Consider the following 133,303-nt stretch of genomic DNA (forward strand, 5'->3'; position numbering starts at 1 on the left):
AAATCTGTCCATTTCTGACTGCCCAAGTCACTTGATTTCAATCCTCATATCCTTCCACGGAATGACATTTTAGTGATACAAAAGAAAGATACTTTTACTTCTTTGTAAACAAAAAAAGGGTACATGGTTGTCCTCCTGGTCATTATTAAAGTGGCACAATGGAATTAACACCAATGCTTTGTTTTTGGCTATTAAATTAAAAAAAATATTGCGTAGTTGGGGGGGGGGGGGGAGAGACAAATTAATTTAAGATAATCTCATTCTGTTGGATTCTGGATGACAATCAGGAAGTAGTCTTTATCTGCAAGGGAAAAAAAGGAAGTTATTCCTCCATTGTTAATACTCAGATTAAGAAAAGTATTTTCCCTGTGTTTCTCGTATTTTACCCTTGCATGTTTATCATACCTTGATTAATGACAGTAAATGTCAGCTACTTAAATGTTCATCATCTCCCCTCTACTTTAAAGTAGTATGAGAAAATGAAAATACTTGACAGCAAGTGTTCATTAGTCAGTGAGGTGGTTTTGACAGGTATTTCCCATGGCCAAATCTGGTCATTCTCTCTAATCTTACTGTGGAGGAGTAGTTCCAGCCTCTCTAGAGAAAGGGATACTCCCAGCTAATGTAATTTAACTCACATTCCTATACTCTGGAACAACACTCACTATCCCTTTGCATCTTCCACGTGGCGATTCCACACCATTAGATCCACACAAGCATAAATCTCTCAGCCACTCCCCCAATGCAGCCACCACCAGCCCCTGTGTATAACAATCTATTTATGCTGGCACAGAGGACCCCCTGCCCTGTGCAGTCACTCAACCTAAACAATCCCCTACTCATCACAGCTTCACTACAGGTCTTAAGTGATGAGGAGGGACATATGAGCCTCCACACATGGGTGAACTGCACCCATATTGCATTAGTTTTCTCTGTGACACTATGGTGCTTTAATTAAACATTCTGGCCTTCTCTCCATGAGGCATTTTCTCTTGACATGTCCCACCAATCACTGCAAGTTCCAGTGTTTATAGGCTACCAGTTGCTGCTGGTGTTTTAACCACCACTTCATCTAGACATGATCTGAGCAGTGGCAGGAAATCAAGAGTCTAGTGTAGACACAGCCTCAAATTGAGAGACTAGAACCAGCAAGTACTGAAATGATATGCATGCTCCTCCAATTCTGAGAATCAGGCAGCCTCCCACTCGGGCTCGTTTTAGCAGTTATTTTAGCAGCACTAGTCTGAAGTGGCTAACAAAATGTATTCTGCTGATTTCAGACTCTCCTGGTCTTATCTTGAAAAACAAGAAAGAACCTTTTTTCAAATTTACAGTTTGACAGGAAGTGAGATGGGAAAACTGATTCCTTCCCACACCTAAAAATGAAAAGGCAGACTCAATTTAGTAGTAACTGGACCCAGCTCTGAACCAAGTATACCACCAGAAATTCTTGGGATACAGCTACAGCATACGCTAAATTAGAAAGTAGCTGGAAGGATTTCAGGCTACGAAGATTTTGTGCCATGGAAGGCTTGACAGGGACAGCTAACACATGCTGTGGGAAAGGAATCCCAACAGGAGGCTTTGAAGCTTGAAGCTGAGGGGCTTTTACCTGGAGCAACCATGATTTCATTTTTCTTGGAGCGGATCCGCAGGAACGTCAGGTCATTCTGGGGATCAATGTCTCGGACAGTGCTCCTCGCCTTCATAATGAAGCTGTGCATTAGGCCTGCGTATTGCACTGTTGTGGAGTTGTCCACCGTGCTTTTGATAGGAATACCTGGGAGAGACATGGTAAGTGGGGTGAGATAGTTAATAATGGTAACCGCTGGGACTAACTTAATTCTTGGCTACCTTATAGACACATCTGTACAGTCCCTTTAAGCAAAAAATCCCCTTAGGTTTAACAATTAGGATTTTTCTTAAAAAAAACTTATTGAAACGAAGTGTGACTAGAAATGCTTCTGAGAGTTGTGCAAAACTGGGGGCCAGGGCTAGGATGTAGACACTGCCCTGCAGCGCAGGAAACCCAAACAGCACTACAGTCATGCAACAATTCCCATACTGTGGCACATGGAGGACTGCCAATGACATGGTGCTGATTCCCCCTCCTTTTCAGCTGCTTCTGCAGCCCTCCAGTCTTCCTTCCAAAGAGCAGCTGGAAACAAGGAGAAACTTCCACTAGAAGCCACTAATATATCTTCTCTTTTTCGGCTGTAAGAAAAGCACTCCAGGAGCATAGATGGTAGCAGAGCTGAGCTGCTCGCCACCACTGGGACCAGAACCCTCCACAGGTTTGTGTAACATTGAGAGTTTTTAAATTTTTTTTCTTTCTGGAGGCAGGTGTGCTTTATAAGCTGCTTCACTGAATCAGTGCATTGCCCTGGCCAGGACCTATACTTAGGGATGGTGAGGTAGCAGTTGCTCTCCTCCCACACAACCTCCTCCTGAGGGGGCTTTCCAGCACCAGCACCCTGGCAGAAGCCAAAGAGTCACGTTTATTGTAAGCTATAGTATGATACTGATGCAGCAGCAAATTGCGAACATTTGGTCTGTTCTTCTAGTACGCCAAAGAGATATATCCCACAAGCACAGCCTAAACATTTACCTTCTTCCTCTCAGAGTTCAGACACCAGCACAACTAAGGAAGAACTGTGAGTAGGAAGACCAAGCTAAGAGCTGATCTGTAAATGAGGTCACTAATGATCAGATCTTCCTCATATTCATGTGCAGCCTTCCTGCATTTACCAAATGTCTTTTTTCTAAGAAACCTACTAGTTAAATTAAAACGAAGCATTAAAAGATTTAATGTACACTGCATATCATTACAAAAACCTTATCGTATTGGCAAAATGAGCTTGCCTTGTCTACATTCTATACACTTTGATATTCTTCTTCTTGGTCACAAAATTATTCTTAAAATGCATGGGAGCAAACTCTGCTCTCAGATACATCTGTCCAATGCTACTGACTTCAACAGGCTTGCAGAGAGGCTGCTTGACAGAACCTGCGTCTCTGAAGAAGGAAAACATATCTGAAGAGACATTTAATCTCTTTGTAAATAGCAACTTAATTGATCTTTAAAGTGCTTATTCTAAAAAAGTAACATCCTTAGGAAACATAGCCAGAGTGAGACAATACCTTCTGAATTAACAACAATGATTCCTTGGACTCCCTTTTGGCTCTGAATTCGCTTCAGTGTTTCTTCCACCTCAGCCTGCAAAAAGCAAAAAACCATGATGTCTTGAAGGTGCAATTTGTCTTGGTTCTCAAGCCCATTGTTTTCTCAGTCATTTGTCATCATAACCTTTTGGAAAGCTGAAACCTGTTCCCTAATATGTCCCTCATCCTTCGTCCGCACCCCTCATGGCAACCCCACAAATTAGTTTCTCATTAGAGGTTTGGTCATGGATACAAGGCCACACATACACTGGTTTGTTATTGTAGGATTGCTTATTAGGACTGCTTGCAATTTTACAGTTATACAAACGATAATACAGAAGCACTTGTTTTGAAAAAATCCATGGAATTTACCAACAAGAAAGAAAAAATATCAGATGTTGAGTTTAAGACTCTCCCCCCTCCAATTTATCAAAAATAAAGCACATGAGGGGAAAAATCTGGTCTACTTAGCCTACAACAACCATTTACAGTGGAAGGGCAATTAGTATCTAACTATTGCCAACAGTTTACTCTACTATTTTAAAAAGTCAACATACAAAGAAATATTTGAAGGTATTATTATCATCTGTTTGTCATCTCGGTAAAATTAGTGTCAACTGAAATCTGGAAGATTTTGAAATTTTCTTAGGAATGCTCAATCTTATGTCAATCACAACTCACTTGGGATCTAACTAATGGAGCCTTATGATCTGAGTCACCTAGTCACGATTCTGCATGGTGCTTAGTGCTCCTTGAAAGTGCTGGGCACTCTGAACTCCCATTAAAAAGAATGGGGGCACTGAGTACCTTGAATAATTGGGCTTCATAATGCAACATCAAGTAAAAGAGACTTCTACAAGCAAAGAAACATGCTTGTATTCAGGGGAACAAAGAAACCATTGCACAGGAGAACGTCTAAAACAATACTAACTGTTGGCAACTATGGGAACCACGCAACATTGGATTTGTTTTGTGTCTGCAAACTACAGTTTGTCATTTTATCCAGCATGGAAAAACAGGAACTATTTTAAAATGATCATCAGGCATGGAAAATCATAGCCCAATTTCAAAATGAAAGAAAGGAGATTGTAACTAAAAGCAGATTGTAACAAATAAATTGTATGTTGGGAAACTGGAAAAATAAACAGCTGGTGACTGCTATTAAACCTGAAATAATTTTTATAAGTGCTATTATTTCTGTTTAAATCCCAACCCTGCAACTGTTCCACCCATCAAGGCCCCTGAGGCCATCTGAAGCCCCACTGACTTCAAAAGGGCCTGAGTATAAGGATCCATTGATGTAGAACATCATCTAATTTTGCATTTCTTCTAACATACCTAGCAAGAGAGACTAGTCAGTTTCTGTTTTGAGCTCACATCCAGATTGGGATTTTCATAGGGACTAAAGGGAGTGTGGTGCTCAAACACCAATTCAACAGGAGTTGGGTGCCTAAATCCCTTGGGCTCAACTGAAAATCCCAGCTGTAGACTATTTAATTTTCAGGTTCTCATCATCTGATTTCTTTGGTTCTTTCGACAGTCAAGTTTAGTGGACAGTTAAGTTTCCCCACAGCATAAATAAAGGGCTACAGCTGCCATATTTTGGGAAGGTGCCAGAAAGTCTGGATATGGGTGGTTGGAATCGGGCCCGCATAGTGCAGTGTAAACACTGGAGCCCCAGGTTGGGACCCAGGGTTCAACAGTTCCTAACCTGGGGTTTACAAATAAATGCAAATGGTTAAGTCCTAGGTTAGCAGACCAAGGGTCTGGTAACTTAAGTTCTACTAACCCTGGGCCTACACTGCAGCGTAGACTCATCCTAACGTACCCTGCTGAGAGCTTGTATACCTGGGGGCATCAGGAAAACTAGTCCGAATTCACTAAAGATGTGAATTTGAAGTGGATTAGCTAAACCACATTAAACCCAGTGTCTGGCTGCTGCTATTCAGAATTAAAGCAGCCTAATTCAGTATATTTTAATTCACTTGGGAAGTGAATTAAACTAGCCCAAATTAAGACCACTTTTGTTGTGAACAAAGGTGTTTAATGCGGTTTAACTAACCCACATAAGTAGGGGTGTGGATGCCGTCAATCCGGACTGCTCTGAGATGACCACCCCATTGACAAAGCCGCAGAGGAGCCCCTACTTCCTCCCCACCATCAGTCCCAGTCATCAAGCCCACTAGGGCGGGTCCAAGTCCCCTTCCCTCCATTACCCTCGGAGCCTAGGCTGCCACGGGCTCTCGAACCAACGCCCACGGTTGCAACTCAACTCGACTCGACTCGGCCCTCCCCGCCGCACGTAAGAGTAAGGGTAAGGCCAAAGCCGCTGGCCCCGGCCCCTCACTCACCATGTCCGGGATCTTCTCCTGCAGCAGCTGCCAGCCGGTCGCCGGAGCCGGACCCGACCTGAGCGATGCAGCCTTGTCACGGCGACGGGCCCGGCGCTAGAAGCAGCACGCATGCGCGGGGCCGATTGGCCTGCTCCGCCAGTCTAGCAACCAGGCCGCTAAGGGGGCGGGGTTTAGGACAAGGGGCGGCTGTCATCATTTCCGCTGCTGCCGGAGTGCCGGTTGGTTGCCCCGGAAGCGTTCGAGGCGCGTTTCCACGGCGCAGGGTAACCCTGAGCGCCGCGAGCCTGCATCTCTAGGGCGGGGCGGTGACACCTATGGCTGCCGGGTTCTTTCTTCTTGGTGACCGAAGCTATATGGTCTGGGGGCTATAGGCCCAGGGACTATAGGGACCTGGGGCGCTAGCTGAAGGGCTATAGAGACCTGCGGGTATAGGGCATTGGGGGGCTGTTCCCTAGGGTGCTCCTCACCCTGCCCTTGCAGACACTCCTGAGCCAAAGTAACCCTTGGGATCATCTAGCTTGAGCTCCTGCGTCATGCAGACGGGAGCGCCCACCTAGGACCCTAGGTGAGGCTGGAGCCGCTTGGCTAGGAAAACATTAAGGCATCATGGGCCTGAGGAGACATTCCAGTGGCTGATTGTTCACTCATGCCTCTTGATAGTCAGACACATGATCCCCCAACACCGAGCCTAGCGCTGACCTAGGCCAGGGCTATGCTAAGAACTTTTGCCAGCTACATCAGTTAGGGGGTGACTTTTTTATGACATAACTATGCCAGCAAACCCCTAGTGTAGATGCAGTTATACTGACACAAAAGGGCTTTTGCCTATGTAGATTTTCACTCGCTGAACCATCATAAACTAAACCAGCAAAGCACTTTCTTCCTCAGTGTAAACCGTGCCTTTGCTGATATAACTACGCTGGAACAGTTATACCTGCAAACCTTTTCTAGTGTAGACTAGACCTTATTTCCAAAGCTATTGCTCCAATTGAATGCTGCTTCTTGCCCCATTTTGTCGCTGCTCTAATGCAGTGTATAGTCCTTCCAGTGACTGACTGCACAGTACAGGCCAGGACTTGGGGAGCAAAGGTGAGCACATTACTGTCTTTTCCAGCACATCAGGCAAGGCATTTTTCACAATAACTCATGTTTGCATACAGGATTTCAACTTGCCTACACACTCAGGCTAAAAAAGAGGACCTGACCCAGTGGCTTACTAAAATAGTGAGACCGCTATTGTATACCATCATTATAAAAAACATGCCAAAAAAGTTTTATTCGATTTCAGATTGTTGCATGTTGTGCATTTTCATACTTGTGATTTACACACGCCCTTCTGTTAGGAAGACCCTTTATGGTAACGTGGGCTATCTTTAATCAGCTCTGCAGTGCAAGTCCACTGACTAGGGAAATTCCTACTTTGCCATGGCTGAATGTAGTTTGGGAAGTTCTGTTTTATTTCATGTACTAACCACTTTCCACTGCTGCCATTGATTGGATCAGTTCATTATTTCTGGTAAATAAGTGTTTTATTCAGCAAGGTGTTCACAGAATCCTGAATACTGGTGTAAATCACTAAGAGGGAGAACTACCGTACCAGAAGGGAGGCCTGATACCATTTTGAAAAGCTCCATATATTATCTATAATACTATGAACATAGTATAGAACATTTGTAAGTTTCATAGATCATTTGAAACAGAAGAGGGCACACCTGTTTCAAAAGCTGTTGTCACTTTGACATGGCATTGTTTGTATTCTCTGGAAGATCTATCACACTGCTTGAACATCAGACAGAGCTGAGCAACATTACTTGAAAATTTGAGAGTTCAATGAAAAATTACAATTTTTTTGCAAACTTTGTCACCCTTTTTGACGAGCTCTAATAACAAAGAGTGAATGCTCATTGCAATTAATTAGCAAACAAATTAGAGACTGAAATGGAATTACTATTCACCATACAAATAAAAACCACAACGGGGTGGCACGTAATTAATGAACAATAAAAATCCAATAAATTGATAGGAGAAATTATTTTTAATGAGTAATTCATCCAGTTTTCCCAGTCAGCAGACACGTGATCAGCTCAGCCATTATTTATGCAACACAGAGAGAGAGAAAGCAAACGGGCCATGCTTAGTTCCAGGCATCTTAGTCATCAGGATTTTCACTGCTCCCATGACACATTCCAGTCAAATCCCCCACCATCTGGGATGAGCAGGGAGATACTGATGTTATATCCAGGGATGGGGAGATTTCCTATCAGGGTTGGCCTTAGGGAAAATGGCACCCTGGGCAAACTTGCGTTTTGGCACCCCTGGCCTCAGCTGCCTCCCACCCCATTGCCCTGTGTTCCCTTCCATGGCCTCTCATCCCAGGCCTGGCCTGCTTCTAGGCTCTTTATCACAGTGCCGCAGTGTTAGTTTGTGAAGCCCTGGCACTGCTGTGCTCCTGGCCAGCAGCCACTGCTCTCCGAACACCCAGCTTTGAAAGCAGTGCTGCCGCCAGTGGCAGCGTAGAAGTAAGAGTGGCAATACCATACCGTGCCACCCTTATTTCTGCACTGCTGCTGGTGGTCATAGGATCTAATAATTAGCCATATGACCTAACCACTAGATCATAAGTAACATATACAACAGATCATAGTTGAAGGTGACTAATTGCATAAAATTGTTCATTTGGCAGAAATTCCCTCAAATGGATAGGTTATGTCAACATAAGTCCAGGGTTAGTAGAACTCCAGTTAGCAGATCCTGGGTTTATTAACCTGTGGTTTGAGCATCTACGTTCATTTGTAACCCCAGGTTTAGGAATTGTTGAACCCTGGGTCCCAACCTGGGGCTCCAGAATCTAGGTTGCATTATGCAGGCCCAAGTCCAACCCCCATATCCCAGACTTCATACAATTTGTATGTAGATGGAAGGGGGGTTGGGCTTGAGCCTGAGTTACTAGAAACAAAATGGTTACCAATAAAAATAAAAGTGTAACACGCTTTAAAGAGAACATGACCTTAGCAGTTCCAAGCTTTATCTAAAGCAATAGTCTCTTCTACAAGTACTGCTTACTGTCACCAACCCGCAGGGATTGGGATCCACCATTCATAGATGCAAAGAGTCCTGACCTCTTGGTTCCCTCAGTGATGGATAATCGGATCTCCTTCTGCTTCTTTTTATATTCCCCAAGTTTATTGTCTTTGTCCCAAGAGTCATCCTGACTCCATGTCCTCCAATGTGCTGATGCCATGCTGCTTCCTTAGCCTCCTGATGACAGCAGTTTACCATAGATGCAAATGAACTGCCCATGGAGTCTGGCAATGACCTGCTCAGTTTACATCAGAGACGCAGGCAAACAGACAAAGCAACATTCCTTTGTCTAGGACAAACTTGCTTATCCAGTCTGCCGCCAGCAGAAACATTTCCAGCACACATGCATAACTCCTTACACGCTTAATAACTCCTCCATCCCCCGGGGTCATTAACAATCTGTGTGTCACCAGCTTTCATCTGACACTTCACATGATACCTGCGGTATGGGAGGTGTAGTGAGTGTGTCAGGCCTGATGGGATCTATGGGCCCTCCGCCAATTGACACTGATGGTATCTTAGGGTCAAACTGGCTATGGCCAGGATTTAGCCCTTATGCTTTAGGGAGAAGCAATGCTAATACTGGCACTTAAATTCCCTGAAGGATGAGAGGACAGGGTCCCACTGGCCCTTCTGCACTCAACAGGCACTTACCCTGATGCCTGACTAGCCACTAAGCCCTGGTGCACTGGCTCCAAGACATTGTGCATCCAAAGCAAGGGGCTGAGGAACGTAAGTGGGTAATGAGCAGCCGGTGCTGGTAGCCAGGCCCTGGTAAATCAAGTTCACTGTGCCCCCATTTCTTTATTTTTCCAGACCTTCCCCCTGCCCGAGCTCAGGGCCATGGTACCTTTGTCCCCTCTTCCATCTCCCTCTTCAGCCCTGCTGGCAGCTGCCTGAAGATCCCATTTCTCACTGTAGCACCCATCTCCCTCATGCCTAGTGGTGCCTCGGACAGCAGCAGGAAGACATTTTATAGCCTGTGACCCAGCTTAGAGGAGCCCTCAGTCCCTATGCCGAGATGTAAGGGAAGGACAGTGACAGATAGTGGGGGTAGGGGGAACAGGATGAGAGCAGGCGGTTAGTGACGCAGAGCTGGAGACACATGGGGGCGGTTTGTCTGGAAGATGAGAAATGCGTAGGGTGGCAGGGAGGGACTACAGCCACAAGGGGATGCCTGGAAGGAGGATCAGAGTGGGAGGAGAAGATGGGGTGGCCAGCGGCCTGGTGCAGCCCGAGCAATGGAAAATGCAGATTCTCAGGCTCAACCATTTGTGCCCCTCACACATTCAACACTTAGAAAAGTAGCTGAATAGGATCAAAGCTCAATGCTGCTCCCTAGTGATCCATCCACAGAGGAACTGTCAGAGGCATTAACTATTAATATTCTTCTTTATATAAGGCCTTATATGCTGACAAATCCCAAATTTCCAAACACAAACATCCTTTCCCCTAGTGTGAAGTGCAGCAGGCTCCAGGGGACAACATACAGCCTACAGAAAAGCTACATAGCAGGTTAGGACAGGCAGTGAAGAATACAGTATCTAGAAGGTGAAACTACAGGGGCAATTTTAGGCAGGAAGAATGTATTTACTCAAGATGCTGAGGGGGAGCATTTCTGCATCTGCAAAATCCATCATGTGTTTTTTGAGGACGCCAGATTTTTAGGGTCTCAGATTTCAAACCCATCTGCAAGACAGCACAGCACCCCTCACATCATGCTGTATCCGTCTTAGAGGGAAGAGTGGCACCTTCTGCATCAGCAGCGCCACTTCCTGCAGCACCTGCTTTCTCAAAGCAAGTCTTTCGTCTAAGTGTTCACAAGGCCTGGACCTGCTTAGCTTCTGGGATCAAAGATCTAGGGGATCTGGCTTTATTACTTCCTGTTTACCTATTTAAACTGCTCACAGCATCCCAGTCAGTCACCGTCCCAGCTAGTGGTGTGTGCTGTCATATTCAGAGCCTATAACTTGTTCAGTGCACTGTAGTGAGCCTGAATGCCTTATGCCATCATCTGCTTTGTGGGTGAAGGATGCAATGCTGCCTGTAAGGGCCCTGCACAATAGCCCTTTCAGTTCTTTATGCATTATTCAATGCTCCATTCATCTCCTTCGCCCACTTCTGCCTCTGTGCCATTTTCCACCTCCCTCCCAGCCCTTGTGCACGGAACACGCTCCCTGTCCCAGTACACTATGTCACCACGCTTTATATCTGAACCTTTAGACCAAATGGCGCTGCAGGTGAGGAATGTCTTTGCCCCCTCCCCCCATTTGTTAAACTTTCAAGTACCTTATTTTTAGTGCATCTGTAGTTGATTCATTTTTCACTAACCTCCTAGAATGTTCTGGACTTTTGTAGAATCTCATGGAACCTTCCAGACTTTCTGAGGACTATTTTCCTCCACCCTCCTAGAACGTTGTCAGCTTTGCCCCTGCAGGTATATCCAGGGCGTTGCCAGTCAGTCAGTGAGGTATGTCCTTTCTTAGTCGCTACTTACACTCTTCGTCTTAAAACACAAGCACACTTTCATCATTACACAATAAACCAAGGTTCACAATATCACAGCAGGACTCTCACTTCAGTTCCTTCTTATACCTCACTGACTGACTGGTGATGCTCCGTCCCAAAATAGGGGGCCTGAGGTGAGTAAGGAAGCTTGAGTATGACTGTGCTAACATACCATCTGAGAAGTGGTCCTTGAATACAGACTGATATGCCCAGCTGTGCTGCAAGACTCTTCGGTTTATGGCTTGGAGCAGCATTTCCCAGCCTGGGGCACAGATCCGGACTGGCATCCCTGAATTAGTTCATTGGAAGAACAAGGCAGTGGAATTATGAATGTGGCAAAAGCCACATGACCGTGGATCTACCCCATGTGCACTTCCCAAGAGAAGTGAGGGGATACATCTATCAATCTATTATGGGGTAACCACTGACCTAGTAAGAACACATTGGGGTGCTTAAGTAAAACAAACCCATTTGCTATTATTTGAATGATCTTTGCTCTGGTCTCTTTTTAGATCATCCTTTGGCAAGGAATCTGCTGTACTCTGCTAACATGCAAGAATACACCAGACTGATTGCTTTTGGATTTCTCCCACTGAATTTTTGCAATACATCCACAGCTTTCAGATGCTGTTCACTGCATTCCTCCATCAGCCAGTATTCTAGTTTCTTCCTCTCTCGCAGCAGCAGTAACAGAAGCATGGGAAGGATGTTTATTCTCAATTGTGTGATGACAGCTATGCTTTGGGATGGGTGGGGAGTCAAGAGAACTGGTATACCATTCAGAACTTGGGTGCAACTTGGCCTCCATTACGCCCTACAAGACAGATCAGGCATTAGCCTGCACTGCTGAGAAGATGGTGGCCTTCGCCAGGCATTCCAAAATCCCACTGATACTTATTGCAATCGTATTTGTTTTATGAAGTTGATGGTATTTTGTAACACAGCTGAAATGTCCGAATCAGAGTTTCAAAACCTCAGTTGACTTCTTACAATGGATGCCTAAGACACAGACTAAGTAATGCCTTTTCCATATTGGCCCGAGTAGATTTTTTACACTGGTTCTTGACACTCTTCATACCACTATGTTCTGTAACTGGCCTGGTTCAGATGAGCAGGTTTTTGCTTACATCCAGGTCTTCTCTGACTCTTTAAATCTTACTTTCCCTGCATTCAACACACTCTACATCAGTGTTTCTCAACCTTTTTGATACCAAGGATTGACTTGCAGCCCTCTTAAATTGTGTCAGGGAGATTTCAGGGACTGGCACCGGCCCATGGACCAGTTGTTGAGAAATCTTGCTCTACGTTACCCATATAGGCCAAATATAAATTTCTTGCATTTAGTGAACAGCTCACTATTTTACTACTGTTGCCCTTCTCAAGAAACTTGAAGACAGTGAAAAGTTGCTTTACCTCTTCAATTGCTTGGTTTTCCCCCCATGAGGAAAAAAGCAGTGGCAAATGGAGAAATAGACTAGAAATCAGAAGAACCAGTGGGAAAGGGGGGCGGCGTTGGAAGCCCCGCTGTGAAATGGCTAGCACATTCTTAGCAGACTTGTTGGCCAGGAAGCTGCAGCTCTGTTAGCAGGAATGTAGCAGGAAGGAACTAAGTCATGCTCTCTTGGAGTCAGGTGAAGAAATGGACCTGCAGAAAAGATGTAGAGAGCTGGCCAAGGAACCCAGACTTATCTAAAGGTCCCAATATGCTGGGACCAACACTTTAGTTCCTGGGCAAAGCTGTAAGTCAATTTAAAGAACCATTTGTACCAATGGTTGTCTGCCATAGAGCTCTCTAACTAGAATCTCATTATCTGATCAGCCCAGAAGTGCAGTGCTAATCATAGCAAAGAATCTAATTACATAGCTAATTGAAATTAGACTACTTACATTTAACTAATTAGATGGAATCTAATGAATTAGTTGCCATCTCTAGTGCAGGCTAATGCACCTCAATCCTGGACTACAGCACCCTTCTCCTATTGCTGTCTTGGGTGCCTTCATCTTCACTCCCTACCCCAGCCATACCAATGTGCTTGGTTTACAACAAAGACCACCGCGGGAGAAGACGGGACTGGCTCGCCAACCGACCGTGAGAGACACCGGACTACCGAGAGACATTTCACCCCGTACGGACCTATGTATTCTCTTTACCGAACCATACCCTCAATGTCCCCACTGTACACTGAAATGCTCCCTCATGCCCATATCTCTCTCTCTGTAAACCTTAAACCCAACACCACCACGCCCCATCCGGGACACTGCAGCCCATCCCACCCCATCATCATTGCCGCCCTCAAGCTCCCATTCCCATCCCCTCGCATGGACTCACTCACCGCAGAAGAAGACGGGGCTGACCTGCCAACTGACCATAAGGAACACTAGACTAATGAGAATCATTTCACCCCGTATGGACTTTGGTACTCTTTCCTACTGGATCATGCCCCCAATGACTTTACTATGCATTGAAATGTGCCCTCATGCCCATATATGTATCTCCTATTGTCCTCCCCTGACCTCCATTCTCACCCCCATACAGGGACTCACTTGCCTTCCCTGGCAAATGCCTCCCAGGGGCTCTCCCCCCTCAATCTCCCAGGGATCTCCTCCACCTTAGATAGCGTCCCCCCCTCCCCACATATCCCCCCACACGCCACTGTACTCCCCAGATCTCCACCCCCACACATGGACTCACTTGCCTTCCCTGGCAAATGCCTCCCAGGGACCCCCCCTCCACGCTGGATAGCGTGTCCCCCCCCCCCCCCCCCGCATACCCCCCTGCAACCCTCAAACCCCATCCCCCCCCAGCCCCTCCCACAGGGTCACAGCTCATCCTCACCCCCCATTCCCCCCCACTGCATATCAACCCCGGATGCTGTATTACTGTACTTTTTGAACCTTGACTATCGCTTTATTATTTTGTGCTTAAACATTTCCTCTAATAAAACGTTTTATTCCAGTCTTGGGTCTCCCCTGAGGAGACTCTATTGTGTCAATTTGTACCAAATCATGTAGTGATGTGCAAGAAAAACAAACCAAAAAACCCCCAGCAACTAGGATGAATCCCACTAACACAACATTTTTCCCCTTAATTTTTAAAAATAAAGAAAGAACTAGGAAATAGAGGCTTTGTCACAGGAACATTCAGCAAAACCTCACGTGTCACAGGAAATGTTGATGATGAGGGCTGTATCCAAGGCCCTGTCCACATCACAAAAGTTACCATGTTTAAGTACAGATTAGTATAATAAACTCTAGTTGTGGTCCCACTGGGAGGCTGTGATTTAATCTTGGGGAGATTCTTATACTGAAGCTTTGTTTCTTAATAGATATTTTTTCTTCCTGTCCACACAGGCAAGAAGAAATTGTAAACAGCTGGGTCACAATCATATTTCATCTTGGTTATTTCTGTAGTGTAAAGCCAAAATGTACAACAGCTCATTTAATTCTATCTTCCCCCACATGGCATTTCCTTTCCCTCCAACTTAAGCAGCCCAGTGACCTACACCTTGCTTCTTCAGCCCACCATTTTCACTATACACCAGGCATGAGATCCGGGTGTAGCACTAAACTTTTGACTAAAATAATTCCTAAAGGTCAGGACACTGGTTTCCATCAGGCATATGTCCTGCTGTAAACCTGCAATAATGTGATCACACTGATGATCTCTGAAATTAACGACAGAGCCATTCCTAGAAGTGAACTGCCAAACAAACTTGCTAGTTCCCATTACTAAAGGAAATATTTAATACAAATGGAAGTTTCATACCATGAAACGAAATGATGACAGGAAGACCAGCTCTTTAAGTACTTTTATAAAAGTATTTGACTTTCTGAGATACTTTTACAGTTACCTGAGTGTTTGAAATTACAGTTCAAGGAAAATTCAACAATGGAATTTCAGTACAGTATTTTACAATCCAGTGCTGCTGATCCCAGTTCATAATATACTAGTTCACTAGAGCACATATTCACAACTATGATTCTGAAAGAAAATGAAAAGCCGCCACACACACAGTCACACACACACACACACACACACACACACACACACACACACACACAAAACAGGGAGGGGGGCTGGAGATACCAATAGAGTGGAAAATGTTTAGATTACCAATCCAGGGCAGAGTCAAGGAAACGTGAACCAAATAAACAGTGAGGTACACCATAGTTTACTTTTTTTACCATATAATTAAAACTGCAATAAATTTGGTCACAATTTTTTTTTTACACAAGCAAATGGATGAATTAAAAATATATATAAAATTTCACATTGAAGCCAGTTTTAAGTCATGACCCTTTTATTGCACATTTCATTAACATTTTCTGAGCTACCCAGAAATATCAGACTATGTTAGACATAACATCAGTGGGTCAAAATTCTGTTATGAGAAAATTAACATCTTCATAAGGCAAAAATCTCAAATAGAGTTAGTGTAAGTGTTGTGTAACTGGAATCATTGACATTCTCACATGCATACAGTAGAGATAAAGTGTCAGTTTACTGCACTTTACAGGCCGCTAAATCAACTTAAGAAAGGCAGATACATGTTCATTAATCTCTACCGAAGATCTCACTTGGAGTCCAATTCACTCTACCTATCACGTGGCACACCAAATTGTGTGCTTTGCACATTGTTTTCCCCAGGTCTCCATAAAGAGCAGAAGAGTGCATCAATTGCTCATATTAATTCCTTTTTATTTCAACATAACATGCTGTAAAAAATTAACAGATTTGTTAGCATTTACAATGCTTACAAAGCAAAATGTATTTTAAAAGCAGTTTTTAGTTCTGTTTTCAGAGATATTGCTAATTTAACACTTACTATAAACTATTTTTAAATGTTAACATTTTGGCCAAAATTCAATATTTAATTTTACAAATTTATTTTTCAGTGATGTATTTCCTATTTGCAATATTTTAACATGACTTCTGGTGCTTGGGATATCCAGCCCCCTTTCCCACTCTCTAATACAGCAGTAAAGACATATAAACATGCCATTTAAGTTAAAGGAAGAAATGGAATAAGTGAGACCCCAGACTGCAAAAATATATACAAGCATTTACCTTTTTCCTGAACTAAACATTTCAACCATAAAAATATTAAACAGCCGCACCCTATAGAACTAGGGCTATAGCTATTTCAATTATAACTATTCTTTATTTTAAAAATATAGGGCAGAAAGCCTTTTGGGTGATATTTATACAATAATAATATTTCTAGGTCCCTACATGAATCATGATGCAGAACACAAACTATTTTCCATAGCTTAATCTTGCATTATCTCACTTAATGTCATCTCTCTCTTGTAAATATGTTAGATAACTAGGCTTCATTATAAGAATTAACGTCAACAGAAAATATTTATAAGGCTTTAGTTCCATGAGCTATATGTTGTAAAATATCCATCAGATGTTTTGGGAGTTGGCAGACATTCCTTCAGGTAAGACGAAGTCAGCTCAGTTCTCATCCACCAGAAAAGATAAATGTGGGTCAATTTCTCTAAAATCAGCAACATGTTCACACGCATGTCTTGGAATATGCATGGCAAAGGAAGTAAAACACTACAATGGTCTAACTGTTCCTCCTTCTTACAAACACACTGAGGGACTATTGATTCCTTTGCATGGTCTGATAAAGAAAAGCCCGCATAATAAATGTTAAGAAACATTTTCTTCCAAGATGGAAGTTCAATTTGACAGTTCCCCATCTTTCCTCTTCCAGCTCTAACATTAGAAGCCTTCCAAAGGGCTTCTGCCTCCAGAGTGTCACAGTGCAGGTATGCATTAACATGCAGTACTGCCATTTCAAGTGTCATCTCTCTTCCCATAGCTAGAAACTCCTCTCATGGAAGTTTAACCACCCCAAGGGAGGAAGGCCGTTAGAGAGCTGACCAGGTACGGAAAGTGCATTAATTCCAAAAGAGGACATATAATGTAAAATACTATTGTATACTGCTAGAGAATTATAATACTAATAGATTATAAGAGGAAGTGAAAGGTGTTATCGGTCCAAATCAGAAAGAAAACACACTACAGAAGTTACTGCTTAGAAGAAACTCAAGGATGCTTTAGCCTGAACATATTAGTTCTAATCTCTACAAAGTATTTAATTTACTGATAAAGCAACATTAGGAAGTCAGCAATCCTTGACTAAATTTTCCAGTACTGACAATCTTTTGCCAATTATAGCAGATCAGTTTTCCACCAAAATTATAAGCGATATAATTTCGAGGCTGCTTTATAGCTATACTTTAGAATCCAGTTACATTGCTAAACCTCTTCCTGACAACTGGATATAAAATCTTAGAAGCAAACTATTTGATTGGACACTTAACAGTAACATCAAGTCTACTTTCCATTAACTCATTGGACAAGAAACATCAATCTGCAAATGTATTCAGTGCATTTACTTGCAATCCCAGGTGGTCTCATCTCTTACAAAATGAATGTTGAAGTACCACAGTGTTAATATTGTATCCAAAGTTAAGTGTGTGTATTACATGGAAATGGGTCAAAATTCTTCTGAGATAGGAGAGGGCACTCAAACATAGTCACAGCCTCAGACAGGTGTTTGGCATGCCAGAGTTAACAGGATTTAAAAAAAAACCCCAAAGCTACACCCTGGATGTGTGCAATAGTTCTACATCCTCTTAGCAATGGTCTGAATCAAGAAGACATGAGAACAAGCTCCAGAAGGCTAAAAATAGTCAGGCCACACTTGAGTGAGAAACAACAGCACAAGCAATAGATCTGCTCATAGTACCCAGAAGCTGGTTACAAGCTGGCTCTAATAACACTGTTGTAAAGAGGCTTATGAGGATGCTGCAGCATTGCAGCTACCAATGGACTTCCCAGTGCATCAGTAGCAAAGAAATGCTACTAAAAAGGAAAGACAGACTAGTTTTAAAAAACTGTCATTAAGAAGGACACATTCTAATTAATGAATAATGAAACAAAAGCAGAACCCAGAGCTGTATTAAATCTCTAGTTAGATCAGATTTCATTTGTAAGCTGTGCAATTTGCTGATTTGATTTCTGGAAGGGCTCTGTAGAAATCCAGAGTTAGTGGGGATAAAATTTCAGGATTTTACTTGCACACTAGTAATTGTTTAAATAAATCCTAGTCAAGTCTACTTTACAAAGAGATGTGCAACAAGCAGAGGAAGTGAAGAACGTACATCACACAAGTTCACGTTCTTCAGGGTGCAAATCCACACATGTGATTACTCTTGCCCAAATCCTTCTGTTTCTTCAATTGCAAATAATAATTTTTCCTTCAACTGCTCATAACTCTTGTAGGGTGGCAGGTCCAAGCGGTTGAAACTGAAAATAAAAATTAAACAATGGCTAAAAAAGAATTTTAAAAAAATCAAACCACAACAAAAACAATCATTCACTAACAGATGTGCCAAGAACATAAATTCAGGATACCCTTAATTCATCACTATCCAAAGTGGAAGTCACGCTTATTACACAACTATTTATTTTATAGCTAGACAGAGAATGAAAAAAAATCCACTGATAGCCTGGAGCTACATTTTCAAAAAGTGACCAGTGATTTCAGCTGCCTCTATTTTTGGGTGCAAAATTTGACACACTTGAAAGACTAGATTTCCAGAAGTGTGGAGCACTCATCCACTGAAAATCAGATCCCTAAAGTGTTTTAAGTTGGGCAACCAAAATCATTGGTCACTTTTAAAAGTGTATGCCCTGGAAATATTACTCAAAATTATTTATTTTTTCCCCTGAGAAAAATGAAAATGGCTGAAGGAACAAGTCTATTAAAGACAGAGTAAGTTACATCTTTTCTGCTTCTATTTTTTAAATCAAAAGGAGGATGTTTCTAATATAAAATGTATTGTGGTTGATGGAAGGAGACCAGATTAATGCTGACTTTTTTTGGAAATAAGTTTACGATACAATTTAAAAATTAAGTTAGAGACAGAGCCCTGTGTATTCCAGTTGTACAGCTGTCAAATTTACAGTGGCATTTACCCCTTGCCACAGAATATTTGTCTCAATTTTCATTTAAATAAATTGTTGTTAAAATAACCTTGAAAATGTGAATCACGTGTAAAAGAGAAGCAGTATTCTCTTCCTCGATTTGCAGACAGCAGTTTTGCGAGGTTTCAATTGCCCTTTCTCTCAATTATATATTGATTCTAAACTTGGCATTTTTAGGTTTTAATGTTCACACTCAACTGTTTTCACTGCTAATCATTTTAGCAGGAATATAAAGCTGAAGTGCATATCCAGTCCCAAACTGCCTCCCGCCATCCCTTCGCAGGTGGAGAAATTAATCACGTAACAGACAGTACTCATGATTTATTCACAATATTTTTAAAAAATTAAATGAAGTTGCCATATAATTTCCAGTCTACTGTACCAAAATGCCACAAAATATGGGGACCTTGCTGCATAATTTTACAGTTGCATCCTCCAGGCCTTGATTATACATTAAAGGCAGGTTCTGGCTATTGAAAGGCTGAAGTTATTTCAGAGTGAATAAAGGGGAGGATCCTTACAACATATAATAATCAACTTAACTTTAAAGTCATGAGAAATTTGAGCTTCTTGTGATGCAGAAAAGAACAAATTTAGTGGTTTAAAAAAGCAACAGTCAGACATTATATTGAATGGCATTCACTCATCTTTGCATCAGATTAGGAAACTCAGGTCTCACAGAGACATAACTTTCAAAACTGGCAAGTAATTGTGTCATTCCTTTGGCTAGATGTTTATGTGACCAACACAAACAACATGGCTTTGTCTCTTTACAGTGACTGCACCCCATACAGAGGGTAATGGGCCCACAATTGCCTTGTGCTAACAGATTTTATCTTTTAGCTCAAGCAGAAGCTCATGCTTTTCGATCTGGAATTTCCAGGTTCAATGACTGCAGTGATCTGCCCAAGGATATTCTTACAAAAGACAGCTGGTGTGAGCCAAGATTAAGGTTTTATAGGAAGTGCAGTGACAAGAGAAGAAATTGCTGTATAAAAAACTTGAAGTCAGAGTTACAGCTATTCATAATTTCTGAATATCCTGGCTCTATTTTTTTGTGTTCCATACTTGATATTTTACTGGAACATCTGTCTCAACTATACAGCACTAGTTCCATGAATCCCCTTCCCACACTCCAAAAAGCAGTCTCACTGTTTGTCATTTGTGCCTTCCCTGCCATACTCCAGAGCATTAATGAATGACATGCAATATAAATTGTTGGCCTAATATATCCATTAAAATATGCCAAGCACCGAATTATCAACTGGGGCACAATCAGTGCCAGAAGAAAAAATGGTTACTCACCTTGTAACAGTTGTTCTTTCAGATGTGTTGCTCATGTCAATTCCATTGTAGGTGCATGCACGCTTCCATGCACGGTTATCGGAATTTTTTTTCCCCTTAGCAATTCCCATAGGGCCGGCTTCGGCACCCCCTGGAGTCCCATGCACATGGCATGGTATATTAAGCACTGCTGGCCATATGCCCCCTCAGTTCCTTCTTGACATCAACTCCAACAGTGGGGACGGGGAATGAATCATGGAATGGATATGAGCAACACATTTTGAAGAACAACAGTTACAAGGTGAGTAACTGTCTTTTCTTCTTTGAGTGCTTGCTCGTGTCCATTCCACTGTAGGTGATTCGCAAGCAGTACCTGGGAGGTGGGTTCAGATTTTATAAGTTAGTTGATCCAGTATCTCCCTGCCAAAGCTGGCATCATCCCTTGCCTGCTGAACGATGGTGTAGTGGGAGGTAAAAGTGTGCATTGATGACCATGTAGCAGCTTTGCATATGTCCGGAATAGACACTTGCACCAAGAACGTCACAGAGGAAGCCTGCGTGCTAGTTGAGTGAGCTGTGATGTTGCCCAGGAGGGAAACCTTTGCCTGTTCATAGCAGAAGCGTATGCAGGAGGTTATCCAGGAAGAGATCCGCTGTGACGAGACAGGTAAACCCTTCATCCTGTCTGCTACTGCGATGAACAGCTTCGTGGATTTACAAAACGGTTTTGTCCTTTCTATGTAGAAGGCCGGGGCTCTGCGTACATCCAGTGTGTGCCACCTCCGTTCATCTTCTGAAGTATGCAGCTTCCGGAAGAATACCGGCAGGAAGATGTCCTGGCTGGTATGGAATTGCGACACCACCGTGGGCAGGAAGGCCGGGTGGGGCCTCAGCTGGACCTTGTACTTATAAAAGATCATATAAGGTGACTCCGAGCTAAGTGCCCTGATCTCAGACACCCTCCTAGCTGAGGTGATGGCCACTAAGAAGGACACTTTCCACGATAATAGCAGAAGGGGGCAGGTAGCCAAAGGCTCCAACGGTGCCTCCATGAGCCTAGAGAGGACTAAATTTAGGTCCCAGGGGGGTAACGGATCTCTGACCTGGGGGCAGAGTCTTTCTATACCCTTCAGGAACCTAGCCACTATGGCGTGAGAGAAAACTGACTCCCGTGAATTGGAGGGTGGAAGGCTTAAATGGTGGCCAGACGCATCTTCAATGACGCAGTAGCTAGGCCTAGAAGCTTAAGGTGCAGCAGGTAATCCAGGCGCCTGGTGGGGTGTGATCACCTGTGCTGCGGCCCAGCAAGTGAATCTCTTCCACTTGGCTACATACGATGACCTTGTGGAAGGTTTCCTGCTACCCATTAGTATGGCCTGCACCTGTGACGAGCAAGCTCATTCCTCCAAGCTCAGGTTGGCAGTGGAATACATTTTTCTCCCAAATGAGTCCAGCTTTTTGTTATTTTTATTTTTGGGAGTCGAGCCGGGCTGCCCCTGCCTATCCCGCTCGTTGGCAGCTGCCACTACCAGGGAGCGGGGTGGCATGAATAAGTATTTGAACCTCTTTGTGGGGATGTAATACTTTTTTTCCGCTCTTTTTGAGGTTGGAGGCAGAGAGGATGGTGTTTGCCACAGACCCTTAACCAACTTAAGGACCTCATCATGCACTGGCAGGGCGACCCAGGCCGGCGCTACCGCTGCTATGACGTTGAAGTGGTTATCAGACTGCTCCTGCAGCTCCTCCGCTTCCAACCCCAGATTCGAGGCCACCCTCTTAAGAAGTTCCTGGTGTGCTCGGAAATCATCCAAGGGGGGTCGATGGTCCAGCAACAGCTCTCCTTGTCCGGGTAGGAGGAGAATGACTGCCATGGGGTTGGAGGAGGTGGCACTTCCCCTGGGCGTGGGGGGGGGGGGGGGGAAATCCAGTGGATCGGATTCCACCTCTGAAGCAGAGCTGTGGGCCTCTGCAAGGGGAGCTGGGACTGCAGATTGTTTCCCCGAGGATATGCAGGAATAGGGACCTGTGGTCACAGGGAACCCCCAGGGGTTCCAGCAGGGCCAATGGGTTGGCCACTGGCCATGAGGCCAAGCTGGTGCAGCTTGACAGGGATCTTGCTCCTGCCCCCAGGTCAATGGGTCTGCGCAGGGTGGGCTGCTGGGGCTCTGTCCTCGCCCGAGTCACCGGAGTTGCTCCCTGGTGACCAGCGACGACTTGTGCTTAGCCCCCTTCTCGCCGGGCGGTGCTGTGGAGAACGGGAGCAATATCTGGTCTCCCTGTCCCTTTGATGCGCCTGTGACCGCTGCCTTCAAGACGGTGAGTGTGAGTCTGGTGACCGGCAGTACCGCTGTCTGGACTGTTGCCCCTCTGAAGGAGACATTTGGTGGGAGGAAGAGCGGGAACAGAGCCAAGCCACTGGGGAATATCTCAGTGCTGAGGACTGATGATAACGCTGCTCCTCCCTGGGTGAGTGTTCCGATGCTAGCGACCAGGTTCTGCGCCATGCACACACAGGCAAACTCCTCAGTGCTGGAGACCGAGATTGGTGCCTAGCCTCCGATGGTGAGTGTCTGCTTGATCTAGAGTGGGACCAGTGCCGTCCTGCTGGGACCGCTGCCTTTGGTGCCGGGGACCAAGAGCAGTGACGTGTCGACACCACTGGACTCCTCGGTACTGGGGTTCTGCCTCCAGCGACCATCTCGATGACAGGGAGCGTGCCCATGGGGATCGATGTCTCAAGGATGGTGATCGTCTCTGTGGTGACCTGGCCCATGGAGAAGCATGTTGGGGCTCCAGCAAACGGTGCAGCCAGTGGGGGGGGTCCCATTGGGGGCTTTCCCTTCAACGCCTGTTGCCCTCCCTTTTGCCTGCTCCATCCGAGGCACTGGCGTTGGAGTAGGCAGGGCCATCAGTTCGCTTGCCATTTGAAACGCTTCCAGCGTTGACGGCAGCATGAGCTGCAGAGGCCCTCTTCCGCTCCCCACAGTCGGAGGGTGCTCTCTGGCAGGGCCCTAGGTGAGGCCTGTTCTTGTAGGGACTGCTTGGCCCACTGGGTCTGTGTCGCTCCGGCGCTCAACCCCGCGTCCTTGGCCTTCCTTTGCGCGGGGGATTCTCCGACTGCTGTTTCTTTTGCTGCTTCTTCGACGGCAAAGAAGCTTGGTGCCACTGTGGTTCCGGTACTGGAGATGCGCTCTGCCCAGACATGGTGCTCAGTACCGAGAGAGAGCGGGACGTCTCCAAAACCGGTCTGAGAGCCGTCTCCATCAACAAGCATTCAGACAGATTTCCCGCTCCTTTTGAGTTCACAGTCTGGATGCCTTACAGATCCGACACTTGTCCTTCCTGTGCGACTCCCCGAGGCACTTTAGACAACTGTTGTGGGGGTCGCTAAGCAGGAAGGCTTTTCTGCAGGACTTGCAAGGCTTAAAGCCCGGAGATTGGGGCATGCCATGCTGCCGTATGGAGGTCCCTAAGGGGACTACCTTACCTACGAAACTATTTAGACTAACTACAATGCTCACTATTTAACAACTACTTAAGGAAACACTTAACACTAAATCGCTAAGAGACACTTGCAGAAGCAGCAAACAAAGCACAGTTCCCGTAACCATCAGTGGCGGAAAGAAGGAACTGAGGGGGTGTAGGGCTGGCAGTGCCTAATATACCATGCCATATGTGCGGGTCTCCAGAGGGCACTGAAGCCAGCCCTATGAGAACTGCTAAGGGGGAAAAAGATTCCGGTAACCGTGCATGGAGATGCACATGCACCTACAATGGAATCAACATGAGCAAGCACTCGAAGAAGAAATGCTCTATGTCTGGATCTAGCTGCAGAAGGAAAATATCTAGGATTGTGTAATGCTCGTCAGTTTCCTTTTACAGGCAGTTCCACTGTAAAAGTGTAAAACACTTTTGCAGAGGGTATTGTTGCTACAGCAGGCCAGAAAAACAAGTGGAAGGCAATAAAAAAGTAAACCAAGTAAGAAAAACAATGTTGATTATCCACTGGAAACAATTATGTGGATCACTAAGGTTTAAAGAAAGAACTATAAAAGATTTTTGGTACTACACTAAACTAGGATTCAGTTCAAATGGATTATCCCTACTTATTTAGGGCCTGACTGCAAAAAGTCCTGGGCATTCTCCACTTTAGCTAAAGCTAATGTAGGATTTGCAGAATATAGGGTGATTATGGCTGTAAAGCAGATTCCAGGACAGAGCTAATTTGTGTTTTTTAATCTCTGGACCCCTTGATATTTCTGATCATCACTTTTAGAGTCCCAAACAAAACGTTGCTGTATTATACTACTTTAACATTTTAGCAAGTGTTATCAGTAACAAAGGACGATTAGAAAGACAATAATATTCTAACCTAATGTGTACTCACCAAGTGTGACTTCTAGGTAGCCAGTTTTCTTTTCCAACTTTTTCAATACAAAACTTCTGGGGTCCATTGCTCCCTGCAATAAAATCCAGTATTTGAAAGTGATGCCCATATTTGCAGCTGAGAAAGTGTGGGATATAGCTAACTTTCCTTAACACAGGAGACAAGATACTACACATCAAATCTAAAGCACTTCAGAAAGACAAGACTATCTTTACTGGACATATAAGAATAAAGAAGTCTGTCTTCAATCACTCATCTCCACCCAGATCAAACCATTTACATGGTGAAATACACAGACTTAAAGAAATGGGTTTGAAGGAAGCCTGGGAGCATTTGAAATCAGTGTATGTTTTTCTCCAACCTGTCATGGTTCAAATATAATGGGGATTTATGAGAATAGCTAGTGAAATGTATTTGGTCTGATTCATTAAAAATAGAAGTTGTTCATAAACAATCACACAATACAGTTCTGTCCTTTTCAAAAATGAGCTAATACATTAGAAGGATTATTCTGCATACCCATGAGGTCAGCAAATCCTCCAACTGGTAATCTGCATGTTCCTGTAACAAACTGCAATAGTCGCATTCTCTTCTCATTGTCTATTTCTTTCACAAACTGAAAGGGAAAGTATATAAAACAGATATGTAGGTGCACCTTTCACAAAGAACATTAGTAACCATAAATTAACCAGTCAGTGCTGTGAAAAGTCTCTGCAGCAGTAATAATAGTTTTCATTAATAAAGTCTCTCTCAGCACTTTACAAAGTTAGGGAAGAATTATGATCCCCATTTCACAGATAAGGCACTGAGGTAGAGAATTACTTAAATTCAATTATTTGCCCAAAGGAACATGAAAAGCTACTTTATCTTAATTTTACATGTTATATGTTACATTTAAGTTATTTGGTTTCTTTATTCAGAATTAAGTACATGCATAAGTAACTATCAAGAAAAGTTTCTTTGGAGTGCATCAAGACAGCTCCTAACTATTTGTATTTTAGGAAAGAGAAAATATGTTCCTGAAAAATATTCTTTTTCAAATACTAACTGTTCAAGAGGTGATCTATCATTTAATACTGCATAGCTCTAGTCTCCATTTTGAACATCAGACACTGGGTATCCAACATTTGACACGATAACGTCTGGACAGAAGGTTGGGTGTCTATTGGCATAACAGGGAACATATCCTTCCTGGGAATATATTCCCATTTTGGTGGCAGTATTAATATTGGGAGAGAAGGTAAGAGAACCTATTGCCAACAGCCAAACATCTAGTTCTTGAAGGGTCATGGCAGTCAAAAGTGAATTAATGTCTCCAGTGTCTGCAGAGAATATGTATTTTCCAGCTTGCTGTATTACAGGGACTGACAGTAGCATCATTAATGCTCTGTCTCCAGATTCACAATTTGCAATAAAGCCCTAGGGATACAGAGGGGCAGCTGGGCAGGATCCTGGAGTACCTTTAATGCTTCGGGGTTCAGAATAGTCAAGAGTGCCAGTCACTAGCTTCCCCTACAAGGAAGGTTTTAACAGGTTTCCTCAATTTAGAAGGAAACAAGCTTCTCTGAGCTTAGGTCCATCCCAGCAGAAGTCATGGAATACTTTCTCATAAAGCTGAACAGTAGCAGCATTGCTCAGGCAACTACATTCCTTCACACCATATGGCCATTTCCTTCTTTTAGCAGGTAGCATGTTTTCCTGATCTATGTAGGGCTTTATTAATACGATGCATGACAGAAGGCTGGGCTTTGCTGCAAAGTTCTTAGAGAGAAAGAATGATTATTTACTTTCTCATAACTGTTCTTCTGAGTTGTGTTGCATATGTCCACTACACTGTAGGTATGTGCACACCTCGTGTATTGGTGCTAGCAAATTTTCCCTAACAGAGCCTATAGCGGCAGCCCTGCGCACTGCTGAGTTCCTCCGAGGGTATAAAGGGCGGAGAAGCCCCACTCCTCCTCCAGTTCCTTTGCACCAGAGCTTGATGGTAGACTCTGATGCACTGGGGAAGGAGGTGGGTCGTGTAAGAGACATGCAACACTTCACAAAAAACAACAGTTATGAGAGAAGGTCAGTGATCATTTTTTTCTTCTGAGTGCCTACATATGTCCATTACACTGTAGGTCAGTGGTTCCCAACCTTTTCTCTGCCACGGCACACCTCAAACTCCAGGGTGCTCTTCTCCCCACCCCCAGATGCAGGAGGGGAGCAGAGGAGCCAACCCATTATTCACACAGGAGGGGAGGAAGATTGAACTCTGATTGGTTGCTTCACCCCTGGATGAGGTGGGGCTGTGATGCAGATGGCCAATCGGAAGGTGGCTCCCCCCCTTGTTCTCATATGTACTTTTTCAAAAAATTCCATGGCATACCTGTTTGGGCTTCATGGCACACCGGTTGGGGGAAACTGCTGTAGGTGACTCCCAAGCGGTTACCCAAGGAGGTGGGGCTGAGTCTCATTGGAAGAGGGACTGTAGGATTGTTTTGCTGACATTTGCATCTTCCCTTGAAGCAACAGACAGTATGGAATGTTTGGTGAAGGTAAGGGTCAAGGATCATGTTGCTGCTCTACAAACGTCGACAATTGTAACATATGCCAGTAACGCAGCCAAGGTTGACTGTGCTTGAATCGAGTGCGCCATGTGCCTAACAGGAGGCGTTAATCCCTTAGTAGTACAAGCCATTACAATGCAACTGGTGAGCCATTTGAAGTGTCTCTGAACTGTTATTGGACAACTTCTCATATGCTCTGCTTATGACACAAAGTGCTGGGAAGAGGCCCTTTTGGCCCTTGTCCTCTTTAGGTAAAGAGGTAGACTGGTTCATGGGGAAGTCAGAACCCATCTTAGAGACAAACTTAGGGAGCAGTCTAAGATGGACATTGTCTTTGTAGAAAAATGTGTAAGGTGGATTTATGACCAACCCATTAAGTTCACCTACCCTCCTGGCAGAGGTAATGAGCACTAAAAAATACTACCTATGCTGAAAGTTGCAGAAAAGAGCATGATGCCAACAGCTCAAAAGGAGGCTCCATATGCAGAGACAACAAATTGAAGTCCTAGGAAGGTTTCAGTTCACTGACTGGCAGAAATAATCTATTGAGTTCTTTCAAGAATCTGGTTGTGATGGGGTGAATAAAAACAGTCTTCTATTTGAGAATGAAAAGTTGAAATGGCCACTAGATGCACCCTAACTAAGCCGAGTGCTAAAAGATGGTCCAGGATTGACTGAATGCTAGCTTGAGTTGTAGACACATTATGGGAAGCTGCCAGATGGAGAAATGCTTCCACTAATTAGGGTAAGTAGCTCTTGTAGACAGTTTTCTACTATTAAGAAGAATGTTCAGGATAGCTGCTGAGCAATGTACTTCCTACATACTCAACCACTGATGAACCATGCTGTGAAGTCCAATAGCTGAGGATTTAGGTGCCGCACTCATTCATGGTTCTGCATCAGGAGGTCTTTGGTCACTGACAACGGTAAGGATTCCTGAGAAGACAGACTGTAAAGGTCTTAATACAGCCGTCTCCGCCAGGCTGGAGCTATAAGGATCATTCTGCCATGATCTTGCTCAAGTATGATAATAACTCTGGAAGTCAGGGGCACTGGAGAGAATTCATAGATGAAGTCCCTGTCCCACAAAAATAGGAAAGCATTGGATATTGACCCTGGAGCAGAAACGGAGACATTCCTGTACTGCCAGATTGCAAAGAGATCCATGGACAGAAAATCCCCTATATAAAAGGCCTAAGTCAGAATATTTGTTTTGAAAGACCATTCATGGCCTAAATTGAAGGCTCTACTCAGATGATCTGCTGAACCATTTTGGGGTCCTGATAAGTGGGACGCTTTTAGAGTGACCAAGCTCTGAATACACAAGATCTATAATTTGACTGCCTGCTGGAAAAGGCTGTGGGACCTTGTACCATCTTGCTTGTTCACATAAAACAATGCATAAAACAATGAGCTGTTGGTGAGAAGCTGGACCAATTTGTCTTCGATATGAGACTGGAACCGCTGGGTATGTACACGTCGCTCTCAACTCCAAAATGTTTGTGGATTGAATTCTAATCCTGTCTTCCAAAGTGCTTGCAACCTCTCCCAGCTCAATATCGTCCACAAACTTTATAAGTGCACTCTACATGCCATTGTCTAAATCATTTATGAAGATAGATAAAACTAGACCTAGGACAGATCCCTGTGGGACCCAGTCGTAACTGAATACAGTTTTCCAACCAGTTGTGTACCTACCATATAGTAGGTTCATATAAGCAAATTTCCCTAGTTTGATTATGAAAAGGTCATGTGAGATAGTAGCAAAAGCCTTATTAATGTCAAGATACATCACATCTATTGCTGCCCCCCATCCACAAGGCTTGTTACTTTGTCAAAGAAAGATATTAGGTTGCTTTGACATGATTTGTTCTTGACAAATCCACGTTGACTGTTACTTATCACTTTATCTTCTAGGTGCTTACAGACTGATTTTTTTTTTTTTTGGATAATCTTTCCAGGTACTGAAGTTAAGCTGATTGGTTTATAATTCCTTGGGTTGTCCTTATTTCCCTTTTTATAGATAGGTACTATATTTGCCTTTTTCCAGTCCTCTGGGATCTCTCTAGTCCTTCATGAGTTCTCAACAATAATCACTAATGGCTCAGAGATCTCTTCAGTCAGTTTCTTAAGTATTCTAGGATGTATTTGGTAAGGCACTGCTGACTTGAAGATATAGAACTTGTCTAAGTAATTCTTAACTTGTTCTTCCCCTATTTTAGTCCCAGATCCTATCCCATTTACACTGATGTTAGTCGTCTAATCACTGCTAACCTTTTTGATGAAAACTGACACAAAAAAAGGCATTTAACACTTCAGCCATTGCTGTGTTCTCTAGTTCTATTGAATCCTTAATGTGTGCAAAGCCTCATCTGCTTTGGAAAACAACAAGGCACACCATTCAAATGGGAGGCCCCTCAATCATTTGTTGCACCTCCATTGGAATTCCCAAGAATTGCAAAGAAGGGAACAGTGCATCATTACAGCTGTTGCCATAGACTGGCTGCAGAGTCTGCTACCTATTAATTTCATTGGGTGAACCCTGATTCTTGTGTTATGTGAAGGGATAAACAAAACTTCCTTATTCACTTTCTCCACAGCATTCATGATTTTATAGACCTCTATCATATTCCCCCCTTAGGCCTCTCTTTTCTAAACTGAACAGCCCCCGTCTTTTTAATTTCTCCTCATATGGAAGATGTTCCATCCCCCTAATCAAATTTGTTGCCCTTCTTTATACCTTTTCCAATTCTAATCTATCTTAATTTTAGATGGGGCGACCAGAACTGCATGCAGTATTCAAGATGTGGGCATACCAGCGATTTATATGGTGGCATTATGATATTTACTGTCTTCTTTTCCAATAGTTTCTTTGACTACCGCTGCACATTGAGCAGATGTTTTCAGAGAGCTATCCACAATGACTCCAAGATCTCTTTCTTGAGTGGTAACAGCTCATTTAGACCCGTTCATTTTGTATGCATAGGGAATTATGGGATTATGTTTTCCAATGTGCATTACTTGGCACAAATAAGGTGGGTGGCACTGGACCTACTATGGTAGCATAGATTTGTTTTGTGATTTTCGTTTTTGCTCATCAAGCTGTAGCACACAGTCCCACCCCTTGTGTAATTCTTACTTTTCAAAATAAAGCAAAAGCCAACTACAAACCTGCCAAAACCACACAATCTGTTTGCTCGTTCTGGTGTAATGCCGATAGATGGTGTGTCTCTGCCAGTCAATCAGGTCAATCTCTTGCATTCCACATAAAAGTACCTTTTGGGGGGAAAATATAGAGGTATAAGCTAATATTTTGTTTCTATGGCTCCTATATGGTGGCAGCAAAGGACACCTGGGCTTGCACTTGGAAACACCTACTATGATTGTATATTCACTTTTAATTTTATTTTAAAGTAGCGGCTTGCTGCTCACCAATCAATAAGCAGTAATGCTGGTGACGTCACTGACATAAAGCTTTATTCAGATTCAGGGTAAATCACTGATTATGAAGAAACCAGATAGAGTGGGACAAGCTTCCCTAATGGAGACATGAATAATTCTTGGTTTTGGACTTCAAATCTAGAGCTCAGCTAAAAATAACTATTAGATACGCCTACCCAGTGTGAACCATAATACTGCTCTCTTCTGTGTATACACACTATTCCATATTTTTCTTTTTAAATAAAAAATGCTTTCAATAGCAGTTCTATATGATGCCCTGTTCTCAGACCAGAACAATGCGTGTTAGTCTCTGGCCTCTTCTACACTTGGTCTTCAGCTGTGTTAGCTAAACTATTTCATATATTTGTTTTCACACAGTTAAAGCTGTTTGGGTTGAAGCATGATGTGCACCATCTGCATTGTCTGGCTACCGCTTCCTTAAACAAAGCTAGCATGAATCGTTTGAGAATTTTAAAGTAACTCGGCTAATACAGTAAGGATCTAGTATAGACAGGGCCTTGAGAGCATGCCAGTGATCTGCAAGGTGGAAAAGCAGAGGGAAATACGTTAACCAAAGAAACTGTTTAGGAAAATGTCTCACCACTAAAAGTTTTTTCAACAATCATACAGTTCAGTTCTGCAAATGGATGGCTGGACTCAATGTCTTGTTAACTTTAACTTCAACTGTACCTAGCGATACCCAAATAAGTCCCTCACCTCTAGTTCCTTGGCATCGAAGTACTGCAAGTACTGTTGTGGAAGAATTTCATTGAAGCCTTCAAAGAAAGCTTGTGTCTGTTCTTCAACACCTCGGGAGAGTCTCCAGTCTGCTACCAGCCTGGAAAAGGAAAAAGATAAGGTAATCTGTCATTTAAACTGTCCCATGCTGCCCAGATCCATGCTTCTTTTGTTAGCCTATTTTGTGATGAACTGTAAGCTATGTTAAAGAATATTATGGAAAGTTCTGGGGACAAAACACCACATAATTTGTAACCATATCTCAATATGCACAAACCAGCATTAAAGTGAAAGTTAAAGCCCTCCATTTATGACCATTTCGCTAAGAAAAAGCTTACACGATCAAAGAGGAGGCGGTATCTGTCCAACGATTATACTAATGAGCGCATAGCAGTCCCTATGTATTTGAGAAAAAAGAAAAAAAAACAGCTGTATTTTTGTTCAATATTCTCCCCAGAAATCTCAGCCATTAACCATGAAAAGGTAAAAACTAGGTCAAGTTGTACTGGTGAAGATAAGTAGGACTGCTAGCTTACCAAGAAACGACTATGTCCATTTGGAAAGTTCCATATATGTGTCTGTTAATCATGAAACTTTGCTCTGTGGCAGAAATTCCACTCTCCATAAATAAAAGGGTGAAAAGCAGGCAGGAGACCCGAAGAACCTGAACCCAGGGAGAAGCAGATATTATGCTGAATTCAAGCCTAATCTGTCAGGAGAATTGGAGTCTAAAGGAGAGAAGGCTAATTTCTGATATCAAACCTAGAAACTCAGGAGATTTAAAGCAAGATGCAAAGCAAGAGACAGAAAAGTGGGAGTGCAATGGAAATTGGAAATTTACCTGGGCTGCTGGAAGCTAGAAGAGAAGGGTTTTTGCAGATTCCATTCAGGGGGTTTTCTATTATTAGTATCTTCCAAAATATAGAAGTTTCTCTATCCAATTTGTTACCCTTTGTGTGACTTAGTAGTATTTATTTAGAAATGTTCAATACACTGACACTTTACACAGTTCATTCATGTAATTATACCAATATCTGCCCATCAATAGTAATTGTAATAAAATAAATCACTTAGAGATAAAAAAATGACACCATGTATCTAAAAAGATTCAGTTTATTCTGTGCCTCCAATACACACCATCACTGTGAGGTATTATTTTAGAAAGTCCACATCCAAACATTCCTGCATTCCCTTTGCTTGTATTCAAGAGAAAAATTTACCAAAAAAAAAAACAAAAAAACCCTCCTACCCAATACAGCTCCAGAATGATCCTGTAGTAAAGTGAATCCCATATTTATGACATCACAGTGTTTTCCAGGTTTATGACTGTGACATCACAAAATAAGCATTTTGATTTCACTGCAGGTGCAACTAACAGACAACTGGCTGAGAACTGAACCTTTAAAGATATTTTTGATAAACAGACAATAAGAAGGAAACACTAAAAACATGTGAGATGTAAACTAATATTTTAAACCTGACAATGTAAAAAAGTGGTAGGCTACTGTCTTAGTAGACTTTGAAACAGTTTATAATCTGACATTCAGATTTCTGCCTAACAGAGCATACTGGACATTAAGCTTGAACATCTTCAGTACAAAAGTAGGTCTTCAGCTTCTTTCAAAAGTCAGTCTTCAGAAATGACATTCAAAACAGTCATTTACTGCTAATCATAGGTCATTCATAGAAAGTATTTCTATGGTGCTTTAAATTATGTGGCTAGACAAATTCAACCCCTGCTTTAACTAGAGAAAGAAATAGATGGCAGTAAAGGCATAGTTTAAAAAAAATCCTCATTTGCTCTTACCTAATATATTCATCTTTATTTTCTTCTGTGACCAGAATGTTGCTACCATTGGGTTTCAAATCATGGCTCTTTATTTCACCTAGAATTTCTTTATCAACTGAGAAATACATTTCCAAGCCACATTCTTCAATATTGTTTTCTCTGCAAGAAACAAGCACAATGTATTGTAAATAACTGCAGAAAGGTCTTGTGCCAACTAGATGAGATTTTTATCAAGAGTCTTATTAAGCAAACTTGTTTGGAGTTCATGACTCAAGTTAAAAATCACTTTTGACTACAGGCTTTCTAAAGAAAGCCAAGTGTTTGATGTTACATGTAAACCTCTATTTGCACAATGTGTGCAGGCTGCACTATAATTTAGTGGGATCAGCAACATGTGCCCTCTTATGACAACAAGAATTGTTTTATTATAATTCCATCTTGTAGGTCTTTCAGCAGGTCTTTTCTTCCATTTTTGACTTGTGCAGAATGTAGTACCATTTTTGCTTGCTTGCTGTATGGAGTGTAGGCTAAAAGTTTTAAAAGTTGTATGGTTTGGGTTAGTTACTTTGCATTTTAAGCTCAGGGTAGACATCTCAGGATGCCAAGAGCTTTGTTCTGCCTAGTAACAGCTAGAAAGGTGGGAAAATCCCTGTAATCAGATTGGTTGGATCTAACTGGGAAGAGTGTATATAAGGACAGCAATCCCAATGGCTGTTGCTGTCCATCTGAGTGGCAGTCGTGTGCGCGCGTGTACCATCTATTGTTCCGGAGACAACGAGGGACTTAACAAGAGGAAAGGCTGTCCTGTCCAGTGTTCTTGAGAGGCCGAGACCATCAACCCTGTGGAGGACAACGTGTGCCCTCATCCCTGACGGGGTATCAACATCCTGGAGGATGAAGATAAACCGTAACGTGTTTAGTTAATCCAGGTTTATTTCCCCTTGGGAATCCTGTTGCACATTTATTTTTTTGTTTACCCATAGAATAAAACTTTGTTAAGTCATCCGGGATCAGTCCTTTTTCATTCCACCCTGGTGATAGATACGGGCAGGGTCCCAAACTCACAACACCAGAGAAGGGGTTTTCAGAGCCTAAGTAAGATATCTCCCTTCTTGGTCTAACAGGAGCTAATGTGATCATAGTATATCAAAAAATGCATCCCTGCATTTTTTGATAAAAACTTTAGCTGACTATGATATAGCAAGCTGATTTTACAATGGAACTTTTGATTTGAAAGCCCATAAACATGTAAGCAAACTCTGATTATACTAGAGAGCTCTTTCTAAGCCTCAGTTTCATAGATATTTTTGTTCAAACCCCAGTCAGTAGCTAAGGTTCCCGTCACTCAGTCTTAAGTTGCTAGGCCACTGGGCCTTTTTGTGGTGAGTCTGCAGGGTCTGTGGGACTTGCTTCTTTTTGAAATCTACCTCAATCAATTTCCCACCAGTTTTAAATATATCTCAATGTCTTTTTATTACAAAATAGTATTCCAAAAAAAATTTTTTTTTAAAGTTTGACCGTTACTGGACTTCTAATTATTGTCTCTTACTCTCAGTTTCCATTTCCTTCTTTTTAAAGGGACTCCTCCCTGTTTTTATTTGTTAATTTTTCAGATGTTTTAAAACTACTGTATGTTCTTAAAATTCCTTTATTATGAAGTAAAGCATCTTGAGTGCTCCAGCAATGAGGGTGCTCTATAAGTCATAATTACAATACTATATAATTTTTGCTACTGATCACATCCACAGGGCTCATTTTTCTCTTGTCTGTGTATTATTATGGAGCAGCTCCTTGTTAATCATCAGGGTTGAATCTAGCTTTCCATTTTAAGCATTATTTTCAATCTTCCCTCCCATTTTTCCATAAAGCAATTAATTGTACTGAAATTTTAAATCTTGTGCCTCAATTAAGGGTAGAGTTTTTCTGGAAGTTTGCTTAAGAAAATCTTAAAGTTATGATGTTTTCAAACTTGTTTTTACTCAACTTTCCAAAATGACTTAGACCTATAAACTCCAAATTTGTTTTGTCTCCCTTGCAGAGGGAGGGTCTTTCAAGGTGGGGGGAAGCTATGAGGTAAGGCTGCATAGAGCATGGACAGGATATTCAGAGGTCATAGATGGGAGAGAATAGAGGTGAAAGGTCTTGGGATCAAGGGAGGGGTGCAGGGAAACAGAGGAGTCAGGGAAAGGCAGAGATTTTTAACAAATTAACTTTTAAGTACGTTAATGCTTTAGAAATACTTTTAAAAAAAACTATGGAGTGTATTTTTGCAAATTTTAGGAGATAAATTGAGTTTGGCTGGGGTCACTGATAAAGGATTAAGATAGAAGTGAAGCACAGGTGAGATCCATTAACTGTTCATTTCAGACATCCTAATACTTGGTCTATTTTTGGTTTTGTTTTTTCATAAAAGATGAATTTTTTAAAATAAATTCATATTGGGTTTGTGTATTAGCTGACTCCACTGAAACACCTTTTACATTAACTTCCACTGAAGACGTTTTTTTATATTGAATCTATCATGAGGGAAACAATATTTGGTTATCTATTCAGACAGTTCTATTTCCAACAATGTGTAAGACTGCTTAAATTAATCTCACTGAATATAAAGTGAAAACAAACAGAAATAGATCACAAGCTTGTGTAATATTCAGTGGACTATGGAGGACAATTAACCTTAGCAATACCAAACTACTGAAGGTGTATGTTGGAACTATAGTAAAATGCAAGAAGTTCAATACCGGTCTGCAATGTATACAGTTCTGTTATTCAGTATTTATCTGCAAAACATTTCAAGTTTACACCTAAATTACAGAAATAAATGAAACATCAAAAACAACTGGATTTTTATTTAAAAAATGAATAAAAAAGTTAGAAACTCACTTTACCCAGATGAGAGAGTTGTAAAACTCTGGATCAACAGATTCTAAATCCTTGAGTCCTGTTGGCTTGTTTAGGATACGCTTATAGAATGGCAGAGAGAAACCTGTGTCTATGAATCTGACATGGAACAAAGCCTGAAAAACATGAAAACAGACAAAGATGCTTGGTTACCTAATATTCCAATATAGTGCATCAAATAAACCCTGGAGTCCAAAGGTATCATGAAATGGTCTGTAATATCATCATTATTATTGGCATGCCTCAAAATGTGATCTGAATGTATTAGCTCTTATAGCCAAACCATCTGGCAACAAAACACTAAACAGTTCATCTCTCTTCATCTGAAACAAGGGCTGTGTTTTAAACTAGCCATTTAAAAATAAACACACTATGGTGGATATGCACTGATCTATTATCTGAACTTACCATGGCAATGAATCTGCCAATAAAACGGAAGTATTTCAGGTGGTCTGGATTAATGTAAGAAGCTGGGTTTATCTGTAAGCAGTAGTTATCCTTCCCTGCATATTCAAACAGGCAATACATTGGGTTCAATACTTCATGTGACAACAGAAAGAACCATTCCCTGAAAGCACACAAAAAACAAAAAAATCGTGAACACTTCAAAAGAAAATGGGATGACATTAGAAAGAATCCTTGCTATTACATATGCTAAAGACTATTTTAGGGACTGGCTGGTGCTCAATTGTTAAAACTGGCCTATCTGGAAATATTAAGCTACCTATTGCTAGCACACAGTAGGTGTTAGCATGCTACATGGTTAGCTGATGCAGTTCAAAAAAGGAGAATTTCTAAATTACAGAGTTGATTAGTTCTTGAAGGAGGTTATCACTGACTTAAGCTTCAGATGTATTTTATTGTATCTATTAACATATGCCTGGGTGTTCAAGTTTCAGCAAGGATTTCTGGTTTAGAAAGTTAATTTCTTTTCTCTGTGGTAGATATGTACGAGAGCTGCTTTTCTAAGAAAAGTATGAAATCTGGTAGAAATCACTTCTGACAGGTTCATATTTTTAAAAAGATACCACCACCACCACACTTTATGGAAGAGGTATCCATATCATACTATAACTTGGTCCCAATTCTTTGCTGGAAGCGTAGGTTCAAGAATTCACTTTTTAACCTTACGATTAAATACAAATTAGAATTTTCTGGTGGCAAGCATGTGCGTTTAATATTTATTTGCAAATTAAAATTCAAGTATAATCCCAACGTGAAAAAGTGAACTGCACGTAATATACTACTGACTTCCTCACAATATTGTCATCTTGTGTTTTACATCTAATTGATAATACTAAATAAGGTTAATTTGCAATACTGTATATGAAAATAAAGGTAAGTACAGCAAAAATAGATCTGCAGGTAGGGTGTATATATTCATTTTAAGTACTATAAAAAAAGACTTGCACATGGAACAAAATTTGAGGATACTTATTAAATGTTTTCTTATTCATTATTTCAATAAGTCTCTAATTTGCTGTTCATGGTTTTATCTGATGAATTATTGTGCAGAGTTGCATAAATGTTGCACCTCTTGCTCTAAACTTTTTTGAGGCACCTGTTAAACTTAATATGCATTCACACAGGAAGATACTTCCTCCTACAATAGTTTTGACAATTGACTTTAGGACACTTAGGTGATAGGAGTGAGAATGGAAAACTCTCATTGGCATTTTAAAAAGACAGCAAACAAAATATCCCTTTGTGATAATCTTTCACACCAAATATTTGTAGAAAATGAGGTATTCATATTGATTTGTTATGTGAAACACACATTTCTTTAGTTTACCTTGCAACACCTCCATAATCTAAACCTTCTTCTCCAGGGAAAATAACCCACAAGCGTCTTCGCAGATCCTGAGGGCTGAAGCTCATTATCTTAGTGAAAGAAAAACATGGTTATAAAGAATAAAAACAGTCAAGAGAAAATAAAACAGTGCCTAGAGCAGGAGATATTGCAGTGGTTCTGTCTCACTGCTACAGGCAGAAAGAAGGAACAGAGATGGTTGGGCCTCTCCGCCCTTTATGCCCTCAGGTGGGGGGAAAATGGGGTGTCTAAGGTGCAAGTATGGCCCCAACAGACACTGCTGGCCAAAAGAATCTGCATGTACTCTAGAAATGGAATCTATGTGGATTATCATTTGAAGGAGGATTTATTTTTCTTAAAAGCCTTTTAAAAATTCTGGAAAAGGATTTGTTTCCAAAACTGTGTGGTTTTCTGCATAACAAACCTGAATAATTAAAACACCAATTACAGATCTATGTGTTCTCGTGAGAGTAGCAGAAGAGAGGCAAACCAATTATGATGTAATCTTTTTGGCGCACACAAGCACCAAACAGAGACATCGGCAGTATGCTAAGTTTTAGCACTGCCTTGTGTATCCAATTATGAATCTGCTCCAGGCATAGCATGAGTGTGGTTTTTTTTCCTGTCACTTTAACCATTATTAATGGGATATCAAAAGATTAAGGTTGATGTTCTCTTTCAGCTACAAAGTTCAAAAGATCTGCCTGTACAACTTTGTACACACAGTAAGAAAGCATGTGTTAACAATACAATACCTGCTGAAATGAGTCCTCAAACAATGTCTTTCTGGTCACTGTAATCTTTATGTGTTGTGGCATAGCCAGTTGCTGGAATGCAAAATGTTTAAAAAATGAAATATATACAGCTTTTAAATAAGTGTCTTGAATAAACATTCAAACAAAATTAACAGAAATTGTAAAAAAGACTGATGAATCTCTCTGGCCTGTCTGATACAGAAAAACAAAATTAACTTTTTGAGTTTTAATTTATTCCCAAGAACAGGGACTGTCCCTTTTTGTTCACTGTATAACACCCTAGCACAATAGGATCCAAGGCATTATGGTAATATAAATAATAATTTGCTTTTGATATCAGTATGACATATATGATCCCATGATATAATTTTAAACAGGTTCTAATATAATAACCTAAGAGAATGTGATAATTTGCATAGATCTATAATCCCTTCTCAAAAAGAGAAATTCTCCACCCAAATTTTATTGAAAGCTGTTCCGCATTTTAAACTGATTGATATTTACACTTATTTTCCTCACAAAAAATAAAAACTGCAAAATTATTGGTGCCAGTGTCTCTGATAATTTTCAAAGCCAATTCTGAGTGACGTAGGTGCCTAAAGGCTTGTCTTCACATACAGTGCTACAGTGGTGCAGCTGCGCCGCTGTTGCCCTTTAGTGAAGACGCTACTATGCTGACAGGAAACCTTCTCTTGTCGGTACAGTTAATCCACCTCCCCAAGAGGCGATAGGTATGTTAATGGGAGCCGCTCTCCCATCGACAAAGCGCAGTCTACACCAAGGATTAGGTTGGTATAACTATGTTGCTCAAGGTGTGGATTTTTCACACCCCTGAGTGATGTAGTTATACTGATATAGTTCTGTAGTGTAGACCTAGCCTAAATTATGAAACTGAATGAGACTGAGGGCCATTAAATAGGTCTTTATGTAAACTTCTCTACATGAAGAGCAGAAATATGTTGCTCTCAAGCCTTTTAGAAATATTACTTTTCACAAAAATCATTGATGAAGACAAAACTGAACCCCTTCTTTGTTTTAAAGAGTTTTAGAACAATGTTGAAGTCTTGTAGTTACTAAGTTTAAAAAAAAAACCAAAAAAAAAACTTATGCTAGTCCATGCTGGTCAACTGTATTAGTCTAAATTGCTTCAAATTATGTTTAAAATGGTTCCAACTGAAGCTATTTGGATGCAGCTTTGGAAGATGAATTTCAACAAGCCATTTCCAAGATTAAATTTTTTTTTTTTACCTGACACCAGAACCGGAAATACTGGACTTTTGCCTTGAAGTCACGCACATAGGCTATCTGGGGTCCATTGTCTCTGGAAACAAGAAGAAAAAATTAGCTGTTGAAACATTGCTGAAATTCAGCATAACAGCTGCAAAATACTACAGTTATGAAGCTTATGGGATTTACCTAGCTGCTTAAACAAGCCAGTTTTCTAATTGGGAATGTGCTTCAGAAAGGCCATCATTCAGAAAAGGTTTTTATCTAAAAAAATCTTTATGAGTAATTTACTTTAAATTTATTTTTAATTTGCAAAATGCACCTATTAGAAAGATTCTGCGTTCATATGCAATTTTAAAAAATGATGTTTTGACCACCAAAGTTAACAAAGATTCTTACAATAAATTAACTAAATGCCAACCCCAATTTCCAATCTACTTCCACTCAACCTGACTTAAGTTAGCATGTCAATTCTGTATACATTCAAATCCTGGTTTTCAGGATGCTAGAATACATTAAAGGATTGCATTTGCATCTACCTACACACTGAAATACACAGAAGGAAAAGTGAGGATACAGTGTTAAGCACAATAGCTTTTATTGACTGAGAGGCATAGTTGGAAACCAAAGAATCTGATCTAGTATTTGGCTGGAAGGATAACAGCCATCAGAGGAGCCGAGCCTCAATAATTAAGAATTGTAAAGTGTTCAAAATATAGCATATGTAGGGAGAAAGAGAACAGTCAGGAATGCTGAAGATCCTCAGTGGAGGAAATAATGGGAAATTAAAAGCTCTACTGGTATGCCAAAAAACCTTCTGCAAAAAACATACTTGGCAATACCTGTTAACAAAGCATATGCAAAAAAGCTTAGTGTAATATAGTTTGTCTTCTTGAATAAAAGGCTTACAGAGCAGATTTTCCAGTGCGGGGATCTATATACGTTGTAGTTCTTCTATTGTGATCCACAAAATAGGGAATGCCATCCACAGTAAATCTCATTTCCCAGCCCTCTGGCAAGGGTTTCTCATTTAATTGACTATGGGACACAAGAAAATACAAGATAATTGATGAAGTTAATACAAGACGTCAACTGAACATGGACAGGGATAACAGAAATTAGCAGAAACTATGGAAAGTTGTGGTGATTTCTCTGAGGAATTTTCTGTTTGATTTGTTTCTACTTGGCTGTATTCTTAAATTTCAATGCCAGATACCACAATAAGACCAGAATAATCAATATCAGCTTAGTAAATTGAACTACAGAGAAGGAAAAACCAATAGTTAAGAGAAATCTGAAGAAATCTGGTAAAGTTTATGTATGTTTTCTCTCCCCAAAGTGCAGAATTTTATTTGACAGTGTAACTAGGTTTAAAAAAAAAAAAAAAAAAAAAAAAAAAAAATCTCAGGAACTGTATTAAACATTTGCTATAAAAGAGGAAAGATGTAGCAGATCAAAGATTGCCAATACCCCCATTAATATCTGCACAGATGTTTGGGGAAAAAAAAAAAGCCATGAAATTATGAGACCATTTCAAAGTAAAAGCATATAACACTATTCCTGATATGGGGCAGCATTATCCTTTAGGATGGCTTCAAACATTGTGTGTTAAATTTAACAATAAAAAATATCTTATTTCACACTTTGCTGGAAGTCTCTGGGATGATATTTGGAAGACCTGAATAGTAACATTCCTGCAATAACTCTTGCTCTCAGAGTGCATTGTTTCCACACAGCCACTCTATAGATACTGCATGCCTCATCAGAAGGCCAAGAGCTTTTTGAACAGTAGTTTTAAGTTAGGAAATAATACAAATAAATAACAGGAGGCTTAAACATTTTCCTTAAGTTCTACATTTCATAAACTAAAGCTATGTATAGAAATACTCCACCTTCTTTAAGGAAACTTCAGTTCCACTCTACTTTCATCTTAATAATCTAAGACTGAGGTTTGTTTGTTTTTGTTTTTAACAAATTAACATTAATTATTTATGCTGTCTCTCTACTTTATGCAGCTCTTTCAGCTTGGACCATCAAAAAAGAAAAGTAAATTTAACTTTTGGGTCCTCATGCTCTAGTGCTGTAAAGTATGAATTACAAACACTAAGGGAAGGTTTGCTTAAAAGGCTATTTCCATTTAATTTTCCTCCATTAATGGAAACATTTCCTGTTGATCTTTGATTTTGTAAAAGAATAAGATTTTTGTTTTTGTGGAGAGGTGTTGCTGTTAACTGGGATTTTCCTGACTGGTTTCCTGTTATGCAAGCAATGTTCCTTTTAATAATTTTTGCTTTAGGTCTGTATCACTTTCTACACTAAGTGAGTCTCATCTGAAAAGCCTGTAGAGGGGCAGCAAGGTATAATCCAAGCAATCAGAAATGCAGAAAAAACCACTCCCCAGAGTGACGTAAGTTTTGCTGGTATAAGCGCTTGTGTAGACGGTGCTATGTCGGCAGGAGATGCTCTCCTGCCAACATAGCTACCGCCGCTCGTTTAGGTGGTTTTATTGTGTGCGTGAGAGAGCTCTCTCTTGTCAACATAATGTGGCTACACAAGCGCTCTTACAGCGGCACAGCTGAACCGATACAGCTGTGCCGCTCTAAGTTTTAAGCGCAGACTAGCCTTTAGTTCTCAATCTCACTAAAATAGTAACCATAACACTTATATTCAAAATCCATTTGAAATTATGTAACTGATGGCTTAAAATACTTACCCCTGATTTCTGGGATCTTCCCATTGTGTGATACGTGTGTTGTGATTGACAAAATACACTCTGCCATTGCTGTCAGTTCTCTTTTCTGAGGAGAAACAACAAAAAAGAAATTTCAGTCTCCGCATAATTTACTTCTCACACCATGCTTAAAATAACCAAATAGTTGGCACATCTTGTGGCAGTATTTGTTTTCTTTATATTCTCTCAGCAACTCACCTCAAACTTAACATATTTGATTCATTATTCCCTCTCCAAATCCATCATTTCTTACCAGTTTCTCAGCAACAGAAATCTATTTTAATGCAAATGCTAGTGGAATGTTTGGAAATGTCTCGTAACCTACCCTCATCGAAAAACAACATTCAGGGTGTACATCTGATATTCTTTAGATCATAAAGGCAGGGACCATCTATTTTGTGTGTCCGTATAGCACCCAACACAGTGGGATCCCTATCCCAACTGGGGCTTTTGGGCTGCAGCATAATATATTTACTGTGAATAATAATAATAAATAATAATAATAATAGAAGAAAGTTTTTTTCCCTCCCATTTTTATAAAAACAGGTTTCTTCAGCAGATGCCAAAAAGAAGAAAACTCACCATGGAAGAATCCAAATTTGCACTTGTCCATTTTACTTTAATTAAAATTTTTCTTACTTTTGCTGGCTGTTCTGGAATGCTCATGCAGATATTTTTCCATTTTTAAAAATTAAAATACCAATATTATTTTTATTTTAAAATCAATCTGAGCCTTCCATCTTTAACAAAAACTGTACTTAAAACATCTATACATGTACAGTTATTTATTTTCCCAATCAGAGAGAAAAAAACCTATTTTTAGTTGGAGAATGAAAAAAATGGAAGTGATTTTCTCCACAGGAAAACCGCATTCCTTCATGAGCCATTATAAATCCCAACTGCCTGGATCATTGCCCTGGGCCTTCAAATATAGTGTAACTTGTTAGTGGAAGAATTGAGAAACGTGCATGGGTACACCAGACATGTATATAAGTACTAAGGAAGTATGGCAGCACATGAACTGTAGAATGGCTTTCACGTTCAAGTATGAGCCAAAACTGCGGCAAAAGAAAAATGTTTATACTCCAAATAAACAAATATAGATGTTTATTATCTCACACAATTAAAATATGTTCAGGCAAACATATGCGCACACTTATACACACGTGTTGTTGAAAATCTATTTCTCCTTCACTTAACCATCAAGATTCAGTCTTCTGCAATTTGACCTTAGAGAACCACAGCATATGCAGCTTCTCACTATGTTTAGATGTTGCAGGAGAAACACAAAGCCCTGAAATCAAGCCTTGGCAGGTAACAAGCATTCTGTTCAGTTTTAAAGGAAAAGCCTACATGCAGAGGCATGTCTGCAAGGAGGTTATACAAGTAGCTGGATTTCTACCGTACATGGAGGTTTGATTCTTTGGGTGGAGGGTAGGGTGGGCAAACAAACTAATGATCAGTGTTTTTTGAAATACCACACGGGTAGAATAAGGCACCAGTGCGGGTCTGACAGTTTACTGTATTGATATCTGACATATATCCAAGACTAGAAGTCCAAACAATAATGTAAGAAACTTTTCAAAAGTTTGATTTGCAATTTTTTAATGTTATTAAAAAAAATCCATGTCTAGCTCTGCCAACTAAAGATATTCAACTTAAAATTATATCACTCTGATTGCCATCTAGTTTTCTCTGCCCTACCATCTCAGTACTAAGGCTTAGTCTACACTACAAAGTTTTGCCAGCACAGGTATATCATTTATGAGTGTGGAGGGAAAAAAATAAATAAATCACACCCCCACCAACAAAGCCATGCCAGCAAAACCCCTGGCACAGACACAACTATGCCGACAGAAGAGTGCTTTTGCCAACATAGCTAGCATCGTTTGGGGAGGTTGTTTAGCTATGCTGGCAGAACAACTCTGTCAGTCATCTTATCCACATCTCCATTTGGGGGCTCTGCTAGTATAGCTATTCCAGTGTAGGTGTGACAACAAAGCATTTGTCGTGTGGACGAGTCCTGACAATTTTTATATTATCTTTCAAACAAAATAATGCAATAATATTGACTGCTAAAATTATGCTGGAAATATTTTTCACAAAGTTGCTTAGCTGGCAGACCTGTACAAATGCTTTCAAGACCAACAAAAACACTGTCTCTCCACCAGAAGCAATATAAAACAATCTGCGTCACTAAAATGGTGAAGATAGTAACAGCAGCAGGAAAAAGTCCATACTGTATGATAAGGACACTAAAAAAAAGTCAGTTGCAACTTAGAAGTGAAGCAAAATGATACAGTGTACTTTTTAATACCTTTTCGGTATTGTACATACACCATGTCAGCACTTGGTTCTTAAACCATACTTTTGATTAGATTTAATAAAAAGGGATTTTAAATCCACATTTAATTAAAGAAAAAAAGAAAGTATATAAAAAACATTTGGTTAAATAATTTGGCAGAAGTATGCTTAATGTTTAGGTAGGTTATAAAACACCAACTGAAAAGGACTTACCCCATCCATTAGGCAGGGGGCCAAGAGGATCAAACTCAGTGTTCTGTGTGGAAGTAACATCTTGGTTCTGCATATCACACACACAAAACGGTGCATTAATAATGACCACCCACCACCAATTTGCTTTCCAGACTTCTAGTTTAGCCATAGATCACTACAGCAAATGCATTCTTTCTAGTGCTACACCGTCCAAAGGATTTTTTCCATTGAAGAGATCTAGATTCATTACAAACTGATGATTCATTTGGGCTCTTCAATTCTCTTTAACCACATGAAACTAGGGGTTCAGAATCGTGCTGTTAACATATTTTGCAGCAATTAGCATTGTTAAGTGTAACTTCAATGCCAAGGGATTAAATATCAGGTTTAAGCTTTGTTCTTTGGAAAGTGCCCCAGCCTACACAGAAATGAAACAAGTCTCAGAATCAAATACATTCAAGCCTAACACAATCAGGAAACGCTGCTCTGTTCTTGTAGCTTAGCATGGTTCCCCACCATTTATGAGGTAAACTTTTTCTTTGTAAGTAGCCATTAACAACCTACATCACCTGTCCTAAGTACCTTCAGATGCCCAGTTGAAGTCTACCATTCATGAATATTTGGTGGATTTTGGATTGCTTTAACTCCCCTTGTTTTCTTAACATTGACATGCTATAATTGCATTTTACCTTCATAAAATGCCTCAACTGCTTCCTTGGGTGAACTTCCCATTCTAATCTTTGGCCAACCAATAGAAGACACTACATAGTGAAGTGACTGAGATTTAGAATTCATGAAGACTGAACAAAAAGAGTTAACCTGAACAAATCTCCAAACACTACCAGCATAAACAGACACTACATTTGCTAGCTGGCCACAACATCTAAACCACAGCTGGTTTTGAACCATTTTCTCACCCCTTTGACCTTTCTCGGTACATCATACATGCACTTTGCTACATGAGGAATATTTCACAAGCTATATGCAATATAACAAACACTACTGTTTGTCAGTTATGGTTGTGCCATACATAAAAACGAAAGCAAGGAAATAAATTAAGGCTATCAATTGTACATACCTTCTACTCCCACATCCAGAGACACACACCTCATTGCTAACACACAGCCACCATACCTCAAAGAATGCACAACTTTAATTCTGGCATCCTTACAGGGGACAGTCTTCTGGCAGCCCCTTGCCAAGCCCAAGGCTATGTCTATACTACAGCACTAATTCGAATTAGCTTAATTCGAATTACAGAAAGCGATTTATAGAAAGCGCTGCAGACTGTCCACACCACAGTGTTTGTGCTGGTTTCTTGTGTCCACATTGGCCAGCCTTAATTCGAATTAGAAAGCAGTGCAATGTGGGAAGCTATCCCACAGTGCAACTAACCATTGAGGCTGTTGTGACGAGTGTCATCATCCCAGGATGCAGCGCTGCTTCCCCCACCCCCAAACAAACAGGAAAAGGATTTTCATGCTGTTTTTCTACTCCCCCGATCGCCATTGCTGCAGGCACATGGAGCCAGCTGAACTATGCTCTCATTTTGACCATGACAAATACATTGCAGTTTATCCTGGATTACTTTAGAACTGTACGCTGTTTGCTTTTTATGCTCCCCCTACCACCTCCTGTATATTGCTTGCCTTTGATTTTGATTCTACAGGTGTCTAGAATGTAAGATAAATAACAAGGGAGTCAGTTAGTATATTAATACAGTGATACAAATGTTTCCATTTCACTGATGGAAAGCATGATATAATGTATCCACATGTAGCACTGTGAACAAACTCTTAAGAAAGTATCAATTTCCATGATTGGCCACTGAAACAATGTCGCAAAGCATTTCCTCTCACTACTGGCATTTAAAAGGCATTCACCATGCGGGGAGAGGGGGCGGGGGGTGAAATCTTTCAAAGGGACAAACTTTAAAGGGATAAACTTTCAAAGGGACAAATCTTAAAGGGACAAACTGCAAAGGGCTTGCTGGGCAGTTAAAACGTATTCACCACGCGGGGAGGGGGGTGGTGAAATCTTTCAAACCCTTAAAGAGACAAACTGCCAAGGGCTTGTTGTGTGTGTGTGGGAGTGATCATAGCTTGGATTTTAAACCCATTCACCACAGGAAATGAAGATTTAAATCTTCCCCGGGCTGCTTTGGGGGAGGGTACTGAAATGGGCCATCATGGGATAAAGTCTGGAGGCTAATTAATTCGAATGAAGTCCCATTGCGTCCACACTCACACTAATGCGAATTAACTGATGTGCTTCAGGTGCTAATCCACTTGCAGAGGTGGTTTTATTAATTCGATTTTAAAGACTCCTTAATTCGAATTAACAATGAACAAGTGTAGACGTGGGAGTAATTAATTCAAATTAAGGGACTTTAATTCGAATTAAGCCACCAGTGTAGACCAGGCCCAAGTGTGTGCAGAAGGGATGAAGGAGAAGGGGAAGGAAGTTTGATCTGTTTGAGGGGGAGGTGGATGGGTGAAATTTGGAAATGGGGATGCTCCTCCATAATACATCATATCAGATAGATTTCTCACCCCATATATGAACCTCTGATTAAACTGTTGCATAGCTCCTTGAAGCTGACTGCGCTGAAGTTGCCATTGCTCATAATTCCGGACAGATTCCAATGTCGGTCGCTGCCATGTTGTCGTTCTAGTGAAGTGGTCGACATAATAAATTCTCCCCATGTTGTCAACTCGTCGTTCCCAGCTAAACAATGCAAATAAGGCATCTCAACAGCATGCAGTGACCTCAAAGGCTTAGAACCATTTTAGAGTCAGAAAAGCGGGAAGGCAAGCAGGAGATAAATTTGGAATTGGACGTGGAGCATAGCTAAATGAAAAGTTCAATGTGGTCAGCACATATCTCCCTATTACAGCTCCTGCTGAAACAATGTAAAGAGTTAGAGAAAATTGCTCTCTAAAATGAGAGAATTATTCTCACTTTGTTCCACAATACCACAATCTAGTCAGAGTCACCCCACTTGTAGTGCTTTCAGTGCTTTTAATTGGTGCTCAAGAGCTGCTTTACACATCTGGCTGGTTCTGGATAAGTCATTACTGTTATTACCTATTAGTTATATCTGAGGGGTGGGATGGATGCATGAAGTAATTGCAGTCTACTGCCTCTTAAAAAAAATTAAAGTAACATTGTCAGCTCTGGCTGCAAAACGTGAGATACCCTCATGCTCTTTCTGGCATACTTCTAATCTAACCTCACAAAACCAAAAGAGTGCCCTCATTTTACTAAGTATTTCACTCCATACGTAGTTGAAATAAGTGACATTTACCAAAAAATTAAAGTGAGCAGTGGTCAGGTATTGAGCAAGGTCTGCTATAATATCTGTATTGATCAATACTTGATATACACTGATGTAGTGGAGAGAATTTAAGCTGTCAAGTTTAGTGCGACAGGTTGGTGTGTCTGTCTGGGGCGGAGGAGAGGGCTGTTTTTCCCTTTGAGATTCAGTTCTCTCTGCAGTTTTACATTTTCTTGTTTTATGTGTAACAGCAGTGAGAGTGTGAAAGTAAAAAGAAAAGGCTTTTTTGGTTAAAAGATGTGGTGTCCCCAGAAAACCAGGAAATGGACTAATATGTGCTCTGGTGTAAAAGCTAATGTTATTGGCTGCTGGGCTATTAATTACTGGAAGAGTATGATTAGCAAAACTTTGTTTAAGGTGCAGGTGTGCCGCAAGGTTAGAAGATGGGAACATGAGGCATGGTAACAGGATAAGTTCCAGAGGGGTAGCCGTGTTAGCCTGTATACAGCAAAAACAAAGAGTCCTGTAGCACTTTAAAGACTAACAAATTTAATTTCTGCAGGCATAAGCTTTCATGGCTGTAACCCACTTTGTCAGATGTAAGGAACAGAAATCAGATAGATGTGTATATATATACCTCCTAAGGGTAAGGAACAACAATAGGGAAGTTAGGTATATAAGCAAAGTCCATTCAGTTAGAGTAGTTGAGGCCTATTCAGAATCATTGCTTAGGAGGTGAGAATTTGTGAACAGTGATAATTACTTCTTGTAATGAGATAACCATTCCAAGTCCCTATTTAGACCCAGGCTGATTGTGTCAAGTTTGAAGATGAGTTCCAGTTCTGCAGTTTCTCGCTGAAGTCTGTTTTTGAAGTTTTTTTTTTGTAGAAGTATGGCAACTTTCAAGTCAGCTACAGAGTGTCCTGGGAGATTGAAGTGCTCTCCGACTGGTTTATGGATGTTATCTTTTATGTCTGATTTGTGTCCATTTATTCTTTTGCGTAGTGACAGTCCAGTTTGGCCAATGTACATGGCAGAGGGGCATTGCTGGCACATGATGGCATATATTACATTAGTAGATGTGCAGGTGAATGAGCTCCTTATGGTGTGGCTGATGTGGTTAGGACCTGTGATGGTGTCACTAGAGTCTATGTGTGGGCACAGCTGGCAATGGAGTTTGTTGCAGGGGTATGTTCCTGAGTTAGTGTTCATCTTGTATGGTTGCTGGTGAGTATTTGCTTCAGGTTGGGGGGCTGTCTGTAAGCAAGGATAGGTCTGCCTCCCACAGCTTGAGCGAGTGAGGGATCATCTGCTAGGATAGGTTGTAGATCAGCGGTTCTCAACCGGTGGTACGCGTACCACCAGTGGTACGCGGAAGACGGCTCGGTGGTACGCGAGGCAAATCTTGCCGCCGATTCCACCGCTGAATCCTCCCCCCCACCACCGCCGAGAAACCCCGCCGCCGCCGATCACTCCCCCCTTGCTGCTGCCGAGAAAGCCCACTGCTGCCGAAAGTCCCACCCACCCTGCCGCCGAAAATGGTCAAATGGCGGCAGGGCTTCAGCGGAGGGTATTGATCCCTCCACGCAACCCCGCCTATTTACCGAGTTCTACTCGGGCCAGGTACAGTCAGGTGAAGCGGTACTTGACCTGACTGTACCTGACCCGAGTGGTACACGGGGAAAAAAAGGTTGAGAACCGTTGTTGTAGATCATTAATGATGTGTTGGAGAGATTTTAGTTGGGGGCTGTAGGTGATGGCCAGTGGTGTTCTGTTGTTTTCTTTGTTGGGTCTGTCCTGTAGTAGGTGACTTCTGGGTACCCGTCTGGCTCTGTCAATTTGTTTCTTCACCTCTCCAGATGGGTATTGTAGTTTTAAGAATGTTTTATGGAGATCCTGTAGGTGTTTGTCTCTGTCTGAGGGATCGGAGCAAAGCAATAGTTGTGAATAGGCCTCAACTACTCTAACTGAATGGACTTTGCTTAAACCTAACTTCCCCATTGTTGTTCCTTACCCTTAGATGTATATATATACCTCCTATCTAATTTCTATTCCTTACATCTCACAAAGTGGATTACAGCCCATGAAAGCTTATGCCTGCAGAAATTAAATTTGTTAGTCTTTAAAGTGCTACAGGCCTCTCGTTGTTTTTGCGGTAACAGGATAGAAATCAAAGAACTAACCAGGACTTATTCAGAGTTGGCTAGTGAATTTAGTACTTTTTGGGCTAAGACCCCTTGCTGTTATTTGTGGTAACCTTTGCTGTGGTGCTTTGGTTCCTTTCCCCAGGGTGGGGAAGACTAACAACCTAATTTTTTTTTACCATGAATGATCCTGAGCACCTTATTTCTTTATAAGCAGACATGACTGCTCGGTGTCTGACAGCTAGTAAAACTTCTCCACTCCTCTTTTTCCTATACTTTCTCCCTCTCCCCAAAACCTACGCAACACATACAATGCAGACAGATTTTTTTGGAGACTCTTGGAGAATAAGAGAAGAAAGAAAAAGTGACTAAGCCTCATCTCCAAGGCACCAGCATGCACTACTTGTATAGGGATAGAGATGGTCCAAAGAAGCATGTGCAAGCTCTTAAATTGGGTCACAAAGTCTCCTGGAGTTTGTCTACACTAGAAATTTTTTAACTGGAGTTAGCCATGTATACATGCTAGTTTGGTATCTTATACGTGTTAATCTGATAACATGTTTATACATGCTAGTCTAGCGACAGTCCACTAACGTTTGATGTTTACCCTAAGGCTCAGCCTAGGTAAACCATAAACATGTGTGTCCTGGAATAAGTGTTTGTGTAATATCCAGACTAATAATAATAATCATAATCTTTTTTTTTTTTTTTACACAAATGTGTTAGCTAGCTCAAGTTAATTAGTAATCAATTAACTTGAGCTAAACGCTAGCCTAGACATATCCCTGGAGGCTGGACTTATTCTACTGACTCACCCCGGAGGAAGTGGTTCTGGCCGATCCCAAGTTGTCCTTTTTTCAACGTGATCTACGTAGTATACTCGACCATGCTGGTCCACTCTTTGCTCCCATCTAGAAATAAAAAAGGAAAGGTTACTCAGCTTATGCACTAACTGGAGTTCTTCGAGATGTGTGTATCTATGCATACTCCACTTCAGGTGTGCATGCATCCAATGTGCCTCAGATCAGAGATTTTTGTTAGCAGTACCTGTTTAGTCCACGCATACGCCCTACACATCCTCATGCTTTGTATCATGGACATACAGGGCTGCATGGGTGAACCATCTCAGCTCCTTCTCCACCGTAAAGCCCCACAGAGGAAATTCTAAAAAAAGAGGGTAAGGAGGGTGGATAGTGGAGCATCCATAGGGACACACCTCTTGAACTCCAGTTATTGCACAAGGTGAGTAACCTTTTTTTTTTTTTTTTTTTGGAGTAGTGTCCAAATGGGTGCTCCACTTCAGGTGACTTCCAACCAGCATCCCTATCAGGAGGGGGGGAGCTTTGATTACAAGTTTAATACTGAAGATAAGACAACATTACCAACTGCAGCATCAGATCTAGAAGAATAAACCATCACATAATGTCTGGAAAAAGTATGTATCAAGATCCAGGTTGCAGCCTTACAGAGTTCCAGCATGTATGACTAATATAACAGAGGCAGACAGAGACCTTGGGCAATGGGCTAGCACTCTAGGAGGAGAGTGGATACTGACCAATTCACAGTGGGAAATAATGCATCCAGAGATCTGCCTTGAGAGTCTCTGGGTGGAGATTGTGGATCCTTTGGATCTGTCAACAATTGAGACAAACAAACAGGCTGTTTCTAAATGTTTCTAAACAGTTTCTAAATGGTTTGGTACTGTCCAGATAGAAGGCTATTGCCCTTCTGAGATCCAAGGTATGGAAGGCAGCATCCTGCCTGGTCCGACATGGCTTTGGGAAAAAACTGGGAAATGGATGACTTGGTTGATGTGAAATACAGAAGACACCTTACATAGAAATTTAGGATGTGGTTGTTATTAAATTTTGTCCTTAAAAACCACTGTAAACGGAGGGTCCACCATGAAAGCCCTAATTTCCCCATCTCTCCAGGGAAAAAGTCCAGTTCCCATTCGTAATCACAGGAGTAATGTCTGCTGGGATAGTTAGCCATGGTGCTTTGTATGCCTGGAAGGTAAGAGCCTGAAATTAGGAGGTGGCTAGCAATATATCAGAGTTCCATAACTTAGTTGCTTTGATACAGAAAAAGAGGGACTTAGCTCCCCTATGAAGACTGATGTAGAACATGCAGGCTATATTGTCTGTCATAATCTTGATGGATTTGCTTCTGATTAATGGAAGAAAGCGGGTGCAGGCATGTCTGACTGTACTCAGCTCCAGGAGGCTGATGTGCAGAAGACACTCCTAAGCAGACCATTTGACAAGAGCAATGAAAGTTCCTAAATGTGCTCCCCATCCCACAGGAGATAGATCCAACATTATGGGGACAAAAAGAGGAGGTTGAGTGAAAGAAAAACCTACACAGACCTTGAATGGGTCCTTCTACCAATTGAGCAAGTACAGGACTCAGAGTCGGACAGACACCAAGTTGTCTAGATTGTTTGTTTGGGGGAAATAAGCAGCCATTTTCTGAGCCATTTGTGAAAACAGTAGAGGTGTAACTTGGCATGTTGAGACACAAAGGTATAAGATGCCATGTGTCCTAGTAGTTGGAGGCACTTCCCTGTTGCATTCTGAGGGCTTATCTGAATCTTTGAAATTAGATGGGTTAATGTTGTGAATTTGTAGCAGCCGGAGCTTACCTTTCCACAAATAGCATCCAGGGAAGAATTCGTAGGGGCTAGCTGTCGCTTTGGGGTCAAAATGGACTTTTCAATGTTAATCTGAAGACCTAACTCATGGAACAGGAACATTGCTGTCTTTACTGGAGAATGAAATTCATTGTAATGTCAGCCATTTAGTAGCCAATCAGCTAAGTCTGGAAAAATTATCATTCCCAAATGACAAATCTGGCAGTGGTCATTGCCGGAACACTGAGAACCTGGTGAGAGTCCAGAAGGGAGGATCCAATCCTGAAAGTGATCCTGGCTGACTAGGAAATGAAGAAACCTCTTGTGGAGAAGAGTTGAGTTGTGTCATGAAAACATGCAACCTGAAGGTCGATGGTCAAGAACCAATCTCCCGAATCAAGTGATGGACTTATAGCTGTGAGAGTTACCATTCTGAATTTTTGTATTTTTACAAATATTTTTAGCCATCTGAGATCTAATATTGGCCTCCATCCTCTGTTCTTTTTTTGGGACCAGAACATATGTGGAATAAAATCACCTTCCCCTGTGCTGGACTGGAACTGGTTCTACGACTTGTAAGTGTACAATGCAGATGACTTCTTGTCTCAGCAAGTGTTTGGGAGAGGCCCTGAAAAGGGAAAGGGAAGAAAGTGGAAGAGACAGAAGTGAAATGGATAGAGTAACCTGATCTTATAACCTCCACTTCCCAGTTGTTGGATGTAATCTGCTCCCATGCTGGTTGGGAATGGGAAGCAGGCAGGTAAAATAATGCATCTGTAGATTCATGAGGTGGGGTTTTCCAAACCCTCAATCAGATCATCAAAATTGTCACTTTGATGATGAGGTGGTTAAATAGTTGGCGTTTACATGCTATAGTGCTAGACTGGGTGGGATCTCTGGGCCATTTGGCACCTACTTAATTTTCATTTATTTGCAAGCATATGAATACCTAGATATCTTAAGGTGACACTGGAGTCCTTCAGGGCATGCACAGATAGTCTGTGGACTCAGAAGAGCTTCCAACCATCAAAGGGAAGATCTTCATTGTTATTTTGGACCTCCCTAGAAAATCCACACAGTTGGAGACAAGAAGACTGACACAAGTTGACCGCAGGAGACATGGAACAGGCTCCATGTCAGCACCATCTAAGGAGGCTTATAATGAGGTTCTTGCCAAGGGCTGACCCTGGGCTATGCCGGCCTGGAACTGTTCATGATGTTCCACAGACAGATGTTAAGTAAAGCTGTTAAAGTTGATATAGTTGGTGTGGTTGTATTTCACCATCACAGCTTGGTAATTCACAATCCTAAACTGGAGGGTCATGGATAACTCTTATGGCCAAAGAGGTTGAGGCATTTTTGGTCTATCATAGGGTGCTGATTTAGTGTGATGTCTCCTATACTCATTGACAGCTTTTCTAATCAAAGAATTAGGGGAAGGGTGTGAAAATAAAAATTTGGAGTTCTTGGCTGGGACATAATTTATTTTTAATTGGCGCATTTACATAAATGTTATAATTTCTGGGGTCTGCCAGATGGGCTTGGCAGATTCCAGGGGAGCCTCATTTACCAGGAAAGCCCTCAAACAGAAGGTGTCAAATGCAGAATATCTAAGGGCTTGTTGCTGTCTCTTGCACCTCTTCCAAGTGGATCTGTAACGAGTCAGCCATTCATTTCATTAGCTCCCGAAACTGTCTAAAATTGTGTGCCAAAGAAGGCAAGGGAGGCATCACAGCCTCATCATCTGGGAAAAGCTGAGAAGATATTAGTTTGTGGAGTAATCTCCTTGTCTGATCTTGCCTCTTGATCCTCAAAAGACTCCTCCTGAGGTTCAGGATGCTGAGGAGCATCAGACGGTGCTAGAGATAGCCTTTCTTGAGGGGACCCACAAGGAAAACAGAGTACTAGAAAACTGTTGCCAATAGGTGGTCCAAGGTCCCAGTGTGGCCACCGAGGGGGGCCACAGGGTGTGGCAACCAATGTTGCTCAAACCAATGAGAAGGGACACAAGTTTGTCTCGTTTCTAGAACATCTCTTCCCATAAAGGTGTCAGGGAAAGTGTCTCCATGTTGGTAAGTAGAGGAACCTTGCACTGAGATCTGGGAATCCAAAGAGAACTCCTCTACATCATCTAGGGGAGCCCTGCCAAGCTCAGAGGGTACTGGAGAATCAAGCGTTACCGCGCAAAAGTCCCACCATGGTAACCATATTGATCTCAGTACTGACAGGTGCTCAGTACCTGTTAAAAGCAGAGAACTCTGGTTTGTCTAAGACAAATCAGTCTCTTGAATATCTAAATTTGAGTGGTGCCAGATAGATCTGTGCTGAAAAGGAGCAAGGTTCTGCAGTCAGTACCAGGGGCTGAAACTGCTTTGGTGGGTCCCAATTTGCAGAAGTCCCCAGTATCAAAGATGATGACTGCTTCGGGAATGCCAAAATACTGTGAGATACTGGTTTCTTCATTGGTACTGAGGGAACCAGGGTGACTTGTTTAGGTACTGACTGTAGCATGGGGTCTGTAGGTACTGCCTTTCTGGAGGTAGTGTGTTTAGACTCTTTAGTAGTATGGTCATTCTGAGGCAATACACAGGATGGCTTTGGTACTAAGGCTTGCTTGGTACTGTGATCTTTGGAAGACCTCAGGGCTCTAGATGCAGTACCAGTACCAAAGGAGCCTGGACACTCAACGGAATCCAAACCAGGACCTGAGGTCTCCAAAGTGGTCTTTTTCTGAGGAGACAGGATTTTTTTAAATAGGCTCTCTCTGAGGAGAGCTAATACTGTAACTCATCCTCTTAGGAGTCTTCCTGGTAACCTCTGATGATCTGTCCTGGGAAGGCCTGGGTGAATGTGGTGCAGACTGACAGAGCTTTATGCTTGCTTGGAGGCCAATGTACAGGGGAGTTTTCTTGGCCTAGATCTGAAGGCAAGTGAAGGGAAAGCTCCATCGCCAGGAGCCTGAGTCTAATCTCCTGTTTTTATTAGCTCTGCTTTAGAAGGCTAAGCGGATACTACACTTTTGAGAGAAGTGGACACTATGTGAAGAACTACTATAATTCTTGTTTAGTTTCAGGTCGAAAATTATTCAAACCATGCATAAAGTTTAAAGCTAACAGAAGTGCTATAATTACTTTGTGTAAAGTATTTATTATTTGTAAAGCACTTAACTGGTACCTCACTCACGGGACCTATTAAAATGTATACAGGAGGCAGTGGTACAACATAATACTTAAAAGTAGAATTTACAAGGAAGTATTTTCAAACACTTCAAAAGCAGAATGCATAGCAAACAAATTCCTACTAGAGTAGGGATGGAATTCCACCCACGAAGTACTAAGAGAGCTAATGTAACTGAAGAGTGCACCACATACAAATTACAACAATCAATTAGAAGCAGGGCAGAATCCCAGTCTGAATTCAATTTTTAACCACTTGATGTCAATGGCATTGAGTCCATAATATGAAAAGAGCAAGTTGGCATATAAACCTGAATAAAACTTTGCAGACACTGTAATTAGGAGCTGAAGTATTTTAAAATTGTAAACTTTAACACTAATTCTCTATATGCACAGCGAGCGCGTGTGTACTCCTAATGAACAGGAGGGTGACAAAATGGCAGGAAATGGAAAAGAACAACAAACTGCATACAGTTTAGTTTATCCACAATAAACTAACACAGAATGGTTCAGAGCAATAGGGAAACTATTCTAGCCCAGCTGCTGAGGTGCTAAGATCAGTGTGATGTATACATCTAGTTATTTGCTAAAGTGCAGCAAAACTTCAATGCAATTTTACAACTTGCTATTTAAGATGGATAGCACAAATATTGCTTTATAAATCTGTGAAACACTAAAGAAATTTCTTTGGCCCTATGGACACCATCCAGTCTTGAGGCGCTTGATACCTTCAGGACTGACTATTTTCCAGGGTCTGTGGTGAAACCTGGAAAGAGAATGCATCTGTGGCTAAGGAAGGAAACTCCAGAAACCCTTTGCGAAGTCAGACCAACCCTGCACACCATCTTCTTTTGGCTTGAAATCTGCCCGGCTCTCTCAGATGGCCCTCCCATTCTGCCCATGCTGAAGAGTGGCAATTGGTAGGTAGCTCACAGAAGAACAAATCAAAGATGAACACTTCCTGGCATGAAGAGGAGGAAGCTGCCAGATAGGTGAACAAATGTGAGTGGGAGCATATGACACTGTCTGCTCTTGGTCAGAGGATGACTAGGGAGGTAAGAGGGAGAAAAACAGAAGGAGCACTCAGGGATGGGGCAGGGAGAGGAACAAAGAGCCAGGATCCCAAGTTTTCTTGGCAACCTTCCCCCAGTTTAGAAAACCAAAAAGGGGTTTAGTCTTTCCAAGAGTTAAGTGCTCACAGATTAAAACATTTTTTCAAATCATCTCCTCTACTTGTTTGTTCCCCTATCCTTCTATGGGGACTCTTGTACCAGGCTACTTCCTTAATGTTTTAGTGTACTGGCAACAGAGTGAAATTCAATAAAATCCTCACCTATGAATGTTAGAAAAGAATTTCAGAGTTTGGGAATCTAGAAAATTGCACTTCTTAGCCAACATCTTGGGAACAGCTTGATGACTAGGAAAAAAGCACTGCAGGCAATGAGTCGTGAAAAGAAAGTGTTTTAGGAGTCCCAGGTCCTTAAACTGGAGCTGGTCCAAGCAATATTCCAGCACCAACACACCTATGATCTTGGTGCAATAAAAGATATGCACAAGACTCTGTTTACTGTGTGGCCAAGTTGATGTAAATTTTGTGGCAACAACAGGTAAATTAAACATCTGAAGTTTTTATTTAATTAAATTTAAAAATGAGTAATACAATCAGAACAGCAGTACCCAATGCGTTATAGTTTTTGTCATTAAATTCAATTTTATTAAGTCTCTAAATGTTCATTTTGCCACAGAGTTTTGCCGACAACACATATTTTCATCACAGAAGTTGTCAGTGGGCAACAAGACTTAGTACCATGGTATACAGTATTTGGGACTTTTGACATCTGGAGAGTGAGTCAATCTGGTACTGAGGAATAAGTACATTAGCTTGATGTTTCTGTTGAAATTATCAGCAGTGAAATAGTCAAGATTGACATTTTCAATACTGTCATTTGGTTTCAGAGTTTACATGCAAATAAGATGAATGGAGCAGTTTATACCCTTGAGAGCTATTGTTTCAGGCTATTAAAGGCAGGCAACACTTCATAAATTACACTGTGAAGAAAACCTTTCCAGTGTGACCAATTGTGAAGTTTGGACACGCAGTTTTGAAAAAAACAAATGCTTACATTCTGAAGCACAATCCTCTGGCAAAGGGGCTGTTTCTCTGGCAAATTCTACAATTGCAAACTACGTAGGATCATGTGAACAGTGTTCACAGGAACCAAGCTATTGAGAATTAAGGACTTTAGGATGGCTTTAGAGCCTGATTACACCAAGCAATGACTGCTTTCCTCAAAATAACGATAGCTCACTATAATATATATATATTATTATATCCTCTCATCCTTTTCTGAAGACAAAGGTTGCCAGATGAATAAAAGCGATTTTACAGCTCATTAGTTTGAGGGCATGTCACCAAAGAGAACAGAAACATCAACAAATTTAAATTTCTTACTTGCATAATCTATTCCTGAAAACCAATCAAACCAAGCAGATATTAAAAATCCAAAACTATACACTAGTATTCTTATTGGGAAGCTATGGAAGTTTGCCGTATGTGAGATAAAACAGAACAAAAATGTACAATAGCCTTGAACTCTTACCCAGGTGGAAGAGGACCTTGACTGACTGTGCTGTGTGGCTGAGATGGAGGATTTACTGGCTGGACTTGTCTGGATACTGGAGGTGTGGTCAAACCGGAAGTTGCAGGAACTGTTGTTCCAGATGTTGCCCCTTCAGGGCTCTGTTCTGAAGGTGCATTTGGAGTTGTACTTGGTGATGATTCTGCACTGGACCCATCATTTTCTATGGACATAGATGAAGGACCATTGACACATGCTATGAAATCAGAGAAAACAAAATCAGAAGAAAGGTTCTTAGCAGGTTCTCTCTCATTGCTGTTTAAAACTCAAGAAATCTGTTTTAGAAATTGTTAATCCACAAAAACAAAAGGTTTGTAAATTAGGCCTGTCAAAAAGAATGCAGGTATAAAGCCACACATTTTACATTATTGGATAACTCAGAAGCAATTCTTTTCCATCTTACATAAATACTACATTCCTAGAACTGCCAACAACCAGCAGACAGCTCTTATATTTCTATGATGGTACATTTCATAATCTTTAACACAGCAAGTTGCCTACTTTCAGTAAATACTGAAGGTATGTAAATGAATCCCTTTTTAGTTTGATTAGTTAATTAAATAGTCATTTATTTTACAAATGAACAATAAACATTTCCAAACAAAGCAAATTAGATGACATCTATCTAAAAAGAAACTTGATTCAAGAGAAAAACAATGAGTGGAAAACTTTAAAGGGAAGCATTTAAAGTTTCAGTCTGGTCAGCATCATATCATTATTTAGGAAAAAACAAAGCAAAAATTGTGTCTGATTTGGCCAAGATGAGTGGGTTTGAAAAGTTGAGTTGGACATCCGCTCTGTTTTTTTTTAACAAACACTGCAATCACCTTTTAACAATGATCTCAGCATTGTATGTGATAAAGAGCTGCATTGCCCATGTAACTATATTCAAATATTATAAATGAGGGATGGGATGCAGTCTAGTGTAGTGGTTGAAAAAGAAGAACCCATGAGTCCCAATTTAGTCCACTTCCTGAGCTCTGTAGGAGAGAGAGCATTCTCTGTAGCTACTTTCCTGAGGAGGTCCCAAGCTGCACCTGAGACTGGCATTCAATCAAATAATATTCCCACTTCTCAGTAGGCTGCTAGGATGGCCTAGTGAGGAAACTGACTCCGCTAAACGTCTCTTTAAGAAAAATTCATTTTGTTATTTTCTATAAATGTGATTTTCTATATCTCTATATTTGAATACAGATTGCGTAACACATCATGCACACAGATATTACGCATACTTGTCCACAGCTCAAGATAGATTTCTTAGGAGACATTAGGAGGCCACTTAAACAACCAGAAAAGAAGTCTGAATGTCATGGCCCTTTTTCTTTTTTTTAAAGCAACTGGAAGACAATAAAAACTAACAAAAGTATCAATTCTATTTTAAGGCAAAAAAATAGGAAGAATTTGGCAGCCTATTGCTGTTATATGACAGCTTTTGATACTGTAGATGGTCAGATTTGTAGCGCACACGCGCGCGCGCGCACACACACACACACACACACACACACACACAGAGTAATCTGTCAGAACTGCTACCATTACCTACTTGGGAAGGCTGTTTTAGACACCAATCCTTCCAACAGTTAGCATAGTCACACTGAAGTCAATGAACCACCTCGCAGCAGTAAACATTGCCTTTGGTAGTATTTGCATGATCAGGTCCTTTGGGGGCTTCCTGCACTTCTGACAGTGGTTGCAATACAGCCACTGTTTTTTAATGGACACAGAAGTGAGAGATTTCTAACCATTAAAACAGCTATTAAGAAAGAATGTACCAAGATGCTCTGCCTAGGAGAAATGATCTTGCATTTCTAAAGAATTAACAACTTTGCTAAAAAAGGGATCAGTGCATCTCAAGAAAAGATATTCGAAATGGAATGTAACTTATAAATAGCTTTGAAATGGATATCTGGTACTGGGATACATACCAGCTGCAGAAGTGGGTCTACGAGGAGTGGGTGGAGGTGGTCGGGAGGGCCTGGGAGGCCTAGAAGGTTTAAAGCCTCCATTTGGGAGTAATGGTGAATCACTGCCATTAACAGTCCTGCTTTCACTGGATCCTGCATCCTCATAGCTTTCAAGGCCATTTGTGTTAGTCCTTTGTGGGGAAAGGTAGAAACAAGCATTCTTAGGAATTTGTATAAGGTATTAGAACTGAAAAGTTGAACTATTATGGCTTTAAATGGAAGAAATTCTTAAATTAATTACAGGTTATAAGCATATTATACAATACAAATAGTTTTTGTACAATATGTTTACATATCTGCTATAGCAATAAACCTCTTCATTGTCCAGACATACAAATATACAGAATTTACGTTGGTTGCAATATACCTGACAGGAAGCATTTGTAGATAAGTTTAAACAGAGATGAAGAAAAGCAAGAGGCCATGTTTGGAAAGATAGAGTACTGGAAACAGCAGAAGAGATGGGGGTTGACAATCTGTATAACATTCTCAGTTTGCTTTCAAAATTTATTTTTTATTAAACAGTTTTCACACGAGTGAGCACATCTCAAAAATCACAGATTTGTACTATGGTACTGATGATATTTTCAACATAACCTTAATAAATAAAGTAATTCAACATTAAAGGAAATATTTATGAATTAAACACGAGTTTACATTAAGGGAAATTAATAAAGGGAAAGCACAATTTAGAGTTATTTTCAGAATTTGCATGTTATATTTACACAACATTTGTACTTCTGTAATACCATTTTATAGGATTTAAAAGATCTTTAAAAAGTTAAGGAATTCAGATCACATCATTTCTGAAAAGCAGACATTATACCCATTTTTAAGATTGATAAATTTAGGCATTGTATATTAAACAACAACAGCAAAAACCTTTGTTAAACACTTAGATTTAAGATTGCTAAGTGCAATTCAAGAGAAGATACACTGGGAACACTTGTTTAACAATATTAAATAGTAGGGAAATCACAAACTAAGATTATGTAAACTATCCTGACACTAAATGTCACATTTCTATTATATCAGATAAATTTACTTAGTTGTAGATGTATCTTCTAACATACACCAAATTAATGCACCCCTTTAAAAACACCAATGTAATTCCCTTGGCAATGGATCACTATGAGGTTTGGGAAAGGAAATAAGAACTTAATTTCCAAAGTGATCACATGACGATTTTATAATCCTACTTCTGAACTGCCATGGATTTTTAGATATGGTTTGTGTACCCCCTCTAATGCAAGCATCTTCCCAAGGTACTAGTAATTTGGGAAGCTCCTTCCATCAGAAATGGAAAAAGCACTAATGAGGAAGCATTAGAGAAAGACAAAGTGCTCAAAAGAATGTGTAATGTGCTCTCACTGGCTGCTTTTATTTGAAACCTTTCTTTATTATGGGTAACAATCTAGCATTATTTTTATGTTTAAATTGTAAAGTTCTGTTAAACCTTAATAAGTCACAAATTTTTCAGATGTATTTATTAGTCATCATACCAACTGGTCATAACACTGATCTGAAAATTATTATGTGATGGCATCCTGCATAATCTCCAAAAAATAAGAACATTTACAAACAGAAATCAAGAAGAGCTGGTTTATAACATTTACAACGGCAAGTTAAAATGTACACAAACACAAAAAACTATGTTGAAAGAATGTTAATGTTGCAAGTCAAGCACTAAAAGTTAGTAAATGCCAGAAAAATCAATGCTGTCTGTACAACTTTAATTTGGCCCCTCATGTATACGTAGATGTATATTGGGGAGTCTTCCCCAACACAAAAATGTGACAACTGTGGCAGAGGCAGGAACAGAACTTCCTTCTTCTGGTTTCCAGAACAGTGCATTGAACATAAGAGGTCACACTTTCACTTCTTGCAACACATTGCCTCCTTGCTGTCCAATGAGTGCAGTAGAACAAATACATGACCATGTAAATTAAAATCTCTGTTACTCCATCTGTGAAATGGGGGAAATTATACTTGCCTCCCTCCTATATGGCTTTCATCAATAGTCAAAGCTATGAAAAGCACAGAATTATTAACACCACTCAGTGGAAGGTCTTTGCCTGCTTCCCAGCCCAATACATCTTCCCGTTAGCCAAAGCTGGGGGCTTTGCTACTGCATCAGTTTCCTGTCTCGAAATGTAGCTCTGTGCCTACCATGTAGGAGACTGAATGGACCCTGGGAACATGCTCAATGCCTAATGCAATTAAGACCTCCATAGAACTGGAGCACACTCAATGCAGATAGAGTGTTCAAAGATTTTAGCAGCAAGCTTTTTCAAGTCTATACTAAGTGTGTACACATTTCAATCGTCAAAGGTTTATAATTTGGCCAAATCTGGGTGGATTTTCACAAGGACAGCAAAGGCACCTCCTCCCATGCCCCATAACTGTCCCTGGGCCAAATTTCAAGTGTTTGATCTGAAGCAATGAGGCACTTCAGAAAAATGGGTAGAAAAACAATGGGCTAAGTTAGCTATTTTTTTCTTAGTCTTAATTTTGGGAATGGTTGAACTGTTTTTCCTGAAACTTCCTAAAAAAAAATCAGTCTGAGGCAGAAACCAAGCATAGAAAATTTTAGCCTGAATTATAAAAATTTGTCAAAATTACAAGCAACTGATAACAGGCTTATAATGGAAAATGCTAAACAACTTCAATTGCAAGCTTCACTTGCCTATTATAAATTTTCAAACTTGTACATAAGCCATAATTCAGATATAAATGGCTTAATAACCGAAGCCCTTTTTTGTACCAGATATTTGAATCACTGCCATATAAACTAATCAGATTCTACATTTCTGAAAATAAAATTCTACAAATGTATATTAATCAAAGAAAAATTCAGATCTTCAGATACTAGCAGTGTGGATGGGTCAGAATAAGTTTTATAGTGGACCATTGGTTACAACTTTATCTAGAGAATCATAACCAAGTTCCTCTATAATAAACATACTATTTGTACACTTGGAATTTTGTATTCAAAATAAGATACAGAGGCTCGAAATGGAATTTCACGATATATGTAGAATCAAGCATAATCACATGCATGTTTGACCTAAATATACAGCACTACTTTTGCTCTGTATCTGGGACAGTGCTCATGATAACTTAAGTTACTATGCCATATTGTCCCCAATGAATTTAAAAGTAAGTGATTAGTTGAGCATGTGCTAATCTACTGACTTGAAGTTTACTAGAGTTAAAGCCTAGTTTTTGCTCAGTCCCAGGCCATGTCTATCCTGAAGGCAGCAAATTCGCCGCCGCCAGATCGATCTTTCTGGATCGATTGAGCAGTCAGTGTAGAAAACATCTTACAATGGTGAAAAGAACAGTGTAAAAATAAACATCCGGGGAAAACTCTGGGCTGCATGGTTTGGGCAATTAGGTTGATGACCTATAAAGGAATGGTGAAGTTTGAACAGCTCCTCCAGAGATTATCTGAGCCATCTCCTAACCAATGACTGAGAGATGGTTTTGCAGTGGGGTGAGAAATAGGAAGATAAAAGCAGCTCTCAGAGGGTAGAGAGGTCCTTCTGTTTCGGGGCATATAGGATATACTGCCTCAGTGGCAGAGATGGCATTTAACATGTGATGGGGTGAAAAGTACCCTGGGTACTTAAGAATGAAACATCTCCTTTAAACATCCAACTGGTTCAAAATGCAGCAGCTTGCCTACTCAGAAACGGAGGCTTCACTAGGAACATGACACCATGATGTATCAGTCTTTGAACTGGCTCCCTACTAAACAGAGACAAGTTCAAAGTTTCAGTTCTTTGTCTTCACAGTCCTCACTGGTCCTAGATGTTGAAAGAGACCTCCTACAAGATCAAGACCTCCTACAAGAACTGTGTTGTACTGGAACAACGAACAACCTTATTTCAGTTTAGACCTTGTCTACAAACTTAGGTCAACAGAAGCCAACTTACATCGACCTAATAATGTATGGGTTTACACTACCAACTCCCTTCCACCGACCTAACTTGCCTGTAACGTCAACTTAATTACTCCATTTCGCAAGAGGTGTAGCACTTAAATTGATGTTGACGGACTGACAGAGAGGCAGTGTAGACGCAACATTTTATAAGTCGACTGAATTGACCTCCAGATGGTGTCCTACAGTGCTCTACTGTGACCGCTCTGAAGATTGTTTTCAACTCTGCTGCACAGCAGCCAGGTACACAGGAAACAGCCTTTCCCATTAAAGCCCTGGGAAATTTTGAATTCCCATTTCCTGTTTGATCAGTGTGGACAGCTTGACAGCCCAGCTGATCATAGCAACTCAACACCCCAAAAGCACTCCAGCCTGGATAGGAGGTGGCGGATCTTATTGGTCTGTGGGGGAAAGAGTCTGGGCAGGCACATTTCCGATCCAGCTGAAGAAACACAGACATTTATGGAGAGATTGCACGGGGCATGATGGAGAAGGGCTACATCAGGGACATACAGCAGTGCTGCATGAAAAATAAAAAAAAAAAAAAAAAACTTTGCCAGGTATTCCAGAAGACAAGGGAGGCAAACAGATGTTCTGATTCTGCACCACAGACATGCCGTTTCTACAGTGAGCTGCATGTGATTCTCAGTGGCGACCCCACCACTACCCCCAAACGAAGCGTGGATACTTCCCAGGTATCTGAGTCTCAAGCCTCCTCAGGCAACAATGAGGAGGACATTCTGGATGAGGAAGAGGAGAATGGGAGACAGGCGAGCAGGGGATCCATTCTCCCTGACAGCCAGGAACTATTTTTAACCCCGGAGCAGTCCAGCCAGTCACAAGACAATATGGTGGCCGACTGTGATGCTGTGGAAGGCACCTCTGGTGAGCATGAAATTCCAGTCAAATTGTAGGGGTTACGTGCTCTTATATTTTATGTGTAATATGAAGAAAAAGTAAGATGCAGTGGGTATCTGCTTCCCCACTGGCCGCTCTGGTTAGGCAGAGGGTGCCCCTCAGAAAAGATTATTTATGTGCAGAGGGATGGCCCGGGAATCCTCTATGGAGTTCTCCAGGAAACTTTCCTGGAGGTATTCTGTAATCCTTTGCAGTAGGTTTCTGGAGAGAGCTGCCTTATTTCTTCCACCACAGTGGACACTTTCCCATGCCACTCCAGTATTAACTCTGTGGGCATCATTGCTGTACACAGCATAGCAGCATAAAGGACCAGGTCTGTAATGCAAATGCTTGCAGCATCTGCTCCTTTGTCACCACTGAAAGAGTTAAGAGTCTAAAAGAAATAAAATAGCTGTAGTAATAGAAAAGGAATTCATGGTTCCAATATTAGGAAATTAGTTTAGGAAAACAATGGGTAAACCCTCTGCTAAAGAAAGGGAGTCTGTCTTTCTTTCGCCCTCTGATAGGGAAAGGGAGTCTGTCTTTCTTTCGCCCTCTGATAAAGAAAGGGAGTTTTTCTCTCACCCTCTGCTGAAGGAAGAAGCACTTATCTAGGCACCAGACAGGGGTAAAAGGGAGGGAAAGTTTTCTTATCTGATAAGTGAAAGAATGTCAGCTTGAAGAAAACCATTAGACAGAGGGCAAGAGGTAAATTTAAAAGGCGCATGCGTAATAAGGTAATAGAATATTAGCACACACCTTGCATAGAAAATTCGCTTATTAGCATGAACATGGATCTATATATGTTGTATGTGGAAGAAAATGTATGTAATAGGCGGTCGCGAAAGTTGTAAACCTTTTATTACCCAGCCAATGGGGAACGAAGGGAGGGATTTTCTCGGCCGGGATAGGGAATATAAACTGTTAAACAAAGAAAGGGGGGTGCGCTCCTTACAGAATAGATTTTTTTGTTCTGGAGTTGTGCCCAGCTTTGCAAACCTGTTATAAAAATAAAACGTAGTTTTTTTTGTTACTCTTTACCTGTATCCGATGTTCTTTATTAAACCCTTTTAGTCAAAGTTATTATTTACACCTCTGTTATCCTCAGGAGGTTAATATCACATAGGGTCCACTAAAGGCGATGATGGAAGTTTCCATTACAAGTGCTCATACTGCAAACAACAGAGCATGTGATCCCCCATGCATGGCAATTTCCGGGTCCCTCAACCACGGTTTCCCTAACATGCCAGTGGTTTGGTTGGGAAATAATCAACCTCATAATTGAAATAAATGAGATTGACCTCATAATCTGCAAGTCCAGGGTGATTACTACTAGCAGCACTAAGTGAAAGGATGTGGGGGATGGGCTTCCTGTGTTTTCTCATGACTGCAACTCCCTCCTCCCCCCCCAGCTGCCTTAGACAAATTTGGGAGGCTTACTGCTGGTCCCTGGTCTCAAAGCGATGTACATGTTTTTGGGGGGAGGAGAGGGGACATTATCCACCTGTGCTCCTGATGTGGGATTCCCACAAGTTGTAGCACAAGTCCAGTTGCACCCATGCCGCTGGGCTATAGTCACCATGGCTGGAACAGCAAACTGGTTCACTGAATAGCTAGGGATTCTGATCATGTTCTGACTTGCACTTGAGTGTAATAAGGGCAGTGTTTTTTAAATAGCAACCCTGCACTAGATCCAAGATATGCACTGACAGTGGTTGCCTTGTGCTTTGCATGTCTTACAGTGGAAAGCTTGGCCTTCAGTGCATTCTCCACACCAGCAGAGAGGCTTTTGTAGATTAAAAGACAGGGAAAGAGAACATGTGATGACATGTTGAACGAGATAATGTATGCCTCTGGGACAGCTGACATGGAGCTAACAGCCTGGAGGATTTCACTGTCTGAAAGACTGGACATGGAGAGCAGGAGAGCATCCCAGGAGCATTAGCGTGCCACGTAAGATAGGATGCTGCGGATTATGAAGGACCCATCAGACAAGTTGAGGCATCTGGTTCAGCTTCAAGAAAAGTAAACTGATGCTAGAGTCCCTCTGCAGCCCCTGAAGAACAGCCTGCAAGCATCGCCCTGTTCCCAATCCCCATCCCCCAAACATTCCACGAGGCCCAAGGGGGGGGGGGAGGGGAAAAGGTGCCATATCCTTTCCCCTCCACACTGGGGGAGTGTACTAAGAACAAAAGGCAGCCATTCAAAGACCTTTGATGAGCAAGACTTCTGTACTTTCACAGAGATGCAGCATTTGTTTCTTCCCTCCCAATTTTACCACATTCTGTTCTTTCATATTCATATCCTGTTCTTTCATATTCTTTATGTTTGTGCAATAAGTCAACGTTTCACGAATGAAATACTCTTTATTTATTCCAATTATGAGGGTTGGGGTGTGTGTGAAGGAGAAGAACAGAGAAACTGATGCAACAGAGGGGAAAACATGGGAAGGCACAATGCAGATAAGCGACACAAGTTACTGTGGCTCATTACTGAAATGGGTTTTCAAAGCCTCCTGGAGATAGAGAGCTCCTTGCTGGGCTCTTCTTATTGCCCTAACATCTGGCTGCTCAAAATTACAGCCAGCCTATCCACCTCCACGCATCGCCCCTGAAGAAACTGCTTTCCCTTTGCCTCACAAATATTATGGTGCACACAGCATGTAGCAGCAACAACAGGGATTTTTTTCACGGAGGTCTAACCCATTAAGCAAACAGCACTAGTAACTCTTTAAATGTCCAAGGCACATTCCCACCACCATTCTGCACTTGCTCAGCCTATTGTTGCTCAGCCTATTGTCGAACTGCCCCTTACTTCTCTCCAGGTACCTGGTGTACAGCTTCATGAGCCATGGGAGCATAGAGTAGGCTGGATCTCCCAGGATTACTACTGGCATTTCAACATCAAGGGTTATCATGCACCTTTCCTGACCATCCCACATTTATGTCAGTGAAATGCCTCCTGTGATCCACCAGCGCTTGCAACATCATGGAAAAGTATCCCTTTAGTTTATGTACTCAGCAAGGTAGGGATATGCATACCATCTATTGCCTCACCACAGTTAGGGAACCCGATAGTGGCAAAACCATCCACTATGTCCTGCACGTTGCCCAGTCACTACCCCTCTTAGCAGAAGTCAATTAATGACCCTGCACAGTTGGATCACAACTCCTCCCATGGTGGATTTATCAACTCTGAACTGATTCCCCACTGACCGGTAGCAGTCTGGCATTGCAAGCTTCCACAGAGCAATTGCCACTCACTTCTCCACTGTCAGAGCAGGTCTCATTTTAGCGTTGCTGTGCGTCAGGACTGGGGAAAACTCTGCACAAAGTCCTGGAAGGTGGCCTTCCACATTCAAAAGTTCTGTAGCCACTGCTCATCATCCCATAGCTGCATAACAATGTGATCCCACCAGTCAGTGCTTGTTTCCCGGGATCAGAAATGGCGCTCCACCATGTTCAGGTGCTGTGCAACTGCCAGCAGCAACTAGGAATTGTTTTGTTCTATGGGTTGCAGCAGGGCTGCTTGAATGACATCACAATGCTCTGCGGGGCAGCTCGTCTTGGCTCTGGAAATACTGCAGTATAAGGTACGAGATATTTGTAATGCTCACAACGAGAGTGCACAGCTGAGTGTGGGGGGGGTCCAGGCTTCTCAGGCCATGGCATACGCATGACTAAACCACGCTTTAAAAAAAAGGGGCGAAAAAGTATGGGTTTGTTTGCTGTTGATATCAGGGTAGGGCAGGAGGAAACTGCATTGTGGAGGCTGAACCCATGTTCACAGTCCTCCCTGCAGCAGTGTTTGGTCCCAGAAGGCTTTGCAAGTCCTTTCCAAAACCCCTGCGACTAGCTGCACTGTGGGATAGTTACCCACGGTGCACTGCTCTGTGCAATGATGCAAGCGCTGCTAGTACGGACGCACTCCACCAACACAATGAATGTGGTCTAAATCAATTAAGAGTAGGATTAAACAAAACCAAAATAAGCACTTTCCAACCTAATTAAGAATGTCAACGCATGGGTTTGCACTGGTTTAACTAAACCAGCTTTATTAAGCAAGAACAGGTCTGGGTATAGACAAGGTCCAAGACCTGGGGGGAGGAAGGACTGGCCAAATCAGTTCCACAGCCTTGTGAGCTCACAGCAATCAATGTCAGTAAGGTCTGGGATTCATCCATTCATTAGCTTTGAGCAGATGACCTCCTAAGTCCTTTCCAACCCTCATCTTCTAGGATTCTATGATTAGAACTTATCAGTTTAAATGTAGAAGGCAGCAGAAGGAAATCTGTTTTTTGGTGGGGGCCTGTAACTCAGGAATCCATTGGCCAAATGAACCCAAATTTGGATCACAAATGCTACCTACCTTATTCCATTAGACCCACCAAATTTCAAAGCAATCCAAGTAACTGTTAGGATATTAGAGCACTTACAAAAATTGAGCTTTAAAGCATACAAAATGTCAGGACTGGAAACCCTCTAACCATTTTTCTATACTGGTCCCTGCGCACTGTAAAATGTACCTTTTCTTAGGGTGCCCCAAAGATACAGTGGATGCCATGTACTACCTTAAGTGAAACTCAACAGACTGAGACCATTTTGACCCACATCGTATCAATAGTTTGATCTCTAGCTCTGTGCAAAACCTCCCCACAGAAAATGGAAACTTTTAGAACGGCTATTTTGGGAGGGTGGGGGGTGGTTATCTCTGCAACGCCTAGCTCAAAGGACTCCAAATTTGGACCACTAACCTTACCCTGCACCCTCCAAAGGTACACCAAACTTCAAAGGAATCCTGACTGAGTATATTGATTTTAGAGGATTTAGTAAGGTTGATCTTTAAACAAAAGTCAATGCAACTTTAACTATAGAGGTGCTGCTGTGCCACTATAATAACCTAAAAACAGCACATGAACAACTAAGGCAAGAAAGGTACTCCTACCTTGTGTCGTTTCTTGCTCTGGAACCATCGTTCTGTGTGGGACCTTAAATACCAGAAAAAGTAAGTCAATGAATGTGTTATTTAGTGTAGACGTCAAGGCAGAAAATATACTTCAACACTCACATTCATTTCTAATGTTGAGGTTAAATGAAGAGCACCTCCCTATTTGTGAATGTCTCTTTTACACAAATCTATGTACCAGTCACATTTTAAGCTACTGTTACTGAGGGGCACAAGAAAAGAACAGTCACACATTCTTTCCCCTCAAAGGTGTAATAACAAAGCTTCTGAATATTCAGCTATTGTGTGATATTGCAAACTGCACGAGTTCATTAATCATGAGAAATCACCACTTTTGTTTCCTATCCCCGTGACAGACTCAAGCAACCTTCCATCGCCAAACTCCATCTTGTAGAGGGAGCCGTTTTTAATGTCCAACTCTCCCTGTTCTGCTTGTGGTAGGGTAAGAAGGCAGAAAGGAAGCTGCACTTCTGGAATTTTAACTTCATGGATTCAATTCTGCTTCATGGATTCCTCCTTTGGTGACAACAGGTGTGGGGCTGTTTCTGCTGCTTTGCTTTGGTGGGCCAGCTCTCTGGTACTCTTAACCTGGTCCCTTTCTCCATCCTCCATAGGTTAATTCAGAGTGAGGAACAGAGGAACAGCTGGCATCTTTAGCAGCTGACCGCTCACCAAGCAAAACAGCAGTTCTTGGTGGCCTCAAACAGAATTGTAACCGATCAGCCTAAATTCTAGAGTTCCTTGTATTTACTCATGTACAAATCTGTCCCCAAAACACAGCACTTGTGATACTGTGAGTTGGCAATACTGAACTGCACATGAACATATGTTTGATTTTCACAAAGTCACAAATATGAAGTTAACTAGTGGTTTCCCTGCTGCAGCCAGGGGACGTGAGATCAACGAGGAGGGAGGCAGCCTCCTTACTGAACTCCTTCTGTCTGGCTGCAGTGGACAGGCGGGGAAGTGTGTGTGTCTGTGTGTGTGTGTGGGGGGGGAGGGGGGGGGGAGGGGGGAGGGACGGGAACACTGATGACCCTTCAGGGTTGTAAAAATAATATCTGTGGTCCTCAAACCAAAAAGGTTGGGAACCACTGACAGATAATATTTGTACAGTGAAGACCTACTCTGATAAAGGACTCAAGTGGGATCATGGGGCTTCATGTTAATTGATTACTGTAACAAACATGCTCCATTTAAAAGTATAAAAGTATAAAGATGTTTTTCTGTCAAAGATGTTTTTGCTAGCCCTGCAAACTCAGAAGCTCCCTCCCCCTCTAATATTCGTAACAACACCTGGGGCCACACTGCTTGCTTCCCGCCCCCCACCACCAACCAGGAGCAATGACATCCTTGCTCCTCTCCTCTCCCGTCAGGCCTATTCTTTACTCAGCCAATAAGAATACAGAGGTGTACTGGCACAGCCAAACAGCAGGGATGGGAGCCTCTGCAGCACTTTTTCATTCCTGAAACAAACACACTCAGCTGGTAGGAGGAAGGAAGCCCTCAAGCTCTGTGCTTGGGTCTGAAAATGCTGTAGATTTCCCCGCCTTCACAGGTCGACATGTTAAGAAGACAGAAGCAAGCCCCTTGTGACACAAGTAGACACGCAGCTGCTCAGGCAGGAGAGGAGGCTCCTGCCCCCAGCACATTCAGGGGATAATTATCCTCACAGACAGCCCAGCTTTGGAAGTTTCAGGCTGAAAAAGCAGCACTGAAAAATGACCACCTGGAATCTTTCCCTGCTATGAGGAAACAAGCATGTACTGTCACACCACAAATATTACTGAAATTATACTTAAAACTTTCCCATTTTTTCCCAACTTTCTAATTTTTTAGTGAATGGCCCCAGTACCCCAGTGTGCCCATTTACTCTGTCATTTGATCTACTTGTCTGTGAGAATCTTTCCGTTGCCTACAATGGGTTTTGGGTCAGGTTACCAGGTAGGTCCATATAGACTTTTACACACAAATGCTATGAATGCTTTGATCTTACCAAATCTCCCCAGGATTGCACTTTTCTAGGACTTTTTTTCCCAAAATACCCTTTGAGAAGCTGCTGGTCCTTTATATGTACAGATACAAACAACTGGGGCCCTCAAGCAGCCATTGTGGAGCTGTGTGTCTGCTGTGCTGTATGTCATTTTTTTCGAACTGGTAAGTAATCTTAGCTCCTCTTGTACTTATACGCTAATATTTCTGAGGGGGCAGAGTACTCACAAACTTGAGTACCTCCGTGAATTTCACTGAAGTAATGTTTACTCTCTCAAGCTCTTACAGCAATACACTAGAAATCTCTTTCCAATTTAATCCATAGTATTTATCATAATAATTTGTATAAAACCTTAAGTGCACATAAACCCAAGCCAGGCTGAACAGTTTGTAAGATTTGGTTGCCAAAATTTGTTCATTATAGATGCATGCTGCTAACATCCATCATTTAATTACACTCTAGACAGTGATTTTTTAAAGAATTTTTTTTAAAGTTTGATATCTCAGCTACTTTGGAGCCATCAATAATTTCATCTCCTCCTTCATTAGTTATTAATGCACATTCTCTCTCTCTAATACTACTTTTCCCCATTGACAAACTTTAAAATGTCTATCTTAACCCCTGTAGTTTAGCATCAGCTCATTTATGTTAATGGTGAAAGATCAAGTTACAACACAATCTGAAAATTTCTTTCTTGGTGGATTAGAAAGATTTCCACAAATATCATGCCCAAGAAAAATCTAGAGATCATACAGCCACTGTGCTGGCCCTGTATATGATGGAAACCATCTCGCAGGGGGGAGGGGGGGAGGGGGCGCGCGGCGGCTATACACCCAGCACCCTTAGTTCCAGCACCTATGACTATTTAAAAAAAACAAAAACAAAAACCAAAAGTTATAAAACCATAGACTACAAAAAAGATTCCAAAACCTTTTTTAAAAGGCTGTGTATCTGACTGAAAATAGTTCTTAAACCAAGATTCCTGTGCAGTGTTTGAAACCCAAGCACTGGACCACTCACTAGCACACTAAAAGTGAAATGAATTAAAAGTAGTAAAACTGATGTTTTTTTTCCTTTAAGTGTAGATAAAGAAATGCAGAAAGCAAAATGCATAAGTAGTTACCAATTACATTAAATTTTTTTAATTCTTTCATTTGTAGTGGCCTAAATCAGTGTTGTCATTATTATCCACCTAGCCAGATTTGGGATTGTGAATATTTTGCTGTGTTATCTCCTGATTGTTCTAAATTTATAAATAAACTTAAAATGTGGCTTTAATTGGTGTGTTGTATTTTTTTCTTTATATACGAATTAGGTACAGTGCTCCTGTCATCTAATTTTTTATAAGTTATTACCTGCAAAAAAAAAACCTAGAGTTTTCAGGTGCCTAAATAGCCTCTGGAATCATGGTTAAAGAAACTAATACCCACATAAAAATTTGAAGTGGCGACCCCGGGCAGACTGATTAGGGCTTCCTCTGAGAAGCGTGGCGTATCAGTGTTGACATGGCCAGGCTGGGGCTATCAAAATCACGGAGGATCCTTCCTTCCTGATCTTCAGCAGAACCTTGTGAATGAGTGGGGTAGGCGGGAACATGTAAAACAGCTGACCCATCCACGGGATGAGAAATTCATCCCCAACTGATCCTGGACTGTGATTCTGGAAGGAGAAGAACTGTAGGAACTTCCTGTTGAGCCTCATTACAAACACGTCTATGCGGGGAACCCTTAGCGTCTTTGGCCTTTGGTGTGGGGCCTTGCTGGCCCTGCCTCTCATCCTCAATAGCTGTTGCCACCACAAGCAATCCCGGCGGAGGGTGACTAAAGAGATACTCATGGCCCTTGGAGGGCACGAAGTACTTCCTTTCCACTCTCTTTGCTGTGGGCGGTAAAGAGGCTGGAGTTTGCCATAGTCATTTGTGATGTCGTGTATGGTCTTTATTAAAGGCAAAACAACTCTGGAGGGACCCACTAGGGCGAAAATGCATGGGGTCTGCACTCTCCGAGACCTCCTCTATTTGAAGCCCAATGTTCCGTGCCACCCTGTGCAACAGCTCCTGGTGGGCCCTGCTGTCTATAGTAGGTGCTCTTGCCCTTCTGCACCCAGGGGTCTCACGGGAGTGGCTCCTTGTCCTGGGTGTCAAGGTCCTGCTTTGTGCCAGGCTCAACACCGGGTTCAGGATCTGGTTCGGCGCTGCAACTGGTATCACATGGTATGTTTCCAACTGCACGAGTTGGTAGGGTTCTGCTATCGGAAACGAGCGAGAGTGACTCTCTGGAGTGCAACCCCTGTGCCTGGTGGAATGCCCACAGGGTCCAGAACGGCCATTGGGCTGACATCTAACACTGGGGAGGCCAAGGTATGGTGAGAGATTGTGTCGCCTCAACCCTCTGGTGCCATCTGCCCGAATGAAGCTGGCTCTGTTTTGAGCTGTATGACTCCACAGTGGCGTACCATGAGTCTCCGGTGCCTGGGGGCCATACTTACATTGGGGCCCCCTCCACCTCCTGTGTCCCGGTCTCCCCCACTCCCACTCTTCCCCCCCTCCCCCCCCGGCAGCAACAACAGCAATGCCCTGCGGGGGGGGGGGGGGTGTCTCTCTCTGCGGGTCCATTTCCCACTCTCCTCCCGCTGTGGGGGTGACAGGAGCTGCCTGGCGGGGGAGGGGGGAAGAGGAGGAGAGGAAGGGGGACCTGTGACAGGCTCTGGTCCCCACGGCTCCTTCCTTGCACCCAGTGCAGGGGCAGAGGAGCCGGGAGGATGCCCTGGCTGCCTGCAACAGGGAGCAGAGCGGCTCCTCCTCTGAGGGCCTGGCTGGCACCTCTTCTCAGGCGAGCACCCAGGGGACATGCCCCCCCCCCCCCAGTACGCTACTGTGACTTCGCCTCAGAGTTGAAGGTGTACTGCTCACATCTAGATGACCAGGGAGGGATGGAGCAGTACCTGACTGAGCTGGAGAGCGGTGCCGTGGGGAGGGCGACCACAGCATTATGAATGGCTTGCCCCTGAAAGGCACTGGCAGCTTTTTTGAACCTAGTGGTCTGGGGTCCTGGCCTTGATCCCATCTAGGTGGGAGGGGTGTTGGTGCTGCGCTCTCTATGAGCTCTCTCACCACATCAAAGGGGAGTCCAAGGGCACTGGACTCAACAGACCCCTCAGCAGGGCTGGAGTTGACAGTACTGCGTCTGAGGGTCTGAGCCTGGAGTGACGCGATGTGGGTCGCACTCCGCTCAAGCCTTTACACCCAGATATTTTCAGTATCAGCAAGCGTCTCTGTCTGTCTTCTTATGCTTTTTCTGTGGGACTGGGGATTCAGAGCGGTGCCACATCTCTCCACGTGCAACGTCCCTTGGTGCTGAGTGCCTCTATGCATAGAATCCTTCCTCAGGCCTGTTTCTCTTACTGACGCTGGTGCACAGCACACCGAAGCACTGGATCCTGGCTCTAGTGCATTTTGCTCCATGGGTCAGAGAGCTGCCTCCAATAGGATGTATTTAAATTTCTGACTTCTTTCCTTTTGGGTTCTGGAGCAGAAACCTCAGCAGATCTTGCAGTGATCCTTCTGATTGGTCTTTCCCAGGCACCTGAGACGGGCTGAATATGGATCACTTCGTGGCAAAGGCTTCCTACAGGCCCCACATGGCTTAAAGCCAGGGGATCGAGCTGGTGGTTTTGACAGCTGGATAAGGATATTTTGACATCAAGGAAGGCATGGAAGGTAGTTTGGGATTATGAGATAAAGATAGCATGGTCCAGAGAACATGGTGCTGGACTATTATTATTGGTACTGCAGTAATATCTAGGAGTGGACCAGGACCCCACAATACAAACACACACAGAACTTAAGATGAAAGTAAAACACATGGAGGAGGCCTTGTGTTAGAAGTAGGGATCAAAAGACCTGCAAATCCTCCATTATAATATATTTGTGGCTTCTTCCTGAAGAGCTGAGCAAACTATGCAAAACTACGTAAAAACACTTTCAAAATTAGGACTCTGAAAATTCTGCCCACTGAAAACTACTGTCCACAATGGTGTTTCCTCAAAATTACATTAAGGCAGTTTAGGTCATAGCATGAATATTGCTACACTGATTTTACTATTCAAGCTTCTAGATCATGTTTTGGTAGAAAGAGCATACTTGAAAGTGCTCATGTGAGTACAGGAATATGCTGTTAGTTCAAAGTGCAGAGTCTAAAAAATTCATGGTTAATGGAGTCAAACTACAGATTGTTATCATACATTGAAGACAGAGTCCATCTGAAGTCTCTATGCAGTATGCAGCAGTTCCGACTCAAAGAAGAGAGCAACTACAGATACCCAAACAGCTGTCTTTATAATCTACACATAAATAAAAAGCTTTGGGAGGAAATAAGAAACCCAAAGTGCCTAAATGATTAGCTCCTAGGAAAGAACATTTTTCATTTACTGATATTCTACAAACATGCAGACACTAGCTGCATAATAAAATAACTAGCACACTTGGCTATGAGTCTGTAATAACCTGTTCAGCTTTAAGAAAAACGAAACAGGAAGAAAAAAGAATCCAGAAAAAACGGTGAACGAGACAGACAACACAAGAGAAAGGAAAGTCAGACTGAACATTGGAATGAACATTGAAAGAAAAAATTCCCATCACTCCTTTTATTCAGTCATTTTATGGATAACAATTTCAAACTTCAAAAGGAACAGAAGGTTAATGGAAGAGTTCAGTCTTTACAAGAGTGCAGTATAAGTGCTATAAGTAACTATTATAAATAAATGCACTAATCCTTCCAGTAAACAGTCCTGGATAAGCAGAGGCTACATCATACCTTATACACTTAAATAAATATCACTCACTTCTTACACTTGGGGCATCACCATTAGTTAGGAGCTCAGGATCAATCTGCATCCCATCCAGACAAATAGACAAGTCTCCTATCACCTCGGTTGGTTCTCGGTCACCGACAAGCTGCAATGTCACAACCACCTGCTCAACTATAAAAGAAAGTACAGCAAAGTTAGAAACTTCCCTTTATGTTAACATATTATTACATTTTATTAACGTAATGATCACAAGTCTACAGGAAATGATTGTAAACAGAAAAATAGCTCTAAATCCCTGTAGGAATAATATTGTTAATAGTAATTATGCTTTTTGCAAACAATTGATCTTCCCAAGCCTCCTGTAAATAGGTATTATTCCCTTAGAGATGGGAAGATTGAGGCAGAGTGGTGAAGTGGCTTGTGCACAGAAAGAACCAGTATTAGAGCAGGAATCAGAACCCTGGAGTATCTGGCTTTCTGTCTTGCGTTTAGACCACTGGCTCACACCTCTCAAACAACTAACTAGAGCTGACCTCCAAAACACCTTTAAGAACCTGAATTCATAATATTCTTCATGAAGTGCATATACCAATTTTATCTACAGACAAGAATATTTATCCATTCATTTAAGAAAATTTACATTTAAAAACATGAAGCTTTTGTCTTGCATCTACAGAAGGAAGGGAATTTACTTTTTACAGGCTAAGCCACTGTGCCTTGTCACAAGGGAGCACAGTTTAGGATAAAATCTTTGCAATAGCACAACAGCATATCTGATGCTAAATACAGCAACAGTCCCTAGGTTAACTTTCTTCCAAATTCAGTAGTGAAACACCACACCTGTCCGGGCGCTGGCCTGCTCTGCACTGATACCAGTAAGTCCTGCAATTACAGTACAGACATTTGAAAGACCCAAAACAAACATTCCTTTGAAGGCCAGAACAAAATGGAGCCAATGTAAAGGTATGTGCAACAATAATGTAGCTCATCTGAAGAGGGTTTTTGTAATATTCAATGTGCCTCTCTTTCCAAACAGTGTGGGAGGTGCACATATTCAGCTACATAAGATATTTGAGTCATGTGAAATGATATAGCAACTCACCAATTTAAACAAACAAGCAAACAAACAAAAACACCCTTCACATGCATATTTATATATCTGGTGCCAGGATCATGACTGGGACAGTGTTTATCTTTAAAATAATTCTCTTTTCCATGGCTTTTTTTTTTTTGTAAAGCTATCTGATTTTCAGATCGATTTTTTGTTCTCACATTCCACCTCTTACTCCACATCAGCGAGGTGTAAAATACCATACTTGTAATATCACTGTAAAAACACACTGCATTATAAGTAAGACTACACAGCATGATGAGCCAGAACGAAATAAATTGCAAGAGAAAGCCATTAAATATAATCAGTAGACCAAAAAAAAATATTGTTTGAATTGTTGCATTGTGGTTTGTTTGGAACTCCTAAAAGAGTTAAACACAGCACCTTGAACTTCCACATACTGCAAGTCCGGCAAATTTCATACAAATAAAATAAATGTTTTTAAGTTACATACTTACATTTCATATTGTTTGATTTCAATGTCTCACGAACATCCAAAGTAGCACTTCCCAGAAGGACATCAGACTTTAATGTCTGATGGCTCCAGACTCGAAAGATTAATTTACTGACAGGAGTGACAATTCTGTTGGAAAAAAAAAAATAGTAGAGAGTAGGACAATGGCGAACACTGTGCAAAGCATCACCAACAAATTGTTACAACAGCCTTCATTTAAAAAACAAAGCTTACTGAAAATACAGATAGTAATATTTAACTGAAATACCAAACTTCAAAGCTTTTTTTAAATTATAGCAGCTTAAATACATTCATTTTCTTGTTATGTGGAGGACAGGAAAACAAGATACCAGTCAAAGATAAAGGGAAGTCAAAATGGTTGCTAAAACTGTTCATGTTTGGGTCAGAAAGTGGAGATTATTTCTGAGTTTAAGAGGCATACCATCAATTTAGTCCTACTTGTGTGAAAATTGACTATTGAGTGTTACAATTAAAATGTCAAATTACTGTAATCAAAATATTAGGAAAAATTTCTGTTTTTTCACTTTTTCTTTTAAACTTTGTGTCTGTTCAATTTTACTGTTTACCTTGAAAGGTCCTGTAAGAACTTTTCACATAGCAAGAGGGAAGAGAAAACTTTCTCAAAGAACAAAGCTCTTGTAAAACACTAAATGTGGCAAGGGGTTCCCAGGAGAAGGGTACTACTCAAAACTATTTTTGATATTTTGAAAAGCTGATTAGATTTTAAAATGATTATGTCCCTTAACTGAACTTTTAATTAACACTAGCTACTCAATGGTTAATTTAATGTGTGTTTTGACAGCAATGCAAAGGTCTAAACTGTCACATATATAGTCACACTGCTGCAAGGAAAGTGTGATGGAACAGGGACTATATGAAAAGTGGTTGTCAAAAACTGATATAGCATTTTGCGCTACTATGCTTTTGACTACGAAATGAAATAAAGTTACCAGGAAAATCTTTTTGGATAATATTAGGCACCTTCGTGAACAGGGTCTTCTTTTTGGTATGACAGTACTACACACTTGGCCCTAAATTCACTCCCTCAACATTCCCAGAAGCAAAGCGAGTGTGTTGCTTTCACAGTACTCTAAACTCTTGAGGGCCTTGTAGTATGGGTCTCAAGTTTAGTCCCTAAGTAATGCTCCCTGTAGAACAAACTGTCATTACAGCATCTGCCACCATGTCTAAAGTAACTTGAATGCATCCATCAGTGAAAGTAAGAGAGAGATGAGGGAGGGATAAAAGGAAGCTCTGTAGTGGCCTCATATGAGCAGAGGCCCACTGTCTTTTCAAGAAATCACTGATCCCAAAAGTGCATGAATGGATACTTTCCTTATCCAGGAAGAGGAAGACATGGATCCCCCTCCTGGCCCAGAGCTGCTATTAACACTACCAGCACGTTTGTAAAAGTCAAAGTCCCCTTTGCTGATGATGGCCAATATGGATTTCAAGGTCTCCATATTGAATTTGAATTTTTATTTCTTCTTTGATCTACTGAGATACTTAGGGTCAAAAACTGTTCTGTGGGCTTCTGAGTTTTTAGTTTTCGAGGTTTTTTTAGGGGTGTGGGTAGAAACTAGGAACAGTTTGGAATAAGGCCTTATTCCCTCTGTAGAAGGCATGGTTCTATTGCTTCCATTCATAGGACAAGGAAGGCTATCTGCATGCCCTTAATTCCTCCTTTATCTCAGGGAAAAGCCCTTAGGCCTTTTCTTTTTAGCTTGAGCGGGGTCATACCTGCACTAGTGTCCAACAATGTTAGTAATTCATGTGAAAGCATATGGGGCACTCAAGGGGTCAGATGACATTTCGTATTTCTTTCTTTGTTGGCCTGATAATCCTATAGTTTTCCTGTCAGAAAAAGGGGGCTGAGACTATACTTACCTGCACCTGGCTACCTGTGAAGGCCTGTATAGGTAAGTGGCCACTCTTCCAAACTTTTAACTGAGAGAGATTTATCTGAGGCCCTGACCACCAGAGAAAGAGGCACATTTCTCTCTGATAGTGATACCAGGATAAATTTCGACTGGTACACACTAAGGAAACGTCTGGCCTTATAAATGAAGGCTGGCGGGGGTAGATATAAATAAACAATAGGCCAAGAGACCCTTTCCTGCCTGCTGATTCTTTCTCATTTGTGTTGCTGTCATCTCATCACTCCATAGCCACCTGCTGGGAAGAAGTGGAGAGGTACTATAACCTGCAACAGAAGCTAGGAACAATAACCTGGACATTAGGGCATGGTAACCCACAGCAGCAACTGAGAAGGACAACCTGATCCTTTCCCAGTCTTTTTAGGAGTGGGAGGAACTTCCTGTCCCACTATTACGTTCTCACAGTGTATGTGGAGGGATATATGGAGGCTACAGCTTGACTAGGGCATCAGTAGAGGGGAATTCCCTTTGTGAGGGGGCGTGTAGTTAGAGGCCTGATCTTTTCAGCACTGATTTGTCCCGCTGCACATAGTGAGGGTGAGCAGGGAAACATGGCACTGAGGATTATCCTCCATTCTGCACTCTGCAAATTTATGAGGCTTTAAGGAAAGATTTTGCTTTGCACTTCTTAGAGCATCTCCTTGAGAAGTCCCCTGACTGACTCACTCAGAAGATGAAAGTGATTAAGAGGCTCTTATTTTTTCCCCTATTGCTTTTTGTTGGGACAATTACAGGGGTCTGAATGTCTGATGGACTTTTTCTTATGCCTCCACTGATCCTCCTGAGATGGGGAGAGAAATTTCAGATTGTTTCTTCTGGAGAGAGACCTTGTGGGTTACTCTTTTGAGACATTTTCTTGCCTTGAGAAAGATGGGGTAAACTAGAGGCCTGTGCTTCACTGCTCTAAAAGGGGGCTTCCCAGGGTCCACAGTTTGTTCAAGTATGATTCCCGAATGTAGCATGAATGTAAGGTGACCCCATCCCAGGGGCACCTGGCTCCGACCCTGGAGGTTCAAAGGCCAGCTGGCTGCACTGGGAGACATAACTGGGCTGTCACTACAGGCAGGCAGTAGCCCTGAGCCAGGAACATGATACAGGAATGCAGGGAGAGTTTGGCCAGAGTGTGGGTCTCCTGGTTCTGTTTGCTTTAAATTCCTGTCAGTAATGCACTGCCACTGCTGGGAGGGAAAATTCCCTAACCTTTGATATTTTGTTTCAACCTGTACTCCCTCTCCCAGAGGTAGGAGGGAGAGCTGGTTCTAGTGCTGGGCCTGGGGCCGCTGCCTGTGGCAGGCCCAGCGGATTTTGCTATTGAGGTACTACTGTTGCTTCTAGAGAGCTCTTCTGCTCAGAGAGGGAGAGTACACCAAACCCTGCTCACCCTGATCACTTGATGGGGTTTGGGTCTCTCCAGAATAGGTACAGGTCTCGCTCCAGGCACTCAATCAGCAGGGAGGTGTAAAAGACACTTTTAGCTTGATCTCTCCTTAGCCTTCTCATCTATGAGTGGGTGTGACAGGGGATGGGGGGAAGGAATATGGAGCAGAGTCCCCAGTAACTATAGGGAATTTTACACTTGCATTGGAGGTTGGATCTGTGCAAGTAATAGCCATTCAAAAGCACACTCTAAAATATAACCTGCTATATGGCTATTAATTTTGCCATATTAGTTATGCCTTGAAACCAGAGTCCAGAATTTTGAAAACTCCCCTCCCACCCAGCTCCTGCTCCGGTAAATATGTACTGAACAAGTGAGCATGGGATAGTGTCAGCTATATCACAGATTTTCCTTACTTTTGATAGATCACATCAAAAAACAGTTTTATTTGCATATCATGTGTGCTAACACAGAATATATTCCTTTGTTAAAGCTGTATCCTTTCCATGCCCCATAAGCTAACATATAGCAATTACATGGACGCTCCATACTATAGCATCTGTATTATAGTACCTCATTTTTCTTTAATATGAAAAACACTGGTTTTGTCATATTGTATTGTTACACAGAGCACGTTGTTTAGAAATGAATCTTTACATTAATTGCCAGTAATGTAATAGTCATTAAATTTAATAAATTGATCTGTAAAATAAAAACCGCTCCAAACCTACACTGTAAGATGCTGTTTCCACTTCGGACTATTTGTATTGTTACATTTTTCTGTCTTCTTTGACTGTCCATCTACTGAGACTTCCACATAAGGGCTAGGTCCAAACCATTTATTTTTATTTTCTTTTAATTTTGCTGAGATAACTGTTAAGAAAGGGGGAAAAAACAATGAATATTTTATTCTATTCAATAAGCTGTCAGTTAAAAATGCACTTTGAAAACTAGCTGCATTGTTATAACAACTAATTTAACAATGCATACAATATTGTTTTCTTTAGTAGAGAAAGTAGCTATTAGCTATAACCTACAATACACTGACATATAATATAGCTCAAAAATATAATGAACCCCACAAGACTACTGCACAAGAATATCTTTATCTCTGACTTGATTCACTAGGATGTCAAATTGCACTTTTGTGCATCTTGATTTCAAATCAAAGAATTTGACAGACATTGGATTTGAAGAATTCAGCTGCTCTGAGAGCAGAAAGTTCAGTGCTCCATTGTGAGCTGAATAGATGAAAGTCTTCTCACACTAACATGACTATAAGTTACAGCTACAGCTAACCTCCAGAAAGCTAATGTGGTTGGTGTCTCCAGCACATGCTAGCCAGCGCAGTGCATGTTGCCCCCTTCACAGAGGCTGCAATGTTCAGACCCTGCCTCATACTGCAACTGTCTGCCTTGATTCATCCTTTCCTGCCTGGATAAAATGGCACATATAATTGCTTAAGAGGAATACAGTAGAGATTTCTCCAGTGCATTTAAAATGCACATCCAAAAAGTTAGATTTTTTTGAGATTTGAAAAAAGAACAAGATTTGCACTAACTTTTACCAGTCTGTGTTTACATTAACAACACTTTTTTTGGCTTCTCAATTTTCTTCAACATTTCTAGATATCTGTACAATGTCAATCTCTTTAGAGTGAATTTGACCTAAGACTGATAATGTGCTCAGAAGCAGATGAATTCATGCTATCTACAAGTTCATTACTTGAACATCTAAATTTCCTCTAGTCTTTTACTATAACAAAGGGACCTCCATTATTTGAATGTGAACTCATTAACTGAAGCTTTGGTTAGCCAAAGGTCAGACGAGTCCCCTAAAGTTTGACATAAGGCATGTGAAATCTTCTATATAGGAAACTTTATAACAAGAAGCATTAAGTGTTTAAACTGTTCAACATTTAGTAGCTGTGCAGCATCCTGGCAGCAGCAACCCCTAGTCAGCATTGATTATTCAAAGGAAATTCATATCACCCATTGCATTCAGATGAAAACCAGTTACTTACCTGTACTGTAACTGTTGTTCTTTAAGATGTGATACCATCAGGGACCCAGGGTTTTGAACCCTGGTCCACAGTGCTCTTTGGAGCCAACAGGTTCCAACCTGCCACCCAGGGATGTGCTAACTGTTGGCAGAATAGGAGTTGAACTCAGGCAGAGGATCCCAGTCCTGGGAGCTGATTGGCAAAACATTGGGAGTCCTAATTGGTTCACAGTCTCTATTTAAAGCCAGCACAGGAAAAGGACCATGCAACCAGGATTCACTTGCTCTGGACTATGCGCCTTGTACTTCCTGCTCCTGTTCCCCTGGCTTGACTTCCTGGTATCCTGACCTGGCCTGACTCTGGTTACTGACTTGTGGTTCTGCTCACAAGTGTATCTCCTGCTTCTGACCTCCTGGTAACCTGACCCTTGACTCTTGGTCTGTGCTCTGGCAGGTTTCGGACTCTCACCCCCTGGTACCTCACCTGACCTGACTCCTGCTCTGACCACTAGGTCAGACTGCCCATGTTCCGGTCGTGACAAATGCAGATGTGCATTCCATGTAGGTATGAACACGCCCAGCACACCGAAGCTGGAGAACTTTGCCTGCCAGGACCAGTAAGGGCAGGACTTGCAACCTGTGGCTCTAGCCCTTCTCCTGGCTTTGTTAGGACAGTGCCACCCCAACCTCCATTAGTTCCTTCACACAATGTCAAGAGTAGTCTCTGATGCAGAGAGGACGGAGGATGGATTGTGAGATACACGTTTACATCACATCTTGAAGAACCACCATTACAGTACAGGCATGTAACTTTTTTCCCTCTTTGAGTAGATGCAGCCGTGTATTCCATGTAGGTAACTCACAATCAGTACTCACAGGAAGTGGGGGTTCGAGTCTATTTTAACAAGGACTATAGGATTGCCTTCCCAAAGTTTGCATCTGATCTGGATGCAGTAGTAATGGGATAATTTTGTATGCTTCAGGGTTAACTAGTTTCCAAATTTTGATATATACCAGATTAAGGGTAGTAGTTATTAGTAATTGCAAAATTACTTCAAGGTTGCATTCAAATTAAACGTTTTGAGTAATTTATTGGGGATGAAAATAATGGAAATTATGGTTGGGTAAGGGTATTTTTAATAGATAAACTATAAAACTAAATGGTTAGTTAAATATATCTTAAAAGATCAGTCAGAGCTTGTGATACTACTGACATTAATGACAAACAAAAAATGCAAAATATTATTTCTATAATTTATTTTAATGCAATGCCTACTGTTTTTAACGTAGAGGTAGTTAGATTTTGGAAACGTAATTTACTTCCACTGCTGTAAGCTTGCACACTGTTGTTGGAAGAGGAATAGGGATGACTAACATTACCACTGACAAATTAGGGTACCGGGGAGTGGTGTGTAAGACAGGGCTTGACAAATTTGTTTTGGAGCTAGGAGCCCGCCCAAAAATTAAGGAGCCAGACAACGTGCGCTCAGCGGTGGGTTGCCCTGGCCAGAGAGCAGCAGCTGCTCTCCCCTTCCGGCCCCAGACCTTCCCCCCGCCCCTCTCCCACAACATGGGCCCAGCGGTGGGGCACTCTGGCTGAAGCATGGCAGCTGCAGCGCTCCTCCCTCCCAGCCCTGCCACGTGGGCGCAGTGGTGCCCTGGCCAGAGCGCAGCGGCCGCTCCCCCCTGGAGAAATACAAGGCACCAGACTTAAATTTCTGGGTGCCATGGCGACCTGGAGCCCGGGGTTTGTCAAGCCCTGGTGTAAGAGGCCAAATTTGTATTGCAGTAATCTTTGCAAAGTGGAATTCTTGATCATTCTCTACTAATCAAAACATTTTTTGCTCACGTATGTAAACTGTCTACTGGCCTTCCACAATTCCCCCAATTTCCACCCCTTTTTTACTCATCCTTTCCACTTTAACTGGTTATGCATCATGGTTACCTTTCCTCTGGCTAACAAAATCTAGGCGTAGTTCCCTTTAGAGCACTTAAATTATCTTCAGACTGATATAAATAGCATATCTTCAGGGGTTGATGTGAGGTGAACGCTTTCCTTAGTGTGCTGACTGAAGCATTTTCAGCCTACTGGTTGTGGAGCAAGGGATCAAAGTCAGTCCTGAAAAACGTTGATAAGACTGTCACAAGACCACTGAACAGGCCAGTCCTCAGCCCTTTTCACTTCCTAGCACCACATATACTACTTATCTGTTACTTCTAGTTTGTCCATCTCTCCTCACCTACTCCCTCTGCTCCCCCTCCATTGGGCTATTTCCTCCATAATCCTGTTAGTCTTTTTTCCATTAGTCCTGTCTGCTGCTGCACAAAGAATTTACACAATACTGGTGGCAGCAGCTGAGCAAGACTAAGACTAATGAGGCTTCATGTGACCCTTATCAATGTTATTCTGAAAACAGACATTGCTGGGTAAATGCTACACAGCAGCAGAAACACAAGTTTGAGTAATTTCTACTTCTATTATAAAAACACAGAGGGAGAAATCAAATTCTTGCCATCCCTCACTGAATGCAATATCTTGAGTGTTGTATTTGATACAAAAATAAATAATTATATTTTCATATTTTTCTGTATTAAGTCAATTTGAAAATACCAAAATTATAATGCTTTCTATGAACCTTTTACTCCTGGGGAAATTCTGCACCAAAAAATTAAAAATTCAGCACACAATATTTTAAAATTCTGCAAATTTGATTTGTCAAAATAACGCAATATAATCACACCAGTTTCAATTATTTTGGTAATTTATTTCAAAATACCAGTCAGTAAGTAGGTCTGTAACAATATAGACAGACAACAAAAAAGATTCCCCAAGAGTAGGGAGTTAAAGAGACCCCTAGGACAACCCAGTTCCTGCTTCTCTGTTATGCTTTTGTTGGGCGTGTCAGTCTGGGTGTCTCTCACATGCCAGCTGGGCACACCTAGGGGGAAAACTCTGCCCCTCTGGTCACAGATCCATCCCTGGAGCAAACAAACTAGAAACCCATGGCCTGGATTTCAGCTACAGTAAAGGTGTAATGTAAGGTGATTTGCCAAATATTCTTCTCAAGTCTAGGCAGGGTTCCTTTATTCACACTTGACAATTTCATGAAACATTCAGCTAATTATGTATTCTACGTAGAACTGAATTTACTTAGCACAAAATTGAGTTTACTTTCAGGAAGCTTGTGCAAATTTCCTTTCCTCCCCTAGAAGAAACGAATATGAGGAGGAATACTAAGCTTTTGAAAGACAGAGGTTTTAATTTTAAATTTCTTTCATCAATCCAAGTAGTCACAATCTAACTGGATTGCTAGATTAAAAATAAAAACCTCTTACCCTATAAAATTAAGCAATTTCTCTAGTTCTTTTTTTTGGCTATTTTCCCCTTCAGGTTTTCATTGCCATCACCTTTTCATAAGCCTTTTATTGTACGTGTTTTATTATACATCTTTAGTTAAGGGTGCCTAACACTTCCATGACACGACTTTTTTCAGGTTTCTTGTAAATTTGTCAGAAGTTAATCCTTTAGGCCGACATTTACCATTCCAGGTGTCTGCCTCAGGCTGATTTTTTTTTTTTTTTTAAACTAAAAATGGTTCAGCTATTTCTAAGCACAAAGACAAGGAAAACGTGTTTTGCTCATGTTAAAAAGTTATCTTACAACTGTTGCACTGAGCTGTATCACTGCTATGCTTTGGAGCAAGGATTTGAAATTTAACAGAAAGGTCACACTGTTGTCAGGGATAGGCTTTCGTTGTCCCTGTAAAAATCCACCCAGATTGTCCAGGTTTTAAGTCCTGAAAAACAGCAGTTCCCATAGGCTCAGCAGAGGCTTGTTTGATAGCTAAATTATTCAAAGATTCCACATGCACTTATCAGATGTCACACTGACAGCTCCTACCTACTGACTGGAGTGCACATATGGCATCCCCACAGAGTCACTGAGCATGTGCCATCCTAAGGTGGCAGAGGCTGAGCAGCTCCAGCTCTAGCCCCGGGTTTCCAGGAGCTCTAGCCCCCATGTGCTCCCAATTGGTATCAGCTGCAGCATTCCTGGCTCCCTCCACACTGACGTGCTGCCACCTGGGCTCGATACAGACACCTGCCAGCTTGGTGAGAGAAAGGCAACACCTGACCTGGGACCAGCAGAAAATACTGGAACACCATTCCAGCTCCTACCCTTCCTTTCCTCCTAAAAGGTGCTGGAATGGTGTTCTGGAGCATTCCGGCACAACCTGAGCACTGATTTAGGAAAGGAATCTTTCCTTCCTCCTTGAAGCATGCAATAGTCCAACAATGAAGAAACTACCCTCGACACTTCAGTTCTATCCAACTCCTGCCCAGTGTCAAACATTCCGTTCCTGAGCAATGGAATCAAGGCCAACTTCAAGATCATCTATTTGCAGCCAATATCTTAGACCCAGCAATCTGGATTCAGACCTGGACATGGAACTGAAAGGGCTTTAGTGGCACTGATGGATGACTTCCTGGTGTCAATGGCTAGAGGGCAGATATTAATTCTCATTCTCCTGGACCTCTCAGCACCATGTGACACTCCCAACCATAAAATACAAGTTAATATGCTAAAATGGTTCAAATCCTTCATGAAGGAACATACCCAATGAGTAATAATGAGACACTGCACCTTCACTACCAGACCCCTCAACTATGGAGACTTACACAAGGATCAATTCTCTTTCTGGTCCTTCTCAATGGCTATGTGCAGCCACAACGTAAACTGATCAGATGACATGGATTCAAATGTCAGCAACATGCAATGACACACAGCTCTACCTATCCTGAAACACATATGACCATATTACTGTCACCAAGATGGCCCAATGCTTGGACAAGATCAGCTCGCTGATCAAGAACTGATTAATGCTGAATCCAGCAAGACAGAAGTGGTACCAGTGGGCAGATGAAAGCATTTTGAAGAGTTTGCAGCTACAGTGCATTTTCCTTTGGTTGACGGTACACATCCGCAATTGATCATTTCAATCCATACCTTAGGAATGCTCTTGGATTCGTCCCTGATGCAAAGCTTTCACACACAGCAGCATTCATGAGTAATGCTTTCTATCATCTCTTGCTGGCTAGGGGACATCCCATCCTGGCAAATGTAGTCTGATCTCAGTCCACTGTCACTTCTTGGCTGGACTAGAGCAATACAATACAGCTGAGCCTGAAACCTTCAGCACTTAGGAAATTCCTACTAATATAGAACACTGCAACACATCTCTGCAACACAAGCTACCACAAACTTAGCAAACCTGTCCTCCACTCTCTACACTGGTTTATCATAGGATACCAAATCAAGTTCAAGGTCTCAGTTCTTATCTTAAAAGTTTCTCAATGGCCCAAGGCATCTAAAAGATCACTGAAGTTCTCCAGGATGAAGACAGCTGTCAACAATTTCACTCATCCAACACAAAGGAACATTCTATAGTAAGGGTAAAGCTCATCTGTTCAGAAGACAGTTTTCTGGGGCTGGTCCAAGAATATGGAATGAACTCCCACACAGGAACTAAGGGCAATAACAAACCTCACCACATTCTACTCTAAAAGCAAGGTGCATTCTTTGACCTTGCTGTCTCTAACATAGAGATCTATTTACACATTGCTATATATGTTTACTATAAAAAAAATCCAGAAGCACTCCACTGCACACACTTAATTCAGCTCCTAAATGGATTGCATGCATACTGTCTTTAATTACATGATCACATGCTATTTTTCCCCACAGCCTTATTTACCACATACCATTCAAATGCTGCACTGAATATAGAATTATGAATTTCCTCATAGGCTTTTCAAGGCATTCATCACTGTAACATCTTAGTATTTCACAAGAATTAATAAATGTATCTTTTCAACACCCCGGTTTGGTAGAGGATGATTGTATCCTCAACTGATAGAAAATTGCTGTGTCTCAGTTCCTTAAAGCTAAAATTGCCAAATGCGCCCATGTATTTTGTGTGCCCAATTTTACATATCTAGGGCCTGATTTTTCAGAATATTTAGCATATTATAGCACTTTATGATCAGAGCACAGAGCCCACTGACCTCAGCTGCTTTTGTAAGGGCTCAATACGTCTATAAACCAGTGCCCAGGTGTCTCCAGTTGGATACCCAGACAATGAGGCCACCTACAAAACATGACTTGCCAATACCACACAGGGACTTTGCAGAAGAGGAAAGAAATTTCAGTTTTTTTGGGGTGGCATTCAACTGCTTTACCAGGAGACCATTCTTTCCTCTTCCTGCAGTCTCCTGCCTCATTCACAATACATCTTCCAACTTCTGCAACAAATGAAACAGAGGTCTTACAGACAACAGCCGCAGGAAGGACTGTAATCTGAGAATGTGGCAGGGTCCTTGGCAGAGGGGAGTGGGGGGAAAATAGCATGCAACCATACAATTTAAATATATCATAATGCATATGCAGAAGGGGGTCTGAATTAAGGTTGCACTGAAAAACTTATTTATGGCATTTCCTAACTTTTGAGTATTTGACTTTGAAACCGTAATGTTCTTTTAACTGTTTCTGAATGTAAAATATCCTAGTTTCTCTCAGCCCTCACTACAGTCTTCCTCCCTTTAATTTTTTTAATCAACCTGTCCCCCTTTCTGTTTGGAGAGTGGATGCTCAATTTTTTGCCATAACACTTTACTCCCTTTTAAAAACCATATACCATGGTAATTTAGACAGATGGAGAAGGGAACATAGCACTCTGAACTTTGTCAATGTTGCTTTTTCAAATCAGCTTGCAGAGGGCAAGGTACTCCTCCCAATTCTTGCTGGCCCACTCAGTAAGGGGCCAAAACTGGTCCCAATCTACCATGCATTGCCTATAGCTCCTGCTGTCCCTTCTTTTGTCACTTTTCTTACTATTTCTGTGTGCTTTTTCCCCTCTGCTTTTTCAGTCTATTCCTTCCATCCTCCCCAAGCTCAGGTCTGTGTAGTTTCTGCATAAAACCCCACATCATCTCTCCAACCCATAGTTCAAGCAGTTGCATAGTTACGCTCTGGGGAAAGGTGGTGGGGAGAGGAGTGCGGAAGAGAATCCTCCTCCTCTCTAGGTCACATAGGTGCAGCTGCTACTCCATGGATACTCCAGTTTCATGGCTGGAGTAGCCTCTGAGCCTGCAACCCCTCTATGGGAGGATTGCCAGTGAATGTGTTTAGTGCCAGATCCACCAGTCTTTGTTCCAAATCCTTGCTGAACATGTTGTACAATGAGTCTTGCAGGCACACACAGGTGCCCACCCAAAGGAAAGGCTCTACATATCATCCCTCTCCACGCTGCATAGAATCTACACCAATTCTACAGCAAGGTCTTCTGCATCCATGAGTATGATGCCTTATGACATTTCAATAATATTGTTAGGCGCACCAGAGGGAAAGCAATGAAGCTGAATCAGCAAATTATCAATTGCAGCGCTGTTGAGAATGCATTTGTATAAGAGTATCACATACAAATCCACTGCTGTGTGCTCTCGCTAACCAAGCTGCCTCACGAGTGCTTAAACAGAGTAATAGTCCCAGATTTAAATGTGAAATCTTGTATTTAAATATTCCCCTTCAGTACTTGCAGTCCCACAGCTGTAACATACTACTTCATGATAATCAATAAGAGGAAAGCAGTTTCAGTTTACCAAACTTGAAATGTACAGAGTATATTATAAAAAGGTAACAAAATATTAAGATTTAATCATTTTTCAGTTTTCAAGTGTTATCAACAAGGAAACTGTTTTATGCATGTAATTCTTAACCTGACAATTTCCCTTTAAATATAAGTGCATGGAGGAATATGAGAAAAATAAAGAAATTTCCCATCTGGTTTTTATCATGCTATCATCAACTAGATTTTAGGAAGGAAAAGATATAACTAACAAAAGATATAATTAATAAGATGACATTCAACTTTGTTCTGCAATGAAACCAATAGTGTTGTCGTCATTCCCTGACAGAAATGCCTTCTCCTCTTCGCCAGTAGCATCTTATTACTTAATTATGTACTCAACCTAGTTTGTTGGTTACATTTTTTTTTCCAGGAACAGGGAGAAAACATTTAATCTTTTAAAAGACTTACCCGTAATCTGAAGCTGTGCTTTCATGGCAAATCTGACAGATTTTGATCTTGGCCCACTGTCAGTCATAATATGAGCTGGGCCTTGAATCTGAATAAGGAAGCAAGGCAGACGTTTTAAACCCAGTAGTAAAATCTAAAATCAAATTCTCTATTTTTTGGCATGCATCTACAATATACTGAGGATAAAAACAATACTTGTTTTCCTGCAACTATTTTTCCATTTCACCTGGGAATAAGATCTACTCTATTTATTACCTAATCACACAGTACGCAGGGCTACACCATTACACCTGGCTGTCATCATTCCTGTTCTATATGGTCCACTTCCCCACTCTCACAGAGAAGGTTCTCCTAATCCTGAGAAGGGTTGCCACCCATTTAATGTATGAAATCTCCACCCTCTTGATGCCAGAAATACCAAACAGTCAAGTTCAGTGGCACAGTTTAAAAACATTAAGAGGCAAAGCAAGTAGAGTGGTTGCTCCTTCCCTTCTCCCGCACTGCCAAGATAAGATTAACCTTGCTATTTACCTTCTAAATTTAATTTAAAAATAAAAATTCAGTGAAAATCAAATATTTGTATTTGTTTGTACCAAATCGGGTCCAGTCTACAGCTGTGGCTCCTGACTCTACAAAGCACTGTTCAAAGAGCAAAACAGTCTCCTCTCATGATGCAGAGATGCCCTCTATTTAGGTCACAACTCCAGCAGAGTCTTCACTTGCTCTTTCAACCTTCGGGCTCTCCTCTCTTTCTACTCCCAGCACACACTGGAGTGGAGATAGAGGTTCTCTTTATGCCACTGATTTAAAGACAGAGCACCTGAAAAAAAGGAGTATCAGAGCCACTGCTCCAATGCAAACATATCTATAAGTGATAAATGTCTGGTGCTTATGTAATAAAGAGCGGAAAATGTGAAGGAAATAATCCAGTTATGCTAATCTCTCACATATTTTAAAACATACTGTTCAATGTGAAGGGACAAGGAGGTATGTAGGTATCTGTCCCTCCTTAGGATAGGCCATACACAATGTTAATGAGTCTACCACAGCTTCCACTAAAATGATATAAACCTTTAGCTAAAGCAGTTGATGCTTATGCACTTAGTGCAGAAGTTTCCAGGTTTATTCATTGCCAGCGGACAGTCCAAGCAGAGTCAATTACACATGAACATGTCTATTGAATAAAGATTTTAGTTTGTATATTGTTCAGTGTAGAATATGGATAAGGAGCCCAATATATATAGACTATACAAATTTCCTTGCTTGGAAGCTACAGTTTCAAGTGAAATTTACTTTGTCAATTAATGTGAAATTGAGGTTTCCACATTTGTTTGAGAAAAGGAAAAATGGGCAACTCACATTATAAATGTAACAGTTATAGGGTGTTCACTGCTGGGAAGTTTGGCAAAGCAGATATATTCATGTACTATTGACTGTTACAATATCAGAGACAAGACAGGTGAGGTAATATCTTTTATTGAACCAACTTCTGTTGGCCCACCTTTTCTTTCTAATATCCTGGCATCGACAGCTACACCACCACTGCATATTACAAATCTGCTATTTATGTAGTTACTTTCTTTACTAATTATGAATCGAATCTTTCTAACAGTCTGCTGCAGTGGGAGAATTCTTTTAACAAATATTTTAAAGTCTGAATAAAATAGATAAGACATTTAATAGTCTCTATAGAAGCAGCTTTATTCATATCAGAACAATGATTAAGTCTAGCAAAATTAAAAACCTAGATACCTTTTATGCTTTAAGCAGGCAGCAGACCAAAATGTCTAGACTAAAGCAGACATACCAAACAGCTTGGAATGTTTGCACTTAAGAGTGAACCTGCTATTTTCCACATGGAGAAATAACATTGCATATAATGCATCTCTACTAAATGTGATAATTACCTTAATGTTTGAATTCACAGACAGTAAGTAAATAAAGCATAAAAATTTAATCCTGGAATCTCTCTCATTGCAAATTTTTATTTAGATGCATGGAAAATACTCAGTATTAAATGAAAGATCTCAAAATATGTGACCTCATTTTCATTGAGAAGACTGGATGGTAGAAAGAATCGTAGTAACTGCATCACAATTAAGGCCCCAATCCTAATGCCTGTGAGGAGTCCTATTTAATTAAATGGGATCATCACATGTATAAGTATGTTCAGGATCAAGTCCTAGAACTTTTACAAGCAACTTGCTTGCTGTTGAGTTTCACGTGACTAAAATTCCATTCACTATTATTAATAGTGACAGACCAGAATCTGTTGTACATTGGGTAATTCTCCAAACTTCTGTGAAATCACAGTTTTGGCAGCTCTGTCAATCAAATCTGAAACCGGGGATACTTTTGTTGGATGTTTTCTAAATTTAATAAAATCCATTGGTCTGTCATTGCATGTGGGTAAAATAGCGCAAATCAAGTATTATTATGCAATTAGAAAACAAATTATTATAATCAACTTAATCAAATGCTCAAATAAAAATCCAAAATGGTTAATGAACAGCCTTTGAAGGACAAAAGAAAAAAAGCCAAACACACAAGTTAGACATATTCCAGCTGGCTGCTACAGTGAGACTTAATTTTTAGCACTAACACCTCTGGTGTGCATCAGGAACACAAACTAAATATATTCATTAAAAAAATAAAAATTCCCACCCATTTTATTCTAAACAACAATTTAGCCGTATAATTTAAGCCTTTGGATCACTTTCCTCAGCTTAAGGGGAAAAAAATCCAACACCGTAACATTTAAAAAATTAGATTTGAGGCAGGTAGGTTAATTATATCTTGTAATATTTTCATTTCTATTGTAACTGAGTTTTCAATGATGAACAGTTAACAGTAACATTCACAAAAGCCTCAAAATCTTACCAAAAACAGATAAAAAATGTCAGCCCTGTTCCTACAAACAGGTGCGCTACAGAGCCTGACATCTACATAGAGATAAGGATCTATACCTGTATCTATTTGTAGGATTCTGCAAGGTGTTCTGTTCAGGTAGATGAAAAATGTTCTTAACTTAATGTACCAGTTGAGTGGCCTCAATAAATGTGAGAAGCCTCTATATTAAGAATTAAAGTAGTGATAAGAGGGAAGTATTTTCATTTTTTAATTATATTTTAATTTTTTAAACTATTTTAACTGGTATAAGAACACTTATTACCAATTAAAGTGTAAGATACTATGAAAAATGACTAATAGCAACATAGGAAGGTTTTAGGTTTATTATCACAGTGATTACCATACCAAATAAGTTAAAGACAAACCAGATGACTTTGTCAGCCTTGCAAACTCAACTTCAGTTCCTTTCTCTCTCTCACATCACCATCAGTAATAATGATTCCACAAGTACACTGATACCCGTGCAGCCCTACAGTGTTGGGTTTGCACAAGTGTGACTAGAAATTAGGCCTTGTCTATCCACAAGTTGCAACAGTTTAATTGAAATCTGTTTTTAAATCAATTTATAATTGAACAGGTACAAAAGGTTGCATAGCACATTTTTGGGTTTAGAACTCCCACTACAGAAGTTTTGGGCAAGCTGGTGATTGCTTGATACTTCTATTCTACTGTAGGGAACACAGCAGAGCAGCTATTTTTCAGGAGAGGAAGGAGGCAGGGAGGAGAGTGACTCCTTAACAATTCCTCTTTTCACACGAGAGGGAAGCCAGAAGAGCAGCTTCTGAGCACTGTTAATTTAAGAGCAAAAAAGAGGAAGTGAGGAGCAGAGAGGCCAGATGGAAATAGAAGCTGGAAAGCTGAGGGTCTTTTCCATGCCCAGGAACAAGGGCACAAGCAGCTGAAGGGCCCTGCAAAAGACATTTTTGGAGGGTAGGAAACAGCTATGTGGATTTAATCTGGGGACAGCATTAACTGATTTGTTTTAGGGGCAGAATTAATTTGGGAGGGAAAAAACTGATTGGGGGGCAGAACTGATTTTTCAGAGAGAAAAAACCAAATTAATATTTTGGGGAGTGAAAGAATTGATTTGTTGAGGGACAGTGAAAATGTGCAAATGGAAATTAAGTATGCATGTCTTGGGAGAATAGTGGCACATGTTCATTACACCTCGATGAATTTTTCAAGCCCAGAGTGTCAATTGTCAAAAAGATCAAGGAGGGCTTTTACAGCAAAATGGGGTCCATCCAGTCCCCCACCCGCTCCTTCACATGGAAATCACTTAACCAATACACTGCCACATTAGTTAGCAAGTTCATCAGTTTTTATTTTCAGATCTGTTTTGTTCAAAGTAGCCTGTGCCTTAGTACTCAAGTTCTGAGGGGAGTGCAAGTGCTTAAAAAGAGGTTAGTGCAATTTAAGTATAAGAAAGAAAGGAGACTGTCCTGAATTCAACAACAATTTTTTTAAGTTTTTCAAAAATAATTCTCCTCCAAGAGGAAGTCAGAACACTTTCAAGCCAAAAGGAACTTTAAAAAAACGTTATTAGAGGGATTAGAAATAAGGTAATTGGTGTTTTATTACACAACAGTTGGTTCTTGGATTTAGAATTAAGACTATTATTTATATCAGGTAATTTAGAAAAAAAATCTCCTTTCAGAAATAATCAAAAAGTAAAATCAGCTATTAGCAATGTCTACATTCAAGTACAACTAAGCATAGATTATGAAAAACTAAAAACATGTCTCACAAATACTTCAAGTTTTTAAAGGGAGTATAAAGCAGGAGAAAATGGGGAAAGCCTGCCCCACTTCTCCCATACTTCTAACTGTGTACTCCCTATGGAAAAAAATGTGATATTTGAAATACATCTTAAACTCTTAAGAATGTGTATTGAAAACAGTTTGCTACTTAAAGAGTTGCACTGTTTCTAGCTCTCTCTCACATATATAGATACAGATACACACACACAAAATCATCCTATTGTTTTGAGACAGCTTGTGCCTTCCCCTTGATCAGACTACCTACAGGCCTGCATTTCCACCCTCTTTCCAATGTGTAATGATGCCATGTTACACACCACAGCAACTTTCTATTTAAGCCAGTTGACCCAACTCTATGAGGTGGGCGAGATTGTCTGATGATGGTCTGGTCTTTGCACACCTGCTGAATCCCTCTGTTCCTGTTTCTTCCACAAGCAAGCAAGCAATCAATACCTCACGCACAATAGCGACAAAACAGATCATCAGCCTGACACCTTTCTGGCAGCACAAAAGATCATTCAAAAGCAGCAGTATTGATAAGAATCCAGGAAGCTTATGGACTTCAGATGAGACTGCAGGTCCATATGCACCTTCTCCACAATGTTACCTAAAAAGTGACAATAGGTGGCAAGATTGTCATCAAGAGTTTCTTTGCTTTTCTAAATATCTAGACACACCCCTCAAAAGGAGGATGTGAGCAGGAAAACCTTTCTGAACTCAATACAAGTTGATGGGTTAGATAGGAAAAGGGAGGAAATCATATCCTGGCTACGAAAAGGAAAAAAAATTGCCCCTCTTTATGAAACACATAGAGAAGATACTTCAGTGACATTATAACCAGATACTTAGAATTGGCCTAAACTGTAACTTTTGACCTAAATTCCTAGTGATCAGGAATGTTCTCTCTACAAATTACACAGATTAGTAAAACTGGTCAACCAACTTTACATGCCTGGAGTGAGATACCCTAATAAGAGCCTTGCTGCAATCCAAACTACATGACTACTACAGGTTTCCTGAATCAAACAGCTTATGAACCTATTCAATATTAATTTACATTTCTATGCACAGAAAACGACTTCTATAGCTTTCATCCAATTAGGAGAATGGTGATAGTTCTAATTAGATTTTCTCGTATGTTCATACAGAGAAAAGATACAACTCTCATGTATTGTACAGCATTAATGTAGGTGACTCCTTAAAGCCTGGCAATGGAAAGCCCCCCAAAACACTGCACAAGATAAAGTCATCTGTGAAAACAAAAACTGTATTGTGGTATCCCCCCCCAGAGTACAATCTGGAATGATGAACAGCTGTGTCCCCTCATTTCTCAACCTAGGGTGCCTTTTACAGGGCTTTGCAGTGATAACAACTCATGGCTTGCTCTCTCACAGCCTCTAGCATGTAAATTGCTCCTGGCTGAGATTTATGTGTGGGCTAGCCAGCCACTCCCGAATTATATTGCAGAGCGACACCAACAACTTCTCACTCCCAGACTTGTCCCAAGAAATGTGCATCTTGTACTGCCCAGCTCTTTCCTTCTGGATAATACAAGCTCATCGATAGTCCATCATTTTATTAATAGAAAATGATATGCACAAACCTTGTTTTCTCAAATGGAGTTTCTCAAACACACACTGGTTTAGATAATAAACTTGTTTATTGTTTTAACTACCATAAAATAGATTTTAAGTGATTACAAGTAATGAGGCATAGAAGTCAGAATTGTTTACACAAAATAAAAGATAAAATGCAAACTAATACCTACCTTATAAGCTAGTGAATTTAAAGCAAAAAGGTTTCTCTCACCACATGCTTACAGCAGTCTGGCTGGATTCCTTTCAGCCCCAACACCCCTCCCTGTTCAATGATGCATCCTTTATATTTCAAGTAAAGATGAGGGGAGAGAGGTAATCTGAGGCCTCTGTTCCTCATTTTTCTCTCTCTCTCCCTCCTCTTTTAGGATCACCTGCAGCTAGTGTCCAGGCGGCAGCCAGTCTATTTGCACGGGAACCTCCAGCTGTTCTGTTGCCAAGATGTTAAATTTCTCACTCACACCCTTCTTCCTGCCAAAGAATGGCTGCTTAACCAGGTGATAGCCCATTTGATTATGTTGACAACTGGCTGAGGCCTCGGTTTGCCTTTTGTCACTGAGAAGCTGGTTTGTGCCTGCTTTTCTAAATTTGGAACATGTCTTACAGAGCAGAATTTTATAACTTTGCACATAATGTTGCCACACATTTTATAGGGACAATAATGTTCAGCATATTATGAGTTTTCAAATGATACCTCACAAGGCATACTTTGCACAAAATTTATCAGTCTTGTAAAAAGGATGAACATAAGGTTACAGATTCTCACATGTATATTTTTATTTCAGTTGGTTCCTTGTCACGATGCAACACATTTAGAAAGGAACATAATACTGCATACACAAACAACCTAACTACAACTGATTCACGGTGGCAACAGTACTCAAAAATGACCAGCTCTGAAACGACAATTAAAAAACAAATTATCTTTGGCAAAATGGCACACAGTGAAAATCATTATGGGGACAGAGAGGAGAAGAGATGAGGGAAGAGGAGGGATAACTAAACTGAACCCTATGCAGCTACAACAGATTAAAACTTCTCGTAGCCATGAAGAAATTATTGGGGTGAAATTCTATGGCTCTTGTTTTTCAGGTCAGATTAGATCATACTGGTCCCATCTGGCCTTAAAAATATATTATTTTAATAAGTCTGCCACACAATGATTGTGTTCAATCAAAGCGGAGACCAATTTTAAAACATTTAAATTCAAAGATACTTTGAATGTAGATACATGAAAGTACATCCATCCGCAGCACAACTGCAGTGACAGTAGTAACATCAATTCTGGGGCGGAAAGAGCACTTGAAAGTGGGTACCTCACTCCTTCCACATCAGGTCACAAACTACCTTTGCACAGACTTGAGTCTACTGACTTGGGCTCTTAAGGCTCACTCTATAGCTGGAGCTCAAGCTCTGAAACTCGGGGGGAGGGGAGAGACGGACTCAGACCTGAGCTTCAGCCCAAATGGGAAAGTCTACCCTGCTATTTTTAGTGCTGTAGTGTGAGCCCAAGTCTGTAGACCTGGTCTCTGACTTGCTGCTATGGAGGTTCTGTTTTCTGGGGGGTGTTTTGCAGTATAGACATACCCTCAAATGGTTATTGTATGATGGCTGAAAGTGCTGCATTGTTGCCATAATCTGGCAATATACAGGTAAGCATGGGGGGTGGTCTGTAAGGACTTGGGTTCTTCAATCCATCTCATGATGGGCAGTGGAGGAGACCACTTTCCAAGGTACATTGACAGGGAGCCTATATACAGTTAATTGTGTTAATCCAGGTCAGTTGCTAATAGAGGGAACTTGACTTGTCTTCATGCAGAAACAAGTTAAGCTTTCTTATTGCAAAAATTTTCAACCTATTTTGTCAGACAGTACTTATCAGATTTACACAAATGCTGCGTCCATGAAAACAGATCCATTTTGAGGGCAGAGACACAGCTATGACGAATTCCCTAGTTGAATTTCCGCAAATTTACTCTCAGATGCTCTAGGGAGGATTGGGACTGCAACCTACAAATTAAAGTTATGACCCTTATGACTTGTTAAATCTAGCTGGGGAGAATCCTGGGATTAATAATGAGATGTTTTCAATGTTTCCTTTCAAGAGGGGAAAGCACCAAAGTGTCTAAAAAGGAGACTGGTTCAATATACACAAGAAATCACCCTGGATGTTGACAATTTATGCAGTCATCAATGTCCCTCACTTGCCTTTTCTCTGAAGATGGTAAAGCAACTGTAGCACCTCCGGCAATCCTCAGATTTCCCTCTCCCCATCCAATTTGGTATAAAGACCTGGACATGGAAGACAGACTGCTCTGGACTCTTATTAATGATCTTTATTGTGGTAGTGGACAAAAATATATGTATCTTGGTATTTATATTATGCTCATCCACATGCTGTTAGAAATTAGGTGTGGTTCTCCTCCCAGCCCTTTTTACCCAAATAGTCTATCTTCTACATTGATTTTTGTTGAGATACAACTGAAAGGGCCAATGGAGATGAATACAGCCTGAAACAATAACTCTGAGGTCTGGTCTACACTACAGTTTTAGGTCAACATAAGGCAGCTTACGTTGACCTAACTCTGTAAGTATCTACACTATAATGCTGCTCGCACTGATGTAAGTCTCCCATTACACCAACCTAATAACTCCACATCCGCGAGAGGCATAGCATTTAGGTTGCTGTAGTTAGGTTGACTCGATGTAAACACTGCGTTGACTGTTCTGGTTGAGAGCCGGAGCCCTGGGCAGTGGGGCTCTCACTGTCAGTGCCTCACAATGCTTGCATGCCGACAGCCAGTGCAACCGCGCCTGGTGAGAACGCACACCACTGACAGAAGGTGCTAGTGTGGACATACGAAACTGATTTAATTACTGTGGCGGCTGTACATCAACATAACTTAAATCGACTTCATTTTGTAGTGTAGATATGCCCTGAGACTTGTGAACTGCTTCATTCATGGTACTGGGTGTTCCCTTTCCCCATTCCCCAGTACTGGAGAGTTTCTGATGTGTGTCAAACATACCCATTCTCAGCTCTTCAAGCCAGTCTCAGAGGTGGAAGCTTGGTCAATGGAAGAGTTCTTCCATCCATCTACTACTGTCTACACCAGAGGTTAGGTCACCTTAACTATGCCGCTTTGAGGAGTGGATTTTTCACACCCCCGAACAACATAGCTAGGTCAACCTAATTTCTTAGCGTAGACCAGACCTCTAGACAACCCATTCTGAAACTGTGAAGAGGCCGCAAACAGGTAATCAGCCAGACAATCAATCCCCTCTCCAGGACAAAGCTGTGAATGGCTGACAACTGGAGGAATTACATTAGCATACCCCCTTCCGCTAGAGAAGTTATATACAATCTTTTAACAACACAAACAATTTCATTTTTAAATACAATGGATCCCAAAGCTTAATTCAATACGGTTCGTCCAGGATATTGCAGGAAATTGCCATCTGTCCCAACATCCTCCCAAAATACACCCCTAACTCCTTACAGGCAGACTTCATTTTAGCAATATGCCATCCAGCTTTTTCCACATTTCATGGGCCTTAGTGTGCCAAATGGGAGAAGCAAACTCTTCTTCAAAGAATATTTTAATTGGATTTCTCCCCAAAGTGCTGGTGGATGCCATGCACTCTGTTGGGGTAACTCTTGAGGATTTAAGACCTCGGTGCAATGATTTCAGCCCTGGCTTGATCTCCAGCTGTAAACAAAAATAGGTTGCCAGAATTGGTCAGCTTTAAGAAAAGTTGTTTTTTCCCCCCCAGGGACTGCATCTTGGGAACCCTTTCAAGCTTACACAGCGCTCTTCTTCAGGTCTGGGAAAGAAGAGCAGCTTTGTGTAAATTTCAAAGCTTTTCTCTTTCACCAACAGAAGTTGGTCCAATAAAAAAATCTTACCTCACCCACCTCATCCCTCCAATAGATATTCTAGTCAATTGCCCCACATACACAAGACTCTCCCTTGTGACACCTTATAGATTTAGGCCTGTTCCACACCTGAAAATTAGGTCAGTATAACTATGCTGCTCAAGGATGTGAAAAATCCATATCCCAAAGTGGCATAGTTAAGCCAACCTAAATCTCCGTGTGAACAGTGCTAGGTCGATACCTAGATACCACCTGTTGGGGAGGTGGATTATCTTTGGCAATGGGAAAGCCCCTCCCATCGGCATAGGTAGTGTCTACACTGAAGCACTACAGTAGCACAGCTGTGTCACTAACATTTTAAGTGTAGACAAGTCCTTATCCCTAATTAGTTTCACTGGTGTTTATTATTACCCTTTTTGTAGTGATTTGGTCACTTTTCAATATACATGACAGTGCTCAAGCCAACAAGAATGAATTCTGTGAACAAGATTTCATGCAACACAAATGCTTTACTGAAATTCCAACATAATATCTACCAAGTCTCCTTCCACTATTTTTGTAGTTCTATCTCAAAAAGCACTTAGTCTGACAAGATTTATAATCCCTTACTCCTTGCTATTCATGGTTTCATTATCCTTTATATGATTAGTGAGTTTTTAAAATGGTACAAATATTCATATCATCAGGTTTCAAAGTTAAAATTAGAGTAATTGCCAAGATAACTCTTTTTTTCTAGTACTACTCCAGCTCATTATGCTTTTTCAAAACAAACAAACAAACTTGAGGTTTAGTAAATTTAATGGCCAATTCCTTTGGCACAGCAGAATATACTATCCTCCAAACCTTTTATCTGTATATATTCAGATTGTTCAAGTATTTCTTTACCTGCTTTATCAACAGCTTTTGTTACAAAGACTTTGCTCCTTATTTTCCAATTGTCCACATTTTTAACGTTGAACAGATTTTTAAATAGGAATTAACAGGACTACTTTCTAATATTACTAATTTTTCCCAAAAATATTTGTAAGAGCCCTTCAGCGCTTGCATCAACTTATTTTGTTTTCTTGCTGCCCTCTTCTTTTCATGCCAAGCTTTGCTGCCCGACTGGATTTTATTGTTTGGTTACCTCACCATTTTTCATTTCCAGAACAGGATTCTTTTTTACACTCAGATCTTTCAGAAATCAGACAAACCACAATGGCCACTTCTTACTCCTTGGGTGAATCTGTTGTGTCTTCATCGTGTGTGTTTCAGAATCCCTCCCAGCCTTGTTTCACACTTGTAAATTTTCAGATTGTATCTGACATGTATGCCATCCCTTAACATGTTCCCGTTTTGTATACATCTATACTGAGCAAGTAGGCTGAATGGAACCAAGAACCACTGACTCTGTATGGAAGGAGTAGGGAGGAAAGAAGCACAGAAACCCAAATAACTATCCCATAAGCATGGCTGGGATAGTGTATGAGAGTAAAGAGTTAAAGCTGGACAAATGGTCAGGCCTAAGCTACAGGGAATGGGGTCATGGCACGGGCAAACCTTGTTTCTGGTAACTGGTATAAATTCTAGTTAGAGTCGTGTTCTCGCTCTTCTTTTCCTCCTTTCCTGGCCAACTGCGCAGGGAATGAGGCTATCAAAATAATTCTCTCTCCTCCTGCACAAGGCCTTTGGTGAAAATAAAGCATTATCTTCTTTCCCTCCCTTGCATATTTTAAAGAATGTTAGTTTTTCAAGGTAATGCGCCTGCGCTCTGTACGGTAATTCTGTAAACAATGAACAGGGGCAGGTATAATTGTATTCATTATACAGTTGTTAACATTCATTTTATAGTTGTTAATGTAACCAAATAAGGGTCTATGGGGAGTTGCTGGAAATGTATACATTTACATATTGTTATGGATAAAAGGATTGTAAAGTACTCCCCTCCCCCCAACCCCGTCACTCATTTGCAGCGTCGAGGAGGAACAAGCAGGCAATAAAGGGTAGCTGTCGACCCAAATCCACCTCTGGGTCCCCCTGTTTCTTTATCTCTAACAGATACTACCTATCCAAAAAGTTGCTCCATTACAAAATCAGTTCTCTCCACAGCCTGGTGCATCCATTGAGATCAGGCTTCTTAATTTGCTCATTGTAGGCACTAGAATGACATTGGATAAAATTATTTGTCAAACTGATATTTATTTCTCGACAGATTCTTGAAGTCATCCTTGAGATCACTGAAACCTTGTGTTTGCTTCCATGTCCACTAGAGTTAGTGATACTTCCTAAGATACAACCCACCTTTCTGTCACACCTCTTCAGGCATCCTGCTCCCTATTTGGTCACTCGATCTTGTGCCAGATTTCTTTCTATGAAGTCACTAATCAAGATTACTTGCCTCCTCTTTGTCGAGACTCCAATTTAGTGCATATATTCACTGACTGAGCTACTATCAGAGTTTGGTTGATTCATAGTCTGCTCCTTCTTCACAACAGCAGAATAGCTGTTCACAGGTGACAAGGTTGAAAGATTTCAGAGACATCCCCCAATCTGCTCGTTTTATTTCTTCTTCCATTATATTTTTTCTTCCTCCATAACTATGTCATGTGTCATCTCAGTATGTTCCAGATGGTATCTTCTCTTCTGCTCCTTCCAATTAGGCTTCTGTGGTTTCTCCCAGGACTTGCATTCAAGTCCAATGGGCTCACCTACACTATGCTTTTTTACCTCAAGTTAACAGATCATCCTTTACCTTAAGGATCAGCAAGCATTTGTAGACTAGATCAAATGTCCAAACTAGCCTTCACAAAGGTGTTTACTACCTCAAGTTAACTATCAATTAACCTGAGATTAAAAACTCTAGATGACATAATACCACCTAGTTCTTATATAGTGGTTTTCATCCACAGATCTCAAAGTGCTTTACACAGGAGACCAGTATCATTGTATCCATTGGACAAGCCCAGTGACTTCAACAGCTGCAAGTCCCTCTAAAAAAGTCAGTCACCATTCACTTCATGCATATGTAGCCCTCCTGGATTAAAAAAGGAACCTTATACAACTTTCATATACAACTGCTTAAGATTACAGACAAGCTGCACAGTTTGTTCTCTGAAGAGTCATTTGGTATCACGGTTGATGATTTTTACTCAAAAAGATGTCTTCACCTTTTGTTACTTGTCAGTGTCTAGGTGCTCGGACCTCTTGGAATTGTTCCAACTGTTTCTCACACACAGAGTGTGTCTTCACTGCATAGTTAACCCAGTCTCTTACTTGTGTGTTGCCCCTAGCCCAGCTTCCACCTGCTCACAAAAACCTCTGACCCAAATTTAGTGGTGCTTTCAATCTGAGCTAGCTGGCCCATCCTGGGGCTTTCCATTCAGGCTTGTAATCCACACCCACTTTGCAGTGAGGGAACAGGCTAGAACACTCGAGTGTTGATAACCAACCAATGGCTGCACAAAATTTCTCCCATGTGCTCACAAGGACAAACAAGGCCTCCTACAAGTCACTGGGAAATAAGCAGATTGGTTCAATTTACTGCAGCACACAGGATCATGGGATATGCCCCAGAAGTCCTAACAGCCCACACAGGTGAATTCAGCACCAGGGAGGATGCAGTAATTCTAGTGTGGCTTTTGCAGTATAGCTGCTCACACCCCAACTAGGCTAACCTGGATCCTCAGATCCAGGTGCTGATCACCCAAGTTAATCCTGCTGTGAAAACATACCCAGAGTGCACTCATTCACAGGTCTTGATGCATGCTGTAACACAACCAATCAGTTATTATGGAGGTGCACTAATGGTTCCATAGCTAAGGTTGCTTTGAATTTTCTATTTCAAACAGCTTGAATTCATTAACCTGCAAGACAGCACAAGGCCTATTTATTTATGCAGGCTTTTGGTGAGGGGGAAGCATAATAAAGGATGGCATTTGCACATGAGGTGAGGAGGTACTGCTTCAGTTTAAATAAATCTGACTGGTTAATTTGTGTGAATGGGTGAGTAAAAGCTGCTGGGTTTGTATTTTGTGTGACTAATTTATTGCAAAGGTACTTACGGATTTGCATATAGTTATACATATAAATTATACACACAAACGGAAAAATACACAGATCTACCACCTCCACTTTCACCTGCTCTTCATACACAGATTTTAAGTAAAAAGCCTTAGAATCAGTAATATATTCAGTCATTAATTATGGTAAGTATAGTATGCGTATTTGATTCTGTAATCCTGTCAAAGCACTGTTATCTTCTCTTCCTGTTTACTGCTCAAAGTTTGCTTATACACGTCTTTATGCCTGCCTCAGCTCTACTCTTTCATTATCAGTAATAGTTCATACACACCTCTGTTCACCCAGCACTATACAGAGTACTCAGACTAAGAAACAGTCCCACCCATACAAGGCCATAGCTACACCCCGCCCACCAGCCAGCTAGGAGCTTCAATCACTCATCACTAAGTACAGTATCTTTAGTTGCTTCTGTAATAGGTTATTCTTCAAAGCAATCTTCCCTTTGCATGTTTAATAAAATAATTGCAAAACTTGGCTAAAATGAAAATGTAAATATATTAAATTAGCTTTAAAAGATTAAATCAGCAGTTCATTTTTGCTTAATTCCACTAACTGCCACAGAGCCAGTACCAACATAGGACTAAGCCATCTGCAGGACTGGGTCCTCGGAGAAATTTTCCAAAATGTAGTAATGAGACTTGTTTTGATACTCAGAAAAAACTTTGCAAAAAGTTATCTTAGGCACTCACAAATCCTAGATCATTTCAAAACAAATCCTAGGGTAAAGTTTACAAAAGCACCTAACTGACTAAGCCTTGTCTATGTGGGAAAGTTTTACCATTTATACAGGTACAAATCCCTTTTTGGACAGTATTATTCCAGCGTGAGTGTCTTTTTATAGTTTAGTTTAAGACCCCTCGAAAGCAACATAGGCTAAACTGAAAAACAGTGTTCATACTATAGCGAGTGTCTGCTCATGGGGTAATACTGCCATACCCACATCACAACAATTGGTAAAACTTTCCCATGTAGACAAACCTTGAGACTTCTAAGTCACTATGGAACTTTTGAAAATGTTACCCCTACATTTTATTTTCTTGCTACTGTTTTTAATTTAATGTGAACGAATCAGGAATTTGTTCTCTCTGATGGTGGGGAAGGAGGATCGGAGTTATGAATGTGAAAATACAAAATAAATTATGTTATGAGTATGATATGAAATGTCAAAAAAGCAAAGAAATTCTGTTAAATTGGAGCATAAATCTCCATCTAGCAAAACCCACCAAGTTAGGGATATTATATATAAGCATTTTTTTGCCTATACAATGATAGACAGTTTGTGGCCACCCTTAGCTGTCAATTTCATTGTTTCTGTCAGCATGCTTGAAACTGAACAATCCTTTTAATATCATGTGCCTGAAGTACAATGAGTACTCTTATAAACTGAATACATGCTTATGATTGCACTTTCCCCTCTGAAGTATCACAATTAAGATTACGTAATCTTGTTTAGACGTTCACGTCCCACTTGGTGGACAGGAAAACAAGCTTTTATTTTCTCTCAAATGCTATGTTTCACATTAATTAATTTTAATTACAGAACACACTTAATAGGGCACTATAACTCAAATTATTGATAATGGCATAAAAGCCTTTCAGCTCTAATGGCTCAATCCTGCAAAGTAGCTCCTCTGTAGTCAGTAGGAACAGAGGAGTACCTCACAAAACTGAGCTCCAAAGGCTCTCTTACATTCTGATGTCGACACAATACGTGTCACTGGGGTTTCATACATCAACATGGCTCAGACTGTAGGATGGAGGCCTAAATTATTAGTTTGACTAGAGCCACAAATGATGAGCAATTAAAAATGATTGCTCTTTTATGGCTTATTGCTATTCTTTCAGGCCTAAGATTTTATTCTCTAAAATGTTAAATGTAATGTTGCTCTGGAAGTTTGCTATTCTAACCATAAAAACAGCACATTGTTTCTTTTGCCAATCTCACTTATTTCATGTAGGTAGGAAGCATTTGATTTTTTTCATTTTAACAAATTTGTTTAATTCTAAGTATGTTTTAATTTTTATCTACTTCAATTTTTGTACTAGCAGGAAATTGGAAAATGGGGTATTAACTGGTTCAAAATTCAATGACTGCAGAAATAAAGATCCATAACAGATTCAAAAAAAATGAAAATAACTTCTTGCTGACACGAGTTTTAATTGATTACCATATACAAGAGTGCACCGAACTGTCTACACCTATGCTGGTTTTAAGTTTTTCCTCTAGATTATGAAAACTTCATCCATTTTTAAGTAGAGGGCTAAAGATAATAAATGGCCTATATTGACTAAACAATGCAGCATTGTAAATTAGTAGAAGATGACACTTTTTCAGAGTATTGGGAGTTTTATTCTCTTAATGACAGTTTTTACTAGTGGATTAGAGGGCCAGGTCACCTTCCTCAATTTGATGGGTTCTTGCCCTTTTTCCTATTACTGAGTGCTTTAGCCCCCATTCAGACAGTTGAAGTAAGGAACCTGCACTAATGACTAAACTACTAACAGTAATACATGAAGAAAGGAGATGTACACAAGAGGAAGGCAGACTAGCCCTCCTCCCAAAATATAGGCCAGTTTTGTTGGTCTTCTATCTCCCAAGCTTCATTTTCTCTTCTCTTCTCCCCCTACTGCTCTGAAAGACTGCTCTTACAGACCCAATCAAAGACACTCATCTGCACTAGGGGGGAAAAGTATATTCTGAAATCAAGGTAAAATCCTAGTGAAGATAGTCTGCAGTTTTCACACAAGTTTTCAGGTCTAGTTAAAGTCTAACCCAATGTGCTAACTTGGGGGGAAAACTATGAACTGTTGTCTTCATGAGACCTTCTACTTTGATTTAGCCAACTCAATTTAACATCTTTTTTCCTAATGAAGACAGAGCCAGAGCAAGTCAGCTGTATCTAACCACACACAAGCACTTGCATTCTTGCTTCAATGAAATTGGGTATCTAATCACAAAGGCACCTCAGGCTACTCTGTGCATGTGTATAATAAGCGACAAAAAAATTGATTTTCATTTTTTTAATAAAAATTGTATCTTTGTATCAGGAATCATTCTAAATAGTTAAGAAAGTGTAAGCATTTTAAAATGTTGCTTCATACACTATATTACATATATATAAATTTGATGCTATTGTAGGATAAAAAAAAAAACCACTTTCCATCTTACCGGGTTAAAAAGTGAGGTTAATAGATAGTATGGATTTGCTAAGCACATGCACTTTACACTAAGCACTATGCTCTTGATATTTGAAGTAAACATACCAAAAGATAAAAATATTTCTTTCCTCCTTCCCTAAACAGAAGGTAGGCTTGAAAACATATTGAGGGAAGAGTACCTGGATAAAATGTTTGAGGGTTCTGAGTAGCAGATTTATGAAATATGTTTTTTAGGATATAAAAAGTGCCTGTAAACCAGTTTACCATTTTTTTTTTTAAATTCAAAGACACGATACATTAATGGAACTTGTATAAAAAATACAATACAATAAATACTACTTTAAAATAAACGTTTTATTACATTTAAAAGTCAGCTAATAAAGTCAAGTCAATACATATTACTACTATTTAACATTTTCTGTCTTCAAAGCACAGATTAGCTAACGAATTTGCAACACCCTTCTGTCTGAAACAGAGAGGGAAGGTTCAGGAAAAGTGCAGAGGGCCAAAATGGTCAGAAAGGGTTCCATGTACCATGGAGAAGTGTGTGCAAAATGCTCAGCAACATAAGTGATTCCAGAGTACCAAGTAGGTGGAAGTGGATGTTGGGATCAGGGAGATAATGGTTATGGGATATATACAAGGCATACATACCTATGTACATTCCAATGAATACAAATAAAGACTGCATTATTTTATTTTTGTTGTTTAAACATGTGTCATCCAGTACTCCAGGTGCGTTCACGAAAAACCACTAAGGCCTATGTAAAAAACATTTCTTCCAATCCCATTTGATTCCCTTCACAAAGCTCACACATCCAACCCAAAAAGAAGCCTGAAGAATTGTTTATACACAGTTTTGTACCACTTTAACTATGCTGGCTTCTAAAACAACATTATTAAAGCAGTACACCCCCCTAGAGTGTGCAAAGTTAAACTGGTAAAACTAAGCTACACCAACATAAGCACCTTTTTACTAGTATAACTGCATCCACACTAGAGGGTTATACCACTTCAACTATGTCAGTTTCCAAACCAATATAGTTACAGCAGTACAAAATGTATAGAAAAGGCCTGTGAGGAAAAAAAAAGCCTTCCAATGGGACCTGAAGTCAACTGATTTACACCATGACAAACCAAGGTGAGACACAGATTTCACAGTTAAAGACTCCTCACCAAGAAAAAAAAAAAAAAAAAAAAATCTATCTTGCTTCCTGTGAATAAACCAGGGGATTGCTAGCTCATGTTCCTCAGATCTCAATTGTTGCAGTCGTATTATCAAGGCAGAGCAACAATGTCTGAGGCACCATGGCCTAGCTTGTTTAAAGCTTTACGTTTTTAAAAAACAACCAAACCAGCACTTCCAACTTTTGGATTCTGTAACCCCAACAGCCAACCAGGAGTAACAGTTACCAGAATGTGTTTATAAGAGGTTTTTCTTAGGAAAAAAATGAGAACAGGAGCTGCCACAAGGGTTAGGCACTGACAAATATAGCCAAGGGTCCTAATGAAATGCACTCTCTCAAAGGAAGCTCACCAATGCCTCATGTATGCTGTTCATGCTGACCACCAGTCTGTAGCACACTGCTGAAGGAACAGAGTTCAAACCTCAGGTGCTCTGCTAGTAGCTCAAAGCTGCATTCTCAGCTCTGAGATACAACCATGCAGAAGCTATAAGTGACTTGCCCAAGGCCACCCAATAATCATAATAGCCAGGACAAAAGTTCTATGACAGACTTGTGAACCAGAAGCAATCACAAATGGCCTGTCTCACTACTTATTTATTAAAATAAATTACTAATTTTCTGAGAGTCACAAATTCTAAATGTTCTTGATGATAAAGTTACATTTTGTATGGCTGTCAATGTTAACAAATTAAAAGAACAGATCATAATCAGATTAAAGGTATTTCAGAGTGAATGCTAATTTTTCTTATGTCCTCCCTATACAAGCCTATTTGAAATATAGGACAGGCTCTCTTTCCTCAGTCTAGTACTTAAAAATGTACTAGACATCTATTAGCTAGAAACCAATACAAAAAAGAGAATGGAGAAAAAGTAAGATCCAAGGTGAACCTCTTAATAAGATGCCCAGACTTCCCTTCAACTTCTAACTGCTGAGAAAGAAAAGAGCAGTAAGATTTTTAACAGGAGGATGTCAATGGATCCTGGTCAGAAGTGCCTGTTTTCATATTATGTTCTGGCTAATGGGTGAAGCTTCAAATTTGATGCCCCTTTCCTAGGTCTGCCCAACTAATGGAAAAGAAAAGGCACATTTACTCTCTTCTCCCACTTTCCAATGGTAAACAGTGGGTGAATTTTTCAAGCTCTGCCTCTGCTTGACTGGAGCATATGTACCTGTATTTGAACAAAACACAGGTTGTTGAACAATCCATTAGAAAAAAACCAGACTTTTCCTTTTCAATGGAAATTCTGTTTGAAATTAAAGATGTTTGTTTCAGGACCAACTGTTTAAATACAAACACATTAGCAACTCCATTCATGTACAAGGCAATGAACACATCCTAGTTACATTTTGGAACAGTTTAAATAGGTGTGAGGGAGGGAGGAAGAAGCTAGTAGTGTTTCCAGATAAAAGAACTGGAAGAAAATACTCTAACTTTGTGAAAATTCCAAAAGGCATTGTATTAGTGTTGTATGATTCTTGAAATAATTTGAATGAATAACCAATGTTAATGTCCCCATGTCATGTTTCCTCAGAAAAAACCTGTCCTCAATTTTTATTAGGATTTGTTCTATGAATTAACTACAGTAAGTGTAGACATTTCCATATATAAAACTTAATGAATTTAATGGAAAAATGTCAGATGTTCTTAAAGTTTGCATAGAGCTACTAATAAGAAATTCTGCAAGGATGGAAACCTCATTTTCAGGTTTTCAAAAGTTTTCTTTTCCAGTTTTCTGTGGGTCTTCCGGAAAAAATCATAGGTGGTTTTCTTTCAAATCTACATTGAATGATCCCTTTGGAAGCCGCATGACACGATAACTCTCTTCTGCAACCCAAGTTCTAGACACTACAAAAAGAAGCAGGAATCCTATTTACTTTTTTCTCTAGAAGGAAGAAATGTAGGATGCACACTACCCTTTCTTTCCCCAGACATGGGCACCAAATTAGTGCAGATGCCTGACGAAACACAGCCAAATGAATGATGCCAAGCAGATGGACTGTCTGGACCCTTAAAAAAAGCCCAACACATTTGCTTGACTGGAAAACCAGAACACTCCTGAGACTGACAAGCAAACTGTGATTATATCCTGTTTTGCCTTCTGAAGCAAGCACATACCATCATAATTCTTCTGTAGGTTGGCAAAGCTCATTTACAGTATGCAACTGTAAATGTTCTTCTCCCAGCTACCCGTACACGTGCTGTGCTAAATGTCACTCCCTTCTAAAGTAAACTAGACCAGCAGACTGATAAATATGAGTATTGAAAAGCACAGAACTGGACAAGCAAATTTAAAAGCACAATGTCCATAGTATCGTTTATAGCACATCTATAAATTTGATAATTATCATTTTCAGTTTATTCTTTTATACACATTGTCTTTCTCGTTTGTTTTGAATGAAAGTGAAATTATTTATTGTATATCACAAGCACATGAGGAATTTTAACAGGTGGTTTAAATTAACATGAATGGTTTTATTTAACAATTTTAATCAATTATAATCCCTTCATACAAAATATATTTGTCTGGGCACTAGCATCACTGATTGATAGCAGCACATCTCTGTGAAGAGTTTGTAAATTAACCACAGAATGAGCCAGAAGATGGAAAACACAAATGGATTTTGTAGGCCTTACAAGAAGAGGATAATTTGTTTTTGGATTTTATTTTATTTTAAAGTTAGGTTGGAAATGGAATGGTAGATTTTAAATATTTAAAATCTAAAGCAGACTCCAGACCTATTTTAACATACGTAATTTTAAAACTATATACGGCAATGCCTTTCTATTATCCCATCTCTTCTTAAAATGCTGGGAAAGAGGTTTAATCTCAAAAATACATAAATAAGCTTCAATTCCCACAGCTGTTTCAACTAGAAAAATTAGAACATGAATACCTAGCAGGAAAAAAGGGAACAAGGAAACAGAGGCTATATTGCTTAACAGTTTTATTCATATACATAAACTCCCCCCCACCACTCTTCTTCCATCTTTACACACTGTGATGACTGTTTAATCTGTATCAAATTTTCAAAGTTACTATTCAGAAGTCTGTTATCTTCCACTCTATCAGCTCATCTTCTTGCACATATACTACACCATATCTTTGTTTAAAGATGTTAGAAAATTATTTGGATCACAATGCAGGTATTATTCTGATAATAACCTGGAAGTGAATTTACTCACAATGGTAGTTAAAACGGTCAAACTACAACTAAGAATGCACTTTTAAAAAGAGGCTCCAGAGGCAATCCCTCATAATTAAAGTCTGGTGAGCCTAAGCCTCAATACCAGGCAAAATGGTTGAAACTATAGTAAAGAATAGAATTATCAGACACATAGATGAACATGCCTTGTTGGAGAAGAGTCAACATGGTCTTTGTAAAGGGAAATCATGCCTCACCAATCTACTAGAATTATTTGAGGGAGTCAATAAGCATGTGGACAAGGGTGATCCAGTGAATATAGTGTACTTAGGTTTTCAGAAAGCATTTCACAAGGTCCTTCATTAAAGGCTCTTAACCAAAGTAAACTGTCATGGAATAAGAGGGAAGGTCCTCTCTTGGATCAGTAACTGGTTAAAAAATTGGAAATGAAGGGTAGGAATAAATGGTTAGTTTTCAGAATAGAGAAAGAGAGGTAAATAGTGGTGTCCCCCAGGAGTCTGTATTAGACTGTTCAACATATTCATAAATGATATAGAAAAAGGGGTTAAACAGTTAGGTGGCAAAATTTGCAGATGATACAAAGATACTCAAGATAGTTAAATCCAAAGCAGACTGCGAAGAGTTACAAAGGGACCTCACAAAACTGGGTGACTGGGCAATAAAATGGCAGATGAAATTCAATGTTGATATATACAAAGTAATGCACATTGGAAAAACATAATGCCAACTATACATTTATTGATGGGGTCTAAATTAGCTGTTACCACTCACGAAAGATCTTGGAGTCATTGTGGATAGTTCTCTGAAAATATCCACTCAATGTGCAGTGGCAGTCAATAAAGCTAACAGAATGTTGGGAATCATTAGGAAAGGGATAGATAATAAGACAGAAAATATCATGTTGCCTCTATATAAATCCATGGTACGCCCACATCTTGAATATTGCATGCAGATCTGGTCATCACATCTCAAAAAAGATAAACTGGAATCGGAAAAGGTACAGAAAAGGGCAACAAAAATGATTAGGGGTATGAAACAGCTCCCATATGAGGAGAGATTAAGAAGACTGGGACGTTTCAGTTTGGAAAAGAGACAACTAAAGGGGATATGATAGGGGTCTATAAAATCATGGTGTGGAGAAAGTAAATAAGAAATGCAATAACTCATAACACAAGAACTGAGGTCACTAAATGAAATTAATAGGCAGCAGGTATAAAAAACAAACAAAAGGAAGTATTTCTTTACACAATGCACAGTCAACCTATGGAACTCTTTGCCAGAGGATGTTGTGAAGGCCAAGACTATAATGGGGTTTCAAAAAAGAATAAGATATGTTCATGGAGGATAGGTCCATCAATGGCTATTAGTCGGATGGGAAGGAATGCAAAGCCATGCTCTGAAGTGTCCTCAGCCTCTGTTTGCCAGGAGCTGGAAATGGGCAACAGGGAATGGATCACTTGATGATTATCTGTTCTGTTCATTCCCTCTGAAGCATCTAGAATTGGCCACTTGTTGGAAGACAGGATACTGAGCTAGATGGATCATTGGTCTGACCCACTAAAGGTCTTATGTTCACTAGCCGTGTTCTGCTCTCTTTTACAGCACTGTAAACCAATGTAACCATCATTAAGTCAGAAGAATAACTCTCAGCTTTGACTGTTGGAAGTGAGAAAGCAGAACTTGAGACCAAAAAATTTCTTGAGAGCAGCAGATCATCCTCATGAGTTCTGAGCAGGAAGATACAGCCCATCTAGGACTTTATTCCCAAATTTCTAAGCTTGCTTTTCAAGTAGATGCAAACTTGTGGTGATTCAATCTACAGTCATTCCTTCATTACTTCTAGTCTGCCATTTTACACATATTGAGCAAGATTATCCCCAGTAAAAGGGGAAATGGAGGAAAGGACGAATGACAAAGTAATAAAGACTGTACAAGACAACGGGAAACACTATAACGAACAATCCAATATTTGCAAAAGAAAGAGAATTACCTAAAAGACCTTTCTCATTTCTTGAATTCTAATAAAAGATGGCTTCTGCGGAGAGGTTTTTGCTAACTCGAAGGGTAAAAGATGTCTCACTATACCAAATTACAAGGTAGATCTTTCATTCTACACCCAATTCCATCTCTGCCTCCCAAAAACCTGGAGCTGTCTTCCCTCTTTATTATTAATTATAGCTATCAAAACAAGCTAAATCTTGAAAGAGGGGTGGCGGAAAATTTCAGAACCAGTTAAATAATGACTCCCACATCATTTTAACCTTCCTCTTCCTACAATTTGGACTTTGTTGTTGCACAAGGTCAGTGTTGCACATTTAAATACTGGAAGGTTAAATAACTAACACTTATCCATGTTTCCAAACTAGAAGTGGGGGCATCAATGCTGCCATTCTATAGTGACTTTATTTAGTACGGTTTACTAATAACCACACACAATGCAGTTACCCATATTTGTACTTTAGTGTTTTGGACTATTACTTTATGACAATGTTTCTCAATTGGTGTTCCGTGGAAACCTGGGGTTCCGCAGGAACACTGTTAGGGTTCCGTGAGAAAGCGACATCACGCCGCCGAGAGCAGCTGTTCTCTGCGCTGCCGAAAAAGGGAAGATGTCCCAGTTTTTTCGGCAGAGGATATCGAGTATGAGTGTAATTTCCCCACGGAGCCTAAAGGGTTCAGCGGGGAAATTTAATTGAGAAACGCTATATAATTTGCTTATTTCGACATTTTTTTTGGCCCCATATGTAAAAATACTGTTAAGAGTTTGCGGGGTTCTGCAATTATTTATCGAGTTCAAAAGGGTTCCATGGCCAAATTTAATTGAGAAACACTGCTTTATGACACTGCATTTTATAGGACAAAACAAATGAACCCCAGTGCCTCTTGCTGCAGCAAAAAAGGCTCTAGCAAGAGAGTCACCAGGACAGAGGGGAGGCACTAGTCAAAGGAGGCTCATTCCAAGGTCTGGGGAGAGGGCTAAGCAAGAGCATTACTGAATTGAAGGAATAAATTATCAGCTCACACAGGCAAAGAGCTGGAGGGTCATACGGGGGGCAGAGGGTCTCAGTAAAATGGGCATCCTGTGGGAAAAAAGACCTTGCAGAGGAGGCAAACCCCTCAGGGCTGGAAAACCATGCAGAACCACTCAGCAGGCTGTGACCATCTCCAGCCCAGCCACGGGACTGTGGCCAGAGGTCAGGGCACAGAGTGGGCTGGTCGGGGAGGGGGCCCCAGGCACAGCCAGAGATCAGGGCACGGCAGCCAGAGGGGGCAGGGCGGGGTGGGGCTGGCGGTTGTGGCCAGACCAGAAGCAGGTCACGGGACTGCCCCCACCCCATGCCCCGGGAGCAGGGAGTGAAATGCCTCCCCGACTGCACATGCTGCGACCACCGGGAAGGGGCGGCTCCCCCTCCGGGAGAGGGGCTCCCCCAAGCCAGGCCTACCTTGCTCCAGGCTCTCCCACTCCGACGGCGGAGCCGAGGGCACCGCTGCGAGGGAAGACCGGGAGGAATACAGCCCCTTCTCGACCGCCGCCACCCTCCGTGGCAGGCTCCTTACCGACTAGGGCGGCGGGGCCAGCTCCTCACTCCCTCGGCCAAGATGGCAGCCGGTCGGACTCGGAGACAGTCGGAGGCTGGCTGAACCCAATCTCAGGCAGCGAGAGACTTGGCAAAGTCGGGCAGGCAATCCGCATGCGCGGAGTCGGGTGAAGGCGAGTGTAAACTACAGCTCCCAGCGTGCCCCGCGTGCATTACGCGTGCGCGCTGAGTGGGAGCGCGCTGGCATGGGTGGGGCAGGGGCTGGTTCAGCTCTTGGGCTGCGGCTCAGGTCAGTGTCGAAGGGTTGTATCGTCGTCACTGCACGGCGCATCTGCGTCACCTCGGTGGGGCGTGGGGTCATGGGAATGTATTTGATTGACTTCCTTGTCCCTGCCCCTTCCTAGTGAGCAGGAAGGGGCTGAGCAGTGGGGGCCCCCCTGATCCCTCCCCGACAAGGATCCTTGGTGGGGGCCTGGCTGGGTGGGGTGGGCTGTGCTGTGCGCGCACCCCCGAGTCCGACAGGGATCCTTGGTGGGAGCGCGGTCTGGCTGGGCTGTGCCCCCACCCCCGACAGGGATCCTGGGGCGGCTGTGCAGGCAGCATGTGGGAAGTGCTTTGCCCACCTTTCATACGGAGAAGCTAGAGCACGGGCTATTCTTTGAAAAGCAGCATTGGCGGGTTCCATTTTTTATCTCTAAGGGCCCAGTCTATCATCATAATGGCAAATTCCAAAGGCATGTGGCCTTCCTGCAAATCAAGTGCCCTCCCGGTCGATGTCTGGCAAGATGCATAAGGTGGTTTGTATATTCAGTTTTATGTACATCGCTGGCAATCTTGTCGCACCACTGAAGCTTTTTTTGTGGGTGTGATCACCCACTATGTAGCCTCATTCCTTAGTACAGGCACTTCAGAATTCGTTGGTCTCCCATATAGTACGTTCATATCACATAGGCCCCCACAACTGAACCAGTGCTGATGGGGACAGTTGCTGGATTGGGCTTGGAATGTCCTTCTTTCTAATATTCTCCTGACACCTAATATGGAACAGCTGATGGAGACAACAAGAACTGAAAATGTCAGTCTGGTATTGTTCAGCGTTAGTGCCCATGTTACACTTCCATACAATAGGAGTGATACAGATTCTGTGGTTGGAGTTTTGTTAACAATTCTGTTGATGAACTATGCGCCAAAACAACATGTAGCTCACTCTTCCATAGCAGTGTGGGGGAGTTTTGCAGTGCCAACAGCCATAGAAGGCTATGATTCATCACATGCATAACTTTAAGCATGTGAATAGTCAGTGAAATGTGAAGTCAGTTAGATTTAAGCACATAGTTAGGCACCATGGTGAATCAGACCTTACAGTAGTAGAAACTTAGTTTTGTCAGAAAAGTATGCAGTTATGATTCTAAATACAAACAGGAAGCAGATTCAATTCCAAAGTAGTGGGTGCACTATAGAAACCGACATAGAAAATAGAATCTGAAATAGAAACTTTTTAAAGAAAGCTTTTCTGTTCAACTTGAAAATGTCAAATGCATTCATAGGTGTTTATTTTTAAAAGCTCAGCATTCCAGATTAATAACAGAATAGAAGCTAGATCTTGCAAGCCCTCCATGCAGGGAAATCAATTGACCATCCGTTATCTAACCAGGCAACCATCTCACATCCACTGCCATGGTTTGAATCTTTGTCATGGTAGGTTGTATACTATGCTCATCACCTTCAGGGCAGCAGAACTTATAGTGAGCTCAGGGGAGTTCCCATGTTTGCAAAAAAGGGTCCAATTCTGCCCTTAGATATAGCCATGCAGTTCACATTGACTTTGATAGAAGATGCGCTTGCATATCTAGGCAGAACTTGTCCCATCTCTGTCTCTGTGTCTCTATTTCTAGTTTCCCATGGCACTGGTCGCTAAAGCAAATGTTGATTAACAACTCACTGCTGCACCATGGTTCTTTCCTATGGCACTACCACTATACTCAGTATTATATTTTTTTCTCTACCTTTGCAGCTGGCATTTCAGAAGAAGTGCCATTGTTCAACCTCAGCAATCCTAATCAATTTCCTTTTCAGCTGCTGGTGCATCAATTAAAATTCTAACGGAACTGGCTTACCTGTAGCATTCATGAGAGAGAGAGAGAACATGCAAGAGAGGGTGTGTGAGAGAAAGAATACATTCCAGGTGCGCAGATCAGGGCCACACAGAGATTTTTGGGGGCCCGGAGCAAAATCTGAAACTCGGGGCCCGCCCCAACCTACCAAAAATGACCGCTTGAGGGGAGGCCCTGGGGTGGTAGTTGGAGTGCACGTCTATGTCTTGTTTACCCTGTTAGGTGGAGCTGGGCTGAGTTCCCCATTCCGACCATTGTGACCTGGCACACATGTGGAAACACCACTCAAGTTTGGCCTGGCTGCTCTTCCATCATGATAGAGAGGTGGCCAAGCCAAATCTGAATGGCACCATGACCCCATGCGCCAGGATGCAATGCCACTCTGTTTGGGAGCCCTCTTAAACTGCTTCTTTTTTCCTCCTCTTCCTTCCCAGGTAGCCCTGGCACAGATTTGTTTATCCCTTCCAGATAAAAACAGAGGATACTGCATTATTTATACTCAAACTATTTCAGTTTTTCTGCCTTGCTAAAATTATTCACTATGGATAAATTACAGTAACAAACAATGAGATAACACCAGGGCTGTGTGGACCGAAGTACAGTTGGGTCTAAAATGGGTGACATCCTGGTAATGGGGCAGTGAGAGAGGAGATCCATCCAACCAAAATTTTACTTATTTGAGTGTTCTTCACAATTTCTGCAGCTGAACAAATCTATATTTTGTATTCCTCAAGGTTATGCTTAATATAAAGTATTCAGACATGATGGAATTGCCTGCTTGTGATGCAGTGCACCCCTCCACCAAGCCCTGATGGGATTGAAGTGGTAAGGTAGGCCAATTAACTGCCCAGGCTGCATCTGAAGAAGGAGACAGTGAGCAGGCTACTAATTGGAAATGGGCTCCGCTGGGCAGGAATAGGAGAGGCCTGTATAAAACCCAGAAGCTGTGAGCAGCAAGGGGCTGCAAAAAAAGTAGTTTACAGTTACTCCCTGGAAGGGGGGGAGCTGGGATGGCAAACCCAGAAAGGGTGGGGGAAGCCTGATAAGGAAGAAGCCCAGGGAAATATCAGCAAGTACACGCTGTACAGACCTTGGCCGCTTGTTATAGGGTCCCTGGGAGCTGGAGATGCCAGCCAGACAGGTGGTCCAGGAGGGGAGGACCTTAGTGACCTGGGCTGGAAGACCAAGCCATGAATAGGAAACTCCAGGAGTGAGTGGGGCTGCAAAGTGAAAGAGACAACAGATAGTACTGCTAGAGAAGGGTGCAATGCCTGGCAGAGCTAATCCCCCCTCCCTCCCAGGAGGCACCTTGTGTGGTGAATGCATCCTGTGACACTGCCCAACTTCTTTTGTAGCTTCTTGACAACTAAGAATGGTGACACCTGGGAAGTGGTGCTGTGAAGAAGAAGCTACAGTGAGGAAGAAGGTGACATCTAGCTGAGAAGGATGGTTTTCTGACTGAGGCACTGTACTGGAACTAAGAACTGGACTCTGTTCTCAGCTCTGCAACAGATTCCTTGTGTGACCTTGGATGGTCACATAATCTCTCTGTGCCTTAGTTTCCCAGCTGTATTATGGAAGGGTAATAACACTTCCTTTCTTCCACTGTTTATTTTTCATCTCTATTTAGGATGTTAACCCTTGGGGACAGGGATTGTCTTTCAGTACAGCAGAATTATGTGCAGAATCTAGCCTGAGCCGGGGCTTCTAGATGCTGCTCTAAATAATAATATAAAAATTGAAATCTCGAATGCATCTAACTGCTGCCACAACCAACTCATATATAAAAATATAGCCACGCTGGGCACCTTAGAATGGAGGTAGAAACACACTGGTACGGTTGCAAACAAAGATTTCTGCATTGTATGGATCTATGTACCTCATTAGATATAAATGCACTTACAGCCCTGAAGGCTAAAACCTTTTTATCCACAGATCTGTTACAGAAGAGGGGAAGCAGGACATCCTTCCAAAACACTGCCTGCTACACCAGTGTACCACAACCTTGCCTTGGAGGAGTCATCTCTGTGGCTATGTCTACACTCAGATTCCCACCACTGCATTAGTTCTAGTGGGAGTACTAGTGCTGCCAACTGCTGGCATTTAGACTGTGTTGTCTAACTCTGGAACACAGGGGTTAAAACATGGACTGATTGTATTAGTGGTGCCACCCAAGGAGATGCACCATTGATAGTGCAATCATGGGAAATTTTAAGACTAAGAGTGTAAACAAGGCCTACAAGGATAGTTCAGTCTCCATGATCTGTTCAATCCTGGGCTTCTGCTAAGAGCACCAACAAGTATATTTTATGAACTAATTGGAGATTGAGGTATTCATAAAATCAAACAGTTCATAAAACGGAACATCTCAAAATTATAGTAGGTACCATGCATCAGTTGCAGTATGGTGACAGTGTCACTTTCTTCGTGTCCTTCAAACCACTGCAAAGCAATATCCAATGCACTGAAGGCATCAGAACATGAAGGGTGTTGACTTTTTCTTCATCAACATCATTTTCATTGTGTTTTTAGGGTTTTTTTTCTGTCAAGAAACATGGTTTGTATAACTGGTCCTTCATAATATTGGGATTTGTAAAATTGAGGTCCTGGTGTAATATATTGCACTTTCATCCATAAAGCTCAAAACAGTTTACAAAGGTGGGTAAGGATCACCCCCATTTTAACCAGTGCATGGAGAGGTTAAATAACCTTAGTCAAAGTCATACAACAAGTCACTGGCAGAGTTGGAAATAGAATCCAGGTCTCCTGACTCCTCAACCAGTGTTTAAGTATTGTTATTATTTATTATTTGTACTAGCATAGAGTCTAAGATCTGGTCTAAATATGAAATAGCAATTTAGCACTTGCTTTCAGACTTTGGAAAGTTGGTGATGAATAGAAATAGTAATATTTGTGTTTCCATAGCATTTTTCATCTGAGGATTTCAAAGCGCTTAACATTTAATAAGTCTTACAGCTTCTCTGTTAGATTATTATGGCAACTGATTAATTTTTCACTGTTGCCTTTGTGTTTTTGAAGTTTGCATTTATAAAACACAATTTCTCATGGGCCAGTCTCTGAGTCCAAATATACTCAGTTCGTCCATGAAGATGTAATAATGCTGTCTCACAAAGAAGTGGGTGAATGCTAATTGGTAATTATCTTTATCCTGTTTTGAAGTCCTGTTTGGCTACTTGGGATTTAGGTGTTGGTAGGGATAGATACTTGCTTCCTGATTGCTGGAAAATAATAATCTCAGGCTTTGTTAATACTCTCATTTCCAGGAGAACCAGTGGGGGCAAAACATGAGTACATGAATTACACATGAGTAATTATTTGGTATGGCAATTCAGTACTGTGTTGAACTGTTCCCCAATGCATAATCAGAGTATGGGGAAGGAATTTTGAGGTGTCTAGAGAAGGAAATGACACTACCAAGAGGTATTTATTTGAGAACGATGTGTATTTTGGGAATATTGTTTCCCACTTCCCTGCACAGGAAGTTGAGCATTATTGTTCTCCATAAGAAATAGGACCTAAAAACCCATCACTGCTCTGCTGGGGCCTCCTTCGAGACAAATCAGGTCAGAAAGAGAGTGCATGCAGTTACAATGATGTGCTGAGACACGTCTGTTCTCTAACTGAGCATTTGTACAGTAGATTATCTTAGGAACCTTAGCAATGCACCTTGGCCAGAATTCTCAGACCTGCGTGTCTAAACATATGCATTTAAATCCTTAGGTAAGTAGAGGAGAATTGTAGGGTCAGAAGCAGGCAAAGAACTCAAACCAGTGCCTGAACAACTGCAGCAGCACCAGCAAGCTTGAAGGGGCAGAAGTACCTTTACTGACATTAATGATAGCATCAGGCGTGGGGCTGTGAAAAGAGCTGGCTGACATTTTTCAGACTTTTTTGCACTATTTTCCAAAATAGTTCAATTTTCTTGACAAAAGTGGAAAATGAAGAATTGTCAGGTTTTCTTGAGTCTCTTCCCCTCCCACTTTCTCCTTCTGTCCCCTCTTCTCCCCCCTCTTTCAATGGAGAAATAAGGGTGGGAAAGGAAGGGAAAAAAATCAACATTTTTTTATTTAAAAAAAAAGTTGATAAAATTTGAATAAATTGAAACATTTTCCATTTCTAAACCTGTGGAATGAAAATAACTGGCTTTTTTTTTTTTTTTTTTTTTTTTTATTAAAATTTTAATTTTCTATCTGCTCTGCCTGTGAATTTCATGAGGCGGTGAGGGCAGATGACAAAGGAGCTCCAGAATCGCTGACTTGCAAGGAAAATGGAAAGCCAAGGTGATGGGGCACTGCTGAAGAATGGTAAGAAATCGCGCCTCATGGGCACAGTGATCACAAATATTACACAAACAAAATCTATGAAAGCTTTGCTGCCTGATGACTATGTGGAGGCTTTTGGGAGGTGAGCCTCAGGCCACAAGACATGGTCATACCATGGAAAGCGCCAGCATCACTGGCAGGCGTTGATCCCATTGCTGGCACCCTGAGCAGAGAGATTGAGGGCTGAATGAGCTAAGGAGATGAAACTACCCTTTCCTGCTTTGGAGATGCTTCTTTCTGGTCAAACCGAAGGCACGCTGGTGTGAAGAAGCTTCCTCTGTCCAGTCTGTACCTGTTCAGCGATTAGTCAGAGGACTTCACTATACAAGGCTGTGAATCCAGCACCTTTATCCAGCAATACATTTACTCTTTATGTTGCTTAAGAGCACCTAGATAAAATCACTGGGACTGTCACAGAAGCTTAAGGGACTGGAGCACCCAAATCCCATTGAACTTCAATAGGGGTTCATTGCCTACCTCCATTAGGCCCCTTTGAAAATCCCAGCCAACAGTGAGAGGTGCTTTAGAAAAGCAACTGGGCTTGGGGGAGGGAGGGAGACTTTATCTCATTGTAGACCTCTGCCCTTCTCATTCTGCCCCCTGTGTGCCTGCAGTTCTCTCATTTGTATTGGTTTAATTTATCTACATCCAGAAGGATGAATCATCCACTGATGTTCAGGGAAATGATGCTAAACATATCAACTTTGATTTAAAAAAGTTTTTGATTTAAGTTTTGATTTAAATTTTGATTTAAGGTTGTAAATGTGTTTCACTGGACTCCAGCTTACACCTAAAAAACCCATATTGACCATGGCTCCTAGGAGCTATGGTAATACAATAAATAAATAATAATTACAAATTCTGAACAAATATTCTTCAGTCAAGTATTCGACTGTCTGGAAATTAACAGTTCAGGGATACAACCCATTCCCCAGAACCTATAATCCCTCACAATTTACTCTCCCCATTCAACCTTAACTTCATTCTGGGGCAGCAATTGGTTCTATAGCAAATATCTTAGATACTGAGTCACAGAATTAAGACAGTACTAATGCCAGGGAGCAGTGAGGCTGTTCTATTTATCCTAGCATCTGCCCTTAACATACCTGCTACGGTATTCACTGATTACCAGATTGGATTAGAGACAAACCCATGTTGGGCTAAACTTGCTAACCTATGCCCAATCCTTAATTTCATTGAACTCATATTTGGCAGAGCTGTGATGAGGCAGTAGAGATGCCTCTAAACCATCTTTATACTTTCCCAGACCCTGGGGCTGGCCAGGGACCAAACCTGCCCCTTGTGCAAGAGGGTTGCTCTAAATTAGTTGAATGCCTTTGCTAAGAACTCCATGTTGGTTTGAACTAACCCTGATACTAGTTCCATTGACCCTAGCAGAGACTTCTCCTGGTTCTTGTTTTGCTAATTGCAAGCACTGGGTGCACAAATTGCAAGTCCCTAGCCCTAGACATGAGAAATGAATCTTTTGAGGACATGCAAAAAAAAAAACCAAAAAAAAAAAAACCAACCCCTTTTAATCTGTGGTCAACTGTGCTACTTGTATCAGGCAGTGGCTTAAAAGAGAAAGGGACAAGTGTTTTGAGCACAGAGGCTCTTATCTAAATTGGAGACAGTTCCTCTCTCACTAGGCCTTCAACACTAAGGTTACCTCTGCCCTCTGTTGGGCAGTTACGGATGGGAAGCAGCGCATGCACACACAAAATCAGAACCTGGTGGAATAGGGATCTATGGTATAGAGAGGTCCTGGTCAGGAGGGGCAGGTGGGCTGTGGTAAAATCCACCTTCAGTTACGTTTGGCAACAGGTCTGTACTGAATTTAACATCATTGGGACAAAAGTTACTTTTAGTTACAGCAATGTAAATGCAGAGGAACCCCAATGAAACAGAGGAAGGTGCTGCAGGTTAACATCGGTGTAATTGTGAGCTGAGTTTGGTCACTTTAATTGGTTTTTATATTGAAAAACCCAAAAGACCAAGTCAGGACTGGAGCCTCTGTGTGCAGATGCTGCGCAAACACATACTAGATCCAGATTCTGCCAGAAGAATTAACAGTTTAAGAAGATAAGCAACATATGAAGGATGTTGGGGAGGGTGTACTCAAAATATGAACATCTGTTACACACATTAAATACTTTTGTGAGTACAGTGTGCACACAGTGCTTTTGCATGTAGTGTATTACATTAAAAGAACATTAAGATTGCAAAGTTAAGCACTTAAAAGTTAGGAAATGCCAGAATTAAGATGCTTGTGTAACATTAATTTAGCTCCTTTGTGTGTATGTATTATAATTAGGGTGACTAGTTGTCCTGATTTTATGGGGACAGTCCTGATATTTGGGGTTTGTTTTATATAGGTGCCTATTACCCCCACCCCCTTTCCTGATTTTTCACACTTGCTATCTGGTCACCCTAATTATAATAGTCTTTAATTAGCTGATCAGACACTAATATTCCCACCACACCCCTGCCTCATTCAGTGCAAAGGATGGCTGGTGCTTACTGAATGGGTAGCTATTCAATATTTCCCTTTATCCTAATTGTTCACAGCATGTACCCACACACTAAATAATGAGGATAAAGGGAAATATTGAATAGCTATCCTATTTACTACACCTTCTCCAAACCCTGCAAACAGAACTATTCATTTTCTTAATTGTTTCTGTACTGCTCTCACTGCAATCTCTGATTATCACAAGCATTAATGAATTGATCTTCCTGAGATGAGGGAGTATAAGTATCACCATTTTACAGATGTGGAACTAAGGCACAGAGAGTAAGGTCAAATGTGTCCACTAATTTTGGGTGCCCCAGGTGTTTTAATGCAGGCACTCAGAAAACAAGGAACACCCAATCAGTCACTTGTGCAGATTCTGGTTTAAGTGATTTCTGCAGCATCACATAGGAACTCTATGATATAGTTCTCTATGGTGGAATTTAATTGCTTTAATCATGAGGAGGCTATCCTTTCTCTACTGCAGTCCCCTGCTTCATTCACTGCACAACCCTGATTTGCTCCCGGAGCACAATCCAATCCTGTGCACTGAATGAGGCAGGGGCCCTATGGAAAAAATAGCATGTGGTTATATAATTAAAGACTACATCATAATGCACAGTGTTTATTATAATGCATATCATGCACAATATGCTTTAGTCAAATAGTCATTGCACTCAGTACAGGGGTAATGGTTAAATTCTATGGTCTGTGTTATGCACGAGTCAGGCTAGATCATCTAATGGCTCCTGGCTTTAAAATCTAGTTATCTATGACTGAATCACGAGGAAGCCAAATTAGGGTTGACAGGGTGACCTTAGTTTTAGCATTTTCTAAGTGCTGAGTGCTTGACTTTGCAACCATAATGTTCTTTTAGAATTTTTTTTAAAGAATGTAGTTTCCTTAATTTTTTAAAAAGCAAATAAAAAAACCCAGAAAGTCCATCATGGGAAACTCTACTGATCTCCACACAGTCATCTTTAGATTCCCAGCACAGACCTTTGCCACATGAGTTACTGGAGTAACTGATAGCAGAAGTAGGCTGTCATCCTATATTGTGGCTCAGCTACTAAAGCAGAATGAGACACACTATCAATGAGTGTCAAAACTATTTGTCACAGAGCACAAGAATATTGAGGCACAGAAATCCTGAGTTCGGATTCAGGTTCCAGAGTGGAGCTTGTCCTAGTGGTTATAGACCTTTCTACTCCTATCCCCTAGACTCATCCCAGTCCCTGTCTGCTCCTATTTATAGTCCAATGGCTGCTGCTCCAGATCTCCTCTGCTGCTGTCCACCTTTCTGTGATGATTATCCTTGCCCCCCTTTGCCCTTATCCAACCCACATGGCTCTTGTTCTTGTCCACCTCTGTTCCATTCCAGCTCCCTCCCCCGACTCCTGCCCCTTATAAGCAATTTTAATCTACTGAAAACAAGGTCTTATAATGGAAAGTGTTAGACACCCTTTATAATACATGGAGTTGGTAACTTCATCAGATGTGCCTGTCTGCTCCTCAGGCTATTCTTAATCAGCTGGGTAATCTTTCATAGTCCTCATGGGAGAAATGAGTCTTGCGCTGCAATTTGAAGGAAGAAAGATGCATTAAGTTATGTCAGTCTGCTGGCCTTGCCCATTAGTTCAGGGAGAGCATCCCATGCATAAAGGTCACCATGGGAGAATTCACAAAGATGCTTGTTAAACAATAATTGACTGACTGGCTATTTGCTGGGATGGTTGTGGGCTAGAGGGCTTGCAAGGCCAATCCTAGACATATGTGGACTATGTAGCTGTACAGAGTACCACACTTTGGGCTATAATGTCCCTTGGACTATGTGCCCACACATAAGGGGGTGTTTCTCATGGCCCATGCAGGCTACAAGACCTTGGATCCAGGCATACAGAAGGAAATAAGTGCTGTGTGGTGCTACTTAACCCATCCCGGCCTGGAGTTGGTAGGCATGGAGTAGGTGGGGAATTGTCACAGCCTTGGCTCTGCTCTCTTTGTGCCAGCCAGTATAGCTGAACCAGCACAGGATGTTGTAATTTGCTACAGGTATAAATTAGCAACATATTCTCCATTGGAGCAAGAGGGAAGCAAGGTGGGATTTGTGTGCCAGAGATGCTGGCATGCTCACCCAGCCAGGAAACTGAAACAAAACCATATGACTTAAATCACCAATCCTGGAGCATCCACTGCAGCTCTGACCGCAAATACTGAATCTTAAACACTCAAAGGGAAATGACTGTGATCGACTGAATTTAAAAAAAAAAAAAAAAAAAGGCAAAATAATGTGGCAAAAGCTTTTGAAAAATGAATATGACTGAGGAAATATCTTTTGCTTGCAGCTACTTCACAAACAGAAAGCAAGGCTAAATCAGATAAGATATGAGTTACAATCTATTCTCTCAGCTTTACCTCTGATGCTTGTAAAAAGTGTATTTCACATAGCAAGGTAAGAGAAACAACAGCAAAGCAATGTAAACATGTACAGCCTTGTCTAATTGGACTGGTTCATTTCAGGGCTCTTTGCCACCCCCTGCAGAGCTGCAGGCATTGGCTGTTAATGAAACCAGGACCCTAGGCTAGGAGGACCAATGATCTGATCTGGTCTGACTACCCCTGAACTGCCTCCGTAAACACACTCATTTGTAACAGGATAGCCAATTCAAATACATAACCAAGTCTAAAGTTCAGAACAGACTAGTGACTTAGTCTGCATGGGATCAGCCTTTAGCAAGTGTCAAATGTGCAGTTTCACTGCTTGCCAGACTCGCATTCTGAGGGTCTCTGGCTTTTTAACTATTGACCCCTTTGATCTACCTGGGTGATCCATCACAGTGAGGAGTATAGTATAAATGTATGAGTTAGTGAGACAGACTAATAAAATTAAGGGATGGGGAGGAGGCCATTGATCTTTCTCCTTGGAGGCAGGAGTTTCTGAAAAGAGCAAATCTGGCTTTGCTTTGTTTGTTTCGCTTTACCCACAGGATATGTAGGAAATATATAATGATATTATTATGTATTACTTAGGCCTGGCATACATATAAACATTATGCTGGTAGGGTTATGTTGGTTAGGCATGTTGGTTTTTTAACTGACATAGCTATGATGGTATAAACCCTAATGTGGATGTAGCTATACTAGTATAACTGTACTTATACTAGTATAGTTTATGCCTGCTTAGGGAACCACTGTAAGGCATATCAGTATAAGTGCAGTTTTATTAGTGTAACTGTGTCACACTAACCAGGGTTTGCTAGTTAACTATACCAGTATAATTTTATCAGCAAAACCCTCCTGGTGTAGACAAGGCCTTGCATAGCACTGTATAGCATGGTAGTCACTTTATAGACCTGCAAAGCCACTGTTCTCAGGAGCTTACAATCTAATGCCCCGATCCCGAAAATACTTTCACATGTGCTTAACTTTATGTATGCTAGCATTCCTTTTGATTTCAGTGGGGCTGCTCACATACAAAAAGTGAAGTATAGGTTCATGTGCATAGGTTTCTGTAAGATTTTGCATGTGTCCTGCAGGAGGTCAGATGAGGTGATCATAATGGCCCCTGATAACTTAAAATCTATGAATCTCTATGAAGATCGGGGCTTAAAGGCTCAATTGTACAGCCTCTGCTCATGTCAGTGAACCAATTGACTTCATTGGGACCACTCTGGTAAAGGCAGCAGGATTAGCCCCTAAATGTCTGCAGAGCAAAAGCTGTGCACGAACAAGCTTCAATTTAGCTAGGTTGGGTAACAATAGCAGTGAAGACAGCACAACATGGGTTTCAGCCATAGTAATACAAGCCTGGCACAGGCCCTACTATGTATTTTGCTCTCTAGGCTGCTTTCAAGCCCATGCTGATGTCTTCACTCCTATTGTTACCCTCCCATTGCTACCCATGCTAGCTTGATTGAAGCTATTCAGGCTAACCTGTGCACAGCTTTTGTTGTGTAAACATATCCAAAATTAGATGCTGTAAGGGCTGAATAGTGGGGGAAGGGATGCAATATAAAAGCAAAGCCTAAAAGTGGTACAGGCTGGTATACATCTTGTTGGCCCCACAATTTTGATTGATTTTTTTTTATTTGTGGGTTTTTTACTATTTTTAATTCTGAGTTGACAGTCAAATGTAAATGAAGGCTCTCTTACTGTAAAGACTTGCACATTTGCTTAACTTTATGCACTGTGAATAGTCCCATTGAAGTAAATGGGATGGCTCCCAGTGCATCAAGTTCATTACATAATCTTTGCAGAACTGGGAACTAATAAAATAGCTTCTCTTGGACTGTGTTTGGTTTAAAATATTTTAATTTGAACTGTTTCATCAGCTCTGAAAGGGGCATTTTGTACTTTACTCCTTTAACCTTTCCCTACTCTATTATTAATAAGAATTAATTGTATTTCTACCTTTGTGTGTCTGATGGGTAGGGGCTTGCTTTATTATGGTTATTCTGTGTTTGCTTTTAATCCTTTGTTTGTTTGTTTGTTTGTTTTTTAATTAATAATCATTCTTGGCTCTTACAAATAGGTGATCCTGGGGTTAAGGGAATAGGATCCTGTGTGAAAAAAGTTTGTGATCCTACAATTAAAGACTGAATCTTAATGAACCCGCTCAAAGGTTCAGCATGTAAACTACCCCAACAATCTTTATTCTATCATTCTTAACTTTTGGATAGTTGACTTTGCAACCTTAATCATAGAATCAATCATAGGACTGGAAGGGATCTCGAGAGGTCATCTAGTCCAGTCCCCTGCACTCATGGAAGGACTAAGTAACATCTAGACCATCCCTGACAGGTGTTTGTCTAACCTGCTCTTAAAAATCTCCAATGATGGAAATTCCACAACCTCCTTAGGCAATTTATTCCGGTGATTAACCACCCTGACAGTTAGGAAGTTTTTCTTAATGTCCAACCTAAACCTCCCTTGCTGCAGTTTAAGCCCATTGCTTTTTGTCCTGTCCTCAGAGGTTAAAAAGAACAATTTTTCTCCCTGCTCCTTGTAACAACTTTTTATGTACTTGAAAGTGGTTATCATGTCCCTTCTGTCTTCTTTTTTCCAGGCTAAAACTGAGTTCTTTCAGTCTTGCCTCATAGATCATGTTTTCTAGACCTTTAATCATTTTTCTTGCTCTTCTCTGAACTTTCTTCATTTTGTCCCCATCTTTCCTGACATGTGGCACCCGGAACTGGACACAATACTCCAGTTGAGGCCTAATCAGCATGGAGTAGAGCGGTAAAATTACTACTCGTGTCTTACTTACAACACTCCTGCTAATACATCCCAGAATCATATTTGCTTTTTTTGCAACTGCATTACACTGTTGACTCATGTTTAGCTTGTGATCCACATGACCCCCTAGATCCTTTCCCACAGTACTCCTTCCTAGACAGTCATTTCCCATTTTGTATGTGTGCAACTGATTGTTCCTTCCTAAGTGGAGTACTTTGCATTTTTCCTTATTGAATTTCATCCTCTTTACCTTAGGCCAATTTTCCAGTTTGTCCAGATCATTCTGAATTATAATCCTATCCTCCAAAGCACTTGCAACCCCTCCCAGCTTGGTATTGTCCGCAAACTTAATAAGTGTACTCTCTATGCCATCGTCTAAATCACTGATGAAGATATTGAACAGAACCAGACCCAAAACTGATCCCTGTGGAGTCCCATTCGTTATGCCCTTCCAGCATGACTATGAACCATTGATAACTGCTCTCTGGGAACAGTTTATAGTAGCTCCATCTAGGTTGTATTTCCCTAGTTTGTTTAAGAGAAGGTCATGTGGGACGGTATCAAAAGCCATACTAAAGTCAAGATATACCACATCTACCGCCTTCCCCCCATCCACAAGGCTTGTTACCCTGTCAAAGAAAGCTATCAGGTTGGTTTGACATGATTTGTTCTTGACAAAACCATGCTGACTGTTACTTATTACCTTATCTTCTAGATGTTTGCAAATTGATTGCTTAATTATTTGCTTCATTATCTTTCCGGGTACAGAAGTTAAGCTGACTGGTCTATAATTCCCCAGGTTGTCCTTATTCCCCTTTTTGTAGATGGGCACTATATTTGCCCTTTTCCAGTTTTCCAAGACTTTCAAAGATAATCGCTAATGGATCAGCTATCTCCTCAGTCAGCTCCTTGAGTATGCTAGGATGCATTTCATCAGGCCCTGGTGACTTGAATACATCTAACTTGTCTAAGTAATTTTAACTTGTTCTTTCCCTATTTTAACTTCTGATCCTACTTCATTTTCACTGGCATTCACTATGTTAGACGTCTAGTTGCCACCAAAGTTCTTGGTGAAAACCGAAACAAATAATATTTAACAGTTTTAAATGTCATTAATTATTTATATTACAGGGGCCCCCATTCAGGATTGTGGCTTAATTGTGCTAGGTGATGGACATAAATTTAG

The 133,303-nt window shown here is 41.1% G+C and overlaps 2 protein-coding genes across 5 annotated transcripts in view; both read right to left on the minus strand.

Moving 5' to 3' along the window:
• DYNLRB1 (dynein light chain roadblock-type 1) overlaps nt 1-5,668 on the minus strand; it is a 5,921-nt gene extending 253 nt beyond the window's left edge. The window contains exons 1-4 of the mRNA XM_067554660.1: nt 5,514-5,668; nt 3,142-3,217; nt 1,613-1,780; nt 1-301 (exon numbers count right to left, since the gene is read on the minus strand). The exon at nt 1-301 is cut by the window's left edge and continues 253 nt beyond it. Coding sequence (XP_067410761.1) covers nt 258-301; nt 1,613-1,780; nt 3,142-3,217; nt 5,514-5,516 — 291 coding nt within the window. The 5' untranslated portion in view covers nt 5,517-5,668 and the 3' untranslated portion in view covers nt 1-257. The remainder of the gene's footprint in view (nt 302-1,612; nt 1,781-3,141; nt 3,218-5,513) is intronic.
• Nucleotides 5,669-14,902: 9,234 nt separating this feature from the next.
• On the minus strand, nt 14,903-118,055 carry ITCH (itchy E3 ubiquitin protein ligase). Of its 4 annotated transcripts, XM_067554468.1 has the most exons (25): nt 117,818-118,053; nt 92,662-92,749; nt 83,296-83,437; nt 79,233-79,357; nt 77,697-77,834; nt 70,841-70,883; nt 61,018-61,187; nt 59,054-59,288; nt 51,461-51,556; nt 47,777-47,951; nt 45,246-45,312; nt 42,711-42,795; nt 40,907-41,035; nt 40,019-40,091; nt 38,771-38,842; nt 37,998-38,086; nt 36,614-36,773; nt 36,188-36,321; nt 33,323-33,463; nt 31,495-31,615; nt 30,508-30,612; nt 25,304-25,400; nt 24,785-24,857; nt 18,288-18,432; nt 14,903-15,821 (listed from the first exon to the last, which is right to left on the minus strand). In XM_067554468.1, the coding sequence occupies exons 2-24, from the start codon at nt 92,726-92,728 to the stop codon at nt 18,333-18,335; spliced, it is 2,637 nt and encodes an 878-aa protein (XP_067410569.1). In that variant the 5' UTR covers nt 92,729-92,749; nt 117,818-118,053; the 3' UTR covers nt 14,903-15,821; nt 18,288-18,332. The 4 variants fall into 4 exon arrangements, with proteins under 4 accessions (XP_067410569.1, XP_067410568.1, XP_067410570.1 ...); XM_067554467.1 differs by having other exon boundaries at nt 14,903-18,432; nt 117,933-118,055; XM_067554469.1 differs by having other exon boundaries at nt 14,903-18,432; nt 59,054-59,255.
• Between the last annotated feature and the right edge of the window lie 15,248 nt (nt 118,056-133,303).

This window comes from Emydura macquarii, unplaced genomic scaffold, assembly GCF_026122565.2.
Source record: "Emydura macquarii macquarii isolate MOO-44397 ecotype Brisbane River unplaced genomic scaffold, CSIRO-AGI_Emac_v2 contig_1483, whole genome shotgun sequence".
NCBI lineage: Eukaryota > Metazoa > Chordata > Testudines > Chelidae > Emydura > Emydura macquarii.

Bases quoted from the DNA above. Each gene is read 5' to 3' on its own strand.
- ITCH (XM_067554467.1), bottom strand. From the start codon at position 92,728: ATGACTGACAGTGGGCCAAGATCAAAATCTGTCAGATTTGCCATGAAA. The intron at 38,843-40,018 runs GTAAAAAAAAAA...TTTGCATTCCAG, and splicing joins ATTTCCGGTTCTGGTGTCAG to CAACTGGCTATGCCACAACA. The intron at 18,433-24,784 runs GTGAGTACACAT...TTTTATTTTCAG, and splicing joins CTACCTAGAAGTCACACTTG to TTTCAACCGCTTGGACCTGC.